Here is a 144179-nt window from a genome sequence, read left to right on the forward strand (position 1 = left end):
CAATGGGCCGCCGTAAATCCACATGTTTCGCCAGATATGACCTAACTTGCTCGAGTAACACATCTTGTCTCTTACAGGCGTCTCTAAGCCCGCAGTTTGGGCATTAAGCCACTCTTATGTCTACTGGGCGAGCAAAAGAGCCGAACTTCGGAGGTAATGATCGGAGAAAGCGGAAAAATGCTGCGCTCCGTACAGTGATGTCAGCAGACAGTGTTTTATCTGCTTATTACCAGATATGGTATTGGCAAAAGCCACTGAGAATTCAAGAAGGACGGGCAAAATTTACAAAAGGGAAAGATAGCATCGTTCGACACAACGAGCTGGAAGGAGATAACTCTGCTCTGCTGAGACCGGATGGCATTCACCTCTCGGAAATTGGTCTCTACATATTTATGTCAATTTTTGCAGGATGGAGTTGAACAGGCCCTAATGATGTTGGGTGGGGGTCGGAGTCCTGTGTAGGTCATACACATGATCCTCCGTGGCGGTAGTGTAGAGGGGGTAAAGGTTTGTAACCACTCATCGGCTTGCTCGCCTGGCGGTCACTGCCGGGGCCTTCAGCGATGAGTCCGTTATGACTTGTAATTGCCCTTCTCTGCTTATCAAATTAATAAACTGTGACCGACCTGTTCAACCCATCCAGGCTTGTCTGCGTTTCATTACGTGATCAGTGGGAAGGGGGGAAGGCACGGTTTACGACACGTGTCTCTGCAGTCTTGAGATGGGACACTATGTTGCGTTTGGAGAGGCCCCTGATGTGCCTAAACATTGACCCCCCCACAAGTGACACCATATTGTAAAGTAGACCCCTTAAGGAACTTATCTAGATGTGTGGTGAGCACTTTGACCCAACAAGTGCTTCACAGAAGTTTATAATGCAGAGCCGTAAAAATAAATGATTTTTTCACAAAAATGATCTTTTCGCCCCCAATTTTTTATTTTCCCAAGGGTAAGAGAAGAAATTGGACCCCAAAAGTTGTTGTGCAATTTGTCCTGAGTACGCTGATACCCCATATGTGGGTGTAAACTACTGTTTGGGCGCATGGCAGAGCTCGGAAGGGAAGGAGCGCCATTTGACTTTTCAATGCAAAATTGACTGGAATTGAGATGGGACGCCATGTTGCGTTTGGAGAGCCCCTGATGTGCCTAAACATTGAAACCCCCCACAAGTGACACCATTTTGGAAAATAGACCCCCTAAGGAACTTATCTAGATGTGTTTTGAGAGCTTTGAACCCCCAAGTGTTTCACTACAGTTTATAACGCAGAGCCGTGAAAATAAAAAAATTTTTTTTTTCACAAAATAGATTTTTTAGCCCCCAGTTTTGTATTTTCACAAGGGTAACAGGATAAATTGGACCCCAAAAGTTGTTGTCCAATTTGTCCGGAGTACGCTGATACCCCATATGTGGGGAGAACCACTGTTTGGGCGCATGGCAGAGCTTGGAATGGAAGGAGCGCCATTTGGAATGCAGACTTAGATGGATTGGTCTGCAGGCGTCACGTTGCATTTGCAGAGCTCCTGATGTACCCAAACAGTAGAAACCCCCATAAGTGACCCCATATTGGAAACTAGACCTCCCAAGGAACTTATCTAGATGTGTTGTGAGAACTTTGAACCCCCAAGTGTTTCACTACAGTTTACAACGCAGAGCCATGAAAATAAAAAAATCTTTTTTTCCCACAAAAATGATTTTTAGCCCCCAAATTTTTATTTTCCCAAGGGTAACAAGAGAACTTGGACCCCAAAAGTTGTTGTCCAATTTGTCCCGAGTACGCTGATACCCCATATGTTGGGGTAAACCCCTGTTTGGGCGCTCGGAAGGGAAGGAGAACTGTTTTACTTTTTCAATGCAGAATTGGCTGGAATTGAGATCGGACGCCATGTCGCGTTTGGAGAGCCCCTGATGTGCCTAAACAGTGGAAATTCCCCAATTCTAACTGAAACCCTAATCCAAACACACTCCTAACCCTAACGACACCCCTAACTCTAATCCCAACCCTAATCTCAACCGTAAATGTAATCCAAACCCTAAATTAAGCCCCAACCCTAACCCTAACTTTAGCCCCAACCCTAACTTTAGCCCCAACCCTAACCCTAGCCCTAATCCTAATGGGAAAATGGAAATAAATACATTTTTTAAATTTTATTATTTTTCCATAACTAAGGGGGTGATGAAGGGGGGTTTAATTTACTTTTATAGCAGATTTTTATGATTGGTAGCTGTCACACACTAAAAGACGCTTTTTATAGCAAAAAAGTTTTTGCATCTCCACATTTTGAGAGCTATAATTTTTCCATATTTTGGTCCACAGAGTCATGTGAGGTCTTGTTTTTTGCGAGACGAGTTGACGTTTTTATTGGTAACATTTTCGGGCATGTGACATTTTTTGATTGCTTTTTATTCTGATTTTTGTGAGGCAGAATGACCAAAAACCAGCTATTCATGAATTTCTTTGGGGGGGGGGGGCGTTTATACCGTTCCACGTTTGGTAAAATTGATAAAGCAGTTTTATTCTTCGGGTCAGTACGATTACAGCGATACCTCATTTAAATCATTTTTTATGTTTTGGCGCTTTTATACGATAAGAACTATTTTATAGAAAAAATAATTATTTTAGCATCGCTTTATTCTGAAAACTATAACTTTTTTATTTTTTTGCTTATGATGCTGTATGGCGGCTCATTTTTTGCGGGACAAGATGACATTTTCAGCGGTACCATGGTTATTTATATCTGTCTTTTTCATCTCGTGTTATTCCACTCTTTGTTCGGCGGTATGATAATAAAGCGTTGTTTTCTGCCTTTCTTTTTTACGGTGTTCACTGAAGGGGTTAACCAGTGGGACAGTTTTATAGGTTGAGTCGTTACGGACGCGGCGATACTAAATATGTGTACTTTTATTGTTTGTTTTTTTTATTTAGATAAAGAAATGTATTTATGGGAATATATATATATTTTTTTCTTTATTTAGGAATTTATTTATTTTTTTTACACATGTGGAAATTTTTTTTTTTACTTTGTCCCATGGGGGACATCACAGATCACTGATCTGACAGTTTGCACAGCACTCTGTCAGATCAGCGATCTGACTTCCAGCGCTGCAGGCTTACCAGCGCCTGCACTGAGTAGGCGCTTGGTAAGCCACTTCCCTGCAGGACCCGGATGCAGCTCCGCGGCCATTTTGGATCCGGGGACTGCAGGGAGAGGAGGTAAGAGACGCTCGGTGCAACGCGATCACATCGTGTTGCTCCAAGGGTCTCAGGGAAGCACACAGGGAGCCCCCTCCCTGCGTGATGCTTCCCTATACCGCCGGAACACTGCGATCATGTTTGATCGCGGTGTGCCGGGGGTGGTCCGTGACTGCTGCTGGCACATAGTGCCGGATGTCAGCTGCGATAGTCAGCTGACACCCGGCCGCGATCGTCCGCGCTCCCCCTCGTGAGCGCGGCCGATCGCATATGACGTACTATCCCGTCGGTGGGAATTAAGGCCCACCCCACCTTGACGGGATAGTACGTCATATGGGATTAAGGGGTTAAGGTGCTAACAGAGTGACTTCAGCCTGCTTGAAAAACTAGGAATTAGTCCTACCGGTAATGGTATTTCCAGGAGTCCATCATGACAGCACCACCAGGAGGTTGCCCTTCATATCCTTGATAGGGACAGGAACACAGAAGAGGTTAAATAGCCCCTCCCCACCTTCACCCTTCAGTGATTTTACAAAGTACCACACCAGGATGGATACAACGCAATTTTATTGAACTTCCTCTCTATACATGTTTATATCACACATCAGACAGGAGTTCAAGGGAGGATAAATAATGGGTGCTGTCATGATGGACTCCTGGAAATACCATTACCGGTAGGACTAATTCCTAGTTTCCAGGTCGTCCCTCCTGACAGCACCACCAGGAGAAATACCAAATAACTCCTATTCAGGGCGGGATTACAGCTTGGAGGACTTTCCTCCCAAAGACAGTCTGTTGATTTGACAGAATGTCCAGCTTGTAGTGTTTGCAAAAGGTATTTGAGCTAGACCAAGTTGCCGCCCGGCAAATTTGGTCCATGGATGCACCCGCACTCTCTGCCCATGAAGCAGAGATTGCTCTCAGTGAGTGGGTTTTTAGGTGTTCTGGAGGAGATTCACCGGCTGAAATATACGCAGCGCAAATGGTAGATTTAATCCATCTGGCTAGAGTAGCCTTTGAGGCATTTTTGCCTCTATTCTTCCCAGACATCTGGATAAAGAGGTTTGAGTCAATTCTCCAGCCGTCTGTAAGTTTTAGATTTTGCAATACTGTTCTTTTAACATCCAGGGAATGAAGAGAACGTTCTTTGTCATTGTAGTTCTGGCAGAACGTAGGCAAAATAATTTCCTGGTTTCTGTGAAAGTCAGTCACAACTTTTGGAAGAAACGAAGGATCCAATTTTAGAATGATGCAATCTTCTTGAATTTTTAAGTATGGATCTGTTATGGACAGGGCTTGGATCTCGCCTATTCGCCTTGCCGACGTTATTGCGACTAGGAAGACAGTCTTGAATGTTACAGACTTTAGGTCTGCCTGATCTAGCGGCTCGTATGGAGCTTTCCGTAATTCGTTCAGTACCAAGCTGAGGTTCCAGGGGGGTACTGAACTGCGTATTGTTGGTCTGATATGTTGCGTAGCTTTGATGAACCTCACTACCCAAGGGTGATCAGCTAGTGGATAATCATAAAAGGCGCTTAAAGCTGAAATTTGTACTTTTAGCGTACTAGGTCTCACACCCATATCAAAGCCTGCTTGGAGGAAATTTAAGATCTGAGGAATATCTGGTTCTTGGGAAACGGATATTGGAGTATTGCTCTGTGCGCAAAATTTCTTCCAAATTTTTAGGTATATAGCCAAGGTCACTGGCTTCCTGCTTCTTTGCATGGCTGAGATAACCGAACCCGATAGTCCTTTTGATCTTAGGATCTCTTTTTCAAGATCCATGCTGAAAGTTGTAGCATGTCTAGATTTTGATGGATCAGCGGTCCTTGCGTCAGAAGATCCCACCTTAGTGGTAGTAGAACTGGTTCTTCCAATGCCATCCATCTCAGCAGGGCAAACCAGCTCCTCTTGGGCCAATATGGCACTATTAGGATTACCACTGCCAGACTTTCCTGAATCTTGCTCAGAACTCTGGGAATTAAAGCGAGTGGAGGGAATGCATACGCAAGTTCCATGTCCCAGTGTTGAGCCAAGGCGTCTACGCCAGTTGGATTGTCTCTTGGATTTAATGAAAAGAATTCTTTTGTCTTTGTATTTTGCTTTGAGGCGAATAAATCTATTTGTGGAGTGCCCCATTGTTGAGTTAGCTGAACAAAGACTTCTCCGTTTAGAGACCACTCCAAAGGTTGTACCTTTTCTCTGCTGAGAAAGTCCGCTATCTGGTTCTCTGAACCTTTTAGATGTACCGCCGTGGCCGGCCCCGGAAATCCGGCCACGCCCCCCGGAAGTCGTCATCAGCGCCCTCTGACCCGGAGCGCCGGACTGGAAGTTCGGGGAACGGCGCCGGCTGCACGTGGAGCTTAGGGAACAGCGCCGGACACCGCAGTAACAGCCGCTGCCTCAGAGCCCCTTTGTGAAGGGATGCACACAGCTCTACCTTGTCGCGGAGGGACCTCCGTCGGTATCCTGCGACTTGGGGAGTCCCCCACGAGACTTCCGTGGCTCAGAGCCCCCTCCAGTAGGAAAAGACCGCCCTCGGGACCGCCTGCTCTACCGAAACCTGACTCCGGCATCAGGTAAATCTGATCTCTTCTGGAGAAATCTCTCCTGCGTCTGTCCCTGATAGGGACAGGAAAAACACTGAAGGGTGGAGGTGGAGAGGGGCTATTTAACCTCTTCTGTGTTCCAGTCCCTATCAGGGATATGAAGGGCAACCTCCTGGTGGTGCTGTCAGGAGGGACGACCTGAAAAGAGGGATTTTTGGTACTCACCGTAAAATCTTTCTTGGAGCCTTCATTGGGGGATACAGGTAACCATGGGTGTATGCTGCTGTCACTAGGAGGCTGACACTATGCAAAAAAGGAAAATAGCTCCTCCTCCGCAGTATAGACCCACCGACAGGCACAAAGTACCTCGGTTAGTGTTAGAGCAGTAGGAGAAGCAACCAAAAGGCACATAGACCAAATAATGGTACAAACAGTTAGGGAGGGTGCTGTGTCCCCCAATGAAGGCTCCAAGAAAGATTTTACGGCGAGTACCAAAAATCCCTCTTTCTTTATCGCTAAATTGGGGGGCACAGGTAACCATGGGACATCCAAAAGCAGTCCCTAGGGTGGGAAACAGGAAGATTCAAGGAATAAATGGAGGTCAGCCGATGCAAAATCGCTGCCTGCAGCACCTTCCTTCCCAGGCCTGCATCAGACGAGGCATGGGTATGAACCCCGTAAAAACTCGCAAAGGAGTGCAAAGATGACCAGGTTGCGGCCTTACAATCTGAAATGCCAAATCCTGGTAACAAACAGCCCAGGAGGCCCCCACCGCAGAGCGGAGTGAGCCTTTACTCCCGGAAGAGCCTTCACCTCTGGAAGAGGCTGTTTGTCCTGAACGCGGAATGCCTCCACGGCAATAGTGAACTTAGAAGCTAGGAGCCCATTAAAATTAAGAAAACTTTCAGATGACGAACAGGGCATCAGATTGACGAAAGGGAGCAGTCCTTGAAAGGTAGACTCCGATAGCTGTGATGGGATCCAGCTTGTAGAGGGACTTCTCCAGGAGACAGACCGGAGAGAAACAGAATGAAGGACAATGTCTTCATTAATGAGCAATGACAATACCACCTTGGGTAGAAGGGAAGGAACAGGCCTGAGAACTACCTTGTCCTGATATAGGATCAGGAGCGGGAAACAGCAGGACACTCTCCTGATGGACGCAATTTAAGACGACAACTGTCCACGTTTTTCTCTCCTGTCTTGATGTCTTGTCTTTGGCACGCTCCTCTTGAGCCCATTCAAGGTTAAAAACCCATGAATCTATAGGAAGACGATAAGGAGGTACCAGGTGGGCGACTCCTTGAAGAAAGGTCCTTTACCTGGGAACGAGAAGCCAGACTTCGTTGGAAAAAAAAATTGACAGAAACGATAGAGCCAAGTCAAGACCCGCTTGCAGAAAACCAAGAATGGAAGGAAGAGAAAAGAGGACATAGGGACCAAACCCTTGTCCATACTCCACCGGAAGAAGGCCCTTCAGTATTTGTAGTAGATATGCAAGGATGCTGGTTTCCTGGCCCTAATAATGGTCTGAATGACCAGATGAGAAAAAACCAGCCTCCCTCAGGACTATGGTCTCAACCGCCATGCTGTTAAACTCAGACTATAAACGAGAGAGAGAGAATCTGGATGGCCTGGAAGCTTCCAAGGGGCATCCATGAACCGGGCCCTTCTTGGCCAGTCCGGATCTATCAGGATTATAGGGATCCCTTCTTCCTTTATCCTTTTCACGACACTCGGACAAGGGGAGAGACGGAAAAAGATAAGGCAGTTGGAATTGTGACCACGATATTACTAGAGCATCTCAAGAGGTGCCTAGCGGATCCCGGGACCTGGCTACGAACCTCGTGGTTTAGCCGAGACGCCATGAGGATGACGTCCGAGGAGCCCCATTTCTCTGGATGAAGATGGCGGGGCTGAGCAATCACCTGCCCGAAGCGAGACCCTGATGGCTCAGAAAAATCGGCGGCCCGACTTTCTACCCTCGGAATGTGCATGGCTGACATGGCGGAAATATGACGTTCTGCCCATTGCAGAATTCTTGTTACCTCTATCATAACTTTTAACGTTGGCCGCCTGTATGCAGACCGGCTGGCTTGGAAAGAAAGAATGCCAGTGGCGAAGAACAAAGAAAAAATTGCCCTGATCTCCAGATTGATGGGGAGAGAGGCCTCTTAGGCGTTCCAGTGGACCTGCGCTGTGTGACGAAGAAAAAAAGCGGCTCCCCAAATGAGGAGACTGGTGTAGGTGGTGATGACTTGCCACCAGAGAGGAAGGAAGGACTTCCTTCATAGGACTAATGCCGACAGCGTCACCAGTTGAGGGACTGCCTCACCCTGAGAGGTAGAAGCACGGGATCATCCAGGGAGACGACCAGATGGCCAGCTGAAGAGGACGGGCATGGAACTGGGCAAAGGAATAGCTTCCATGGCGACAATCCCTTACCCCTAGAACTCTCATGCAGGACCGTAGGAGGAGAGAAACTGGACGCTTTTGAGTACGGATCCCCAGGCAGAGGGATGAAAAACCTTTCCTTTGGAAATAAAACACAGGCTTGGGTCGTGTCGAACCTTATACCTAGAAACACCAGATGCTGAGCAAAGGTGAGGGAGAACTTCTCTCTGTTATAATCTAGCTGAGATGGACCTGAGTATCCAGAGTAAACTGAAGACTCTGGTTGCAGTCTCGGTGGAACAGCTCCTTCATCAGAAGATCATCCAAGTAGGGAAATATGAAAAAAACCCTGGAGAGAAGGATGTCCATGACCGCTGGCATGACGTGACTAGTCTGGGAGCAGAGGCCAGGTCGAAAGGAAGGGCCATGAACTGATAAAGACCCTCCTGGATCGCACACCATAGGAACCTCTGATGCTAAACACAAACAGGAATGTGAAGAATTCTCGCGAGTCCATGGAAGTGATAACCGAACGTAGGGACTCGGTCCTGAAAGACAAAACCGAACGTGACAGGTAAACCGCTCGAGGTCCAAAAACTAAGGGAGCGGTCCGTCTTCCTTTGTGACTATGAAAAGAATAGAGTAGAACCCCGAAAACCATATGTTTCTGGGGACTGGTACGATCACTCCTGTGCGTGGTAGGGAAAGGACGGCCTGTAGAACTCCTGGGGCCTGCGAAGTATGTCTTGGCGGGCGAAACAGAAGGAAACTTCTTCATGAGGAAGAAGAAAAGTCGGTTTTGTAGCTGGAAGTCGCTATCTCTCTCGAGATTGGAAAAAAAAAAGCAGGGTGCTTTTCCCGCCGTTGGCATCCGAAATTATTTGATCCAGCTTGGATCCAAAAGGGCTAGAGCCTTGGAGTGTATAGCAACAATGTTGCTGGCAGCCGTGGCGGAACAACCAGCCGCATGAAAATGGAGAGGTCACGAGATATTTGCCGGCATGGGCAATCTGATATGCCAGATCTGGCATCCCATCTGCAGAAGCTGCCACTAGAATACCCTGAGTAATCATTCTTGCTCTGGCAGACATGGATTTTGACACCCAGGTGTAGGCAAATATGGGACAGAGAGGCGCCAGCTGAGTCAAAGGCTGACTTAGAAAAGGATTCAATCTGTCTATCTGTAGAATCCTTAAGCGATGCACTGATCGGTAGAGACAAGGCTGTCTTGGAAGACAGGCAAGTAGCCAGCGGATCCACATTAGAGATTCTGCCCATTTATCAAGAAGGTCTGGGCTAAAGGAGTAGAGGATGTGTAGCCTCTTCCTACCTGGGAAGCGCTTTTCAGGGTGTTCCCAGTGTTTAGAAATAATCATGACAACTTCCCTGAGATTAGGGAAAACTCCGGGAAGGACATTTTACCCCTTAGAAAGCAACAGAGTGCTCTTGAGCAGGTGCCTCGTCCTTCCTTAGGTTCAGAATTTTGGTAATTTGCCAAGATGAGGCTATTGAGCATATCTTGCATCTTTCAGGTCTGGTCCGTATCGGACTCAGACTGGGAATCCATATCAGACCCCAAAAACCACCTCCGAGGAGGGGGCATGGGAAGAAGAATGCATCACGGAGAAAGTAGAGGGACCCGCCGCTTCCTTTGCTTTGTACCCGATTTGTCCCTGTGATGGTCGCGGTCAGGTGCGTGCAAATCACCGTGAAAAGGTGTTCGGAGCACTGGTGGCAGAAAACAAACGTGGAGGTTGCTCCAGGACCTGGACCAGGGACTTTGAGACTTTAGTCAGATCTGAGACCGACTGTGATATGACAACAGCCCACTCCGGAGGGAGGGGAGTGCTCTCATCCTGGGAGTTAGAGGGTTTCTCTGAATGCCACTTTTCTTTTACAGATGGCACAGGCGTCACGGATTATAGGGACAGAAATGGGCTCACTGAGATTGGACATAAGTGATAGACTAGGGCTACAGCTGGGGAGAGCTAAGCCCTTGTGAAGAGAGAAATTAACCAGTCTGGGCTGGTCCTACCTGATAACAGAGACTGTGCTGTCACTGCTCAGGCTGCAGGGTCCCCCAGGTCCAGTGCAGGTTAGTGATGGACGCCAGTTGTGCCCTTTAGACGATGGTGACTGCATGATTCTTCATACACTTTCAAATCTTCACACACTTTGCAGGCAGAGATACACTATGTCCTCCCTGCGGGGGGCATCTCGGGAGAGAGAAAACACTTTCTTATTAGGCTAGGAGACGGGGCCTCAGCGTACAGCGTGCCATAATTAGCCGAAAGTCCAGCAAGGGGGCATGGCTAAGCAGATGGCGATCGCTTATTGGCCGGGTAAGCGGGCGTGGCTACAGAGTCCGGGAGAAGGCCCAAAGCCGGGGGCTAAATTAACAGAGGACATGCAATTATGCGAAGCCTCGGCACCTGCAATGACAGGAGGGTAAATGGCATTAACTAAAGTCCTAGTACGGTACGAAAGTTGGCCACGTCTGACGGCATCAGGGAGTAGGGGCCCTTCTATTGGCTGTGCCGCCGGAGTAGTGCACCGGGCAGGAAGAGGAGGCCCCTTGATAGGGAAAAAAGCGCGTGATAATTACGCGCGCTTAATGCGGGGGGCGTTAACGAAGCACTAGCATGAAAAAAAAAAAAGATGGCCACTGTCGTTCAGTGACGCCATATTCTGTGCGCAGTTCTGTCACGGGTAAACAGTGAGGCAGGCGGGTAGCTGCCGGGCACAGAGAAAGGGACATACCTGTAAAAGGTGAGTCCCGAATCCCTCTTCACTGAGGAGGATCACTACAGGAGCCCTCAGGGTGGGTGAGGGTCACTTGAAACTGGGATCCGGACGGTGAAAAAGACGGCATCAACCCCTTACAAGAAGGGGGGAGGTCACCACCGGTGACAACCGCCTTCCTCTCAGTCCTCTCCGAGGAGAGGGTGAGGAGAGGAAAAGGCAAGGACCGGCCACCAGTAATCACCCTGAAACATCAGTAAAGGTGACAGGGGATAAAGTCCTGCCTGCGGGTCAGAGAGTGGGCGATGTGGGTGACACCACACTGCTCTCTCGGTCGCATAAGTGTGGGAAAACAGGGTGAGACATTACACCCTGTTACCCTGAAGCTGAAGAACCTGAAAGACAACAGGAAAAAGATTAACAAAACACAACAGGTGACCTGAAAAGGAAAAGACGGATCTGGGATCAGATCCAGGTCTGCCTCCTACAGATACTAAGCTTAAAAACTGAGGTACTTTGTGCCTGTCGGTGGGTGTATACTGTAGAGGAGGAGCTATTTTCCTTTTTTTGCATAGTGTCAGCCTCCTAGCGACAGCAGCATACACCCATGGTTACCTGTGTCCCACAATGAAGCGATAAAGAAATATATGTTAGAGTTCCCACACAGACATGTCTTGTGACTGTCCGACAGCCGCAACACATGCAGGCATTGTCTGTTTGTTAGGCAATCCCTGCATGGGTTGTGACTGTCGAACAGCCGCGAGACATGCAGTTGCGGGGACATATTATTCGAGCACATCGAAGACACGCGGGTTGCACCCGAGCATTCTCTGATAATACCTTATCCGAGCACGTTTGCATCTGTAGGTTATAGTCTTGGGCAGAGCTCCACTCATGGGTTTTAGAGGCCGATCCTGGTTGTGTGTCTCCGCCATCTGCTGGGTATGGGGACACTCAGCCCATGAGACCACTCCATACTTCCACCTTACGCACAGTGGATGTCGATAACGGGTTGAAATGTAAGATTAACTAAAAGCAGAGATTTTCTTTCAACTTTTACCAAAAAGGAAGGTTTGGCCCCAGCAATCATACATTTAGCATCTATCCTATGGATATGGTTTAAAAATAAAGGCTAGTAAACTTCATTAAAATTTGTAATTATAAATAAATTAAAAAAAGTTCCTTGAACAAGTTTTCCACTTTGAAACCCATTAAATGAAAATCCAGTTTAATCATTTCCTTTGCATCAAATTCAACACCAAAAATAAGGCAAGAGAGACTAAATGTATTTAAATAATGCAGAGCAATTTATTAGTACAGTGAGTACAACTATTACCAATTAGTCTGATGTGAGAAGAGCCAAGAACTATATGAATGATTTCACAAGGACACATGGGAATGGTAAGTCGACCTCATGGTGAATGGACGACACAGACAATATTACATGTTTTTCATTTGGGCCATGAGGTCCTCCAGACTCTGATCTGTGTCTTCCACTGTAGCCCCCGATGAGGGTTTCTGGAATAGAAAGAGCAGGAATGTTTTCTGCTTAGAGGCAGGGCGATAAGCCAAATGTAAAACCTTTTTTTTTCTTTTCATCTGAACCCAACCAAAATTGTTCTGTACACGGTGGTGTGGAATTTGCAGTTTGTTAGATGATCTGGGATAATAAGGAACAGACCCAGGCTGCATGGCAGAAAGTCTTCTACTAAGCCATGCATTTGTAGATCTCACAAGAAATCCACACATGGTACTGAGACAAGTAAATCATGTGGAGTAATATATACAATACTATGGTTTATTTGCTGATCCATTAGACTGACTTAAAGTAGTTACATATTGTCAATTTCCATTTGTTTCAATGGGATCCACCAGCAGTTTGTGTACATGGGGACTGTCTCATATTTGAGTAGTCAGGGTTGATGGTTTTACTCATATAATCCTTAGGGTACCGTCACACCGTGCAAACAAACCGTACATACTCACCATCTGATGTCCGTCAGGTCCCTTGCAGTCTGCTTCCTGCTCTGACAGTGCCGGCCGTACACTGAGAGCAGAGCGCAGCGGTGACGTCACCGCTGTGATCTGCTCTCACTTTCCGGCCGGCGCTCACAGTCAGAGAGGGAAGCAGACTGCAAGGGACCTGACGGACATCAGATGGTGAGTATGTACGGTTTTTTTTTTTTTACTTTTACGCTGGTAACCACGGTAAACATCGGGTTACTAAGCGCGGCCCTGCGCTTAGTTACCCGATGTTTACCCTGGTTACCAGCGAACGCATCGCTGGATCGCTGTCACACACAACGATCCAGCGATGACAGCGGGAGATCCAGCGACGAAAGAAAGTTTCAAACGATCTGCTACGACGTATGATTCTCAGCAGGGTCCCTGATCGCTGCTGCGTGTCAGACACTGCGATATCGTATGGATATCGCTAGAACGTCACGAATCGTACCGTCCAAAATTGCACTGTGTGACAGTACCCTTAGTTTCTTATACAATAAGTGGAGCTAGATGTGACTAGCATCTGTTTACCTACCCCTCCACCATAACAAAGGGGATCCGTCACCAGGTACTTGCCACCTAATCTGAGAGCAGCATAATGTAGAGACTGAGTCCTCGATTCTAGAAATGTGTCACTTATGGAGCCGCTTCCTGTAATTTTAATAAAATCACTGTTTTATCATTAGGAGATTTTTTACTAAGGGACTATTCAACCTGCTGCCAGGTAGACAGGGATTTTATCAAAACAAGCAGCTCAGCGAGTGATGCATTCCTAGAATCAGGATCTCTGCCCCTACATCATGTTGCTCTCAGAATGGGTAGCAAAAACCCAGTGATGGATCCTCTTTAAAAGGTAATCTACAAGAGAATCTGATCAGGCTGTCATCTTGGTTGACTTTTTGACTCCTATATTGAAATATGAATATTAGTCTGTTGTCCATTTTAACACTAGTGCCCAAAACTGCAGAAACTAGAATAAAACACAAGTTCTGGAATAATTTCGTAAAATATTAGCAATCCCATTTACTGCATACATTTGAAGCCAGATTATTATTTTCATACCGTTATAGGAATTGTATATGCCACAGTAATTCCCTCTGGCAACTCGGGAACAGGTCCAGAAGCCTCTTTTAACTCTTCTTCAGAAACCTGAGACACCAGCTCAATACCTACAAAACATATGCAGAAATAAAGTGCAAAACCATTTCATCAGCATTTTTGAAAACCTGGACAAGCCAACACACAACCTGCATAACATCAGATTGATTTGTTTTGTGTGATTCAATTAGCCAATTGTTATAAAAAGTGAGAATACTAGGATTCTCTATTAATATAAAAGAATACAAATACTGAAGATACTAAGGGTGGTTACATAAGAAGCGGCAGCTCACACTACTGTTCACCTGGTCTTTCTGATTTAAGACGGACAATACCAGGCTGAGGCAGCTCACACTGCTGTCCACATTGTCTAGATCAGTGTTTCTCAACTCCAGTCCTCAAGACCCCACAACAGGTCATGTTTTCAGGATTTCCTTAGTATTGCATAGGCGATAGAATTAATGCTTGAGCAGGTGATGAAATTATCACCTGTGCAATACTAAGGAAATCCTGAAAACATGACCTGTTGTGGGGTCTTGAGGACTGGAGTTGAGAAACACTGCTCTATATGATCTAATACCAGAGAATCCAATGGTGGTGGGGTGAGAAGAGGCTGCTCACACTGCTGTCCACCCTATTTGATCCACTTCGAGAGACACTAGGTGTCCTGACGCAACAAGATACTGCTGTCCACTGTCTGATCTAATACTAGAGATCTCTATATAGGAAAGTTATATATCCTGGTACCGTGTTAGCCAGTAGATAGAAAATTATTTAGAATTGAGAGTCCTCAGTGGTTGATACCTTTTAATGGCTAACTGAAAAGATGGTAACAAATTGCAAGCTTTCAAGACTCAGGTCTCTTCATCAGGCAAAGACTAATACAACATCTGAAGAATCACATTTATAACAGTTCTGTGCGGTGTTGTGTAAAAATATGTGATTCTTCAGATGTTGTATTAGTCTATGCCTGATGAAGAGGCCTGAGTAGTCTCGAAAGCTTGAAATTTCTTACCATCTTTTCAGTTACCTTTTAATGGCTATCAACCACTGAGGACTCTCACGCCTAAATAATTTTTTAAAGTGATCTCTAGGGTGCTGACGCAAGCAGAGGCTGCTCACAGTGTCTATATGATCCATTACTGGAGATACCAGGGGTGCCGAGGTAAAAAGAGGCTGCTCACACTGCTGTCCACAATGTCTATGTGATCTATTACTGGAGATACCAGGGGTGCTGAGATGAGAAGATGCAGCTCACACTGCTGTCCACCAGAGTAAAACAAGGCACACACAAGTACAGGAGGAGAGAGGACCCTGCCCGCTAGGGCTCACAGTCTACATATGATCTAATGCTAGAGATAATAAGGGTCCTGAGGTAAGAAAAGGCTGCTTACACTGCTGTCCACCCTTGTCTTATATCAAACATTGGAGATACCAGGGGTGCCAAGGTGAGAAGAGGCCACTCTCTGCTGTCTTTCTTATCTAATACTAGAGATGACAGTGGTTTATAGATGTTGAGTAGCTGCCATCATCTGGAGATACTTTTTTTTTTTTTTTTACTCAAATAGATTTTTATTAAGTACTAGATGGTGGCCCGATTCTAACGCATCGGGTATTCTAGAATATGTATGTCCACGTAGTATATTGCCCAGCCACGTAGTATACTGCCCAGCCACGTAGTATATTGCCCAGCCACGTAGTATATTGCCCAGTGACGTAGTATACAGCACAGAGCCACGTAGTATATTGCCCAGTGAAGTAGTATATTGCCCAGTCACGTAGTATATTGCCCAGTCACGTAGTATATTGCCCAGTCACGTATACAGCACAGGGCCACGTAGTATATTGGGCAGTCACGTAGTATATTGCCCAGCCACGTATGTCACAGGTTAAAAAAATAATAAATAAACATATACTCACCTTCCGCAGGCGCATTGTAGTTCTGTCGCCTGTGTGGGGTGCAGGTGGCAGCTTCCGGTCCCAGGGTGTAATGACGTCGCGGTCACGTGACGTCATGGCAGGTGCTTCTCGCGCAGGACCTGTGATGACGTCGCGGTCAAATGACCGTGTCGCTGTCACATGACCGTGACGACACGGCAGGTCCTTCTCGCACAGGCACGCAGGAATTGTGATGACGTCGCGGTCACATGACCGTGACGTCATGGCAGGTCCTTCTCCCAGACCTTCCCTGCCACCGGAACGTGCCGCTTGCATGGACCGGCCGAAGCATCGCGAGGAGCGGGAAAGGTGGCGAAAGGTGAGTATATAATGATTTTTTTAAATTATTTTTAACATTAGATGTTTTTACTATTGACACTGCTTAGGCTGCGTCAATAGTAAAAACTTGGTCACACAGTGTTAATAGCGGCGGTAACGGAGTGCGTTACCCGCGGCATAACGCGGTCCGTTACCGCCGGCATTAACCCTGTGTGAGCGGTGACCGGAGGGGTGTATGTGGGCACTGAGTGCGGGGAGTAAGGAGCGGCCATTTTCTTCCGGACTGTGTGCGTCGCTGATTGGTCGTGGCAATGGTCGTGGGTTTCACATTTGCGGTTAGGTCCGCAACCTCATGCAAAAACGCATGCAAACGTCTGATAACGCATCAGCTTACACATGATGGTAAAAAAACCGCAGCGTTTGCATGCGTTTATACATGTGTTTGCGCTTTTTATGCGCATACGTTTGATATTTACAGGAGGGTGTGTCTTTAATGGGCATGTCTAATCAGTTCCTGTACATGCGCAGTCAGAAGTACGCAAGCGCATCAAACGCATGCATATGCAAAGACATGTGTACGCATGCGTTCCCATAGACAGTAATGCGTTTTTTTGCTGCATTCCTTGCACTAACAACCGCATACGTTTCTAGGCAGCAAATTGACGCCTCTAAAATTACTACATGTTGCGTTTACCGTGCCAAACCGCAGACGACGAAACGTCGCATGTGTCGTCAAACGCCGCAAAACGCAACCGATCGCAGACACATGCATCCCTAATGTTAAATATAGGAAAACAAAATGCATGCGGATAATTGCAGATGCCGATCGCTGCAGCGTCGCTGCAGAGCTGTCACACAGACAGCTCTCCAGCGACCAACGATGCCGAAGTCCCCGGGTAACCAGGGTAAACATCGGGTTACTAAGCGCAGGGCCGTGATTTGGATACCACGTGGGAAATTTAAGCTGATTAAAGGGAACCTGTCACCCTTTTTGTTCACTATGAGATAAAAATACTGTTAAATAGGACCTGAGCTGTGCTTTACAATAGTATATTTTTTGTCCCCTGATTCCCCACCTATGCTGCCGAAATACCTTACCAAAGTCGCCATTTTAGCCTGTCAATCACGCTGGTTCGCATCTCTGCTTCAGGAAAATGGCCGCCACGATCTCCATCTGCGCACGCGCGGCCTCAGGAAGATGTCCGCCGCCACGGAAAAGCCGGTCAATAGCGCAGATCGCGCTCTTTGTCTGCCGCTGCGCAGTGCATTCGGCAGTTGCGCATGCGCAAAACACTACGCCAACGCCGGGAAGATAAGCAAGAGGTGGGGGAGAAAAAGCCATTTCACCACGCCCTTTTGACCAGACCAGCGTGATTGACAGGCAAACGGCGACTTTGGTAAGGTATTTCGGCAGCATAGGTGGGGAATCAGGGGACAAAAAATATACTATTGTAAAGCACAGCTCAGGTCCTATTTAACGGTATTTTTATCTCATACTGAAAAAACGGGGTGACAGGTTCCCTTTAATCAGCTTAAATTTCCCACGTGGTATCCAAATAGGTGAGTTATGGAGAACATACATTATCTTAGGCATGAGAATCATTTTAATAAGCTTGACTCAGCCCACCACTGACAAGTGCAATTTAGACCATGCCCCTACTTTTGCGTTAAGAACCCCCAACACAGAAGTCAAATTCTTATGCAAGTAATCTGTAATCGGCAGAGAGATCCATATCCCCAAATATTTGAATTGATCAGCCACTTTAAGTCTGCCTCCCTCCACATCTCCCATCTCATCCCCTACGTCATCTACCTTAAAGGTAAGGTACCGCGTTTGTAGATTATTAATAAATCACTGTAATGTAGCATAACATGCTGCTATAACCAAGTTTTAAATGCATGTGAAACAGATTTCGTGTGTTATATGTGTTTAAAGAAGGAACTGGGGGCTGACATCTTGGTTTTGCAGCAGTAGCAGGGCACTAACAGTGTCATTTTACAGCACCCCATGGACATAGGAGATAATAGACCGGCGCTGACCCTATCTTTAACATTGGAGAGGTGTTAGCCGTGAGCTGGGCACGCCTCTGTGGGCTGCACAACTCACTGCTGTAGGTGTGACTAGCAGCCATTTTATTATAGCCCAGTGCTCTCTGCCAAGCTCCACTTACTCTCTATTACAGGAGCTCCATTCACTCCATTAAGCTGCATTCACAGCCTGCAGAGAGAGGTGACACCTGACACCTCTCTCAGCCATACAATGTATCTCTCCCCTCCCTCCACAATGCCTGGCCATTCACTGCAGACCTGGAGCTTCTTCTTATCTTACTGAGGGATGAGTCACAGACAGCTCTGCACAGACAATGCTGCTCCATACACACCACATAAACTAACTGTGCTTCTGATGCACTAACTGCTGGTGATAGCAGATCACAGGGCAGTCACACACAAAATGGCTCTGCCCTGTGATGCTGCTCTTCATTCTGCCCCAGGGATATTAGACCACCCAAAAGGGGAGGGAAATACTCAAGCTACTTACCAGGTAGCGGTGTTTTTCAGGAGTCCATGACAGCACTAACGAGAGAGGGGATCCACCCTTCAGGGACAGGAAACCTACAGAGATAAAAGGGCAGCACCTCTCTCCCGCATCAGTTGGATTACAGAGCATGAGAGGACCTCCATTGATTAGTAACACATAAATATCTTAACACATTTCACCTTGTGACTAAAATTTGTAGAAAATTAACCTATATGAGAATATACTTATCGTGATGAAACCCATACCAGTAGAAAGGGAGGGAATATAGGAGTGCTGTCATGGACTCCTGAAAAACACCGCTACCTGGTAAGTAGCTTGAGTATTTATTCAGTTGTCATGACAGCACTAACGAGAGAATTACAGAGAAAAGAGTATTAGGGCGGGACTACTGCTTCCAGCACCCTTCTACCAAATGTGAGATCGTTGGAGCTACCAAGATCTAATCTATAATGATTCAAGAAAGTAGACGGAGATGACCATGTGGCCGCCTTACATATATCCTCAATCGACACCTCCGATCTCTCTGCCCAGGAAGTTGCCATGGCACGAGTGGAATGAGCCTTTACGCCTTCCGGGACTTCTAGGCCACCTGCTGAATAAGCCAGAGAAATTGCCTCCCTAATCCATCTACCTAAGGTGTTTTTGGATACTCTAAACCCTTTCTTGACTCCCTGATAGGATATAAACAAGGAATTATCTTTTTTCCAGGGATCTGTTAAAGAAATATATTAATAAGAAGGCATCTTTTGACATCCAATGTATGGAGTTTGAGTTCCTTTTGGTTTTTAGGATTAGGACAAAAGGTGGGGAGAATTATCTCCTGAAGTCTGTGGAACTTAGACGCTACCTTCGGAAGATAGAGGGGATCAGTTCTTAATACTACTCTATCTTCCCTAATCTGCATATATGGAGTCAGTCTAGAGAGGGCCTGTAAATCACTAACTCTCCTAGCCGACGTAAGAGCAATCAAAAGAGCTGTTTTTAAGGACAGGATTTTTATAGACGCAGATTCTAAAGGTTCAAAGGGGGGTTCCGTTAACGCTGAGAGGACTAGGTTTAAGTCCCACGGGGCTAGTCTTTTCTTAATGATGGGTCTTGATCTAGCCGCCGCTTTAATAAAACGAGCAATCCAATAATTTTTAGCTAACCCACAATTATACAGCGCACCTAAGGCTGAAACCTGGACTCTAAGGGTGCTTGTAGCTAGCCCCATCTCTAGGCCTCTCTGCAGGAACTCCAAGATCTTTGGAATATTAGCTTTCTGACTCATAACCGATCCTGAGACCGAAAGGAATTTTCTCCAGATTCTAACATAAATATTTGTCGTGGAATCTTTTCTGCTTTTTAATAGGGTATTAATAAGCCCCTCTGAAAATCCCTTTTTTCTTAGTAATGACCCTTCAAATCCCACGCCGTCAGATGTAAACTGGCCACTCGTGGATGGAAGACCGGACCCTGTGAGAGGAGGTCTGGGAGTTCTGGGAGAATCCACGGTTGAGAAACGGACATTTTCCTCAGCCAAGGAAACCACGGCCTCTTGGGCCAGAACGGCGCTATCAGAATTACATGAGCTTTGTCCTCCCGAATTTTCCTGAGGACTATCGAGATCAAGTTCAACGGGGGAAAGGCGTAGGCTATATCGAAGTGCCAAGGAATCAGGAGGGCATCCACCGCCACCGGATTGTCTCTGGGGTTTAGGGAACAAAATCGACGACATTTTTTGTTTTCTTTGTTGGCGAAGAGGTCTATCTGTGGGCACCCCCAACGATGGGTGATCTGATCGAAGATGACCTGATTGAGCACCCAATCTCCTTGCCCGAGTTTTCTGCGACTTAGAAAGTCGGCTACAACGTTGTGTTTCCCTTTTATGTGCAGTGATGTGAGTGACCGTAGATGATTTTCGGCTATCTGATTGTCTGAGAATAGTCTGACGTGATGGTCCTGTAAGGATATAAGGAAATGTCTCAGGGCTCGTTCTACGGCTAACAACTCTTTAAGGTTAGATGACAAATTCTGTTCGTAGAGTGACCAACCCCCCTGGACCCACAGCTCGCCCATATGCGCCCCCCATCCCGTGGGGCTGGCATCTGTGGTTATTACTCGCGATATGTGGTTTATCCAGGGAACCCATTACGTAAGTTTGGAGCGTGTAACCACCAACGTAAGGACTGAATAGTGGAATCAGACAAGGAAAAGGAACTATCCAAGTGACCCCCTAACAGACGAGTGTTGTACAGAACCTCCCACTGTAGAACTCTGGTGTGGTATTGGGCCTAACGTACTGCCGGGATACACGACGTGAGTGAGCCTAACAGTGACATTGCTCCCCTCAATGTTATTACCGGATTAACCATCACTCTAAGAATCTGTCGTTGGATTTTTTCCAACTTAACGTCAGGTAGACGGCATTCTTGTAACCTCGAGTCCACTATGAGACCCAGGAATTCTTGAACCTCTAGAGGCTGCAATCGCGATTTTTTAAAATTAATTATCCACCCCAACCTTTGCAGGGCTGCAATTACTTTGTGTAGTTGGGACGTGCAGTGTGATTCCGAGTTTCCTATTATTAATAGGTCATCGAGATATGGAACTATGAGAATATCCTGCTCATGGAGATGTGCCATAACCTCCACCATTATCTTCGTAAACACCCGAGGGGCCACTGCGACCCCAAAGGGGAGTGCCTTGTATTGGAAGTGTCTTATCGATTCCCCTAACAGGACTGCAACTCTTAAATAACACTGGTGGTCTATGTGTATGGGGACGTGATAATATGCGTCTTTAAGATCTAAGACGACCATAAAACACCCGTCAAACAATAACTTTATTGCAGACTTGACCGACTCCATTTTAAATGACGGGATCCACAAAAACCTATTTAGGCCCTTAAGGTTTATAATTGTGCGAAAGGTATTATCTGGCTTTTTAATCAAAAAGAGGGGAGAATAGAATCCTTTACCCCTTTGTACTTCAGGAACCTCCACCAAAACGCCTTTCTGTTGGAGTTCCTGGACCTCAGTCTCTAATGCCAGTTCTGCGGAGGAAGAACGCACCGGTGTTACTAGAAACCTGTCATTAGGAGTGATCTGAAAGTCAAACTTTAGTCCAGCCTCAATAATGTCCAGGACCCACGGGCTATTGGAAATATTACGCCACTCCGGATATAAGGCTAGAAGCCTGCCTCCTACCCGGTCCGCCAGTCATTGTGGCTTTCTGTTGTCTCTAAAGGAATTAAACATATAGCCTCTACCTTTCTTTTTATTGGCGTCATATCTGGGTTTTTCTCTATTTGGTCTTGTTCGGTCAAACCACCTCCTATTAGTGCCTCTTCTGTAAGTGGGTCTACCGAGGTAGGGAAAACGTTTCTTACTGTCCCCCGCTTTTTCTAATAATTCGTCTAGGACCGGACCGAATAAGTGCTCCCCTTCGCACGGAATGTTGCATAATTTGGATCTGGCCTGCATGTCCCCTTGCCAACATTTCAGCCAGATTGCTCTACGGGCTGAATTAGAGAGTGCGGCCGACCTGGCTGCCAATTTAACTGAGTCCGCTGAAGCATCGGCAAGGTAAGCCGCAGCCCCCTGAATCATAGAGAGGGAGGATAATATTTCATCTCTCGGGGTTTTGTTCTTCAGCTGATCCTCCAGGCTATCCAACCACACCATCATAGAGCGTGCTGTGCAGGTGGCAGCAATTGATGGTCTGAGAGCTCCTGCTGAAGTTTCCCAGGCTCCCTTGAGAAACACATCTGCCCTCCTGTCCAGTGGGTCTTTTAAAGTCCCCAGATCCTCAAACGGTAGAGAGGATTTCTTGGAAGCCTTGGCTACAGCTGCATCGAGCTTCGGGGCTTTATCCCACGTCGCCGATGCGGACTCTTCGAATGGGTACTTCCGTTTAAAGGATGGAGGAAGAGAACCCTTTCTTTCCGTTTTTTCCATTCTCTGGAAATTAGGGCGCTAACTTTCTCCACCACCGGAAAGCATCGGCGGGATTTACGGTCCAGACCTCTGAACATGACATCCTGTATGGATTTTTCTGGCGGCGTCTGCTCAATTCCAATTGTGTTATTTACCGCTTTAACGAGGCAGTCTATCCGGTCAAAAGAAAAACAAGAATGTCCGTACTCAGTGCCCGAGGAGGATACTGATGAGAGAGAAGCTTCCGACTTTAGATCTCCTAAGTCACTATCCTCACGTGAACTTGGGGATCCAGGGTCTATTATTTTAGACCCCCTATTATGAGATTGAGATCTTGAAGAGCTTCTAATCTCTTGTCTAACAATCTGTCTTAGACTAGTAGCGAAATCTGGTGTCTCCTCCGCTATTAGACGCTGGATACACGGACCACATAGTCTTTTAACGTATTCGTCAGGGAGAGGAATACCGCATTCTGCACATTCCTTGTGCTTGGATTTAGAGGACCGCTTTTTTCCCTGATGTAAGAAAGGGAATAAGGAGGGACACCAATCACTAAGTGAACTTTCACGACGATCACTTACCCCTACAGTGTCTAAGTGGTACCGAAGATTGCGGGGGGACCCTCTCCACCGAAGCAATATCCATCCGGCTTGAGGACTTTCCGGCTTTAGAAGATTGATCAGCTCTACCTCCAGGACGACTACTGCCACTAGAACGTCGCTGGGTGTTTGCTGCATGGGGCTTCTCCAGGGGTTGACACTGTTGCTCAGAAGGCAACGGATCCTGCTCCTGAGACTCCATTGTAACAATGGATATGAAGCATGAAGCAGCCATCATTGAATCCTTAAATAGCCGGCCCCCTAAAGGTACCTCCCCCCGATGGGGGACAGCCGGCCAATCCTGGTGAACTGCCTGGTACAAGCCGGCGTGTGGGAGGCCCCTCCCTTCCCCGAGACCCCCGCCAATGGTACTCACGATATCAGCCAGGAAGTACCGCCGCAAGTTGCAACCGAAAGAACCCCCACGCAGACTATTCAGGGGAGACCGATGGGCGCCGCCATGTTTTCCCTCAGTGTGACGCACTGCGCATGCGCCGGGCGTCATTGCCCGCTGCCGTACTAAGCACCGCCCCCCCATGCGCGTCATCTCCGGTGCGACGCTTCCGGGACGCTGAGCGCAGCGCTCGTGCTGCTTAGGACGCCGGTGCAGAGGGGAAGCTCTAGCGCCCAGTGCCGGCAGCCAGGGTACCGCCGCTGCGATGTGCGCCACCAGCGGGAATATGCGCTCGTGCCGCTTAGAACGCCGATGCAGAGGGGAAGCGCTAGCGCCTAGTGCCGGCAGCAAGGGTACCGCCGCTGCGATGTGCGCCACCAGCCGGGAATACGCAGACACATTCTCAGTTTCGGAGGGCCTCCCACACAATACTTACCCGTACCTGGCGATGGGACACCACTCGAGACAGCACTCCCCCTGAAGGCTGCTCCTGCCGTGCTGCTGCCTATCCCCACAGCCCTCTGTGGTGCGGCACTTCCAGCGTCGCGATCAACACCGGGGAAGGGGCCATCCCGCCTCCAGGATCGGTGAGTCGGACCTGGGTCAAAAAACTTCTTCGCCTTTCTTCAAAAGGCCTCTGCAGGGTCCCCTGTCAGGGACAGGAAACCAACTGATGCGGGAGAGAGGTGCCGCCCTTTTATCTCTGTAGGTTTCCTGTCCCTGAAGGGCGGATCCCCTCTCTCGTTAGTGCTGTCATGACGACTGAATAAATGCTGATGTCAGCAGTTACTGCCCAGATTTTCCAGCTAACAGTAAAGCTGGTAAGTCTTACTATAGCTGCTTGAGGTCTAAAACGGAAAATGCTCCCCCTAGTGGTCAATATATATATTTGTAAGAAAATATATAATATTTTTCATATAGAAATGTTTGCAAACAGTGCAAACATTGCATTAATACATTTTATTTACTATTTTAAGCTTAATTTCACAAAAAAACAAACTACAAGAAAACTGGTGGCACCTTCCCTTTAAACAGAGTTGATTTATTCCAATTTATTCTCAACCCCGACAATGCTCCAAATCTTTCGATAAGCTGAATTTCCCAATGAAATATGTGGATCACTCAAGAACAGCAGTATGTCATCCACGTATAACGCTATCTTTTCTTCGATTGACCCATACTTAAACCCAGATACTTCAGCAAACTGCCTAATCTTGGCGGCCAACGGCTCAACAGCCAAAGCAAACAGATGGGAGAGTGGACACCCCTGTCTCATCCCTCTATGTAACTTAATCGTGGTTCCCTTGGGACCACGCATCTATAAGCCCCCTCTATTTGACTGATAATCACCAACCAGAAAGCAGCCAACCTCGGACACGTCCAGAGCATGTGAAGCAGTCCAGCATTGTCATTCCTACACCTAGGGCACTCCGACAATGGGCACTCCGACAATGCTCCAAATCTTTCGATAAGCCGAATAGCATTTACCAATGAAATATGTGGATCGCTCAAGAACAGCAGTATGTCGTCCACATATAACGCTATCTTTTCTTCGAATGACCCATACTTAAACCCAGATACTTCAGCAGACTGCCTAATCTTGGCAGCCAACGGCTCAACAGCCAAAGCAAACACTAGATGGGAGAGTGGACACCCCTGTCTCATCCCTCTATGTAACTTAATCGTACGAGAAAACTCTCCATTCACCCTAACTCTAGCCACTGGTTGCGCATAACCTGGAGATACTTGACAGTATTTTGGTATAGATTGCCTGAAGGTTGCAGTGGTGGAGTGTCTTGATGCACATGTCCTAGTATCCTAGTAACAGTTCAAGGTCAGGTTTCGCTCAGTGTAACAAAACAGTGGCCCTTTTCATGTACTTTAGCGATTAGCTCCATAGATAAAATAAGTGTGATGTGCTCATTAAAGAGCTTCTCATTACCCTAACTATTCTCCTTTTTTGCCACAAATATTGCAGTCAAGTGCCAATGAATATATCCATATTGTAATTTTTGCAATATTCACCAGTTTTTATGGGTTTTGTGGCCGTACTGGTCTGCAAGCACCAGCTCGTATGTTTAGATCACCGATTTCTGCTTCTCCGTCTTCCTGTGCTCTCTGACTACAAGTTCCATAATGCTTTACCCCTGTGCTATAAGCCAGTAACTTGGCACACCACCTCCAAACTTTGCCTACACTACTTTTTTTTTTTTTTTTTAAAGGGAACGTGTCACCTCAAAAAATGCTATTTACCTGCAGATATTGTGTTAATCTGTTAGTCTTCAGTTCAGGTAAACAGTGTTCTAATGCCCACCGGCTGCCTTACTGAAAAGTGAGGCTACTGGGAGAAAACACATTTATTTCCTCCCAGGAGCCGCTGGCTTAGAGTCACGGTGGCGTGCACCACTCACTATACTGTGAGCGTAGGCTGTAAACACACCCTGGCACTTTGCTCAGATGCACTGCACAGTGAGCTATCAATTATACTGTCAGGGTGTGCTTAAAGCCTTATTATAGCTGCTCCGTACAAGCCATAGTGACAAAGCCGGTGGCTCGTGGGAGTAATTAAGTTAATTTTTCTCTTGGTTGTCGCACTTTCAGTCAGGTAGCCGGAGATCACTATAATGCTACTTAGGCTACTTTCACACTAGCGTCGTGTGACGTACGTCGCAATGCGTCGTTTTGGAGAAAAAACGCATCCTGCAAAGTTGCCCACAGGATGCGTTTTTTCTCCATAGACTTGCATTAGCGACGCATTGCGACGGATTGCCACACGTCGCATCCGTCGTGCGACAGATGTGTCATGTTTTGGCGGACCGTCGGCACAAAAATACTTCCATGTAACTTTTTTTGTGCATCGCGTCCGCCATTTTCGACCGCGCATGCGTGGCCGAAACTCCGCCCCCTCCTCCCTGGACATTACAATGGGGCAGCGGATGCGTTGAAAAAAAAAAAAAAAGGAATCCGCTGCCCCCGTTGTGCAGTTATTTCACAACGTGTGTCGGTACGTCGGGCTGACGCATGGCAACGGCCCCGTACCGACGCTAGTGTGAAAGTAGCCCTACCTGCAAGTACAGGGGTAAACAGGAAACAGGTTCACATTATTGCTCTAGTATAAAGGCAAGGACAGGCACCTTTCATTATGAGATGTATGTCCTCCATGATGTTATAATAGTCCAGTACAGACACCTCCTTCCATTAAAATTAGACATTTTTGCCCCTTCTCATTGGGGTCTCTGACAACTTTGCTCATCACGTCTATAACCTGGTCTTCCTTCTCATTGTGGACAGCAGGAATTGCTAGAAAAGGAACTGGCCCAGGCTCAGGAGAGTCTGCATTGGATCTGGATCAGTAAGGGAAGCCCTTGTGCTGAGCATGCAGGGGTCGGCTAGGTGTCTACAGAGCGAATGCTACTACAAAACATGAAAGGACTGAAGGAGTGCTCACGGAGGCCGGCAGAAATGGAGGGATTACACATAACTGAACAGGAAGGAGGGGCGTATATAAAAGTTAGATCACGTAGCCATATGTGAGTTCTGCCCAGATAGCAGAAGTATACTGAAAAGTGCTTTGTTTTCAACAGAGACGACACATGAAGTGTGGTTAGAAAATCAGTGGAAAACCCCTTTTAAAAGGTATTTAGCATTTGCTTAGAATTACATTTACTTTTACTTCATTTTGTTAGATTTCTGGAGAAACCCTTTAAGTGAAATCACCAAAAGTAAGCAAACCTTAAGGCTATTGCTGTAGTATTCTAACGCAGCATATAAGAGGAACAGACGCCGACCTCTGCTCTACAGGTTTATCTTATCTAATGCTTTATTATTTTAGAGTGAATCCAGCGTCAGATCAGATGTCGGATCGGAAAGTCCGATGAGACAACCACCAGTGACCTGACTGCTGCCGCCACTAATAGGCTATAGCTTCACATGACTGAATGTCAGGACGTTGCTACCAACTGAACCTATGGCATCACCTGTAGTAAGCTATATATGTTTTCTGTCTCTTTCACCATTGTAGCTTCCTATTATTCACTTTTAGCAGTAGAACAAAAAATCCCTCTAAATCTAATCAGAGTTCACTGTATACAAGGAAAATACCAACATTTTAGCGCAAGCCATTTCTCCCAATGAGAGATAGTGATTATAACATTTATCTCAATCACATGGCATAGAAATGGAAACACAGAGTCAGTCCTCACCCCATTCATTGTCCTCGTGTACAACCGGTGATTCTTCTACCACAACCACCTCCGGCTTTGGTTCTGAAGCCTCTCTGAGCTGAAAAATAATAAAGATATTGTTGGTTATAGAGAATAGTATTAAATACAGTTTTCTTTGTACTCACATCTTGTCCTAATGAGATACCCTACTAACATGATGAACTTCAGATTGAAGAGGCTCACTGATTCATACATCTGCAAATTACTTCATTTTGGACCTTTTCATATTAAAAGTTTTACTATCTCTACAATTTCTGTTGTATAGCGACTTCCATTTAGTTTATTATATTTTAAAGGAGTCCTGTCACCAGATTAATAGTGACAATTTTATGCGCCTATTTAACTCCTGCTGCTCCCCTGAGTAAACCAGTTTTTGTATTTTTTTAAGTCTATACTCTGGTTCCAGATACTTGGGCCTTTTAATCTGGTGCTGATTTTTATAGTCCGTCTCACGGGATTCTCTGGGGGCGTGTCCTTAGGTTGCACTGCATTATTACCCGGTGAGCCACGCCCACTTGGTAAAAATAATAAAAATTAGCACTAAATAAAAAAGGCCCATTTGTCTGGGACCATATGGTAGATTTACAAACAAACAAATTAGATTATATATTATATTTACATATAGATTCAGTAGAGCAAAAGCAATAAAATAAGAGCAAAATCTGGCCACTTATCATCTGAAGACATACAGTATACTCTAAGTGGATAAAAAAAGGACTTCACTATTTAATCAGTTATTATATTTCACAAATTCTTGTGACATTTTCAGGACAATAGCGCTCTTTAACCCCTTCATGACCCAGCCTATTTTGGCCTTAATGACCTTGCCATTTTTTGCAATTCTGACCAGTGTCCCTTTATGAGGTAATAACTCAGGAACGCTTCAACGGATCCTTGCGGTTCTGAGATTGTTTTTTCGTGACATATTGGGCTTCATGTTAGTGGTAAATTTAGGTCGATAATTTCTGAGTTTATTTGTGAAAAAAACGGAAATTTGGTGAAAAATTTGAAAATTTTGCAATTTTCACATTTTGAATTTTTATTCTGTTAAACCAGAGAGTTATGTGACACAAAATAGTTAATAAATAACATTTCCCACATGTCTACTTTACATCAGCACAATTTTGGAAACAAATTTTTATTTTGCTAGGAAGTTATAAGGGTTAAAATTTGACCAGTGATTTCTCATTTTTACAACAAAATTTACAAAACCATTTTTTTTAGGGACCACCTCACATTTGAAGTCAGTTTGAGGGTTCTATATGGCTGAAAATACCCAAAAGTGACACCATTCTAAAAACTGCACCCCTCAAGGTGCTCAAAACCACATTCAAGAAGTTTATTAACCCTTCAGGTGTTTCACAGCAGCAGAAGCAACATGGAGGGGAAAAATTAACATTTAACTTTTTAGTCACAAAAATGATCTTTTCGCAACAATTTTTTTATTTTCCCAAGGGTAAAAGGAGAAACTGGACCACGAATGTTGTTGTCCAATTTGTCCTGAGTACGCTGATACCTCATATGTGGGGGTAAACCACTGTTTGGGCGCACGGCAGGGCTCGGAAGGGAAGGAGCGCCATTTGACTTTTTGAATGAAAAATTGGCTCCAATCTTTAGCGGACACCATGTCGCGTTTGGAGAGCCCCCGTGTGCCTAAACATTGGAGCTCCCCCACAAGTGACCCCATTTTGGAAACTAGACCCCCCAAGGAACTTATCTAGAAGCATAGTGAGCACTTTAAACCCCCAGGTGCTTCACAAATTAATCCGTAAAAATGAAAAAGTACTTTTTTTTCACACACAATTTCTTTTAGCCTCAATTTTTTCATTTTCACATGGGCAACAGGATAAAATGGATCCTAAAATTGGTTGGGCAATTTCTCCTGAGTACGCCAATACCTCATATGTGGGGGTAAACCACTGTTTGGGCACATGGTAAGGCTCGGAAGGGAAGGAGCGCCATTTGACTTTTTGAATGAAAAATTCTCTCAATCGTTAGCGGACACCATGTCAGGTTTGGAGAGCCCCTGTGTGCCTAAACATTGGAGCTCCCCCACAAGTGACCCCATTTTGGAAACTAGACCCCCCAAGGAACTTATCTAGATGCATAGTGAGCACTTTAAACCCTCAGGTGCTTCACAAATTAATCCGTAAAAATGAAAAAGTACTTTTTTTTCACACACAATTTCTTTTAGCCTCAATGTTTTCATTTTCACATGGGCAACAGGATAAAATGGATCCTAAAATTTGTTGGGCAATTTCTCCTGAGTACGCCGATACCTCATATGTGGGGGTAAACCATTGTTTGGGTGCACGGCAAGGCTCGGAAGGGAAGGCGCGCCATTTGACTTTTTGAATGGAAAATTAGCTCCAATCGTTAGTGGACACCATGTCGCGTTTAGAGTACCCTGTGTGCCTCCCCTACAAGTGACCCCATTTTGGAAACTAGACCCCCCAAGAAACTAATCTAGATGCATAGTGAGCACTTAAAACCCCCAGGTGCTTCACAGAAGTTTATAACGCAGAGCCATGAAAATAAAAAAATTATTTTTCTTTCCTCAAAAATTATTTTTAGCCCGGAGTTTTTTATTTTCCCAAGGATAATAGGAGAAATTGGACCCCAAATGCTGTTGTCCAGTTTGTCCTGAGTACGATGATACCCCATATGTGGGGGTAAACCACTGTTTGGGCGCACGGCAGGGCTCGGAAGGGAAGGCACGCCATTTGGCTTTTTGAATGGAAAATTAGCTTCAATCATTAGCGGACACCATGTCGCGTTTGGAGAGCCCCTGTGTGCCTAAACATTGGAGCTCCTGCACAAGTGACCCCATTTTGGAAACTAGACCTCCCAAGGAACTAATCTAGATGTGTGGTGAGCACTTTGAACCCCCAAGTGCTTCACAGAAGTTTATAGCGCAGAGCCATGAAAATAAAAAATTATTTTTCTTTCCTCAAAAATGATTTTTTAACCCACAATTTTTTATTTTCCCAAGGGTAACAGGAGAAATTGGACCCCAAAAGTTGTTGTCCAGTTTCTCCTGAGTACGCTGATACCCCATATGTGGGGGTAAACCACTGTTTGGGCACATGCCGGGGCTCGGAAGGGAAGTAGTGACGATTTGGAATGCAGACTTTGATGGAATGGTCTGCGGGAATCATGTTACGTTTGCAGAGCCCCTGATGTGCCTAAACAGTAGAAACCCCCCACAAGTGACCCCATTTTGGAAACTAGACCCCCCAAGGAACTTATCTAGATGTGTGGTGAGCACGTTCAACCCCCAAGTGCTTCACAGAAGTTTACAACGCAGAGCCGTGAAAATAAAAAAATCATTTTTCTTTCCTCAAAAAAGATGTTTTAGCAAGCAATTGTTTATTTTCACAAGGGTAACAGGAGAAATTGGACCCCAATATTTGTTGCCCAGTTTGCTGTGAGTACGCTGATACCTCATATGTGGGGGTAAACCACTGTTTGGGCGCACGTCAGGGCTCGGAAGGGAAGTAGTGACATTTGAAATGCAGACTTTGATGGAATGGTCTGCGGGCGTCACGTTGCATAGCCCCTGATGTGCCTAAACAGTAGAAACACCCCACAAGTGACCCCATTTTGGAAACTAGACCCCAAAAGGATCTTATCTAGATGTGTGGTGAGCACTTTCAACCCCCAAGTGCTTCACATAAGTTTATAACGTAGAGCCATGAAAATAAAAAATAATTGTTCTTTCCTCAAAAATTATGTTTTAGCAAGTAATTTTTTATTTTTGCAAGGGTAACAGGAGAAATTGGACCCCAATAGTTGTTGCCCAGTTTGTCCTGAGTACGCTGGTATCCCATATGTGGGGGTAAACCACTGTTTGGGCGCACGTCGGGGCTTGGAAGGGAGGGCGCACCATTTGACTTTTTGAACGCAAGATTGGCTGGAATCAATGGTGGCGCCATGTTGCGTTTGGAGACCCCTGATGTGCCTAAACAGTGGAAACCCCTCAACTCTAACTTCAACACTAACCCCAACACACCCCTAACCCTAATCCCAACTGTAGCCATAACCCTAATCACAACCCTAACCCCAACACACCCCTAACCACAACCCTAACCCCAACACACCCGGAACCCTAAATCCAACCCTAACCCTAATCCTAACCCTAATCCCAACCCTACCCACAACTGTAACCCCAACACAACCCTAACCCTATCCTTAACCCTAACCACAAGCCTAATCTTAACCCTATTTCCAACCCTAGCCCTAATTCCAACCCTAAGGGTACCGTCTCACATAACGATTTACCAATGTTCACGACCAGCAATACGACCTGGCCGTGATCGTTGGAAAGTCGTTGTGTGGTCGCTGGGGAGCTGTCACACAGACCGCTCTCCAGCGATGCCAAGGTCCCGGGTAACCAGGGTAAACATCGGGTTACTAAGCGCAGGGCCGCGCTTAGTAACCCGATGTTTACCGTGGTTACCAGCGTAAAAGTAAAAAAAGGAGATTTTTGTGTACTCACCGTAAAATCTTTTTCTCAGAGTCATCATTGGGGGACACAGGACGAATGGGTGTTATGCTGCTGCCACCAGGAGGACACTAAGTTAAACACACACAAAAGATTAACTCCTCCCCTGCAGTATACACCCACAGGCTGGACAATCCAGAGCCAGTTCGGTAACAAAGCAGTAGGAGTAAGCCAGATAACAAACAGAAAACATGTCATAGTCAACAAACTCAGACTGAAAAGAACAATTGAGCCAACTAGGCTAACAGGGAGGGTGCTGTGTCCCCCAATGATGACTCGGAGAAAAAGATTTTACGGTGAGTACACAAAAATCTCCTTTTCTCCTACGTATCATTGGGGGACACAGGACGAATGGGACGTCCCAAAGCAGTCCCTGGGTGGGTAACATGAAGTTAGGAATGCTGTGCGCACCTATGAACTACAGATGAGACACTGCCGCTTGTAGGATTCGCCTACCAACGGACGCATCTGCCGAGGCCTGAGAGTGCACATAGTAGTGCTTCGTGAATGTATGTAGGCTGGACCATGTAGCAGCCTTGCAGACCTGCGCTGCCGATGCCTGGTGCCGGATGGCCCAGGACGCGCCGACTGACCGGGTAGAGTGAGCCTTGATCCCCGGAGGTGCAGCGTGACCCTTGACGCGGTAGGACTCTTGGATGGCAGAACGAATCCACTTGGCAATGGAAGCCTTGGAAGCGGGGAGTCCCTTCCGTGGCCCTTCCGGAAGAACGAACAAGGCGTCTGACCTACGGAAAGACGCAGTTCTGGAGACATAACGTCTGAGACCCCTCACTAGGTCCAGAGTGTGGAGAGCCTTTTCCGTGCGGTGAGAAGGAGCAGGACACAGTGAAGGAAGGACAATCTCCTCATTAAGATGGAATGAGGAAACGACCTTTGGAAGAAAAGTCGGACATGTCCTTAGAACTACCTTGTCCTGGTGGAACACGAGGAAAGGAGGTTGACAGGACAGGGCTGCTAGCTCAGAGACACGTCTAATAGACGTGACGGCCACGAGAAAAGCAATCTTCCACGATAAGAAACGCAAGGACACTTCTTGCAAGGGCTCAAAGGGGGGCTCTTGAAGAGCACAGAGGACCAGAATCAGATCCCATGGTTCCAAGGGCATCCTGTAAGGTGGAACCATATGAGAAACCCCCTGGATGAAAGTCCTGACCTGCAATTTGTTTGCAAACCTTCTCTGGAAAAGAACCGAGAGAGCAGAAATTTGGCCCTTAAGAGAGCTGAGAGCAAGGCCCAAATCTACGCCTGATTGGAGGAATTCCAAAATGTGAGGAATAGAAAATTGGAGGGGAGACCGTCCCCGATCCCTGCACCAGGCGAAGTAAGCCTACCAGGCGCGGTGGTAGATGCGCATGGAAGAAGATTTGCGTGCGCGAAGCATGGTAGATATGACCGACTGCGGCAGACCCCTCTGCCTCAGTACCCAGGACTCAACGGCCACGCCGTTAAACACAGGACCTCTGAGTTCGGGTGGTAAATGGGCCCTTGAGACAGGAGGTCTGCGCGGCTCGGCAGCCTCCAGGGTACGTCTGAAACCAGTTGCACCATCTCGGCGTACCACGTCCTGCGCGGCCAGTCCGGAGCGATGAGAATTACTGGAATCCGTTCTGCCCTGATTTTCCTGATAACCTTTGCCAGAAGGGGAATTGGGGGAAAGATGTATGGGAGTCTGAAACTCTGCCATGAGAGGACGAGAGCGTCGGCTCCGAAAGCTGAAGGGTCGTGAGACCTGGCCATGAAGACGGGAACCTGGCGGTTGAGGCGAGATGCCATCAGATCCACGTCCGGGGTCCCCCAACGAGAGCATATCTGGTGAAAGACTGCGGGATGGAGAGACCACTCTCCGGGATCGAGACTGTGGCGACTTAGAAAGTCCGCTTCCCAGTTTTCCACGCCCGGGATGTAAACTGCTGAGAGTATGGAGTGGTTGGTCTCGGCCCAGCGGAGAATGAGTGATACCTCGACCATGGCCGCTTTGCTGCGAGTGCCCCCTTGGCGGTTGATGTAGGCTACCGCAGTGGCATTGTCGGACTGGACTCTGACCGCGCGGCCGGAAAGAAACGGCTGAAACTGGCGGAGTGCCAGTCTGATCGCCCGAATCTCTAGGATGTTGATGGGTAGCTGAGATTCCTGCGGGGACCAGCGACCCTGAGTCGAGTGGCAACGGAACACAGCACCCCAGCCGAAGAGACTGGCGTCCGTTGTGACAACCAACCAGTGGACCGGAAGAAAAGACTTCCCCCGAGTCAGGGAGGACCTGTTGGTCCACCACCTGAGGGACTGCCTGATGGAACGAGAGAGAAGGAGACGGCGGTCTAGCGAGGCGGGATTCCTGTCCCATACTGCCAGAAGGGCGTGCTGTAGAGGACGGAGGTGAAAAACCGCAAAAGGCACTGCCTCCATTGCCGCCACCATCCTGCCGAGTACCCTCATGGAGAAGCGTAGGGAGTGAGGGCGAGGTTGGGTAAGCTTTCGGACTTCTCTCTGTAGAGTGGATACCTTTTCCGGGGGTAGAAGTACCAGACCCTGAGAGGAATCTAGGATCATCCCCAGGTAGGATATGGTTTGAGCCGGGACTGGGGAAGATTTCCTGAAATTGATTTTCCAACCCAGGCGCAAAAAGGTATCTATTGTGACGTCTACTGCTTCTGAGCAGGACCGAAAGGAGGGACCCTTTATGAGAATGTCGTCCAAGTAAGGCAACACCACTACACCTCGAGCATGGAGAATGGCCACGGCAGCTGCCATGACCTTGGTGAATACCCGAGGAGCGGTGGCCAGCCCGAAGGGTAGGGCGACAAACTGAAAATGGTGTCCCTGGACGGCAAAGCGGAGGAACCGCTGATGAGACGGTAGGATGGGAATGTGCAGATAGGCGTCTTGTACGTCTAGAGATGCCAGAAACTCGCCTTCTTCCAGAGAGGCAATTACCGAGCGGAGGGACTCCATACGGAAATGATGTACGCGTACGTACTTGTTGAGGAGTTTGAGGTCTAAAATCGGACGTACTGAGCCGTCCTTTTTTTGGTACGATGAAAAGGTTGGAATAAAAACCTTGGTACCTCTCGTTCTGAGGTACCGGGATGATGACCCCGTCTTCCCATAGCGCCCTTATAGCCTGGAAATACTGATCGACCCTTGCTCTGGGAGGGGGGGACTGGAAGAAACGAGATGGGGGAAGAGAGACAAACTCTATCTTGTAACCGTAAGACACTAGGTCGCGGACCCATCGGTCGGGAACTACCGAGAGCCACGCGTCCCGAAAGAAAAGTAGGCGGCCGCCTACTCTGTCGGAGTCCTTTGGTGTTTGCCAAAAGTCATTGAGGTGGAGACCTGCCGGGTCTGGGCCCTCGGGATCCCTGTTGTCTGGGTCTGCCTCTCCAAGAGGGAGAAGGCTTGTAAGACGGCTGGGAGGCTCTGTCCTTGCGCTGCCCTCTCCCAGCGCCAGATGGCGCGGAGGAGGGATTGGACCAATTGGAGCCGAAACGGAAATATCGGCCCCGGCCCTGTTGATTGCGAAAGGGGCGAAAAGTTCGTTGCTGGGGAAGAAATTTGCTCTTTCCTCCTGTGGAATCTGCAATTAATTTGTCCAGTTTATCCCCAAATAGACGTTCGCCCTGGTATGGGAGAGACGTGAGGGATTTTTTGGACCCCGAGTCCGCTTTCCAGTCCCTGAGCCAAAGGGATCTGCGGATCGTGACAGCATTGGCCGCTGCCTGTGAGGCACAGTTGGCCGCGTCTAGGGATGCGGAAACTACGAAGTCCCCCGCTCTGGCGATCTGAGTGGCCAAATGTGGAATCTCTGGGGGTAAGTCGGCCCGTAGTGCCATAGAGGATAAAGACTCGGCCCACTGGGACATGGCTTTTGCGACCCACGTGATGGCAAAAGAGGGAAATAGAGAAGCCGAGGATGCCTCGAAGGCTGAGCGAGCCATCTGATCAATTTGTCTATCAGTGGGATGCTTGATAGACGCGCCCTCGGAGGAGGATAGAACCGCTCTGGTGGCTAGCCGCGACACTGGCGGGTCCACAGAGGGTGACTGAGACCACTCCTTAGTTAGGTCCTGAGCGAACGGATACTTAGATTGCATAGCCTTCTGACCTGAGAAGCGTTTATCCGGACGAACTCTATGGAGATCGACAATGTCCTTGAATTGAGGGTGCGTAGGAAAAAATTTATGGGCCTTTGTGGCTCGCCCAAATGACACGGGATGAGCCGTCTTGGACGGAGTTTCCTCCTCTAACTGAAGCGTCTGAGTAACAGAATCTATGAGAGAATCTAGAGTCTCCTGATCCTGATGATACTCAGGGGAACCGGACACGTTGGATGCGTCGTCCAGGAAGGATTCCCTGCTATGAGACGGGGATGAGGGACGAGAGACTTCGCTCTCTGAGCCGGATGACCGATCACGGACCGGAGATGTCACCCTGGGCCTCTTATGGGATGATTGAGGGCTTCTGGAGACGGTACGACCTCTAGGCCGAGAGAGGATCTTAGACCACGTTATATCATCCGTGGAAGTGCCCTGGTTAAGGGACGGCTCACAGAGGGACTGTATCGTCCTTTCCAAGGATGCCACAGAGCGAGCGAGGGAGGACGCCCATGCGGGGGTACTAGGCTCGCTACATTCCGGGTCAGGAGCCGGAGCAACTTGTGCCACCGGCATTTCGCAGGCGGAGCACAGCGGGGTAGTGTGACCTCGGGGTAGAGATACCTTGCAGGAGGTGCACACAGCAAAAATAACCGAGTGTGACTTTCCAGTCCGATTTTGCTTAGACTGTGACATATTTGCTGTGGAGTGAGCGTACTGGCAGGGGGGAAGACAATCCTATTGGGTGCGTCTCACCTAAGTTCTGCGGTGGCTTGGCAGGGAGATCCTGGAGTCCTGAGCGCTGCGGTGCTGCAGAGCCGCCAGCGCACTTCCTGATCCAATATGGCCGCCGAGAAGTGAGGAGGGCGCTTCTCGGGCAACGAGAAGCGCCCAGGGAGGGGGCGTGTCATGGGCGGGCGGCGGCGTGCTTGTAGGCGGGCGCTGTAGCCCGGCCCGGGCCTGGGAGCCGCCGAGCCCTCTCAGAGGTATAACGCTGCCCAGCGGCTGCCGAGCCGCACGCTGCTCCGCGGCTGCAGAGCCGCCCGCTGTCCCGCGGCTGCAGGGCCGCCCGCTGCCCCAGAGCCGCACTCTGCCCCGCGGCTGCAGAGCCGCCATAGAAGAGAGGAAGGAGACCCCCTGCTGCCAGCTCGTCGGTCCCCGCACTTACCTTGTGCGATGGGACCGCTGCTCTATCCGCCTTCACCTAGATAGGGAGAGGGTGGAGAGCTACTGCCGCCATGTGTCAACCGCTATGTTCAGTGGTGATGCAGTGGACGGCTGCGCGGACGCCCTGTCAATCTGTCCGGCTGTGCCCTGGCTCCAGGAGACTTAGGTGGATGATTAGTCCCCATGGTCGCCTGAGAGGGAGGGAGGGAGATCGGAACGCTAGGGAACCGTCGCCACACTGAAAAGGTGAGCCAGGGCTGGCATCCATCGTCGCGGGAAAGGATACAGGAGGAACGCTCCATGTACTTGCCCGTTGTTGGTGCGGGAGAGATCAGTGCTGACAAAAATTGCCTGTCGCTCCCTTCTCTCCGTTAAATCAAAAAGGAAAATTGGTGGGGTCCTGAGGACCCAAGTGCCTCCTGAGACACTAAGTAAGAACTGGCTCTGGATTGTCCAGCCTGTGGGTGTATACTGCAGGGGAGGAGTTAATCTTTTGTGTGTGTTTAACTTAGTGTCCTCCTGGTGGCAGCAGCATAACACCCATTCGTCCTGTGTCCCCCAATGATACGTAGGAGAAAAAAAAACCGTACATACTCACATTTTGGTGTCCTTCAGGTCCCTTGCCGTCTGCTTCCCGCTCTGACTGAGTGCCGCCGTACAGTGAGAGCAGAGCGGCCCTGCGCTTAGTAACCCGATGTTTACCCTGGTTACAAGCGAACGCATCGCTGGATCGCTGTCACAACGATCCAGCGATGACAGCGGGAGATCCAGCGACGAAAGAAAGTTCCAAACGATCTGCTACGACGTACGATTCTCAGCAGGGTCCCTGATCGCTGCTGCGTGTCAGACACAGCGATATCGTATGGATATCGCTGGAACGTCACGGATCGTACCGTCGTAGCGATCAAAGAGCCACTGTGAGTACCCTAACTCTAATTCCAACCCTAACCCTAAGGCTATGTGCCCACGTTGCGGATTCGTGTGAGATTTTTCCGCACGATTTTTCAAAAAATCCGCAGGTAAAAGGCACTGCGTTTTACCTGCAGATTTACAGCAGATTTCCAGTGTTTTTTTGTGCGGATTTCACCTGCGGATTCCTATTGAGGAACAGGTGTAAAACGCTGCGGAATCCGCACAAAGAATTGACATGCTGCAGAAAATACAACGCAGCGTTTCTGCATGGAATTTTCCACACCCTGGGCACAGCGGATTTGGTTTTCCATAGGTGTACATGGTACTGTAAACCTGATGGAAAACTGCAACGAATTCGCAGCAGCCAATCCGCTGCGGATCCGCAGCCAAATCCGCTGCGGATCCGCTGCGGATCCGCGGCCAATCCGCTGCGGATCCGCAGCCAAATCCGCACATGCCATAACCCTAACCCTAACCCTACCCGTAACCCTAACCCTACCCCTAACCCTACCCCTAGTTCTAACCCTAACCCTAGTGGAAAACGAAAAAAAAAAAAAAAAAAATTTCTTTATTTTAATTATTGTCCCTACCTATGGGGGTGATAAAGGGGGGGGGGGGGGTATTTATTATTTTTTTTATTTTGATCGCTGTGATAGAACCTACCACAGCGATCAAAATGTACTTGTAAGGAATCTGCCGGCTGGCAGATTCGGCGGGCGCACTCAGCATGCGCCCGCCATATTGGAAGATGGCGGCGCCCAGCGAGGAGACGTACGGACACCGGGAGGATCGGTAAGTATGAAGGGGTGGTGGATTGGAGCACAGGGGGGGGTGATCGGACGACAGGGGGGGTGAATTGAAACAAGGAGGGAGCGGACAGGAGGACGGGGGAGCCGGCAGGCGGACGGAGGGGACCGGACCCCATAACGGAGGACTGGGGGGGCGATCGGTGGGTGTGGGGGGGGGTCACTTAAGTATTTCCAGCCATGGCCGATGATATTGCAGCATCGGCCATGGCTGGATTGTAATATTTCACCATTTTTTTAGGTGAAATATTACAAATCGCTCTGATTGGCTGTTGAAAGTGAAACAGCCAATCAGAGCGATCGTAGCCACGGGGGGGGTGAAGCCACCCCCCCTGGGCTGAAGCACCACTCCCCCTGTCTCTGCAGATCGGGTAAAATGGGAGTTAACCCCTTCACCCGATCTGCAGGGACGCGATCATTCCATGACGCATACGCTGCGTCATAGGTCGGATTGGCACAGACTTTCATGACGCAGCGTATGCGTCAAAGGTCGGGAAGGGGTTAACAAGCATAAACTCCTATGACAATGCTCGCAGATTTCACACTGAACTTCCCACATATATCTATGACACATCACAAGATTAATTTTTACTGAGGACTTCCACAGAAAATTAATTAGACCCCTTTTCCCCACTGTCATCTGTTTTAAAGCAATCTTGTAATATATGAAGCTGGACTTCTCACCTTGTAAGCCTCCTGCTGATGCCTGCAGTACCTATCATCACACGAGGAGTTGGGCTTCATGGTCATAGTTGGGAAAAAATCTTGCATTGCATTGTATCCTAGGTAGTAACTGACTGTGCCAAAATTCAACAAATATCTAAAAAGCAAGAAAAGGTTTCTTTTAAATACTTTATTTATATGCTTCCCAATAATATGGACCATCCATAACTATAGTCAAATACATACATGATTTTTATCAAGTCAAATGCAAAGTTAAAGGGAACCTGTCACCCCCAAAATCGAAGATGAGCTAAGCCCACCAGCATCAGGGGCTTGTCTACAGCATTATATAATGCTGTAGATAAGGCCCCGATGTATCCTGAAAGAGGAGAAAAAGAGGTTAGATTATACTCACCCAGGGGCGGTCCCGCTGCGGTCCGGTCCGATGGGCGTCGCAGTCCGGGGCCTCCCATCTTCAACAGATGACGTCCTCTTCTTGTCTTCACGCTGCGGCTCCAGCGCAGGCGTACTTTGTCTGCCCTGTTGAGGGCAGAGTAAAGTACTGCAGTGCGCAGGGCCTCTCTGACCTTTCCCGGCGCCTGCGCACTGCAGTACTTTACTCTGCCCTCAACAGGGTAAATAATTAGGCCTGCACAGGAGCCGCGTCAGAAGCAAGGAAGAGGATGTCATCGTATGAAGATGGGAGGCCACGGACCTGAGACGCCCATCGGACCCGGACCGCCCCTGGGTGAGTATAATCTAACTCGTTTTTCTTATCTTTCAGGTTACATCGGGGGCTTATCTGCAGCATTACAGAATGCTGAAGATAAGCCACTAATGGCGGTGGCTGCAGTTTATAGCGGCAAAATGAGGTGACAGATTCCCTTTAAGGTAACTTTTTTAATCGGTTTTGGAAAATAGCAGCATCGATTTGCTATGTTGTCATGTGCAATTACTTCATTATTTCTATTGAATCCATTTAGCTACTTATTCCCCAATGACTTGGTAAAAGTATAATCCCCAACACCACCTTATGTGCCATATATTGTATGTGGTTTCTATTTTTTTTTTTCCCTTCCATACTTCTCTATCAGAGATGAACAAAACTATTAAGACTACCTTGGTCTGGTGTCCACTAGTGATGAGCGAATATACTCGTTGCTCGGGTGGTCTCCAGAGTATTTGTGACTGCTCGGAGATTTATTTTTCTTAGCCTCAGCGGCATGAATTACAGCTGCTAGCCAGCCTGAGTACATGTGGGGGTTGCCAGGGAATCCCCACATGTAATCAAGCTGTCTTATAGCCGCAAATCATGCAGCTGCGGCAAGGAAAACTAAATCTCCGAGCACTTACAAACACTCGGAGACCACCCGAGCGTGCTCAGGAAAACCTGAGCAACGAGTATATTCGCTCATCACTAGAGTCCTCTTCTGTACATTGTGGCCAGACCAGGACATTGTGAACTTCCGCAGCCGGAACCCTAAGCACCTTTTCCAATTACCAAGCCCCCAGGACATCATTAAAGTCCTGAAGCTTGTACTGCTGGGAATTGTTTTTACTTATCCCTGCTCCCTATATTGAGCACATGTCCTGCTGCCTTAACGACGAGCTATCAGCTCACTTATTTCGGACTGTATTAGGGGCAGAATGTTCACCATTACGATAAGCGAGGAAATCTATTTCCGAGTTGATCATGTCATACGTTTTGTGTCTTATCCCATCACTTACTTGAGTACATTCTGTACAAGTATTCCTGCTACAACTCCCATCGTGGTGGGGAGACTGGCAGCACAAACACCTTCTCGTTTCAAAGTCTTTTCGTCAATGTTGGCAGCAACCACTAGAGGTGGAGCACACTGCAGAAGAGGAGCCAGATCTGAAATTCAATACAATATGCTTCCACCTTGTATAAAGATGCAGCTTTCAATCAATCAATCAATATTATTCACTTCTCATTATAAATTAGGCAAGTAGCAAAATGTATACATTTTCACCAGGGTATGTAAGCACTTGAGGAATGTTAGCCCATGCCTCATGGCAATAGCCGCTAATCCATAAATATTTTTAAGTTTGGATGCTGCAACCTCCTTCTCTGAAGATTCTCCATGGCATTAAAGTCAGGCAATGATAAAGGCCACTCAAAACCTTTCAGGATTTCTTCTGAAATAAAGTCCTGATTGTCTTTGAGGTTTGGGATCACTGTCCTGTTGCAAGGTCCAATGCCACCCAAGCTTCAGCTTCCTCTCAGAAGGTCTGATATTTTCGCTTAGGATTTCCTGATACCTAATTGAAGCTATCTTGCCCTACGCATGCTACAAGTTTCCAATGCCAGTGGAAGCAGAGTAGCCCCAGAGAATCATTAAGCCATAGCCATGTTTCATTGAAGGTAGGGTGTTCTTTTCAGGGTATGTTTCTTCCTCTGCCAGGCATTCCACTGATCTAACTGCCTGTTTTGAGTCATTGATTTACAGAACAGAATCCCTAAATAGGAGCAGACTTTTTTTGTAATTTTGGGTCAGTAGAGGTGCATGCCTTTTAGACCATCATTTAGTACAAGCCTTACTGTGCGAACTGAAAACTCTTTGCCTGCTGTTACTAAATCTCATTAATCAGAATGCAGCCAGTGAGAAGTTTGTCTTTTTGCCATGTCTAGGTAGTGTAGCCAGTGTTCCCTTAGCTTTAGAACTTGAAAACCATGCTTTGAACGGTTTCCCTAAGAGCATACAATTCCTTTCTAACGTATAGTATGCTTTTCCTTGTTTGTGCAATGCAATGATCTCTTCTATTAACGCTTTGGACCATTATCTTGTTAACCCAAAAATACAGATTCCTCAAACGCTGCCAGAGGCTGGTGTCTGGCTATGCATTATGTCCGTAGTAGGTAATAACAGCCAGAGGAGTTCCACCAAGTACTAAAGACGCTGATCATGAAGTGCATGAATAATTCTACGAATGAAATAGCCATTAAAAAAGTGGTATTTTGGGTTGAATTTGGAGAAACCACTTGTTAGAACACACAGCTGGGAAGCTACAGAATCTATCAGGTTCCCTTTCTGCCCACAATACCCGAATGCTCTACCAAAAGAGAAACCATAAGGGGAGAAGCCCAGCAAGTTATTTATTTAATTTTTTTTTAACAAATGCTTTTCTCTGAAATGTCACAGAATTTCATTATAAAGCGTGATTGGGACAATGTTGTAGTGCGCAGACAGGGCAGCATTAATTTTTGGACAGTTTATTTTAAGCCATAGAAATAAAGTAAGCAGCTTGTTAAATAAATAATAGGCATAAGTGCATAAACAGATTACAAGACTTAAATATTGGGCTTATATACCGCAAAGCAGGCAGTTTCTCCTGGTTTAATAAGCTGAATATGTCCTGATACCGCATTTTCACTGACTCCAGACTCCATCCAGATCTGTCCAAGTTCATTACAGGCCTATGAAATATAGAGTTTATTTAGGAAAAAAAATTATGACAAATCTAAAATAAACAAAAACAGTGAATGTAGGCACATCTTTATAGTGGTACTAGGAATGAATGTTATAATAGGTATGGTACATATGCTGTATGATCATAGAACTACAATCAGATTGCACAGGGCTTGGTTGTAGTCTAACCAAGGTCTGCATAGAAGCTTTAGGTTATGTTCACAAAGAGTTCTGTGAAGCGTATCTGGTCCAAAATCATGATCTTCTCCAAAATCAGCTTAAAACTACTTGGAAAATTTGTCTAATTCATTTCTACAGGAAATAATTTTTGATGATTATAATAGGAGCTTAAGAGTTTTACCAGAAGAGGTTTTGAAAGCCACTTGTCTACAGCGGTTCTGTCACGTAGCGACAAGGAACTGAGGGCATCTAAATGGACCCTCAAACTAGAGGCGCCATTGGCTATCACTGTCCAGCGCATTGTAGAGAAGCCAGAGTCTCGTTTCATCCTATGCTCCTATCTTAAGGTACCGTTACACTAAACGTCTTACCAACGATCACGACCAGCGATACGACCTGATCGTTGGTAAGTCGTTGTGTGGTCGCTGGGGAGCTGTCACACAGACAGCTCTCTCCAGCGACCAACGATCAGGGGAACGACTTCGGCATCGTTGAAACTGTCTTCAACGATACCGAAGTCCCTGGGTAACCAGGGTAAACAACGGGTTACTAAGTGCAGGGCCACGCTTAGTAACCCGATATTTACCCTGGTTACCATTGTAAAAGTTTGTTTGTTTTAAACATCTTTTTATTAAGGTTAATACAATTAACAATTCAAAAGCGTTAATGAAGAGATAACAAAAATAGAATTGGGAGTCATCTGTTGCTTAATACAATAACATAAAATTGTGGGGCCACTTTATAATGGAAACAGAAAACAGTATTCGTTTGTAGTGCAGTCGGTGGCCTGGTAAAAGTTAAACAAAAAAAAAAAAAAAACACTACATACTCACATTCCGATGTCTGTCACGTCCCCCGCCGTCAGCTTCCCGCACTGACAGCGCCAGCCGTAAAGCAGAGCACAGCGGTGACGTCACAACTTTTACAATGGTAACCAGGGTAAATATCGGGTTACTAAGCGCGGCCCTGCACTTAGTAACCCGATGTTTACCCTGGTTACAAGTGAACACATCGCTGGATCGGCGTTCACACACGCCGATCCAGCGATGACAGCGGGTGATCAGCGACCAAAAAAAGGTCCTGATCATTCCCTACGACCAACGATCTCCCAGCAGGGGCCTGATCGTTGGTCGCTGTCACACATAACGAGATCGTTAGCGGGATCGTTGCTACGTCACAAAAAGCGTGACGTTGCAACGATATCATTAACGAAATCATTATGTGTGAAGGTACCTTTACCCTTATCTGTTCCTTCCCCCACCCAGGGAGGTGTGAGGCCAAAGAGTGTAGAAATAACACTAACCAGACAAACGGGGGTAAACAGACAGGAATCAAAGAAAGCTACAATCATACAAACACACTCACAAAACAGAGTGGAAAACAGGGGAGAAATAGGAGGCACAAACCAAAAAGGAGAGGATAAGTATAATCATGCAAACCAATTCAGAGGAGAGTGGCCCACACTCCAGGAGATCAACTGAACTGATTAACCCTTGCAATGACAGAACAAGGAAACATGCACGTTTAATAGGATGGTGAAGCAGTTCTAGTCAGTGTAGGAATTTGTATAACCCAACGCCGTGATGTTCTGGCCCCTCTGTCGCGGTATCCACTTGATAGGTTCCTGTTGGAATTCACTCTAAACTAGGAACTGTTAAATCAAAATGCTGCGGGGGGAAAAAAAAAAAAAACCTTCTTGAAAGGGCTATTACACTGATTGTATTCCTTCCACAAAGGTGTTAATTTAATCAGTGGTTCTTTTTTAATCACAGTTTTACGTTTTCTTCTGATGACATCTTCTGTGTGTCGGGGCAGGCCTGAGGGGTTGGGTCTTCTTAGTCTCTGGCCCCTCTGCCTGCCTCCTGTGTTTTACAGCTCACTGATTATTCAGTGACCCGCATATATTTAGAAATTTTGCGCCGCTGCGATAACTGGATGGGCGGTGTGTGTGCAGTGTGAGATTCCAGGTCTAATCTTTGGATCTTAAATAAAATGGCGCCAGAGTTGGCACATAGTCAGATTGAAATCTGAGCAGAGATCTTGGTCTGTGCATGCGTCGACTCCAGTGCCATTTAAGACCAGAGGAGGAATCTCAAACTGTAAACGCACTGCCCACCCAATAATCCTCCAGGCCCGCCCCAATACACAGAAGATGGCATTAACCCCTTAACGGCCGCCGATACGCCTTTTAACGGCGGCAGCTAAGGGTACTTAAACCACAGCGCCGTTAATTAATGGCGCTGTGGAAAAAGTGAATAGCGCCCCCCAGAGTCGGATTTTCTCTGGGGTCTCGGTTGCCGGGGGTAGCCGAGACCCCAGAGAACATGATTCGGGGGTTTTTTACCGACCCCCGAGTTGCGATCGCCGGTAATTAACCGTTTACCGGCGATCGCAAAAAAAAAAAAAACGCGATCTCCCTTTTAATTTCTCTGTCCTCCGATATGATCGCACATCAGAGGACAGAGAAATGGGGTCCCCGATACTCACCTGTCTCCCCCGGTGCTCCTCGTGGCTCCCGATGGGCGCCGCCATCTTCTTTCGGCAAAAAAATGGCGGGCGCATGCGCAGTGCGCCCGTCGGCCGGCACCCGGAGGATCTTTGGGGTCTCGGCTGCCGGGGGTAGCCGAGACCCCAAAGAACATGATCGGGGTCGGTTCTTACCGACCCCTGTTTTGCGATCGCGGGTAATTAACTGTTTACCGGGGGTCGCAAAAAAAAAAAAAAAAAAAAAGAAAAAGCGATCACACATCAGAGGACAGAGAAATACGGGGATTCGGGGACCCTGCTATACTTACCAGTGTCCCTGGGTCCTCCTGCGTCCCCTCCTCCTATGGAAAGAAAATGGCGGGCGCATGCGCAGTGTGCCCACTCTCTGCTGCCATCTGCCGGCCGGCAGGAGAGAGGAGTTGGGGCTAAAATTAGGGTTAGGGTTGGGGCTAATTTAGGGTTAGGGTTGGGGCTAAATTTAGGGTAAGGGTTAGGGCTAGGGTTAGGCTTCTTTCACACTTGCGTCGGTACGGGGCCGTCGCAATCCGTCGGCCCGACGTACCGACGCACGTTGTGAAAATTGTGCACAACGTGGGCAGCGGATGCAGTTTTTCAATGCATCCGCTGCACAGTCTATGTCCTGGGGAGGAGGGGGCAGAGTTACGGCCACGCATGAGCGGAAATGGCGGACGCGAAGTACAAAAAAAAAGGTTACATTGAACGTTTTTTATGTGAAGACGGTCCGCCAAAACACAACGGATCCAGTGCACGACGGACCCGACGTGTGGCCATCTGTCGGCAATACAAGTCTATGGGCAAAAAAGGCATCCTGCGGGCACATTTGCAGGATCCGTTTTTTGTCCAAAACGACAGATTGCAACGGATGCCACACGACGCAAGTGTGAAAGTAGCCTTAGGGCTAGAGTTAGGGTTGGGGCTAAAGTTAGGGCTAGGGTTAGGGTTAAATTTAGGGTTAGGGTTGGGGCTTAAGTTAGGGCTAGGGTTGGGATTAGGGTTTGGATTAGGGTTGGTATTAGGGTTAGGGTTGGCATTAGGGTTACGTTTGGGATTAGGGTTAGGGGTGTATTGGGATTAGGGTTGAGATTAGGATTAGGGGTGTGTTGGATTTAGGGTTTTGATTAGGGCTATGGTTAGGGTTGTTTTGGGGTTAGGGTTGTGATTATCGTTAGGGTTGTGATTAGGATTATGGATCGGGTTGGGATTAGGGTTAGGGGTGTGTTGGGGTTAGGGTTGAAGTTAGAATTGGGGGGTTTCCACTGTTTAGGTACATCAGGGGGTCTCCAAACACGACAGCCAATTTTGCGCTCAAAAAAGTCAAATGGTGCTCCCTCCCTTCTGAGCTCTGCCGTGCGCCCAAACAGTGGTTTACCCCCACATATGGGGCATCAGCGTACTCGGGATAAATTGGACAACAACTTTTGGGGTCCAATTTCTCCTGTTACCCTTGTGAAAATAAAAACTTGGGGGCTAAAAAATCTTTTGTGGAAAAAAAATATTTTTTATTTTCACGACTCTGCATTATAAACTTCTGTGAAGCACTTGGGCATTCAAAGTTCTCACCACATATCTAGATAAGTTCCTTGGGGGGTCTAGTTTGCAGAATGGGGTCACTTGTGGGGGGTTTCTACTGATTAGGTACATCAGGGGCTCTGCAAATGCAAGATAACGCCCGCAGACAATTCTATCAAAGTCTGCATTTCAAAACGGCGCTCCTTCCCTTCCGAGCTCTGCCGTGTGCCCAAACAGTGGTTTACCCCCACATATGGGGTACTAGCATACTCAGGACAAATTGGACAACAACTTTTGGGGTCCAATTTCTCTTGTTACCCTTGTGAAAATAAAAACTTGGGGGCTAAAAAATCTTTTTTGTGGAAAAAAAAAATATTTTTTATTTTCACGACTCTGCATTATAAACTTCTGTGAAGCACTTGGGCATTCAAAGTTCTCACCACACATCTAGATAAGTTCCTTAAGGGGTCTAGTTTCCAAAATGGGGTCACTTGTGGGGGGTTTCTACTGTTTAGGCACATCAGGGGCTCTCCAAACGCGACATGGCGTCCAATCTCAATTCCAGCCAATTCTACATTGAAAAAGTAAAACGGCACTCCTTCTCTTCCAAGCTCTGCGGTGCACCTAAACAGTGGTTTACCCCCACATATGGGGTATCGGCGTATTCAGGAGAAATTGCACAACAAAATTTATGGTTATATTTCTGTTTTTACACTTGTGAAAATAAAAAAAATGGTTCTGAAGTAAAATGTTTGCAAAAAAAAGTTAAATGTTCATTTTTTCCTTCCACATTGTTTCAGTTCCTGTGAAGCACGTAAAGAGTTAATAAACTTCTTGAATGTGGTTTTGAGCACCTTGAGGGGTGCAGTTTTTAGAATGGTGTCACACTTGGTTATTTTCTATCATAGACCCCTTAAAATGACTTCAAATGTGATGTGGTCCCTAAAAAAAAATGGTGTTGTAAAAATGAGAAATTGCTGGTCAACTTTTAACCCTTATAACTCCCTAACAAAAAAAATTTTGTTTCCAAAATTGTGCTGATGTAAAGCAAACATGTGGGAAATTTTATTTATTAACTATTTTTCGTGACATATCTCTGTGATTTAAGGGCATAAAAATACAAATTTTGAAAATTGCAAAATTTTAAAAATTTTGGCCATATTTCCGTTTTTCATAAATAATCGCAAGTAATATCAAAGAAATGTTACCACTAACATGAAGTACAATATGTCACAAAAAAACAATCGGTCATTAAGTACCAAATTGGCTCTGTCACTAAGGTGTTAAAAGAACACATATAACCACAATTAAAAAGAGAACCACTGATTAAATTGATTCATTTTGTTGAAGGAATCCAATCAGTGTAATAGTGCCATGATGGCCATACTTTCACTTTATAGTGATAAATCCTGCTGACAGGTTCCCTTTAAGACCACTTCAGAAAAATAGAAAACTCCCCAACAAGTGAAGGTTTCCAGAAACACCTCAAACAAAAAATAAATGTAGCTGTGTGAACATAGTCTTGGCGATAAAATATTTGGATATTTTAAACGAGACTAAGTTTTCTTCATTTTTTTTTTATTGGTATATGCACTGGAGCAACACTAATAATGTGCACATAGGGGGTATGTGACTGGGATCCGGACGGGACCTCTACTTCACCCCACATGGGTAACTGATCTCTTTACTTGTATTGTGTGCATTTTGGCTCTTGGCTACCATTGTAACACTGATGCATATTTTTACATTTCTTTAGCCGGGCTGCCAGTGTTTGGCAGATAGCATTAAGTGCATTCTGTTGACAGCATATTTATTGCATGTTTACAAATCAAGGATTGTATTGTCCCGTACTGGTGCTCTCAGCTCACTATTGTAACCACGGATTTAGTCACTTTATTACTTTGGTGTAATTTGGTAATATTTTACCTATGGTAGTGATGTACCTTCAATACATTTTTGTATTTTTTGTTATAACTGTTTTTGGCTATTCTTTGACTCATGGTTCTCCGATTTGTGCACTAATAATGTGGTTGCTAAAGTATAGGTCGGCTATGTGAAAGCTGCTGTCTTAGATCAGAGGTAATCTACACCTCTAACAGCAGCGATTGGAGCTAATGTAAAAATTATAAAAATTCTACTTACAGTGTTAATTGCCATACGTGCTTCAAAGTTGTCAACACAGCTAACTACAAGGTCTACTGGTTCCCCTTCTTTTAATCCACCTTTGCTAATATTAGAAAAAAAAAAAAATTATGGAAGTAAAATGATTGTGAACAAGTTGAATTGAAACATATTCGTAACAGTTTTTATTGCGAGCCTTTACCATGAAACTCTGAATCTCCACCACTGAAAGACTGTACAGTACCTCTGCACGTTCTAACATCTACAATGAGTTAAATACTAATCTTTTACTAAGTTGAAAAACTTTTTAATGTCAATTTAAGAAGGTAAAACTTTGTTAATAAATTTGTGCTTTCATTGAGGCAAACAATGTATGATCACTGGTGGTCCCACCGACTACTAGAATGGAATCCCCAAGTGCCCTGTTCCTTCTTCACTGCACAATGGGGGAAATATTAGTTTGAGTGAAGCGATAGTGGAGCTCCAATGCTGCCGCTCCATTGAAAGGGAACCTGTCACCCCCCCCCCCCCCCCCCCTGCATTCTGTCAAGGTGGCTCTTTTATTTGGGGTCCCTTCCAACCCTGCAATATTTGTTTTTTTAATTTGCCCGCCATACCTGTAGTCTGTCCGGGGGGCATGTCTTTTCCCCCGGACACAAACGCCTCCCAGCCATCAGTCAGCCCCTCCGTACGCCGCCTCCTCTGCCTTCATTAACGTCCCCGGCGCCTGCGCTGTAAGTTCCCATCATGTGATGTGAGTCGAAGGGCAGTGCAAACTGCACATGGCCGAAAAAGGAACTTACAGAGCAGGTGCTGGGGAGGTTAATGAAGGCACAGGAGGCAGAATGCAGCATTAGTGCTGCACAAGATGGCTCTTTTAGTTAAAAACGCCTGGGAGGGGGTGACAGGTTCCCTTTAAAGTCTGTAGGGCTGAAGGAAACAGCTCAGCGCTGTACTTGGCCGTCTCTTTATATGCATTTCATCAGAACAATTTACCTTATTCTGTCCATGAAGTGTTGAAAATTGTCTATTGTGGTGATGTTATAGTTATGGACTTCAAATTGGACGTCAGGATTTATACTCCTGCAAAAAAAGAAAAGAAGCATATATCAGGAAATTACTGTGCACAGAGCCCTTCTTCCCTTCTACAGTTTGCCAACTTTCTAATGGCTCAGAATGAAAATCAGAGGTAACTAGAAGTGAAGGCCTCATAACTAGTAATGGGCGAACCCATCAGCTATAAACTCCAGTAACCTCTCTCACATCACCGCTACACACTGCGGGAACATTCTCACTGATGTGGCCACTATCCAAATTATCCGGATCGCCGTGGGACAGGGCCATTAATGGATCATTGTTGGACAGGTGAGGAATATGACGTTTTATTATTCCTGCCTTTTACAGGGAATATGGCCATCGATGGATTAGGCTTAAAAAAGGGGAGTATATGTTTGTTTTTTTTACTTTTATTTTAATTGAACCCCTTTCTGCCATTGGACGTACTATTCCGTCCATGTGACCTGGGACTTAATACCCATGGACGGAATAGCACGTCCAATGCAATCAGCTGCGCTCCCGGCACTTTAACCCCCGAAACACTGCGATCAAACATGATTGCAGTGTTCCAGAGCCAGCAAAGGTGCTGTCAGCACCTCTGCCTTTGCATCGGAGACCCTGCAGCATGACGCGGGGTCCCGATCGCTCCCATAATAACCCGATGTTGTCATAACGGCATCCGGGTTACCAAAGCTGTGAGACTTCCTGTCATGTACAGTGACTGTCAGAATGTCTCTAAGGTCAGTGTGTAGAGATTGCAGCACTGACAGCTTCTATAGCATGCAGGTCTGCATGCTATAGAAGAGATCAGCCTGCACAAAATGAATGTCCCATAGTGGGGCACAGTGTGAAAGCAAGAATGAATTAAAAAAATAAAAACATTTTTTAAAATAATTGTAAAAATATTAACCCCTTCATGACCCAGCCTATTTTGACCTTAATGACCTGGCTGTTTTTTGCAATTCTGACCAGTGTCCCTTTATGAGGTAATAACTCAGGAACGCTTCAACGGATCCTAGCGGTTCTGAGATTGTTTTTTCGTGACATATTGGGCTTCATGTTAGTGGTAAATTTAGGTCAATAATTTTTGCATTTGTGAAAAAAATGGAAATTTGACTAAAATTTTGAAAATTTTGCAATTTTCACATTTTGAATTTTTATTCTGTTAAACGAGAGAGTTATGTGACAAAATAGTTAATAAATAACATTACCCACATGTCTACTTTACATCAGCACAATTTTGGAAACAAATTTTTTTTGGCTAGGAAGTTATAAAGGGTTAAAATTTGACCAGCGATTTCTCATTTTTACAACGAAATTTACAAAACCATTTTTCTTAGGGACCACCTCACATTTGAAGTCAGTTTGAGGCTTCTATATGGCTGAAAATACCCAAAAGTGACACCATTCTAAAAACTGCACCCCTCAAGGTGCTCAAAACCACATTCAAGAAGTTTATTAACCCTTCAGGTGCTTCACAGCAGCAGAAGCAACATGGAAGGAAAAAATGAACATTTAACTTTTTAGTCACAAAAAGGAGATTTTTGTGTACTCACCGTAAAATCTTTTTCTCCGAGCCAATCATTGGGGGACACAGGACCATGGGTGTTATGCTGCTGCCACTAGGAGGACACTAAGTAAACAGAAAGATTAACTCCTCCTCTGCAGTATACACCCCTTCACTGGCTACAATTCAACTAGTTCGGTAGTAAAGCAGTAGGAGCATGAACAAATGACAAACTATGTCAAAACCAAGGAAGTAACAACAAGCCAAACAGGCTAACAGGGTGGGTGCTGTGTCCCCCAATGACTGGCTCGGAGAAAAAGATTTTACGGTGAGTACACAAAAATCTCCTTTTCTCCTACGCCTCATTGGGGGACACAGGACCATGGGACGTCCAAAAGCAGTCCCTGGGTGGGGAGCAACATATGCTAATACCCCATGTACCACTAGCTTACGACTAAGGTACTGCCGATTGCAGAATGAGCCTGCCAAGGGCGGCGTCTGCAGAAGAGAGAATGAATGTGGTAATGTTTGGTAAAAGTGTGCAAACTGGACCATGTCGCAGCCTTGCAGACCTGCTGTGCTGACGCCTGGTGCCGAATGGCCCACGAGGCGCCCACCGACCGAGTAGAATGGGCCTTGACCCTGCTGGGATAGGAACACCTTTGACACGATAGGATTCTTGAATAGCTGACTGAATCCATTTGGCTAGAGTAGCTTTGGAAGCGGGAGAACCCCTCCTTGGTCCCTCTGGAAGTACAAACAGGACATCAGAGGTGCGGAAGGGAGCCGTCAGTGAGACGTACCGTCGAAGAGCCCTTACAACATCAAGAGTGTGCAGAGCCTTTTCAATGCGATGGACTGGTGCCGGACAGAACGAAGGCAGAACAATCTCCTCGTTGAGGTGGTAAGAAGAAACGACCTTGGGCAGAAAAGCGGGAGAGGTCCTCAATATTGCCTTGTCTGGATGAAAAATTAGAAACGGAGGGCGGCAGGAGAGTGCAGCCAGCTCCGAAACCCATCTGATGGACGTAATAGCCACTAGGAAAACTACCTTCCAGGAGAGGAAGGTCAGGGAAACGTCCTGTAGCGGTTTGAAGGGAGTCTCCTGAAGAGCTCCGAGGACTAAATTAAGATCAGATGGATCCAAAGGCATTTTGTAGGGAGGCGCCACACGGGAAACTCCCTGTAAAAAAGTCTTCACCGGCAATCTATTGGCAATCTTTCGTTGGAAAAGGACTGACAATGCAGAAACCTGACCCTTTAGAGAGCTAAGTGCAAGTCCCGACTCTAGTCCAGATTGGAGAAAATCCAATATGGCAGGGATAGAAAATACCAGAGGAGATCGCCCTTGTGCGTCGCACCATGAGAAGAAAATTCGCCAGGCGGTGGTAACTGCGCATGGATATAGGTTTCCTAGCCCTGATCATGGTGGAAGACACCTTGGGAGTGAAACCCCCTTGGCCTAGAATCCAGGATTCAATGGCCAGGCTGTCAAAGACAGGACCCCTGAGTTCTGGTGGTAAATCAGGCCCTGTGAGAAGATCCACGCGATCTGGAAGACGCCAGGGGACGTCGGCGACCAGCTGAACCATTTCCGCGTACCATGCTTGGCGCGGCCAATCCGGTGCGACAAGTATCACTGGTACCCCCTCTGCCCTGATCTTCTTGATGACCCTCGGTAGCAGGGGAAGAGGGGAAAAAATGTACGGGAGGCGGTATTGACGCCACGGCAGGACCAGGGCGTCTACTCCGATGGCCCGTGGATCGAGTGACCGTGCCAAGAACTGTGGAACCTTGTTGTTCAACCTGGATGCCATGAGATCCACATTCGGGGTCCCCCAGCGATGACAAATCTGCTGGAAAACCTCCAGGAGAAGGGACCACTCGCCCAAGGCGAGACCCTGGCTGCTGAGGAAGTCCGCCGCCCAATTCTCCACACCTGATATGTGGATCGCCGAGATGGGCGAATGGTTGGACTCGGCCCAAAGCAGGATGTGGGACACCTCGAGCATAGCCGTCTTGCTGCGGGTTCCCCCTTGACGGTTGATGTACGCCACGGCCGTGGTGTTGTCGGACTGGATTCTGACGGGGTGACCTGCCAGAAGATGGTGAAGCTGGAACAACGCTAGCCTGATAGCTCGTATTTCCAGGAGATTGATGGAAAGGCGAGACTCTCGAGTGGACCACCGCCCTTGTGCTGTGTGATGGTTGAAAACCGCCCCCCAGCCCATGAGGCTGGCATCGGTGGTCACCACCAGCCACTGCACTGGGAGAAAAGACCTTCCCTGGATTAGGGAGGACTTCAGCGTCCACCACCTGAGGGTCTTCCTGACCCGTGGGGACAGAGTGAAGCGGCCGTCGAGGGAGGACGGGTTGCCGTCCCACGCCGACAGTAGCGCATGCTGTAGGGGACGGAGGTGAAATTGCGCAAATGGAACCGCTTCCATGGCTGCTACCATCTGCCCGAGAATGCGCATGCTGAAACAGATGGAGTGGGAGACTGGACGGGAAAGACTCCGAGCTCCCTGCTGCAAGGCCAAGGCCTTGTCTTGAGGGAGAATGACCAGACCGCGAGAAGTGTCCAGTGTCATCCCAAGAAAGGAGATCCGTTGGGCCGGAATCAGAGAGGATTTTTCGAAGTTTATCTTCCAACCCAGGCGAGAAAGAGTATCCACCGTGAGAACGACGGACTCTTCGCAGGCTGGGTAAGATGGACCTTTTATCAGTAGGTCGTCCAGGTACAGAAGTACCACCACTCCCCCTGGAATGAAGAATGGCCATGGCAGCCGCCATGACCTTCGTGAAGACTCTGGGAGTGGTGGCGAGACCGAAAGGCAAGGCCACAAACTGGAAGTGTTCTCCGCGAAATGCGAAGCGGAGGAACTGCTGATGCGGAGGAAAGATTGGGATGTGGAGGTAAGCATCCTTGATGTCTATGGACGCCAGGAATTCTCCTTTTTCCATGGACGCGACCACAGAACGGAGGGATTCCATTCTGAAATGTCGAATTTTGACAAATTTGTTTAGAAGTTTCAGGTCCAGAATCGATCCATCCTTCTTTGGGACCACGAATAGGTTTGAGTAGAACCCTTTGAACCTAGGGTCTAGGGGAACCGGAATGATGACTTTGTCCCTTTGTAGTGCCCGTATGGCCTGGAAAAAGGCTGTTGTCTTTGATTTGGGAGGGCAAGACTGGAAGAAGCGTGTAGGGGGGGGGGGGAGGAAAATTCTATTTTGTATCCGGTGGACACCAGTTCCCTGACCCACTCGTCGGAAACGACCGAGAGCCAGGCTTGATGGAACAAAAGTAGACGCCCTCCTACTTTGTTGGTGCCCCCCGGATGTTGCAAGGAGTCATTGAGTGGAGGATCTAAGGGATCTGGATCCCTTAGACCCGGGTGGTCTCGGTCTGGGTTTCCAGTTATGGTTAGGTCTGTAAGAGGCCTGGGGGCCTCGGTCACCGTGCGAGCCTCGTCCTGATGCGGAGGCAGAGGATGTAGACGACCAGTTGGTATTGTTACGAAAGGGCCGAAATCGGGATTGATGTTGAAAACGAAACGGCCGGGTAGGCTTTTGTTGGGGGAGAAATTTACTTTTTCCCCCGGTGGCATCCGAGATTATTTGGTCTAATTTTTCTCCAAATAAACGACCAGCCTGGTAGGGCAGAGATGTCAAAGAGCGCTTGGAAGCCGAATCTGCTCACCAATCCCTGAGCCACAGGGCTCTTCTAATGGAGATTGCATTCGCGGCTGCCTGTGCAGCGCAATTGGCTGCATCTATTGAGGCGTTGACTACAAAATCCCCAGCCTGGGCAATCTGGTTAGCTAGGTTGATCGCTTCTGGAGGTAGGTCGCTAACTTGGATGGTCGTGGAAAGCGTCTCGGCCCAAGCGACCATAGCCTTAGCCACCCAAGAGGCAGCGAAAGATGAAGAGAGAGAGGCTCCTGTGGCCTCGAAGACAAAGCGAGCCAGATAATCAATCTGACGGTCAGAGGGGTTCTTAACCGAGGAGCTGTCTGACAGGGACAGGATGGTTTTGGAAGCGAGATGTGACACAGCAGGGTCCACTGAGGGGGACTGCAGCCAGTCCTTGACTAGTTCCTGAGGAAAAGGATATTTGGCCTCGATGGGCTTTCGACCCATGAAGCGTTTATCGGGACGGTCCCTGTGTTTTTGTACAATCTCCTTGAACTCAGGATGAGTGACAAAAACCTTTTGGACATGTTTAGTCTTTTTGAACGACACCACGTGTTCAGGCGTAGATACGGATTCCTCGGCCACCTTCAGGGTCCGGTTGACCACTTCGATGAGAGAATCAAGTGTCTCTTGGGAGGTGGAGGAATCCTGAACGTAGGAATCGTCGGGACTCATATTCAGAGTCGTTTGGGTTGTCTGGAGAAGGGGACCGGGAAGCGGAGCTCGCCGACGCTGAAAAACCACCTTGCCCGTGGTCAGGGGATGGAACATCGGTACGTTTTCTGGAACCCCGAGTAGAAAGTGACAGAGTACGCCCCCTGCTGGTGGACGGATCCGTACCGTCGCCCGAATCCTCCGCGGTCTGACTTGAAGGGGGGCCCCGGAGGGAGTCAATTGCCCCGACTAGGGAAGCCATAGATCGTGACAGAGAAGCTGCCCACTCAGGGGGGCTAGGTTCTACAGGGTCGGCGGCATCGGCAGGCGGCTGCACAGAGGCCGGGACACAATCCGCACACAACGGATTACTGTGAGCTCGGGGCAGGGCCGTATTGCAAGTGGCACATACAGTGAAAAACACTGTGTGCTTCTTGTTACCCTTTTTAGTCTTCTTGGATTGAGACATAGTGTCTTTAGAGACAGAGCGGGGCAGTATACGCAGGGAAAGGGTTAAGCTTTCTTGAAGCAGCTTACCCACGGTCCTGTGCCTGTGTCCCCGGGGAGGAATGTAGCCGTGGCGGTTCCTGGTCAGCGTGGGCCACCTTGCAGAGAGATGGCAATATGGCCCCCGAGATCTGCAGGGCGCCTCTCGTCCCAGACGAAAAGCGCCGATATAGGGGGCGGGGTTACGGCCGTGGGAGGGATCTGCCCACTGCGGCCTACTCCGGCTGAAAAGCCGGGGACTAAATTTCCGGCCTACCCGGCGATGCGCGGCGGCCGCAACGGAGCGTCGCTGACCACCGCAGACCCCCGACCGCCGGCGCCTCTCCCCAGGGACTCTGCCGCAAGTACCGCCGGTGCCTGTCCCCATAGAGCTTCGGAGCGCAGGAGGGATGTGTACTCACAGTGCCCTCCGGTAATGCAGGTCCCCCTGTCACCTGCGCGCTCCATCCATCCTGTGCCTGTTGCAGTTCCCATCCATTCAGCTTCTATCCTCTTCTGTCAGCCCATAGAATCCTTTTGTGCAACGCCATGCAGTGTGGGCCTTGTCTGTCGGGCCCCCGGAGAGGTACATTAGAGCAGGCTCTATGAACTCGCCGTCTTGCAGGGGGGGGGAAGGGAGATCGGGACCAAAGATGGAAACCGTCGCCCCAGTAAAAACTGGCATGCTCCAGCATCGCAGGAGAGGGACGGGGAGGTATACTCGCCGTGCTCGCCTGTTGCTGGTTCGGGGGAGAGCGGGCCCTATAAAAGGGATCCGTCGCCCCCTTCACTCCATTGAATAAAAAATAAAAATTTACAGAAAAATAAAAATTAAAATAAAAGTTAAAATAAGAAAGTTGGGGTCTGAAAACAGACCCAAGTGCCTCCTACAGACTAAGCAAGAACTGGTTGAATTGTAGCCAGTGAAGGGGTGTATACTGCAGAGGAGGAGTTAATCTTTCTGTTTACTTAGTGTCCTCCTAGTGGCAGCAGCATAACACCCATGGTCCTGTGTCCCCCAATGAGGCGTAGGAGAAAATGATCTTTTAGCAACAATTTTTTTATTTTCCCAAGGGTTAAAACAGAAACTGGACTCCAAAAGTTATTGTACAATTTGTAGGCCGATACCCCATATGTGGGGGGGAACCACTGTTTGGACGCACGACAGGGCTCGGAAGGGAAGGAGCGGCATTTGACTTTTTGAATGAAAAATTAGCTCCAATCGTTAACGGACACCATGTTGCGTTTGGAGAGCCCCTGTGTGCCTAAACACTGGAGCTCCCCCACGTGACCCCATTTTGGAAACTAGACGTCCCATGGAACTAATCTAGATGTGCAGTGACCACTTTGAACCCCCAAGTGCTTCACAGAAGTTTAATGAAAAACTTGTAATACTTAAAAGGAAAACAATTTATTAATAAATATTCTTAAAAAACCACCAACCTGTGGTTACACCGAAAAAAACAACAAACACACCGTGAAAGACTAGTGTGGGGAACTGAAAATACCCTGTTTAGCGTCTATGCTGAGAACTGCCTAGCTGCGGGGGTGGGCGCCCTATGGGATGCGTATTGGCGCCCCCGCTCCGCGTTGGCTGACCCTGGGGTCCCCAAGATACCCTGATCAATCCATTGGGCCCCTCTACCCACACGTTAATAAACTGAAGGTCCCCTGAGGGCTAAACATAGATCAATCCTATAACTAGGGAGTCCTATACCCCACACCGTGAATTAAAAACAAAATAGAGAACATGAAAAAGGCTATTGACGGCAACTGCGAGATGGCTTAGCCTAGTTACTCCACATCAGGGTGATATTAAAGTGGCCAACTAATAAATGCTTCCCCAAACCGGCAACAAAACTTACCGTAATACCATTCAATAGCCGTGGGAAACATACTATTGCCAATATCTCATTCTCAAATTCCATCAGGAATAGTATACATCGATAAAGATAAAATTAATACTTATCGCAATATAAAATGCCGTCCGCCTTATGTCTATAGCCTATATGATATCATAAAGCATCAAGATACATGGCATTGAATCGAGCCTCCCGATGAGCCAGAGAGGCGAAACGCGTTAAGGCTATACAGACATAAGGCAGACGGCATTTTATATTGCGATAAGTATTAATTTTATCTTTATCAATGTATACTATTCCTGATGGAATTTGAGAATGAGATATTGGCAATAGTATGTTTCCCACGGCTATTGAATGGTATTACGGTAAGTTTTGTTGCCGGTTTGGGGAAGCATTTATTAGCTGGCCGCTTTAATATCACCCTGATGTGGAGTAACTAGGCTAAGCCATCTCGCAGTTGCCGTCAATAGCCTTTTTCATGTTCTCTATTTTGTTTTTAATCCACGGTGTGGGGTATAGGACTCCCTAGTTATAGGATTGATCTATGTTTAGCCCTCAGGGGACCTTCAGTTTATTAATGTGTGGGTAGAGGGGCCCAATGGATTGATCAGGGTATCTTAGGGACCCCAGGGACAGCCAACGCGGAGCGGGGGCGCCAATACGCATCCCATAGGGCGCCAACCCCCGCAGCTAGGCAGTTCTCAGCATAGACGCAAAACAGGGTATTTTCAGTTCCCCACACTAGTCTTTCACGGCGTGTTTGTTGTTTTTTTCGGTGTAACCACAGGTTGGTGGTTTTTTAAGAATATTTATTAATAAATTGTTTTCCTTTAAGTATTACATGATTTTCATTAAAATTCTACTTAAATACCATTGATTCGAATTGTTAAAAGTAAAACTTCACAGAAGTTTACAACGCAGAGCCGTGAAAATAAAAAATAATTTTTCTTTCCTCAAAAATCATGTTTTAGCATATGTGGGGGGGAACCACTGTTCGGGCACACGTCGGGGCTCAGAAGGGAAGTAGTAACGTTTTGAAATGCAGACTTTGATGGAATGGTCTGCGGGTGTCACGTTGCGTTAGCAGAGCCCCTGATATGCCTAAACAGTAGAAACCCCACACAAGTGACCCCATTTTGGAAACTAGACCCCCACAAGGAACTTATCTGGATATGTGGTAAGCACTTTGAAACCCCAAGTGCTTCACAGAAGTTTACAACACAGAGCCGTGAAAATAAAAAATCATTTTTCTTTCCTCAAAAATCATGTTTTAGCAAGCAATTTTTTATTTTCCCAAGCTTAACAGGAGAAATTGGACCCCAATAGTTGTTGCCCAGTTTGTCCTGAGTATGCTGGTACCCCATATGTGGGGGTAAACCACTGTTTGGGCGCACGTCGGGGCTCGGAAGGGAGGGAGCACCATTTGACTTTTTGAACGCAAGATTGGCTGGAATCAATGGTGGCCCCATGTCGCGTTTGGAGACCCCTGATGTGCCTACACAGTGGAAACCCCTCAATTCTAACTCCAACACACCCCTAACCCTAATCACAACCCTAACCCCAATACACCCCTAACCACAACCCTAACCTCAACACACCCCTAACCTCAACACACCCCTAACCCTAATCCCAACCCTAACCCTAATTCTAACCCTAATACCAACCCTAACCCCAACCCTAGCCACAACCCTAACCCCAAAACACACCCCTAACCCTAAGCCTAATCTTAACCCTATTTCCAACCCTAACTCTATGTGCCCACGTTGCGGATTCGTGTGAGATTTTTCCGCACCATTTTTGAAAAATCTGCAGGTAAAAGGCACTGCGTTTTTCCTGCGGATTTACTGCAGATTTCCTGTATTTTTTGTGCGGATTACACCTGCGGATTCCTATTGAGGAACAGGTGTAAAAAAACTGCGGAATCCGCACAAAGAATTGACATGCTGCGAAAATACAACTCAGCGTTTCCGCATGGTATTTTCCGCACCATGGGCACAGCGGATTTGGTTTTCCAAAGGTTTACATGGTATTGTAAACCTGATGGAAAACTGCTACGAATCTGCAGCGGATCCGCAGCCAAATCCGCACCGTGTGCACATAGCCCGATTCTAATTCTAACCCTAACCCTAATCCTAGCCCTAGTTCTAACCCTAGTGGAAAAATAAAAGTAAATATAATTTCTTTATTTTATTATTGTCCCCATCTATGGGGGTGATAAAGGGGGGGGGGGGGGGGGGAGTTCATTTACTATTTTTTTTATTTTGATCACTGTGATAAGTTTTATCACAGTGATCAAAATGTACCTGGAACGAATCTACCGGCCGGCAGATTCGGCGGGCGCACTGCGCATGCGCCCGCCATTTTGGAAGATGGCGGCGCCCATGGAGAAGACTGACGGACACCGGGAGGCTCGGTAAGTATGAGGGGGGGGGGGGAAATCGGAGCACGGGGGGGTGTGATCGAAGCACAGGGGGAGCGGACAGGAGGACGGAGGACTGGGGAGATCGGTGGCGGTGGAGGGGGCAGATCAGGGTTTCCAGCCATGGCCGATGATATTGCAGCATCGGCCATGGCTGGATTGTAATATTTCACCACTTTTCATAGGTGAAATATTACAAATCGCTCTGAATGGCTGTTTCACTTTCAGCAGCCAATCAGAGAGATCGTAGCCACGGGGGGGGGTGGAGCCACCCCCCCCCCGGGCTGAAGTACCACTCTCCCTGTCCCTGCAGATCGGGTGAAATTGGAGTTAGCCCTTTCACCCGATCTGCAGGGACGCGATCCCTCCATGACACCACATAGGCGTCACAGGTCGGATTGGCACCGACTTTCATGACGCCTACGTGGCGTCACATGTCGGGAAGGGGTAAAAAAAAAAAAAAAAAATGATTCCATAATAAATATTTGAATAATAAAAAAAAAAAAATATCTAAACAATATAAGTACACATATTTAGTATCACCGCGTCCGTAACGACCTGACCTATAACTGTCCCACTAGTTAACCCCTTTAATGAACACCATTAAAAAAAAAAAAACCCAAGGCAAAAAAACAATGCTTTATCATCATACCGCCGAACAAAAAGCGGAATAACACGCAATCAAAAAGTCGGATATTAATAAACATGGTACCGCTGAAAACGTCATCTTGTCCTGCAAAAAAACGAGCCGCCATACAGATCCATCACCAGAAAAAAAAAAGTTATAGCTCTCAGAATAAAGCAATGCAAAAATAATTTATATAAAAGTTTTTATTGTATAAAAGAGCCAAAACAACAACAACAAAAAAGGGACATAAATGAGGTATCGCTGTCATCGTACTGACCCAAAGAATAAAACTGCTTTATCAATTTTACCACATGCGGAACGGTAACCACCCCCCCTCCAAAAAAAAAAAAAAGAAATTCATGAATGGCTGGTTGGAATAAAAAGTGATCAAAATAGGGATTTTTGTGTACTCACCATAAAATCCTTTTCTCCGAGCCACTCATTGGGGGACACAGGACCGTGGGTGTATGCTGCTGCCACTAGGAGGCTGACACTAAGTAAATACAAAAAGGGTTAACTCTTCCTCTGCAGTATACACCGCCCACTGGCTCCTGATAGAATCAGTTTAGTGACCAAGCAGTAGGAGATTAACAAAAATTTTAACCGTAGGTACAACATGTCAAAACTATAATGCTCAACATAGGCAGCAAGCCAAATAAGGGTGGGTGCTGTGTCCCCAATGAGTGGCTCGGAGAAAAGGATTTTACGGTGAGTACACAAAAATCCCTATTTCTCCATCTCCACATTGGGGGACACAGGACAGTGGGACGTCCCAAAGCAGTCCCTGGGTGGGAAATAACATAACAGTGTAAACTCATGTCACCTGCTGTCTAAAGGTGCGCTACCCCTGCCTGCAGAATACGCCTACCCAAGCTTGCATCTGCAGAAGCCGGAGTATTGACGTTATAATGCTTTGAGAAAGTGTGCAGGCTAGACCAGGTCACAGCTTTGCAAACTTGCTCTGCAGACGCTTGATTCCAAATGGCCCAGGAAGCACCCACCAAACGAGTGGAGTGTGCCCTGATACCCGCTGGGATAGGCTTGCCTCTGACGCGATAAGCCTCTTGAATAGTCGACCGAATCCATCTGCGATTGTCGACTTAGAAGTGGCTAGCCCCTTCCGGTGTCCTGCCGGGAGCACGAACAGAGCTTCCGACTGTCGAAAAGGTGCCGTCCTAGACACGTACTTCCTGAGAGCTCTTACAAGATCCAGGGAGTGAAGAGCCTACTCCACACGGTGCATCGGAGCAGGACAAAACTACAGAAGTACGATATCCTCGTTGAGGTGGAAGGAAGACACCACCTTTGGAAGAAAGGTAAGGGTCGGTCTGAGGACCACCTTGTCTCGGTGGAATGTAAGGAACGGCATCCAACAGGAAAGGGCAGCCAATTCAGAGACTCATCTGATCGACGTAATAGCGACAAGAAAACCCACCCATAAAAGGAGAGTTAGAGAGATGTCCTGCAACGGCTCAAAGGGAGATTCCTGCAGGACACCTAGGACCAGATTAAGGTCCCAAGCCTCTAGAGGTGCTCTATAGGGAGGCACCACGTGGGAGACTCCCTGAAAGAACTTTCTCATCTGAGGTTTTGAAGCAATTTTTTGCTGGAAGAGGACTGACAAGGCCGAGACCTGCCCTTTAAGGGAACTCGGCGATAGCCCCAAGTCCAGACCGGATTTCAGGAAGTCCAGGATGGTAGGGATGTTGAGAACCAACAGAGGGCGACCTCTACTTCTGCATCACTCAAAGAAAGTCTTCCAGGTCCGATGATAGATGCGCAATGACACAGGCTTTCGGGCATTGATCAAGGTGGAAACTACTTCGCGGGAAAACCTGCTTGAGTCAGAACCCAGAATTCAACAGCCAAGCAGTCAAACACAGGGCCCCTGAGTTCTGGTGGTAGATCAGACCCTGAGAAAGCAGATCCGGACGATCTGGTAGTCGCCAAGGAACATCTACGATGAGCTGGACCAGCTCTGCGTACCACGCCCAGCAAGGCCAATCCGGAGTGATGAGAATCACCGGCACGCCCTCCGCCCTGATCTTCCTGATGACTCTCGGAAGCAAGGGCAGGGGAGGAAACATAAGGAAGGCGAAACTGACTCCAAGGAAGGACCAGTGCATCCACTCCGATTGCTCTCGGGTCCCGAGACCGGGCTGCAAACTGAGGTACCTTGGCATTGAACCAGGAAGCCATGAAGTCTACTTCCGGAGTACCCCAACGAAAGCAGATCTGTTGGAAAACGTCCTGATGGAGAGACCACTCTCCTGAGGCAAGACCTTTACGGCTGAGGAAGTCCGCAGCCCAATTTTCCACTCCTGGAATGTGAACAGCCGATATGACGAGTAGTTGCTTTCGGCCCAGCGAAGGATGTGCTCGACCTCGCGCATTGCAGTTCGGCTGCGGGTGCCCCCCTGATGATTAATATAAGCCACAGCCTTGGCATTGTCCCACTGGATACGGATGGGGCGGCCTGCTAGGAGATGATGGAACCGCCTCAGGGACAGCTAAAATCGCACGGATCTCCGGGATATTGATTGGACGGCGAGACTCGTGATGAGTCCAGGTCCCCTGTGCAGTGTGATGACGAAAAATCGCTCCCCAGCCGAGTAGGCTGGCGTCGGTAGTGACTACCAGCCAATGGACTGGGAGGAAGGACCTCCCTTGGAGAAGAGAGGTTCGGAGCATCCACCATTGGAGTGCCTGCTTGACCCGAGGGGTCAGAGGACACGGTCGGTCGAGGGAAAGAGGACTCCCGTCCCATGCGTCCAGCAGTGCGTGCTGAAGGCGACGAAGGTGTAGTTGCGCAAATGGAATTGCTTCCATTGCGGCAACCATCTTCCCGAGAATCCTCATGCCGAAACGGATGGAACAGGGGGATGGCTGACGGAGCCTCCGGACCCCCTGTTGAAGAGCTAGGACCTTGTTCCGAGGGAGAAGCACCAACCCTCGGGAAGTGTCCAAAGTCATGCCCAGGAAAGAGATCCGCTGAGCTTGAACAGGAGATGACTTTTTAAGGTTGATCAACCAGCCCAGCCGAGAAAGAGTATCCAAGGAAATGCAGACGCACTCCTCGCAGGCTTGGAAGGTTGGACCTTTGACTAACAAGTCATCTAGACAGGGGAGCACGACTAAACCCCGAGTGTGTAGAATGGCCATGACCGCCGCCATGACCTTTGTGAAAACTCTGGGGGCGGTGGTGAGGCCGAAAGGTAAGGTCGTGAACTGAAAATGTTCCCCGCGGACAGCGAAGCAAAGGAAACTTTGGTGAGGCGGGAAGATTGGTATGTGAAGATACGCATCCCGAATGTCGATGGAGGCTAAGAACTCGCCTTGCTCCATCGAGGCGATGGCGCAATGGAGGGACTCCATCCTGAAATGTCGGACCTTGACAAATCTGTTTAAGAGCTTTAGGTCCAGGATGGGCCTGACTGTTCCATCCTTTTTGGGGACCATGAACAGATTTTAATAAAAACCGCGGAACCTTTCGTCTTCTGGGACAGGGGCAATGACCCCGTCTTGACAGAGTGACTCGATGTCCTGAGAAAAAGCCAGAGCGCATTCCCACTTCGGGAGGCCGGGAATCAAAAAAAAGGGTTGGGGGGGGGGGGGGGGGAGAGGAAAATTCGATCTTGTATCCGGAGGACACCAGATCCCTGACCCACTCGTCGTGAACGACTGCAAGCCAGGTATGACGAAACAAGGGAAGGCGTCCGCCTACTCTGCTGGTGACGTCCGGACGAGATTGCGAGTCATTTAGTAGAAGATCTTTGGAGTCTGGATCCTCTAGACCTAGACTGCATAGAGCGGCCCCTCCAGGAGTGGTTGGGCCTGTACGAGGCCTATGGACCATAAGTAATTGCCACGAAAGGACCGAAAACGAGCCTGTGGCTGTCGGCGGAACGGTTGTCTGAATCTCTGCTGGGGAAGGGAAGTACTTTTCCCTCCTGTAGCGTCTGAAATCAGTTGGTCCAGCTTTTCACCAAATAAGCAGCCACTGAGATATGGAAAGGACGTTAGGGACTTTTTAGATGCAGAGTCCGCTCGCCAGTTTCTCATGCACAGTGCCCTTCTAATCGCCACAGCATTTGAAGCTGTAAGTGCAGAGCAATTAGCTGCGTCCAGGGATGCGTTTACTAAATAATCGCCAGCCAAGGAAATTTGGTTATCTAATTCCGCTACGTCAGAGGGGAGATCACTGTTCTGTAAGGCCTTATGCAGAGAGATTGCCCAAAAAGTCACAGCTTTGGCTACCCAGGTAGAGGCAAAAGAGGGAAAGAGTGCCGAGCCTGATGCCTCAAAAACTGAACGGGTGAGGCTGTCAACTAGGCGATCCGTGGGATCTTTGATGGAAGATCCATCCGGCAAGGATAGAAAAGTTTTGGGGGACAAACATGAAACAGGGGGATCCACAAGAGGGGATTCTGTCCATTGTTTGTGGAGGTCAGGAGAAAAAGGATATTTGGACTGCAGAGATCTCTGACCTGCAAAGAGTTTGTCCGGAGGCTGCCTATGTCGCTGAACTATGTCCTGGAACTCTGGGTGATTGGCAAACACGCTGTGAGGACGCTGGGTTCTTTTGAAGGACACCGAATTATCCGTATGGGAGGTCACAGGCTCCTCATCATCCTGAAGTGATTGGCTGACGGCCTCAATGAGACTATCTATAGTAGTCTGATAACCTGGCGACTCTAGATCAAGGGGTCCTTCAGACTCAGGTTCAGAGTCCTGGTCGCTATAGGTGCCTGGAGAGCGAGAGCGGGAAGCAGAGCTAACGGACGCCGAGGCGCCAGAAGACCTGGGGGACGAGCTACGAACCCGCTTCCTAGATGCCCGCTTGTGTTTAGAATGAAAGCGGCCCCTGCAGGCCTAAGATTCCCCTGCTGTAGGGGAATTTTCTTGAGAAGGCGGATCAGTGGCCCTGCTCCTGGATGGATCCTGGAGGGACTCGATCACTTTAGTCAAGGAAGCCATAGATTGCGAGAGTGACAAAGCCCACTCAGGGGGACTGGTCATCGTGGGATCGGTCGCGGTGGGGGGCCCCTGAGCGCATTTAGGATCATAAGCATGACAGAGCGGAGCAGTATGCCCGCTTGGTAGCACAGCCTGACAGAAGGAGCAAGACGTTAAAAACACTATGTTTTAGAGGACTTTTTGGCGGTTTTAGGTAGAGACATGTTGAACCTCATTAACCTCCAAAAGGAGCTGCACTTTATGTGTGGCTGAAAATTAACAGAGCACTTAGTGTGCAGCTGTCAGAGTAAGCTATATGAAGGAGGGACCTGTGGTAGTGTGGCAGAGCACTTACCCAGGTCCTGTGCCTGTGTGCTCCAGCGGAGTTGCTTTACCGGCGTTAGGAGGACCAAAGATGGCCGCCGAGAGTTCAAAGGCGCATCGCGCAGTGTCCGAGAAGTGCCAGACCGGTGGGCGTGGTTTACGGGCGTGACGCTGCTGTGGGCGGCGTTTTTCTGGCCTGCGGCCTAGTCTAAGGTTGAGGCCTAAATTAGAAGAGTCAGGCCGCCGGGCCGGCAATGTGCTCGAGAGCCCCCACCCCCCGCCGAAAACTCACCGCTAGAGCTGGTCCGCTGTTATGACCCCAGTGGACAGGGTCTCAGAGGAACGTGTAAGTCTGCGAGATTCAAAAATCCAGCTCATAGGGCTGTGGTAACTGGGTTGACCAAATAGCTACTCCTAACGCCAACACTAGAAGTAGCCGGGGATCATGCCTATGGTGATCGCTAGATGACTCGCGCCAGCCGGAGAATCTAACTATCCCTAGGAGAAGAAAACAAAGACCTCTCTTGCCTCCAGAGAAAGGGACCCCAAAGCAAGATACAAGCCCCCCACAAATAATAACGGTGAGGTAAGAGGAAATGACAAACACAGAAATGAACCAGGTTCAGCAAAGAGAGGCCAGCTTACTAATAGCAGAATATAGCAAGATAACTTATCTGGTCAACAAAAACCCTATAAAAATCCACGCTGGAGATTCAAGAACCCCCGAACCGTCTAACGGTCCGGGGGGAGAACACCAGCCCCCTAGAGCTTCCAGCAAAGGTCAGGATACAGATTGGAACAAGCTGGACAAAAATACCAAACAAAACAAAAGCAAAAAGCAAGGAAGCAGACTTAGCTTGAAATACAGGAACCAGGATCATAGGACAAGAGCACAACAGATTAGCTCTGATTTCAACGATGCCAGGCATTGAACTGAAGGTCCAGGGAGCTTATATAGCAACGCCCCTGAACTAACGGCCCAGGTGAGGATATAGGAAAAGACAGAAGCTCCAGAGTCAAATCACTAATGACCACTAGAGGGAGCAAAAAGCAAAATCACAACAGTACCCCCCCCTTAGTGAGGGGTCACCGAACCCTCACCACGACCACCAGGGCGATCAGGACGAGCGGCGTGAAAGGCACGAACTAAATCGGCCGCATGAACATCAGAGGCGACCACCCAGGAATTATCTTCCTGACCATAGCCCTTCCACTTGACCAGGTACTGAAGCCTCCGCCTGGAGAGACGAGAATCCAAGATCTTCTCCACCACGTACTCCAACTCGCCCTCAACCAACACCGGAGCAGGAGGCTCAGCAGAAGGAACCACAGGCACAACGTACCGCCGCAACAAGGACCTATGAAACACGTTGTGGATAGCAAACGACACAGGAAGATCCAGGCGAAAGGATACAGGATTAAGGATTTCCAATATCTTGTAAGGACCAATAAAACGAGGTTTAAATTTGGGAGAGGAAACCTTCATAGGAACAAAGCGTGAAGAAAGCCACACCAAATCCCCAACACGTAGTCGGAGACCCACACCGCGGCGGCGGTTTGCAAAGCGCTGAGCCCTCTCCTGTGACAACTTCAAGTTGTCCACCACAAGATTCCAGATCCGCTGCAACCTATCCACCACAGAATCCACCCCAGGGCAGTCAGAGGGTTCCACATGACCCGAAGAAAAACGAGGGTGGAAACCAGAGTTGCAGAAAAACGGCGAAACCAAGGTGGCGGAACTAGCCCGATTATTAAGGGCAAACTCAGCCAACGGCAAGAAGGTCACCCAATCGTCCTGATCAGCAGAGACAAAACACCTCAAATAAGCCTCCAAAGTCTGATTAGTTCGCTCCGTCTGTCCATTAGTCTGAGGATGGAAAGCAGACGAAAACGACAAGTCAATGCCCATCCTACTACAAAAGGATCGCCAGAATCTGGAAACGAACTGGGATCCTCTGTCTGACACAATATTCTCAGGGATGCCGTGCAAACGAACCACGTTCTGGAAAAACACAGGAACCAGATCGGAAGAGGAAGGCAGCTTAGGCAAAGGAACCAAATGGACCATCTTGGAGAAGCGATCACATATCACCCAGATAACAGACATGCCTTGAGACACCGGAAGATCAGAAATGAAATCCATGGAGATATGTGTCCAAGGTCTCTTAGGGACAGGCAAGGGCAAGAGCAACCCGCTGGCACGAGAACAGCAAGGCTTAGCTCGAGCACAAGTCCCACAGGACTGTACAAATGACCGCACATCCCTAGACAAGGAAGGCCACCAAAAGGATCTGGCCACCAGATCTCTGGTGCCAAAAATTCCTGGGTGACCTGCCAACACCGAGGAATGAACCTCGGAAATGACTCTGCTGGTCCACTTATCAGGCACAAACAGTCTGTCAGGTGGACAAGAATCAGGCCTATCAGCCTGAAATCTCTGCAACACACGTCGCAGATCTGGAGAAATAGCTGACAAGATAATACCATCCTTAAGAATACCAACAGGTTCAGCGACTCCAGGAGCATCAGGCACAAAGCTCCTGGAAAGAGCATCGGCCTTCACATTTTTTGAACCTGGTAAATACGAGACAACAAAGTCAAAATGGGAGAAAAACAATGACCAGCGGGCCTGTCTAGGATTCAGGCGTTTAGCAGACTCGAGATAGATCAGATTTTTGTGATCAGTCAAGACCACCACACGATGCTTAGCACCCTCGAGCCAATGACGCCACTCCTCAAATGCCCATTTCATGGCCAACAACTCCCGATTGCCCACATCATAATTTCGCTCCGCAGGCGAAAACTTCCTAGAGAAAAAGGCGCAAGGTCTCATAACAGAGCAACCAGGGCCTCTCTGCGACAAAACAGCCCCTGCTCCAATCTCTGAAGCATCCACCTCAACCTGAAAGGGAAGCGAGACATCAGGCTGGCACAAAACAGGCGCCGAAGTAAACCGACGTTTCAACTCCTGGAAAGCCTCCACGGCAGCAGGAGCCCAATTAACCACATCGGAGCCCTTCTTGGTCATATCCGTCAAAGGTTTCACAATGCTAGAAAAGTTAGCGATAAAACGACGGTAGAAGTTAGCGAAACCCAAGAACTTCTGAAGACTCTTAACTGACGAGGGCTGAGTCCAATCAAGAATAGCTCGGACCTTGACTGGGTCCATCTCCACAGCAGAAGGGGAAAAAATGAACCCCAAAAAGGGAACCTTCTGTACACCAAAAAGACACTTTGAGCCCTTGACAAACAAAGAATTTTCACGCAAAATTTTAAAGACCATCCTGACCTGCTCCACATGCGAGTCCCAATTATCAGAAAAAAACAGAATATCATCCAGATAAACGATCAAAAATTTATCCAGATAGTTCTGGAAAATGTCATGCATAAAGGACTGAAAAACTGAAGGGGCATTAGAGAGCCCAAAAGGCATCACCAAGTACTCAAAATGACCGTCGGGCGTATTGAATGCGGTTTTCCATTCATCCCCTTGCTTAATGCGCACAAGGTTGTACGCACCACGAAGGTCTATCTTGGTAAACCACTTGGCACCTTTAATCCGGGCAAACAAGTCAGACAACAGCGGCAAAGGATACTGAAATTTGACAGTGATCTTATTTAAAAGCCGATAGTCAATACAAGGCCTCAAAGATCCGTCCTTTTTAGCCACAAAAAAGAATCCCGCACCAAGAGGGGAAGAAGACGGACGGATGTGTCCTTTCTCCAGAGACTCCTTGATATATGAACGCATAGCGGTATGTTCAGGTATCGACAGATTAAACAGTCTTCCCTTAGGAAATTTACTGCCTGGAATCAAATCTATTGCACAGTCACATTCCCTATGAGGAGGCAATGCACTGGACCTGGACTCGCTAAAGACATCCTGATAATCAGACAAATACTCCGGAACTTCCGAAGGCGTAGAAGAAGCAATAGACACAGGCAGGGAATCCTCATGAATACCACGACAGCCCCAACTAGACACTGACATAGCCTTCCAGTCAAGGACTGGATTATGGGTCTGTAACCATGGCAGCCCCAAAACAACCAAATCATGCATTTTATGTAGAACGAGAAAACGTATCACCTCGCGGTGTTCAGGAGTCATGCACATGGTAACCTGTGTCCAATACTGCGGTTTATTTTCTGCTAATGGCGTAGCATCAATACCCCTAAGAGGGATAGGATTTTCTAATGGTTCAAGAATAAAACCACAGCGCTTAGCAAATGAGAGATCCATAAGACTCAGGGCAGCACCTGAATCTACAAACGCCATGACAGGATAAGATGACAGTGAGCAAATCAAAGTAACAGACAGAATAAACTTAGGATGCAAATTACCAACGGTGACAGGACTAACAACCTTAGATATACGTTTAGAGCATGCTGAGATAACATGTGTAGAATCACCACAGTAGTAGCACAAGCCATTCCGGCGTCTATGAATTTTCCTCTCATTTCTAGTCAGGATTCTATCACATTGCATCAAATCAGGTGTCCGTTCAGACAACACCATGAGGGAATTTGCGGTTTTTCTATCACATTGCATCACATCAGGTGTCTGTTCAGACAACATGAGGGAATTTGCGGTTTTTCTATCACATTGCATCACATCAGGTGTCTGTTCAGACAACAACATGAGGGAATTTGCGGTTTTGCGCTCCCGCAACCGCCGGTCAATTTGAATAGCCAGGGACATGGTATCATTCAGACCTGTGGGAATGGGAAAACCCACCATAACATTCTTAATGGCCTCAGAAAGGCCATTTCTAAAATTAGCGGCCAGTGCACACTCGTTCCAATGTGTCAGCACGGACCATTTCCGAAATTTTTGGCAATACACCTCAGCCTCGTCCTGGCCCTGAGACATAGCCAGCAAGGCTTTCTCTGCCTGAATCTCAAGATTGGGTTCCTCATAAAGTAAACCGAGCGCCAGAAAAAACGCATCAATATCAGCCAATGCCGGATCTCCTGGCGCCAACGAAAAAGCCCAATCCTGAGGGTCACCCCGTAAGAATGAAATAACAATTTTTACTTGTTGAGCAGAGTCTCCAGACGAACAAGGTTTCAGGGACAAAAACAATTTACAATTATTCCTGAAATTCCTAAACTTAAATCGGTCTCCTGAAAACAGTTCAGGAATCGGAATCTTGGGTTCAGACCTAGGATTTCTGGTAACATAATCTTGTATACCCTGCACATGAGCGGCAAGCTGGTCCACACTTGTAATCAAGGTCTGGACATTCATGTCTGCAGCAAGCTTAAGCCACTCTGAGGTAAAGGGGAAAAGAAAAAAAAAAAAAAAAATGAGAGGGAAAAAAAAACTCAAAATTTTCTTTCTTATAATCCCACTTCTGCAATGCATTAAACATTTAATACTGGCCTGGCATACTGTTATGACCCCAGTGGACAGGGTCTCAGAGGAACGTGTATGTCTGCGAGATTCAAAAATCCAGCTCATAGGGCTGTGGTAACTGGGTTGACCAAATAGCTACTCCTAACGCCAACACTAGAAGTAGCCGGGGATCATGCCTACGGTGATCGCTAGATGACTCGCGCCAGCCGGAGAATCTAACTACCCCTAGGAGAAGAAAACAAAGACCTCTCTTGCCTCCAGAGAAAGGGACCCCAAAGCAAGATACAAGCCCCCCACAAATAATAACGGTGAGGTAAGAGGAAATGACAAACACAGAAATGAACCAGGTTCAGCAAAGAGAGGCCAGCTTACTAATAGCAGAATATAGCAAGATAACTTATCTGGTCAACAAAAACCCTATAAAAATCCACGCTGGAGATTCAAGAACCCCCGAACCGTCTAACGGTCCGGGGGGAGAACACCAGCCCCCTAGAGCTTCCAGCAAAGGTCAGGATACAGATTGGAACAAGCTGGACAAAAATACCAAACAAAACAAAAGCAAAAAGCAAGGAAGCAGACTTAGCTTGAAATACAGGAACCAGGATCATAGGACAAGAGCACAACAGATTAGCTCTGATTTCAACGATGCCAGGCATTGAACTGAAGGTCCAGGGAGCTTATATAGCAACGCCCCTGAACTAACGGCCCAGGTGAGGATATAGGAAAAGACAGAAGCTCCAGAGTCAAATCACTAATGACCACTAGAGGGAGCAAAAAGCAAAATCACAACAGTCCGCTGGAAGTAGTAAGAAGGGGGATGGTGCAGTAGTCTTCAATCCATCATCCCCTTTGCTGGGGAGGTGGAGAGGGACCATCCAGAGCCATGCAGCACCGCTGTTAAAACAGCGGTGGTGCAGAGGGGAGCAGCCAGACGCCATGGCAAGGGGGGCCTCTGTGTATCCTAAAGGTTCGATCCCCTAGGATTTCACAGGGCTGTGTCATCCCACGACGCAGGAGAGGGTACGGGGAGGCGACACTCGCCGTGCTCGCCTGTTGATGTTTGGGGGAGATCGGCCCCTTGAAAGGGTCCGTCGCCCCAGTCTACCTCTTGCGCAAAAAGTTGTTAAAAAAATCAAAAATGAAGAAAATGTGGTCTGAATAGCAGACCCCAGTGTGCCTCCTACGGACACTAAGCTTAAACTGATTCTATCAGGAGCCAGTGGGCGGTGTATACTGCAGAGGAGGAGTTAACCCTTTTTGTATTTACTTAGTGTCAGCCTCCTAGTGGCAGCAGCATACACCCACGGTCCCGTGTCCCCCAATGTGGCGATGAAGAAAAAGGTCATGTGCCCGAAAATGGTACCAATAAAAACATCAACTCGTCCCACAAAAAACAAGACCTCACATGACTCTGTGGGCCAAAATATGGAAAAAAATTATAGATCTCAAAATGTGGTGATGCAAAAACTATTTTTTGCAATAAAAAGCGTCTTTTAGTGTGTGACAGCTGCCAAACAAAAACTCGCTATAAATAGTAAATCAAACCCCCCCTTTATCACCCCCTTAGTTATGGAAAAAATAATTTAAAAAATGTTTTTATTTCCATTTTTCCATTAGGGTTAGGTTAGGGCTAAAGTTAGGGTTAGGGTTTGGATTACGTTTACGGTTGGGATTAGGGTTAGGAGTGTGGTTAGGGTTACGGATAGGGTTGGGATTAGGGTTAGGGGTGTGTTTGGATTAGGGTTTCAGTTATAATTGGGGGGTTTCCACTGTTTAGGCACATCAGGGGCTCTCCAAACACGACATGGCGTCTGATCTCAATTCCAGCCAATTCTGTGTTGAAAAAGTCAAACTGTGCTCCTTCCCTTCCGAACTCTGCCACGCGCCCAAACAGTGGTTTACCCCCACATATGGAGTATCAGCGTACTCAGGACAAATTGCACAACAACTTTTGGGGTCCAATTTCTCCTGTTACCCTTGGTAAAATAAAACAATTTGGATCTGAAGTAAAAAATTGTGTGAAAAAAAAAAAAGCAAATTTTTTTATTTTAAACATTCCAAAAATTCCTGTGAAGCACCTGAAGTGTTCATAAACTTCTTGAATGTGGTTTGGAGCACCTTGAGGGGTGCAGTTTTTAGAATAGTGTCACTTTTGGGTATTTTCTATCATACAGACCCCTCAAAGTGAATTCAAATGTGATGTGGTCCCTTAAAAAAAAAAAAAAAAAAGTGTGTCGTAAAAATGAGAAATTGTTGGTCAACTTTTAACCCTTACAACTTCATAACAAAAAATAAATTGGTTTTGTAAAGTAGACATGTGGGAAAGGTTACTTGTTAGGTATTTTGTGTGACATATCTCTGTGATTTAAGAGCATGAAAATTCAAAGTTGGAAAATTGTGAGATTTTCAAAATTTTCACCAAATTTCCATTTTTCACCACAAATAAACGCAAGTCATATCAAATAAATTTTACCATTATCATGAAGTACAATATGTCACGAGAAAATGTCAGAATCATTGGGATCCGTTGAAGCATTCCAGAGTTATAACCTCATAAAAGGACAGTGGCAGAATTGTAAAAATTGGCCAGTCATTAACGTGCAAACCACCCTTGGGGGTTAAGGACTTTAATCTTGGTGAGTTTTTTTTTTTTTTGTTTTTTTTTTTACACAATCTAACTATGGGGTTAGTAGTGTGGTGTCTTATAGATGCCTCTCCATTACTAACCCTTGAGCTTTATGTCAGTGGCCATAAAACAGCCGACATCAACCCCTAATACAGCTACACTGATGGGAAAAAAAAAACAAAACATAAATGGTATGGCTTCTGGAGTGTGTGGATGAAAACATGAAGAAAAAAAATGCTAGGCAAAAATAGGTGGGTCATTAAGTGGGTTACCTTAAAACCATATAGTCAAAGAATAGAAAACTTATTAAAAGGATTTATCCAAGAATATTTTTTCTATGGGCCTAAAAACTAACAGGCTGCTATTTTCTAACTACCTTACTTTCCAACCGGTACCCACACAGAGTGATCAACGACTGCTCCTGCCAGCGATTCAGCTGTGTCTACAGAGCAGCTCTTCCTTCCTCTTCATCTGGGCTGCTCTGTCAATGAGGCGTGACTGCCAGCATCATGCTGATCGGCAACATGGTGACGGCTGTCAAACAGCATGATGTCAGCAGTCACACCCTGTCAACTGAGCAGAGCAGAAGAGATGGCACTGCTCTGTTGAAGTGACCGCAGCAGAAACCTCTGAATTGCCGTCAGGAGCGGTCTGTGACCGTTCTGTGCCAGCAGAGATCAACGTTGGGCACAACAGGAAGGGAGCAACCACCTGACTGTTAGTTCTTAGTGATATTGTATAAAAAATTAAAAGTCAGACAACTCCTTTAATCTCGGAAAAAGCTCACCTACCTTAGTGTGTGCTCAGCTGCCTCCACTTTGCTAAGCCCAGCTTGATGTGGTTGGAAGAAGAGTCTGTTCATATTCGCCAGCTCCACCTTGTCATAATCAAACAGCAGCAGCTAGAGAGAGAAACAAGAATGGTATGTGATCTCACAAATGTATAAACCCATAAGCCATTAATTATTCCCATCTAGCAATGATGCCACATCGACAGAATATCCAGCACTTCATGATGGGTGGGTCCTGACCTCTGGAGCCCCCACTAATCCTGACTTTGCTTATAAAGTGCCTTTCTTCTCCGGATCAGTGGGGGTCCAGAGGTCAGACCCCACCAATCAAAGAATCCTACTGATACATCACCACTTTATGAGATGGAATACCCATTTCCACAACAGTAAATAGAATTCGGCCAGCATAAGATACCTCTAGAAATGAGCTCTTGTGTAAAGGCCCCTTAAAAATGGAGTTGCCTTTCCTTACACTTTTCTAAGAACTATAGATGAGAATTAAACTGCTTGTGTCCGAGAGGTTTTAGTTGCCAATTTTTGCGCCAAAATCTTAAAGATGGCACATGCGTGTTGGTGAATTTTGCGCAAGTTTAAACATGATTCTATTTGTCTTTACCTTTTTTGCATCTTTTTAGAGCGCGATTCTTTATAACGTCACACGTTCGTCTTACAACTGCACAAAGATTTTGCATCATTTCTGTAGAAGCTGTGGATTGCCATTCTGCATTAGCCTCTAGCTTACAAGTTCACCAAGACAGTCCTGTATTTATTTTTTTTTATTACAATGATGGTGCCAAAATTATCTGACCCTCAGGGTTATAAAAAATAAACTCTATTGCTAGCGGTCCAAATAAATAAGTGTTATTACTGAAAAAAGTCATTTTAATCAGATACGAATCACAACAAGTTTAAAAAAAAATTGTTAGATCTGCATTACCAAAGAAAGAAAGCAATGCTATTATTTAAATTGGTGAAAATCTGCATTACCTTACCAATTCCACATCTCGTTAGCATTTCTGCAGTGACACTGCCGACACCACCGACACCTACTACTGCCACGGTGTATGTACGGATTTTCTAAGGCAAAAAAAAAATGTCATATTATGGCTTTATCCGAGCTATATACTTCAAAGGATTGTATGAACCAAATGGGTCTGACACCGGCACCCCTACCCATCAGGTGTTACCAGATAGATACCGGTAGTGATCAGCTGTAAACAGTGTACAAAGTGGAGCAGCACAGCTCCATCAACTGGGTAATGGCCGCTGCCGAGTGCTGCAGAACAACTGCTATTCCCTTAGTGAGGAGCAGCACCCAGCAGAGGCTGCTACACATTGCATAGAACTACGCTGTTCTACCGGGCTGAACCCCGACCAATCTAACACTGGCGACCTATTGTAAGGATCGGTCACTAACATGAAACGTAAAGATAACCTCTAATAGGAAAATGGAGAAAAATATATGAATTTATTGCCATGAAGAAGTAAAAGAAGAAATAAATATGCTGAAAACAAAAGACACACAGGAAATCAAAACTGCTGATGAGCATTACTGATCAATGGCTCTCAGGAGTCACTAGGTTTGCGCTACCTCATCTTCGAGCAGCATGACATAGGGGTTAAGACCCCGATTCCAGCAACTTGTGGTAGTTTTGATAAAATTACTTTCTGATGAAGATCTCTGAATGCTGAGCTCTGTTCAACCCCTCCACAAAACAGATTGGCAGCTTTCTGTGTACACTGTGCATAGGCAGAAAGGTGCCAATGATTGGTAGAGGCGAGGTTATTCATAGCTCATGACTAATAATGACTATGTGGTAGCAGGTTTACTAGCCCTCTAGTGACTGCCGATTAACCTGGGCCTGTATCAAAACCACAGCAAGCAGCTCCGCAAGTGACATATCACTGGAATTGGGGTCTCTGCCCCTAGTTGCAAAAAGCTAGTGACAGATTCCCTTTAATAATCCTGTAAATTTGCAGAAGGTAAATGTCTAGATCTAATGGCAGCAATGTCTTACACTGTAAAGAATCCGCCAGCAGGAATCATCTGATTTATCTCTTACCTCATAATCTTGAACAATTCCCATTCGCTTCAAGGCCATTAAGCGGCTAAAAAAAACAACAAAAAACAGTTACATATGACAACAATGAAGTAGATGGCACTTTATAGACTAATCAGCAGCGATGTACAGGGCAATACCCACTGCAAATCTGCATCACAGTCCACTACAAAGCCTCATGTAACACAAGGATTTTCATGTAGATCCGTGGAAAAAAAGTGCCCTGTAAGTCCTGCGATGGAGCAGGATATATTCACACAAGAGGAGTAGAATATGTTTGTAATAGGAGTCCTGACAAACACTGACTGATCCGATGCTCTGATGATACATTGTCCTCTGCTGGACACCCTGTTATAAATGGCTCCAGGGTGCAGCATGAAAGTAAATGTCGTAGAATTTTTACTTTATAAAACAATAATACAGGTGAAAATAAGAAACTTTGTAATATATCTTATCAGACAATTTTACTTCTTTCACCTTTATTTCATGGGTAAAATTTGTGCACTACAGCTCCACCAGCAATTGTTAACCTGTTAAATGCTTCTGTCAATCTCTGAAAGCAATATTTAATACACACCGACATGGGAACACGTCATTCCATACGCCCATCGGCGTGCCTGTGATATGATCGTAGGTCGCTAAGACATTCGGAGGGTTGCTGAAGACCCCTGTGCTTGTCATTACAGAGCTTCTTTTAAACCCTGCCCGTGGCCGATCTTCGAAGTAGACCGTGATTTCTACTATATGCAGAGATGCGACCCCCAGTGGATTGAGGGCTAGGGGTAATGACAGAATTCATGGTATCAGGGGTGACAACCTGAAACAGATTTGGTCTCAACAAGAATGTAGGTAGATTGTCACCCTCGATACCATGTCCCCTGAAGGACTTAACGAAAAACGTAGCCTCGTTCCTTTTCTGTGACCTGCCCCTCTGGTGTCTGCTCCATCTTATATGCCTTCCACCACTATCGCTCTTCATGCTCCTTTATTATTGGGGGGCTAAAAAATAATTGATTTTTAACGGACGTATTTTTTTTTAGTTTATCTGTTGGTTTCTGCCATGTGTTCCGATATTTGGATATCCCCCTGGATCCTTTATACTCATCTTGGAAACATCCTTCTCCTTCCCCACCGGCTCGAGTGAAGAGAGACAAGAATCCTGTGGAATCACGTTGCTGGCCTCATGGGATTCGCCATGTATACAAGCAGGACTGCGGAGTCGGAGCCCATTTTGGTGGAGACGGCGTCATGAAAATTGAGGAGTCTGAGTTGGAGTCGGAGGTTTGGCTTACCGACTCCACAACCCTGAATACAAGGACTATTACTAGGACTCTTTGCTGCCTCTTCTGTGTATAGAACTATTATCTGTCTAACCACTGTATGGGCGTCTCGTTGTTGTCGCCCATCACATACCAATGTCGCTATTTGCTAGTATCCCATTATGCAGGGCTGTGGACTCGGTAAGCCAAACCACCGACTCCTCCTCAATTTCCATGACACCGACTCCAATGCCACGGCCCTGCCATTATGTACACTAGTTTGTCTAGTTTGTTGTTACACCGCTGTCACTTTATTACCGGGTTTTTTTGTCCTCTGTTGGCCCAGTATTTTTCTCTTGCCTTTTTTTGCACTATGTCCTATAGGTTTAGGTTTCACATAGACTGCTCCGTATATGAAGGGAGAATATGCATATGTTGACATTCTACTGCTATATAACATTCATATAGTTTGTATTATGTGATGCGGTCCAGACTCACTATGAGTAAGCAGGTGTAATTTTTTATGGCAGCCTACAATATCGGTGCATAGGTAATACCCTCTAATTACATTGCTTACCACTAGGTGCTGCCTGTACGCACTTTATTGTGATCCTTCGATCCTGCTTCCCCAGGTCTCACGCTAACCTCCACACTCTCCTTTGCTTACAGTCATGTCTCCTCCATAGTTCTTTAATTGTACTCATGTATTTTGTGCCCAGTATGATTGTAATGTGATGTTATATTAAAATTTATTTGATTCATTATTCAATTTTGGATTTCGGTTTACTCCGTTCAGTGTTCTGTTTTTATATACAGAGATACTGTGGCTTTGCTGTATCACAAGCAATCAGAAAATTGCAGCTTCAAGTCCCCTAAGGGAATAAACAAGAACAGTAAAAAAAATAAATAAATACAATAAAAATTCAAAATTACCCCCCTTTTCACCCATTAAAAATGTAAAAAAAAATAATAAGTACACGAGGTATCGCCGAGTTCCAAAAAGTCAGATATATCAAAATATGAAAATAATTAACCCTATTGGTAAACACTGTAAACGAAAAAAAAGAAATAAGTCAACACCACCTAAAGTGGTAGTTTATTTTTTTAGTTGCTGCAATTTCATAAAGAAAAAAAAAAAAAATATATGATCAAGTGATCAAAAAGTCACATCCATCCCAAAATGGCATAAATAAAAATATTGTCTCCCCCCCTCAAAAAAATTAAGCCATCACACTGCTCCATTGAGCAAAAAACTAAAACGTTACGGGTCTCGGAAAGCGGCAATAACCCCAAAAATGTATTTTATTTTTAGGGTTTTTTTTGCAATCCACCGATTTATCTCCAAAACTAAAATAAAACAACTGGACATGTTTGGTATCACCGCAATTGTACTAATGAGGAGAAAAATGTTATGAGGTGATTTTTATCACAAAATGTACACTGTAAAGACAATTCCCCAAAAAAAACAATGTCAGACAAGAAAAAAACCTCCATATTGCCTCCCAGGCCAATGACATTCAAAAATACTGTTCTTCTGCGCGGGCAAAGCTGTGAATGCTGCAGCCGATCATTGGCAGCAGCAGTGCGCACATTGTTTGTCAGGTGATTGGTAAGATCAGGGGGGGGGACCGTGCCAGTCCGGGAGGCAAGGACATACATTTTTTATTTTAGCTCCACTCTAGGGCCATTAATAAGGGATTGTGCAGTAGGTGACGACCCTAAGGCTCGGGCTGCACGGGGACTTTGGTTGTGTGACATCAATTGCACAAAGCACATTTTTGTGATGATTTCCAAGCTGCAATATTGCTGGAAAAAGACAAATTGCAGCAGGACACAAGCAAGTCACTGGCAACGTACATTATTTGGGGTCTACGGTGGCAAAGCCCGGAGCGACCAGGAACAGCCGGGGACGGCGGCATTATCCCACAGTGATCTTCCCACCACACAAGCCGGTGTATAGCCTGAGCCCTGGGCTACAGTGATGTCACATGACAGGACGGTGAGGTCACAGTGTGACATCACACATCTCATGGTGGTCACTGGTAACCTGCAGAGCAGCAGGAAGTGCCCCCAGTACGTGCAGCAGAGTCACCCTGCAGTCTGGCAGTAGCACAGGTACCTGTATGGGTTGGAGTCCACCACCTCCGCACTCATCTGCACAATCCTAGCTCTGTGGGCTCCATGTCTGCTCCTGACCCTGCTCAGCTCCTCTTCTAGCTCCCGCACCCTGGCCTGCAGCTCCTGCACCAGCCTGTCAGTAGCCATGGCCGCAGCGCCCCACAGTCGCACTATATAGCAGCACTATACAGCCGCACCGGGCAGCAGCGATGCTCTGAATTAGTCACTGCCGCCTGTAGAGACACGTCTGCAGTCAGGAAGAGGCGGGCCTGTCCGACTGCAGGATAAACTACATCTCCCAGCATGCCTGCAATGTATTACTCAGTCACGGCATGCTGGGAGATGTAGTTCTGCAGGTGCAGTAGCACCAGGAGTTTGCTAGAGGCTAGAGAGTGCGTTGCTATGGGTGGACTGGTTTCTTCATAACTCATGAGTCTGACTCCTGGGCCTTATAGTTCTTCAGCTGGAGCCTGAAGTTGCTATATAAAACTTTATTGAGATAACACTTTGGGGATCTGCGGAGAACTTGCCAGTTTCAAATATGGCCGCGGCGACACTTTACTTCCTTACCGTCACTAGTGTTTTTTTCCTCATTAACTTTATTGGCAATAAAACGCGAAACAAAACGATGCTGAAACTGATTTCTTATTTGCAATTTTTTTCAGGTTTTTTTCTGTAGGTTTCACAACAAAAATAAAAATGACAATAGTAAAATACAATGCAGTGAGGTGTCCTGCACCACTACACAGTGATGCCCTGCATCAAATTCAGGTCACTCCAGCCAGGCCCAAATAGGTTCTGGGCATGAGAACTGGCACCACAGCGTGCTAATAGCCAATTTTGACAGGTTTGAATAAGCAAATGGTGTTTTTCTTCAGTTAATACTATTTGGGTATGTGTCCACGTTCAGTTTTGCTTCAGGCTTTGGTCAGGATTTTATGCAGGTAAAATCCTGACCAAAAATGCACCTGAGGTCACTGGCAGGTCACCTGCGGTGTTCCTGCGTGTTTTGCTCATTGTAGCAACATGCTGCGTTCTGAAAAAACGCACCGCATGTGCGTTTTTGCGGGAATTCCGCATGCGTTTTTTAATGCACAGTGGAGACGGGATTTCATGAAATCCCCTCCACTATACTGTAACATCTGGACGCTGCGTTTTCGACTCTGCGGCTCAACGCTGCGTCAAAAACGCAGCGTTTCCTGAACGTGGACACATATCCTAAGGGCCAGGCTGGAGTCGCCAGAATTTAATGTGGGCCATCATTATATCTAATATATAAAGCTGAATGTGTGTATGTATGTGTGTATGTGTATGTCCGGGATTGGCATCTGAACCGTCGCAGCTACAGCCACAAAATTTTGCACAGTCACACGTCTGGACCCCGAGAGCGTCATAGGCTATGTTGTGAGGTGAAATTTTAACCCCGCGCTTTCCAATTCACCAAACAATTTTGCCCCTATCTACATAATGGGGAAAAAATGAAAGGAAAAGTGTTGGAGGCAAATTAACAGCTGCCAGATGTGAACAAGGGGGACTTAAAGAATGACAGCGATGGCGCCAAAGAGTATATACTGTACAGTTGCTAAGGTGGGGCCCCAACATGGGATAATCACCACACCACCACGGGGATATGAACACACACACAAAATGCGCCACACACTACCACGTGCTCGAACACATATACCACCCTCAGCGCACATTTCACCACACATACACCAACCTCGCCACATAAAAGTAGAAACACAAAAGTCGCCGCTCAAAACTCGCCACGCGCAAAACTCTCCACATGCAAAACTCGCCACACGTGCAAAACTCACCTCATGGAAAACTCGCCACACGCAAAACTTGCACACGCAGAAAAATTGCCACACGCAGAAAAATTGCCACATGCACAAAAGTTGCAACACATGCAAAAGTTGCCTCACACAAAACTTGCACATACTCACAAGGCACCACACATAAAACTCGCCACGCGCAAAACTCGCCATGCGCAAAACTTGCTGCACACAACTTGCTACACTAACCTGTCACATGCAACTCGACACACAAAAAGTTGCTACACGCATGTCGCCACACAAAACTCATCTCACAAAAGTCCCTACATGCATGTCGCCACACGCAACTCAACACACACAACTTGACACACGAAACTCGCCCTAAAACACACACAAGTCTGGTATTATCCTTCAAAAATAAAAATCTGATTAATAAGCAGACAAACTACAAGAGCAACAAATGTACCATATAGGAATCCGGCAGCTGTCAGTCACATGACCAGTCTATTATGTGTATGTGTGAGCTAATATATACTGCCAGGGGATGGGCTTACTGTTGGCTGGGGATTTATCAGGCTGCCATTTTAGCTTACAAATACTGAGGTAAAAATACTGACCAAATAACGTGTGAACGAGGGCTAATACAGGAGGAGATGACATACAGCTATATACTATATACAGGAGGAGATGACACACAGGTATATACTATTTACAGGGGAGATGACACACAGGTATATACTATATACAGGAGGAGATGACACACAGATATATACTATATACAGGAGAGATGACACACAGGTATATACTATATAGAGGAGGAGATGACATACAGGTACATACTACATACAGGAGGAGATGACATACAGGTATATACTATATACAGGAGGAGATGACACACAGGTATATACTATATACAGGAGCAGATTACCTACAGGTATATAGTATATACAGGAGGAGATGACATACAGGTATATGCTATGTATAGGAGGAGATGACATACAGGTATATACTATATACAGGAGGAGATGACACACAGATATATACTATATATAGGTGAGATGACATACCGGTATATACTATATACAGGAGATTACATACAGGTATATCTAATATATAAAGCTGAATGTGTGTATGTATGTATGTGTGTATGTATGTATGTGTGTATGTCCGGGATTGGCATCTGCACCATCGCAGCTACAGCCACAAAATTTTGCACAGTCACACGTCTGGACCCCGAGAGCGTCATAGGCTATGTTGTGAGGTGAAATTTTAACCCCGCGCGTTCCAATTCACCAAACAATTTTGCCCCTATCTACATAATGGGGAAAAAGTGAAGGGAAAAGTGTTGGAGGAAAATTGACAGCTGCCAGATGTGAACAATGAGGACTTAAAGAATGAGAGCGATGGCGACAAAGAGTATATACCGTACAGTTGCTAAGGTGGGGCCCCGACATGGGATACTCACCACACACGGGGATATGAACACAAACACAAAATGCGCCACACACTACCACGTGCTTGAACACATATACCACCCTCAGCACACATTTCACCACACACACACCAACCTCGCCACATAAAAGTCGAAACACAAAAGTCACCACTCAAAACTCGCAACGTGCAAAACTCGCTACATGCAAAACTCGCCATATGCAAAACTAGGCTCACGCAAAACTCGCCACACGTGCAAAACTCACCTCATGGAAAACTCACCTCATGCAAAACTTGCACACACAGAAAAATTGACACATGTACAAAAGTTGCACCACATGCAAAAGTTGCCTCACACAAAACTTGTACATACTCAAAACGCACCACACATAAAACTCGCCACGCGCAAAACTCGCCATGCACAAATCTTGCTGCACACAACTTGCTACACTAACCTGTCACATGCAACTCGACACACAAAATGTTGCTACACGCATGTCGCCACACAAAACTCATCTCACAAAAGTCGCTACATGCATGTCGCCACACGCAACTCAACACACACAACTTGACACATGAAACTCGCCCTAAAACACACACAAGTCTGGTATTGTCCTTCAAAAATAAAAATCTGATTAATAAGCAGACAAACTACAAGAGCAACAAATGTATCATATAGGAAATACGGCAGCTGTCAGTCACATGACCTGTCTATTATGTGTATGCGTGAGCTAATATATACTGCCAGGGGGGAGGGCTTCCTGTTGGCTGGGGATTTATCAGGCTACCAATAGCAACCAATCACAGCTCAGCTTCTATTTTGCTACAGTTAATTAACCTGAGCTCTGATTGGTTAATATAGGCAACAAAGACATTCTCAGTATAACAAAGCTAATATATGTTGTGAAATGCTTCTATTAGCTTAGTTTTTGCCTTTTAATAATTACATTTCTATCTATTTGTTTTGTGGTTTTTGTGTGCAGAATAAATTTTTGTTAACACTTTCTATTTTGCTAACAGCAGTCATTAACCCGGGCGAAGCCGGGTAGTACAGCTAGTATGTAATAATGATGGGAGATCAGTGGCACAAAGTCATTTAACCCCTTAATGTAATAGTGGTATGAGATCAGTGGCCCACAGTGATTTAACCCTATCAATAATGCCCTTCCGTGCCCACTTTGATGTCCACTTTTGTGCCAGTTTTATCATCTTTTTTAGTTCACTTTTATTAAACATTTTTCAACAAAAGTAAATCACAGCAAATCAATATTTGGATTACAGCATGTTATGTAAACAACATGTCATTTGTTATCTGAGAAGACATATGAAAATAAAAGCAATAAAAAAAATCCAGAATACAGGCGTCTTTTGTTTCATGAGTGCCGTTTTTTCCCAGAAATTTAAGTAGCGATTACATAAAATACAAAGTATAGCAAAACTTAACTTAGGTTTAACTAAAACTTTAAACCTATATTATTCACTTTATTTTAAACATTTCCAACTTTTCCTGCCAAGATTATTTCCATACTAATATCAGATCTTGTCATAGCATATATCCATGTATGCGCCCTTGTTCAGATTCACCCCATCTATATAAAAGGTTGCACTCCATCACGTCCATGTTTCAAATTCAGGTAATTTCACCACACATAACTTATGAAGAATTGCAAAAGTCCCAGATTCTAGGAAATTTTAATGGACATCCCCTATTTTGGTATACTGTCTTTACATATGGAATTATTGAGTTCACTAATGCAATCAATGCAGTGTAGGCTGTGAGTTACCCATCCAAAACCATGCTATCAATTTCCTGGCCAGAAACAAGGTTTCCCATAGAAAAATCTTAATAGTGATCCCATGTTTATTCCTCCAATACCCCAAAGGGACTGGAATAGATATTAAAGGGAACCTGTCACCTGAATTTGGCGGGACCAGTTTTGGGTCATATGGGCGGGGTTTTTGGGTGTTTGATTCATCCTTTCCTTACCCGCTGGCTGCATGCTGGCCGCAATATTAGATTGAAGTTCATTCTCTGTCCTCCAGAGTACATGTCTGCGCAAGGCAATATTGCCTTGCGCTGGGGTGTACTCCGGAGGACAGAGAATGAACTTCAATCCAATATTGCAGCCGGCATGCAGCCAGCGGGTAAGGAAAGGGTGAATCAAACACCCGAAAACCCCGCCCATATGACCCAAAACGGGTCCCGCCAAATTCAGGTGACAGGTTCCCTTTAAAGAGAAGACAGTCACCTCACGCCAAAAAGATAAAACAATTGGGCAAGCACAAATTATATGTATAAAATTTGTATCCTGGCTATAACATCATAAACATTGTGAGGTAGGAAAACATCCCATTCTGAATATATGACTGGTAAATAATATATAGTTGAATAATTTTGTTATTTGCCAAGGGGGAGAGGAGAATAGGGGATTCCAAAACTCCCTCCCAAACCTCCTCGTGACTATTAGGTATTATGAGTTTCCATTTTTCTTTTACCCTTAGTGGGTTCAGATTTAAGCCTGTTGATAGCAGGTACAGTGGGGGAAAAAGTATTTAAGTCAGCCACCAATTGTTCAAAATCTCCCACTTAAAAAGATAAGAGAGGCCTCTAATTGACATCATAGGTAGACCACAACTATGAGAGTCAAAATGAGAAAGCAAATCCAGAAAATCATCTTGTCTGATTTGGCAAGATTTATTTTGCAAATTATGGTGGAAAACAAGTATTTGGTCACTAAAAACATGCAAGATTTCTGGCTCTCACAGACCTGTAACTTCTTCTTTAAGAGCCTCCTCTGTCCTCCACTCATTACCTGTAGTAATGGCACCTGTTTGCTGTTTGAACTTGTTATCAGTATAAAAGACACCTGTCCACAACCTCAAACAGTCACACTCCAAACTCCACTGTGGTGAAGACCAAAGAGTTGTCAAAGGACACCAGAAACAAAATTGTAGCCTTGCACCAAGCTAGGAAGACTGAATCTGCAATAGGCAAGCAGCTTGGTGTGATGAAATCAACTGTGGGAGCAATAATAAGAAAATGGAAGACATGCAAGACCACTGATAATCTCCGTCGATCTGGGGCTCCATGCAAGGTCTCACTCGTGGGGTGACTCAAAATGATCACAAGAATGGTGATCAAAAATCCCAGAACCACACGGGGGGACCTGTTGTGGATTCTGTTTTTGGGCTCCCTCTGGTGGTTACAACTGGTACTGGGTGACTTTGGTGGGTTGCGGTCTCTGGTTTCCACCTGTCCATCAGAGGCTGGGTGTTTCCTATTTAACCTGGCTTTTCTATCATTCCCTTGCCGGCTATCAATGTATCAGTGTGTCTCTGTTACCTTTGCTACCTGCTCCTAGGCCTTCAAGACAAGCTAAGTCTGCATTTCCCTGTTTCATGTTTGCTTTCATGTTTTTAGTCCAGCTTGCAGATATGTAATTCTCTGCTGCTGGTTGCTCTAGTGGGCTGAAATTACCACTCATGTACCATGAGTTGGCACATGAGTTCAAGTAATTTCAGGATGGTATTTTGAAGGGTTTTAAGCTGACCGCGCAGTTCACCTTTTGTATCCTCTGCTATCTAGCTTAAGCGGGCCTCATTTTGCTGAATCTGTTTTCATAACTCCGTTTGTGCCTTCCTCTCATTTCACCGTCATTATATGTGGGGGGCTGCTATTTCTGTGGGAATATTTCTCTGGAGGCAAGATAGGTCTGTGATTCTTCTGATAGGGGTAGCTAGATCTCCGGCTGGCGCGAGACGTCTAGAGTCCCCCCAGGAACGTTCCCCGGCTGCTGTTAGTTGAGTGTTGAGGTTCAGGATCGCGGTCAGCTCAGGTTCCATCACCCTAGAGCTCGTCCTGTTTTTGCCCGTGTTATGTGTTTAATTCCCTGCCATTGGGAACATGACAGTATAGCCGGCCCACAAAGTGTTAATTGTTTGGGCTGAAGCAGGAGAAAAAGAAGTGTTGAAGGGAAATTTTTTTTTTTCCCCTCAGAGTTTTGCTGCCTAGCCCTTAATTGCTGTCTAGCTGCTTCTTACCTCCTCTTAACCCTTGAATGGCTCTGACCTTAGCTGTTTAACATGGATGTCCAGAGTTTGGCTTCCAGCCTGAATAATCTTGCTGTAAAAGTTCAAAACATACAGGATTTTGTTGTTCACACTCCTATGTCTGAACCTAGAATTCCTATTCCAGAGTTTTTTTCTGGAGATAGATCTACCTTCCTGAATTTCAGGAACAATTGCAAATTGTTTCTTTCTTTGAAATCTCGCTCCTCTGGAGACCCTGTTCAGCAGGTCAAGATTGTAATATCTTTCCTGCGGGGCGACCCTCAGAATTGGGCATTTGCATTGGCACCAGGGGATCCTGCATTGCTCAGTGTGGATGCGTTTTTTCTGGCACTGGGATTGCTCTATGAGGAACCTAACCTGGAGATTCAGGCTGAAAAGGCTTTATTAGCCCTCTCTCAGGGGCATGATGAAGCGGAAGTATATTGTCAAAAATTTCAGAAATGGTCGGTGCTTACTCAGTGGAATGAGTGCGCCCTGGCTGCAAACTTCAGAGATGGTCTTTCTGAGGCCATTAAGGATATTATGGTGGGGTTCCCTGCGCCTACAGGTCTGAATGAGTCTATGGCTATGGCCATTCAGATTGATCGGCGTTTACGGGAGCGCAAACCTGTGCACCAGTTGGCGGTGTCTTCTGAACAGGCACCTGAGACTATGCAATGTGATAGAATTCAGTCCAGAAGTGAACGGCAAAATTATAGGCGGAAAAATGGATTGTGTTTTTATTGTGGTGATTCAGCTCATGTTATATCAGCATGCTCTAAACGCACAAAAAAGGTTGATAAATCTTTTGCCATTAGTACTCTGCAGTCTAAGTTCATTTTGTCTGTAACTCTGATTTGTTCACTGTCATCCATTTCCGTCGATGCCTATGTGGATTCGGGCGCTGCCCTGAGTCTTATGGATTGGTCATTTGCCAAACGCTGCGGTTTTAGTCTGGAGCCTCTGGAAGTTCCTATTCCTTTGAAGGGAATTGACTCTACACCATTGGCTATGAATAAACCGCAGTACTGGACACAAGTGACCATGCGCATGACTCCCGTTCATCAGGAGGTGATTCGCTTCCTTGTACTGTATAATTTACATGATGTACTAGTGCTTGGTCTGCCATGGTTACAAACTCATAATCCAGTCCTGGATTGGAAAACAATGTCTGTGTTAAGCTGGGGATGTCGGGGGGTTCATGATGATGCACCTCTGATTTCAATCGCTTCATCTACTCCTTCTGAGGTCCCTGCGTTTTTGTCTGACTATCGGGATGTTTTTGAGGAGCCTAAGCTCAATTCGCTCCCTCCTCATAGGGATTGTGACTGTGCTATAGAATTAATTCCTGGCAGTAAGTTCCCTAAGGGTCGTTTATTTAATCTGTCAGTGCCAGAGCATACTGCTATGCGGAATTATATCAAGGAGTCCTTGGAAAAGGGACATATTCGTCCATCTTCGTCCCCTCTGGGAGCAGGTTTTTTTTTCGTGGCAAAAAAAGATGGTTCCCTGAGGCCTTGTATAGATTATCGCCTTCTGAATAAGATTACAGTCAAATATCAGTATCCATTGCCATTATTGACTGATTTGTTTGCTCGCATTAAGGGGGCTAGGTGGTTCACTAAGATAGATCTTCGCGGTGCGTATAATCTTGTGCGGATAAAGCAGGGTGATGAGTGGAAAACCGCATTTAATACGCCTGAGGGCCATTTTGAGTATTTGGTAATGCCTTTTGGACTTTCTAATGCTCCTTCAGTCTTTCAGTCCTTTATGCACAATATTTTCCGTGAATATCTGGATAAGTTTATGATTGTGTATTTGGATGATATTTTGGTGTTTTCTGATGACTGGGAGTCTCATGTTCTACAGGTCAGGAAGGTGTTTCAAGTCCTGCGGGCCAATTCTCTGTTTGTGAAGGGCTCAAAATGTCTCTTCGGAGTCCAGAAGATTTCTTTTTTGGGGTACATTTTTTCTCCTTCTACTATTGAGATGGATCCCGTCAAGGTTCAGGCGATTTGTGACTGGACACAACCTACATCTGTTAAGAGTCTTCAGAAGTTCTTCTGTTTTGCTAATTTTTATCATCGGTTCATTACTAATTTTTCCAGTGTTGTTAAACCTTTGACTGATTTGACTAAAAAGGGTGCTGATGTTGCTAATTGGTCTCCTACGGCTGTGGAGGCCTTTCAGGAACTTAAGCGCCGGTTTTCTTCTGCTCCTGTGTTATGTCAACCAGATGTTTCACTTCCTTTTCAGGTTGAGGTTGATGCTTCCGAGATTGGAGCGGGGGCGGTTTTGTCACAGAGAAGTTCCGATGGCTCGGTGATGAAGCCATGTGCGTTCTTTTCTAGAAAATTCTCGCCCGCCGAGCGCAATTATGATGTGGGTAATCGGGAGCTTTTGGCCATGAAGTGGGCATTTGAGGAGTGGCCTCATTGGCTTGAGGGTGCTAGACATCGTGTGGTGGTCTTGACTGATCACAAAAATCTGATTTACCTTGAGTCTGCCAGGCGTCTGAATCCTAGACAGGCTCGTTGGTCGTTGTTTTTTTCTCGTTTCAATTTTGTGGTTTCATACCTGCCAGGTTCAAAGAATGTGAAGGCAGATGCTCCTTCCAGGAGTTTTGTGCCTGACTCTCCTGGAGACTCTGGGCCTACTGGTATCCTTAGGGATGGGGTAATATTGTCCGCCGTCTCCCCAGATTTGCGACGTGCATTGCAGGAGTTTCAGGCGGATAAACCTGATCGTTGTCCACCAGAAAGACTGTTTGTTCCGGATGATTGGACCAGTAGAGTCATCTCCGAGGTCCATTCTTCTGTGTTGGCTGGTCATCCTGGAATATTTGGTACTAGAGACTTGGTGGCCAGGTCTTTTTGGTGGCCTTCCTTGTCAAGGGATGTGCGCACCTTTGTGCAGTCTTGTGAAGTGTGTGCTCGGGCTAAGCCTTGCTGTTCTTGGGCCAGTGGGTTGTTGTTATCCTTGCCTATCCCGAAGAGGCCTTGGACGCACATTTCCATGGATTTTATTTCAGATCTCCCTGTCTCACAGAAAATGTCCGTTATCTGGGTTGTGTGTGACCGCTTCTCTAAGATGGTTCATTTGGTACCCTTGCCTAAGTTGCCTTCCTCCTCTGAGTTGGTCCCTTTATTTTTTCAGAATGTGGTTCGTTTGCATGGGATTCCGGAGAATATCGTTTCTGACAGGGGATCCCAGTTTGTGTCTAGATTTTGGCGGACGTTTTGTGCTAAGATGGGCATTGATTTGTCTTTCTCGTCTGCATTCCATCCTCAGACGAATGGCCAGACGGAGCGAACTAATCAGACCTTGGAAACTTATTTAAGGTGTTTTGTTTCTGCTGATCAAGATGACTGGGTTGCCTTTTTGCCACTGGCCGAATTTGCCCTTAATAATCGGGCTAGTTCTGCTACTTTGGTTTCTCCTTTCTTTTGTAATTCGGGGTTTCATCCTCGTTTTTCCTCTGGTCAGGTGGAGCCTTCGGATTGTCCTGGAGTGGACGTGGTGGTGGACAGGCTACATCAGATTTGGAATCAGGTGGTGGACAATTTGAAGTTGTCTCAGGAGAAGACTCAGCAGTTTGCTAATCGCCGTCGCCGCGTGGGTCCCCGACTTCTTGTTGGGGACTTGGTGTGGTTGTCTTCTCGTTTTGTCCCTATGAAGGTCTCTTCTCCTAAGTTCAAGCCTCGGTTCATCGGTCCTTATAAGATCTTGGAGATTCTTAACCCTGTATCTTTTCGTTTGGATCTCCCAGCATCGTTTGCTATTCATAATGTGTTCCATCGGTCGTTATTGCGGAGGTATGAGGTGCCCATTGTTCCTTCGGTTGAGCCTCCTGCTCCGGTGCTGGTGGAGGGAGAATTGGAGTATGTTGTTGAGAAGATCTTGGATTCTCGTGTTTCCAGACGTAAACTCCAGTATTTGGTTAAGTGGAAGGGTTATGGTCAGGAGGATAATTCCTGGGTGGTCGCCTCTGATGTTCATGCGACTGATTTGGTCCGCGCCTTCCATAGAGCTCATCCTGATCGCCCTGGGGGTTCTCGTGAGGGTTCGGTGACCCCTCCTCAAGGGGGGGGTACTGTTGTGGATTCTGTTTTTGGGCTCCCTCTGGTGGTTACAACTGGTACTGGGTGACTTTGGTGGGTTGCGGTCTCTGGTTTCCACATGTCCATCAGAGTCTGTGTGTTTCCTATTTAACCTGGCTTTCCTGTCATTCCCTTGCCGGCTATCAATGTATCAGTGTGTCTCTGTTACCTTTGCTACCTGCTCCTAGGCCTTCAAGACAAGCTAAGTCTGCATTTCCCTGTTTCATGTTTGCTTTCATGTTTTTAGTCCAGCTTGCAGATATGTAATTCTCTGCTGCTGGTTGCTCTAGTGGGCTGAAATTACCACTCATGTACCATGAGTTGGCACATGAGTTCAAGTAATTTCAGGATGGTATTTTGAAGGGTTTTAAGCTGACCGCGCAGTTCACCTTTTGTATCCTCTGCTATCTAGCTTAAGCGGGCCTCATTTTGCTGAATCTGTTTTCATAACTCCGTTTGTGCCTTCCTCTCATTTCACCGTCATTATATGTGGGGGGCTGCTATTTCTGTGGGAATATTTCTCTGGAGGCAAGATAGGTCTGTGATTCTTCTGATAGGGGTAGCTAGATCTCCGGCTGGCGCGAGACGTCTAGAGTCCCCCCAGGAACGTTCCCCGGCTGCTGTTAGTTGAGTGTTGAGGTTCAGGATCGCGGTCAGCTCAGGTTCCATCACCCTAGAGCTCGTCCTGTTTTTGCCCGTGTTATGTGTTTAATTCCCTGCCATTGGGAACATGACAGGGACCTAGTGAATGACTTGCATAGAGCTGGCACCACCGTAACAAAGGCTACCATCAGTAACACACTACGCCACCAGGGACTCAATCCTGCAGTGCCAGACGTGTCCCCCTGCTTAAGCCAGTACATGTCCAGGCCCGTCTGCAGTTTGCTACAGAGCATTTGGATTATCCAGAAGAGTACTGGGAGAATGTCATATGGTCTGATGAAACCAAAGCAGAACTGTTTGGTAGAAACAAAACTTGTCGTGTTTGGAGGAGACAGAATGCTGAGTGGCATCCAAAGAACACCATACCTACTGTGAAGCATGGGGGTGACAACATCATGCTTTAGGGCTATTCCTCTGCAAAGGGACTAGGACAACTGATCTGTGTACATGAAAGAATGAATGGGGCCATGTATCGTGAGATTTGGAGTGAAAACCTTCCATCAGCAAGGGCATTGAAGATGAAACGTGGTTGGGTCTTTCAGCATGATAATGATCCCAAGCACATCGCCAGGGCAAAGAAGGAGTGGCTTCGTAAGAAGCATATGAAGGTCCTGGAGTGGCCTAGCCAGTCTCCAGATCTCAACGCCATAGAAAACCATTGGAGGGAGTTGAAAGTCCGTTGTGCCCAGCGACAGGCCGAAAACATCACTGCTCTAGAGGACATCTACATGGAGGAATGGGCCAACATACCACCAACAGTGTGTGCCAACCTTGTGAAGACTTACAGAAAACGTCTGACCTCTGTAATTGCCAACAAAGGATATATAACAAAATATTGAGATGAACTTTTGTTAATGACCAAATACTTATTTTCCACCATAATTTGCAAAATAAATCTTGCCAAATCAGAGAAGGTGATTTTCTGGATTTGTTTTCTCATTTTGACCCTCATAGTTGTGGTCTACCTATGATGTCAATTACAGGCCTCTCTCATCTTTTTAAGTGGGAGAACTTGCACAGTTGGTGGCTGACTAAATATTTTTTTCCCCACTGTATATAAACTAGATATAAGACCTTGTGAACCTTGGGATTTAAGAATGCCAATTAAGGGAAACGATTATATACATTTATTAGCGTGCATTTTAGGCAAATGGTACGCAAGCAGAGAGGAATGGCTATTCTAATGAATCAAAGGCCTTGGCTGCATCCAGCGAAGACAAGACCCAACTATTCTCCATTTTAAATGAACTATATTGGGCTATAGATTGTGCTCTTCTAATATTGATAGAGGTATTTTTCTCCAGGCATAAAACCAGTTTGATCTCGGTGCACAATGGAGAGAATTACTTTATTGAGCCTCATAGCTAGCATTTTTCGTAAGTATTTTGTAATCTACATTTAATAACAAAATAGGATGATAAGATCTACATTCTAGAGGGTCATTTCCATTGTTTCTCAAAACAATAATATTAGCGTCGTAAAAGTATGTGGGCAAAGAACCATTTTGTAAGGCTTCAGAAAAGACCTCCAGGAGATGTGGAACCAGGGAAACATGGTATTTATGAAAGAGTTCTAGTGGTAGACCATCCAGTCCAGGGGCCTTACCTGAGGCCATGTTAGTCAAAGTCACAGGTGTTTCCTCTAAGGTGATATCTGCATCTAAGAAAGATTGTTGGGAGGAGCTCAACTTGGGGATATCAAGATCTGATAGGTATGAAAGACATTCTGCCCCATCATCAATGCTCATGGAACTATATAATTAATTATAGTACCCATGAAAGCCATCTAAGATGTCTTCTGCAAAAGTAACCACCTGGCCACTATGTGCCCAAATCCTAAGTATAGTATTAGCATTGTTATGTCTACAAACCATAAAAGCCAAGAGCTTACTGGACTGATTTCCCAATTCAAAATATGATTGTAGGGTGAAAAACAATTTAATTTTAGATCTGGAATCCAAATGTTGAGTATATAATTTATGGCAATGTAACCATGGACTAGAAATATAGGATTGTTTATCTTCCCTAAGCCTTTGTTCAATGCCAGCATCATCTTGTGAAATAGTTTTTTTTTTTATATATATCAAATAGTAGAGGAGAGGCAACCTTTGAGTAATGCCTTCAACATGTCCCAAAATGGGTTAACACTAACATTGGTGTTGGATGAGCTTCCACAAAACACCTTAATTGGTCAGGAATCCTATAATTCAGAACTATCGATTTAATCCAAAAATGGTTAAGCTTCCATGAATGTCTACCCAATGTCTGCTCCAATTTAAGAGTTAAAATCCCAGATCATGATCCGAGATTTCTCTAACCCCTTGTTCCACATTGTCCACTAAGACAGCCACATTACTAGAACAGAATATGTAATCTAGTCTAGATAATGTATTCTTAGTTGATGAGTGACATCTGTATGATTTGACTCCTGGGTGGTGTATTCTCCACAGATCTATTCAACCATTACCTTCCATATAAGTTGACAGAGTATTAGAAAATGGGGATGTTATCACCTGAGACTTATCAACTAGTCATGTTTTATCCAGATTACCTTCCAGAGGCGTAGCTAGGGTTTCAGCTTAGGGGTGGGCAAAAAATCTGAGTGGGTCCTAACCAGGAACTCCTGACTACAGCTATGTGGTGCACCCTAATTGTGCGTATAGGGGAACATCAGCAGATGACCACGCTGTGATTGAAAATACAGTGGGTACGGAAGGTATTCAGACCTCTTTAAACTTTTCACTTTTGTTTCATTGCAGAATTTCTGCAGTACTCAAGGTTCCTAAGAGCAGAGTAGCCTCCATAATCCTTACATGGAAGAAGTATGGGACCACCAGAAGTCTTCCTAGACCTGGCCGTCCAGCCAAACTGAACAATCATAGGAGAAGAGCCTTGGAGGGAGATGTAAAGAAGAACCCGAAGATCTTTGTGGCTGAGCTGCAGAGATGCAGTAGGGAGATGGGAGAAAGTTCCACAAAGTCAACAATCACTGCAGCCCTCCACCAGTCAGGCCTTTATGGCAGAGTGGCTCAATGGAAGCCTCTCCTCAGTGCAAGACATATGAAAGCCCACTCATCACCTGCCCAATACAATCGCAACAGTGAAATACAGTGGTGGCAGCATCATGCTATGGGGGTGTTTTTCAGCTGCAGGGACAGGACGACTGATTGTTATTGAAGGAAACATGAATGCGGCCAAGTACAGAGATATCCTGGATGAAAACCGTTTCCAGAGTGCTCTGGACCTCAGACTTGGCTGAAGGGTCACCTTCCAACAAGACAATGACCCTAAGCACGCAGCTAAAATAACAAAGGAGTGGCTTCAGAACAACTCTGTGACCATTCTTGACTGGCCCAGCCAGAGGCCTGACCTAAACCCAATTGAACATCTCTGCAGAGACCTGAAAATGGCTGTCCACCAACGTTCACCATCCAACCTGACGGAACTGGAGAGGATCTGCAAGGAGGAATGGCAGAGGATCCCCAAATCCAGGTGTGAAAAACTTGTTGCATTGAAGGAGGTGGCGCGGACCCCCAATTGCCTCCTCTCTCCTACACACTGAGCCCATGCACCACCCCAATGGTTCCCCCATGTTTCACATTGTTGTCCTGTGTATTAATGTGTAATGTGCAATGTTTTACCAATGTAATGTGCTGTGTTTGCCTGTTCTTGCACTGTGTACACTGTAATGTGATGTGTTTGTTATGCACAAGCTTAGGGATAGAAAGGCAACATAGGGTTAAACTGTTGGGAGGAGTTCAGCTGAGAGGCTGTGCAACAGGTTTACAGGAAAAGGATTTCCTGGTCTTGCAGCAGAGCCTGGGCAGGCTTGGCTTGCCTGAGGCAGGATGTGCTTCCCAGCCAGGAGCAGGGGACACTGTCAAGGACTGCTGGGCAGTGTATACAGGCCCTAGTGTTGGGGGACCATCCCCAGAAGGACTTTTGCGGCTCCCAAACCCGGACGGGAGCCATTGATGCAGAATATCTCGTTGTAGATGCAGGGATAGCGCAGGAAGCATTACTTTATTTTCCTCATGTTACTTCATGTTCATTAAAGTTTCTAACGTTGGACAGAATCGTGACCTGTGGTGTATCTGAGGACGTGTGTCATGATCCAGACCGGGTTTTGAGTCCTGTCTTCCCTTTTCCCGGTCTGATCATGTCAGGGGTTAACTTTTCTCAGCCTCAGTCTGGTCTCAGGTTTGCTATTTAGCCCCTCTGTGTCCTGAAGATCATGTCAGTTATAGTTTCTGCATAGTGCTGCTGTAGCTGACTCTGATTGCTCCAATTTGTCCTGCTGTGTTTGTTGTCAGAACCTGTGTCTCTGTTTTCCCCTGTTCCCGTCTTGACTCAGTGTTTCCCTTTAGTGTGCAGACTCCCTGGTTTGACTTCACGTTTATCCTGACCTGTTTCTGTCCTTTGTCTTTTGGCTCATCTAATCCTGACCGTTACTAACCCCCTGGCTTGTCTCTGACCGCGAGTTTGCTTATTCCTTTGGTACTGCGCTACAGTCTAGGATTTGACCCTGCTTGTTTTGACTATTCTGCTGCCATTTGTAGAAGCCTCACTGTTGCACTGCAGGTTAGGTGCAGAACTGCTTCCCCTCTACTGCCATCTAGTGAAGCCTGCACCTACCTGCAATGCAGCAGCATGATATTATAACTGAACCAGAAATAGTTTTTTTTCTCTGCTCTGCTTACCATGAATCCACTCCGTACCTTGGCGAATCAAATGGCTAGTTGGACGCAAATTATGCAGGATCTGTCAGTGGAACATAGAGCCTTGGCCACTTCTCATAACCACCTGCAAAGAGAGCTTTCTGACACAGTAAAATCTTTTCAGGGATCTTCTTCCCAGTCTGGCTGTATGCACTCTGACACTGTTGATGTCTCATTGCACTCTCCTGAACCTACAGTCAGGCTCCCAGATACCTTCTCAGGGGAAAAGGAGAAGTTCCGTACATTCAAGGAGAATTGCGAGTTGTTTTCTCTTAGATCCCGATCTTCTAGAGATGAGAGTCAGCAAGTGGGGATAATAATTTCTTTACTTCGGGAGGGACCTCAGTCGTGAGCTTTCTCTGTACCTGCTACTGCCCCTGATCATATGTCTATTGATAAGTTCTTTGACGTCTTAGTACTTATTTTTGATGAGCCTGACTGACCGGGTCAGAGTGGCAGAGGACACAATCATGAGTCTCTTTCAGGGTAAGCTATCAGCTGTATGGTATAGTTCCGAGTTCCGTTGAGGGTCCACTGAGGTGTCCTGGGATGATTATGCACTGAGATGTCAGTTCAGGAGAGGATTGTCGGATCACTTGAAGGATGCTCTGGCTCTCCATCCACCACCCAGCTCATTGGATGAGGCTGTGACTCAGACTATCCGTATGGATCGGAGGCTGCAGTAAATAGGTGTTACACAGCGAGAGGTTCCGTTGCTCTCTGCTAATCCTGTTGTTTTGCCACCATATGAACCTATGGAGGTGGGGGCCACCAACTCCAAGAAGAAGGAGAGGAAGCGACGACGTGATGGGAAATTATGTTTTTATTGTGGAGATTCGGGACATTGGAAGGACTGCCCCTCTTGTCCATCGATTAACAAGCTTCCGAGTCTTGGTGATTGTTGAGGAGGTCACCCAGACTCTCAGGGTACCATTTTCATCATTTCAAAAATTTTTGTTAGAGGTGGAACTGTGTTATGGAGATGGTTATGTATTCACTTCTGCTTTTGTGGACTGGGGATCTTCCATTGACTCTAGTCTGGTGTCCAAGTTAAAGTTAGGGACAGTTAGGCTAGAGACTCCCATCTATATCATTGCCATTGATAAGACACCACTGGCTCAAAATGTTATTAAGTTTGTCTCGGAGGAGTTCTTCCTCAAGGTGGGTTCCTTGCACCAGGAACAAATCTTATGTTATGAATAATCTTCCTGGGGGACTGGTGTTGGGGTTCCCCTGGCTACAGAGGCATAATCCTGTTATACACTGGGGATCCTGTGATATTGTTAAATGGGGTCCTAATTGTTCCAGTGGTTGCCTTTCTGCTGTTTTTTGTATCTGCCATTAATCTGGAGGGTATTCCAGTATACCTGAAGGATTTTGGGGACGTGTTCTCCGAAAAAGAAGCTAAGGTCTTGCTATCATATCGTCCGTATGATTGTAAAATTAATCTTATTCCGGGTTCTAAATTGCCCAAAGCCCATTTGCACAATCTTTCTGGCCCAGAACGTACTGCTATGAAAAACGATATCTCTGATAGTCTACGTAAAGGTCACATCCATCCTTCTGTTTCATCTGTGGCCGCTGGATTCTTTTTTGTCATGAAAAAAGATGGTGGTTTACGCCCATGCCTCGATTTCCGGGCACTAAATAAAATTACGGTGAGAAATACCTACCTTCTCTCACTCATTCCAGATCTTTATAACCAATTGTCTTGGGCTAAGAAGTTTTCCAAACTCGATCTCAGGGGAGCATATAACCTTATCCGCATTTGGGAAGGGGATCAGTGGAAAATGGCATTTCTCACCTCCGAGGGTCTGTTTGAAAATTTGGTCATGCCCTTCGGTCTCACGAACGCGCCCACAGTGTTTCAGAACTTGCTGTTCTTCATAGGTTACGGGGAAATTCTCTGTTCGCTAAACCCGAGAAATGTTTGTTTTGTGTCCAAGAGCTTTCCTTTTTGGGGATCATCCCTTCTGCCAATGGGTTTCGGATGGATCCCGGGAAGGTACAGGCCATTGTTGATTGCCAGCTAGTGAAGCCTGCACCGACCTGCATTGCAGCAGCATGATAACGTGTTTCCAGAGTGGAGAGCAATCCTGTGATAGAGGTAACTGACTGTGCTGCAGGACCGGGACTTTATCTGTTTTTCTATGTGCAAGGGGCCGGGGTGCTCACTGACTGTGCCTTAGTGGACTCACCCATGACTACCACCCCGTGCCACCTTGTTACATTATCATTCCCAAGAAAACTCATGGCTGTACTAGATCAAAAGGGTGCTTCTACTCAATACTGAGCAAGGGGTCTGAATACTTACGATCATGTGATATTTTAGTTTTTCTTTTTTAATAAATTTGCAAAAAAATTACTATATTTCTGTTTTTTCAGTTAAGATGGGGTGCAGAGTGGAAAAAAAATGAACTTTTTTGAACTTACCAAATGGCTGCAATGAAACAAAGAGTGAAAAATTTAAAGGGGTCTGAATACATTCCGTACCCACTGTATGATCCTTGTTATTTTTGCCCATTCGATTCTCAAGGTCGTCAGCTTTTTGTCGCTATGCATATATGGACCCCGCAACCTTAGTTAGTTTTGTAGCCATATGTGGTATTTTATCTTCTAGGTCAGACACTCTTGACTCAGCCTCAGAGACATGGTTTCTCATGGCCTGATTGTCCTGGCGAAGCAGACCCACATCTGAATGAACCTCCTCTATTTTCCCTTTGCACCCCTTCCCGACATGCGCCGTACATGTACTGCTCTGTGGGAGCCGCGTTCCCACAAAGAGCAGTACAGGTACGGCACACTGATCGCATGGCCTGAGGCTGAGCGCCATGGCGATCAGGTGCGGGTGTCAGCTCTGTGTGAGAGCTGACACTGTGCAGCAATGCTCACGATCGGTGCTAGCACCGATCGCAGGCATTTAACCTCTTTGATGCTGCTGTCACTAGTGACAATGTCATCGAGGAGCATTGTGCAGGGAGTGGGCTCCCTGTCACTTTCATTAGGACAACGTGATACGATTGCGTTGTCCTGATGGTCTCCATGGAGACCCCCAGTCGCAAGATGGCCGCAGGGTCCTTCAGGGAAGGTGACTTCTCAGTGCCTGCTCAGAGCCTCCTTCCCTTCCTGTCAGTCGCTCCTCCGATGTTCTGCACCCTGGGACAATGTAAAAAAGTTTTTAAAAAAATATTAGAAAGTGTAAAAATATTTTTGTTTTAAATCCCCAAATAAAGAAAAAAAAGAAACTAATATTTTTCCAATAAATACATTTATGTAAATAAAAAAATAAACAATAAAAGTACACATATTTAGTATCGCTGCGTCCGTAACGACCCGCTCTTTAAAACTGTCCCACATGATAAACCCTTCAGTGAACACCGTAAAAAATAAATAAATAAAAATCGAGGCAAACAACATTGCTTTTTCATCATACTGCCAAACAAGAAGTGGAATAAAAAGACGAATGTAAATAAAAATGATACCTCTGAAAACGTCAGCTTATCCTGCAAAAAGCAAGACACCATACAGCTCCATCAGCAGAAAAATAAAAAAGTTATAGCTCTCAGAATAAAGCGATGAAAAAATTATTTTTTCTATAAAATAGTATTTATTGTGTAAAAGCGCTAAAACGTAAAAAAAGATATAAATTGGGTATCACTGTAATCATAATGAACCAAAGAATAAAACTGCCTTACGAATTTTACTACACTTAGATCGGTTAAAAAAAAAAAAAAAAAAAAAGCAATTTCTGAATTGCTGGTTTTTGTTGATTCTGTCTCCAAAAATTGGAATAGAAAGCGATCAAAAAATGTCATGTGCCCGAAAATGGTATGTATAAAAACGTCAGCTCGTCCCGCAAAAAACAAGCCATAACATGACTCTGTCGGCCAAAATACGGAAAAATTATCTCTTTATTATTAGCTCTCAAAATATGGTGACGCAAAAACTAATTTTCGCAATAAAAAGCGTCTTTTAGTGTGTGTCTGCAGCCAAACATAAATACCCGATATAAATCTGATATCGCTGTAATCGCACCGACCTGAAGAATAAAGTCACCTAATCACTTATACCGGACAAGGAATGCTGTAAAAAATAAATAAAACCAATTCTTTGCCTGTTCTTTATTTTTTCATTCTGCCTCCCAAAGATCGCAGTAAGGCTCGGCGCACATTTATCCTGCAATCTGCACTGAGCACTTGCATCGGGGTTTCTGTGTAATTCTCTGAAATACGTGATTCAGACGGAACCTTTGGCGGAAGATTCCCTATAATAAGGCAGATGGAGGCACTGTGGACGCTGTCTAATTTGTGATCCATGGGTGTCAGTCTTTTTAGGATTGCATAAAAGTGATGTCAGCCAGAGTTTTGTGCATTTTTGAAAAGGACACCGCTGAACAAAGGCCAGACGGAGTCCAGATTAACTCTGCTGCCTCATTATAGTGAATGGATCCCTCAGGAATTGTATTTGAATCATGTAACTCAGAGATTTAGATGGAAACCCCAAAGTAAGCGGTCAGCATAGAGCGCCGGATAACTGTGATCCCAAACGTTATGTAAAATGTTCCCAATAAAAGCTTCAACTCAATCCACAAAAGAGCAAGTCCACACTCAGGTCCATCATCTGTTGATGGACACATAGGGGGCTTCCACGTTACAGGTAGTACGAAGGCTCTGGAAAAGCTAAATGGCTCCTCAACCCCCAAAAGAAATTCAGCAAATTCTCCGCTCCCAAATCCAAATGCCCCCTGTTGTGAATTAGACTTTTTTGGCTCCCTCTTGTGGTCACTAGTGATATGACTCTGGGATTGTCTTTCCTCAGTTTGGCACCCACCTGGGTCGTTAGTCCAGGGGTGTTGCCATATAAACTTCCTGGTTTCTCAGTCCAGTGCCTGGCATCGTTGTAATCAGTTCCTTTCTGTTTGCTCCTGTCTGCTGGTCTTGGATCTTGCAAAATTAAGCTAAGTCCTGCTTCCTTGTTTTTTGGTTTTTTGCTTTGCTCTTATTTTTTGTCCAGCTTGTACTAAATGTGATTCCTGATTTTGCTGGAAGCTCTAGGGGGCTGGTGTTCTCCCCCCGGGCCGTTAGACGGTTCGGGGGTTCTTGAATATCCAGCGTGGAAATTTTGATAGGGTTTTTTGCTGACCATATAAGTCATCTTACTATATTCTGCTATTAGTCAGTGGGCCTCTCTTTGCTAAATATCTAGTTCATTCTTACGTTTGTCTTTTCTCCTTACCTCACCGTTATTATTTGTTGGGGGCTTGTATCCAACTTTTGGGGTCTTTTCTCTGGAGGCAAGAAAGGTCTATCTTTTCCCTTCTAGGGTTAGTTAGTTCTCCGGCTGGCGCGAGACGTCTAGAACCAACGTAGGCACGTTCCCCGGCTGCTGCTATTTGTGGTGCTAGGATTAGATATATGGTCAGCCCAGTTACCACTGCCCTATGAGCTGGTTTTTTGTGTTTGCAGACTTGGTATGTACTTTTGAGACCCTCTGCCATTGGGGTCATAACAGTATGCCAGGCCAAGGTTGAATGTTTAATGCATTGCAGAAGTGGGATTACAAGAAAGGAAAGTCTGAGTTTTTTTTTTTTTTTTCTTTCCTCTCTTTTTTCCTCCCCTTTACCTCTGAGTGGCTTGTGCTTGCTGCAGACATGAATGTCCAGACTTTGATTACAAGTGTGGATCAGCTTGCTGCTCGTGTGCAGGGCATACAAGATTTTGTTACCAGTAGTCCAATGTCTGAACCTAAAATACCTATTCCTGAACTGTTCTCTGGAGACCGATTTAAGTTTAGGAATTTCAGGAATAATTGTAAATTGTTTCTGTCTCTGAGACCCCGTTCATCTGGAGACTCAGCTCAGCAAGTAAAAATTGTTATCTCTTTCTTACGGGGCGACCCTCAGGATTGGGCCTTCTCGCTAGCGCCAGGAGATCCGGCATTGGCAAATATTGATACGTTTTTTCTGGCGCTCGGATTGCTTTACGAGGAACCCAATCTTGAAATTCAGGCAGAAAAAGCCTTGCTGGCTATTTCTCAGGGTCAGGATGAAGCTGAAGTGTATTGCCAAAAATTTCGGAAATGGTCCGTGCTTACTCAGTGGAATGAGTGTGCTCTGGCCGCAAATTTCAGAAATGGCCTTTCTGAAGCCATTAAGAATGTGATGGTGGGTTTCTCCATTCCTACAGGTCTGAATGATTCCATGGCGCTGGCTATTCAAATTGACCGGCGTTTGCGGGAGCGCAAAGCCGCGAATCCTCTGGTGGTGTTGTCTGAACAAACACCTGATTTAATGCAATGTGGTAGAATTCAGACTAGAAATGAACGGAAAAATCATAGACGTCAGAATGGGTTGTGTTTTTACTGTGGTGATTCTACACATGTTATATCAGCATGCTCTAAACGCCTAACTAGGGTTGTTAGTCCTGTCGCCATTGGTAATTTGCAACCTAAATTTATTTTGTCTGTGACTTTAATTTGCTCATTGTCCTCCTACCCTGTTATGGCGTTTGTGGATTCAGGTGCTGCCCTGAGTCTTATGGATCTGTCGTTTGCCAAGCGCTGTGGTTTTGTTCTTGAGCCGTTGGTAAATCCTATCCCTCTTAGAGGTATTGATGCTACGCCATTGGCGGAAAATAAACCGCAGTTTTGGACACAGGTAACCAAGTGCATGACTCCTGAACATCGGGAGGTGATTCGTTTTCTTGTTCTGCATAAAATGCATGATTTGGTCGTTTTGGGTCTGCCATGGTTACAGACCCATAATCCAGTCTTGGATTGGAAGGCAATGTCTGTGTCAAGTTGGGGCTGTCAGGGAATTCATGGTGATTCCCCACCGGTGTCTATTGCTTCCTCTACTCCTTCGGAAGTTCCTGAGTATTTGTCTGATTACCAGGATGTATTCAGCGAGTCCAGGTCCAGTGCTCTTCCTCCTCATAGGGACTGTGACTGCGCTATAGATTTGATTCCAGGTAGTAAATTTCCTAAGGGAAGATTATTTAATCTGTCGGTACCTGAGCATACCGCAATGCGTTCGTATATCAAGGAATCTCTGGAGAAGGGGCATATCCGTCCATCCTCTTCCCCTCTTGGTGCGGGATTCTTTTTTGTGGCCAAGAAGGACGGATCTTTGAGACCTTGTATTGACTATCGGCTTCTGAATAAAATCACTGTTAAATTTCAGTATCCTTTGCCTCTGTTGTCGGACTTGTTTGCCCGGATTAAAGGTGCCAAGTGGTTCACCAAGATAGATCTTCGTGGTGCGTACAACCTTGTGCGCATTAAGCAAGGAGATGAATGGAAAACTGCATTTAATACGCCCGAAGGTCATTTTGAGTACTTGGTGATGCCTTTCGGGCTCTCTAATGCTCCTTCAGTGTTTCAGTCCTTTATGCATGATATTTTCCGGAAGTATCTGGATAAATTTATGATTGTTTATCTGGATGATATTCTGGTTTTTTCTGATGATTGGGACTCGCATGTAGAGCAGGTCAGGATGGTGTTTCAGGTTTTGCGTGAGAATGCTTTGTTTGTTAAGGGCTCAAAGTGTCTCTTTGGAGTACAGAAGGTTCCCTTTTTGGGTTTTATTTTTTCCCCTTCTGCGGTGGAGATGGACCCAGTCAAGGTCCGAGCTATTCATGATTGGACTCAACCCACATCAGTTAAGAGTCTTCAGAAGTTCTTGGGTTTTGCTAACTTCTACCGTCGTTTTATCGCTAATTTTTCTAGCGTTGTTAAACCTTTGACGGATATGACCAAGAAAGGTTCTGATGTTGCTAACTGGGCTCCTGCAGCCGTGGAAGCTTTTCAAGAGTTGAAGCGCCGGTTTACTTCGGCGCCTGTTTTGTGCCAGCCTGATGTCTCACTTCCCTTTCAGGTTGAAGTGGATGCTTCTGAGATTGGGGCAGGGGCCGTTTTGTCGCAGAGAGGCCCTGGTTGCTCTGTAATGAGACCATGTGCTTTTTTCTCTAGGAAGTTTTCGCCTGCTGAGCGGAATTATGATGTTGGCAATCGGGAGTTGTTAGCCATGAAGTGGGCATTTGAGGAGTGGCGTCATTGGCTCGAGGGTGCTAAGCATCGTGTGGTGGTCTTGACTGCTCACAAAAATCTGATGTATCTCGAGTCTGCTAAACGCCTGAATCCTAGACAGGCCCGCTGGTCATTGTTTTTCTCCCGTTTTGACTTTGTGGTCTCGTATTTACCAGGTTCAAAGAATGTGAAGGCTGATGCTCTTTCAAGGAGCTTTGTGCCTGACTCTCCTGGAGTCGCAGAACCAGTTGGTATTCTCAAAGAGGGAGTTATCCTGTCAGCCATTTCTCCGGATTTGCGACGTGTGTTGCAGAGATTTCAGGCTGGTAGACCTGACTCTTGTCCACCTGACAGACTGTTTGTTCCTGATAAGTGGACCGGCAGAGTCATTTCCGAGGTTCATTCCTCGGTGTTGGCAGGGCATCCGGGAATTTTTGGCACCAGAGATCTGGTGGCTAGGTCCTTTTGGTGGCCTTCCTTGTCACAGGATGTGCGGTCATTTGTGCAGTCCTGTGGGACTTGTGCTCGAGCTAAGCCTTGCTTTTCTCGTGCCAGCGGGTTGCTCTTGCCCTTGCCTGTCCCGAAGAGGCCTTGGACACACATTTCCATGGATTTCATTTCAGATCTTCCGGTGTCTCAGGGCATGTCTGTCATCTGGGTGGTATGTGATCGCTTTTCCAAGATGGTCCATTTGGTATCTTTGCCTAAGCTGCCTTCCTCTTCCGATCTAGTTCCTTTGTTCTTTCAGAATGTGGTTCGTTTACACGGCATTCCTGAGAATATTGTGTCTGACAGAGGATCCCAGTTTGTTTCCAGGTTCTGGCGATCCTTTTGTGCTAAGATGGGCATTGATTTGTCGTTTTCGTCTGCCTTTCATCCTCAGACTAATGGACAAACGGAGCGAACTAATCAGACTCTGGAGGCTTATTTGAGGTGTTTTGTTTCTGCAGATCAGGATGATTGGGTGACCTTCTTGCCGTTGGCCGAGTTTGCCCTTAATAATCGGGCTAGTTCCGCTACTTTGGTTTCGCCTTTTTTTTGCAACTCTGATTTCCATCCTCGTTTTTCCTCGGGACATGTGGAGCCTTCTGACTGTCCTGGGGTAGATTCCGTGGTGGATAGGTTGCAGCGGATCTGGAATCATGTGGTGGACAACTTAAAGTTGTCACAGGAGAAGGCTCAGCGTTTTGCCAACCGCCGCCGCGGTGTGGGTCCCCGACTTCATGTTGGGGATTTGGTATGGCTGTCTTCTTGATTTGTTCCTATGAAGGTCTCCTCTCCTAAATTTAAGCCTCGCTTCATCGGTCCTTACAAGATATTGGAAATCCTTAATCCTGTGTCCTTTCGCTTGGATCTTCCGATGTCGTTTGCCATTCACAACGTATTCCATAGGTCTTTGTTGCGGCGGTACGTTGTACCTGTGGTTCCTTCTGTTGAGCCTCCTGCTCCGGTGTTGGTTGAGGGCGAGTTGGAGTACGTGGTGGAGAAGATCTTGGATTCTCGTCTCTCCAGGCGGAGGCTTCAGTATCTGGTCAAGTGGAAGGGCTATGGTCAGGAGGATAATTCCTGGGTGGTTGCCTCTGATGTGCATGCGGCCGATTTAGTTCGTGCCTTTCACGCTGCTCATCCTGATCGCCCTGGTGGTCTTGGTGAGGGTTCGGTGACCCTTCCTTAAAGGGGGGGTACTGTTGTGAATTAGACTTTTTTGGCTCCCTCTTGTGGTCACTAGTGATATGACTCTGGGATTGTCTTTCCTCAGTTTGGCACCCACCTGGGTCGTTAGTCCAGGAGTGTTGCTATATAAACTTCCTGGTTTCTCAGTCCAGTGCCTGGTATCGTTGTAATCAGTTCCTTTCTGTTTGCTCCTGTCTGCTGGTCTTGGATCTTGCAAAATTAAGCTAAGTCCTGCTTCCTTGTTTTTTGGTTTTTTGCTTTGCTCTTATTTTTTGTCCAGCTTGTACTAAATGTGATTCCTGATTTTGCTGGAAGCTCTAGGGGGCTGGTGTTCTCCCCCCGGGCCGTTAGACGGTTCGGGGGTTCTTGAATATCCAGCGTGGAAATTTTGATAGGGTTTTTTGCTGACCATATAAGTTATCTTACTATATTCTGCTATTAGTCAGTGGGCCTCTCTTTGCTAAATATCTAGTTCATTCTTACGTTTGTCTTTTCTCCTTACCTCACCGTTATTATTTGTTGGGGGCTTGTATCCAACTTTTGGGGTCTTTTCTCTGGAGGCAAGAAAGGTCTATCTTTTCCCTTCTAGGGTTAGTTAGTTCTCCGGCTGGCGCGAGACGTCTAGAACCAACGTAGGCACGTTCCCCGGCTGCTGCTATTTGTGGTGCTAGGATTAGATATATGGTCAGCCCAGTTACCACTGCCCTATGAGCTGGTTTTTTGTGTTTGCAGACTTGGTATGTACTTTTGAGACCCTCTGCCATTGGGGTCATAACAGCCCCCTCCCTTCTGAGCCCCATTGTGTGTAAACCATATTTAGCGCCCACATGTTTGGGATTTCTGTAGTGATGAGAGCCGCCTAACTTATGAGTTCATGTCTCCAGAAGCATGAGCTGGGCATAATGTACAGTATTGGTCACTACAGCATACTGGTCAATACAACTGGAGTTTGCAATTTTCACTCATCAACATCCACTGCTGCTTTTTTCTGGAAAACACCCATGGAGTCAAAATCGTCACTACATCTGTAGATAAATTCCCAAAAGGTTATAATTTCTAAAATGGGGTCACTTGAAGGGGGATGCTGCTCTTCTAGCACACAGGGACTCTGTATGTCTATTCTAGGAAAATCTGCGATCCAGGAGGCAAATAGCATTCCGTCCCTCCAGAGTCTCTCTGTATGGCTAAGCAGAAGTGTACAACCACATATAGGGTATTGCCACGTTCAGTAGAAATTGTGGGACAAATTTCGGTGCCATTTTTACCCATTTCCCAGTATGAAAATGTAAAACACACAATCTTGGTGGTAAAAATGTAAATTATTTTATCTTCACTGCCCAATGGTATAAAAGTCTGTGACACACCTGAGGTGTCAATATGATGACTGCACCCCTAGATAACTTCATTGAGAGGTTTAGTTTGCAAAATGGGGTAACTTATGCTGGGGGTTTCTGCTGTGTTGGCACCTCAGGGGCTCTGCCAATGTAACATGGCACCCTCAAAAAAGTGCAGCAAAATCTGCGCTATAATATGTTGTTTGGAGGTAAAAAAGATTTTTGCGGGAAAAATGTGATTTTTTTTTATTTTCACTTCTTAACATTATAAACTTCTGTGAAGAACCTGAGGGTTCAAGGTGCTTAATTTACATCTAGATAAGTTCCCTAAGGGGTCTAGTTTCCAAAATGGTGTCACTTGTGTTTTTTTCACTGTTTAGGCACATCAGGGGCTCTCCAAACATGACATGGCGTCCGCTAATTATGCCAGCAAATTTTACGTTCAAAAAGTGAAATGGAACACCTTTCCTTCCGAGCCCTGCCGTGTGCCCAAACAGTAGATTTCCCTCACATATAGGATATCGATATGCTTAGAATAAATTGCACAACAAATTGTATGGTCCATTTTCTCCTGTTACCCTTGCAAAAGTAAACAAAAATAGGTCTAAATGAAAATTTTTGTGAAAGAAAAGTAAATGTTTATTTTTTCCTTCCACATTCCTTAAATTTCTGTGAAGCACTTGAAGGGTTAATAAACTTCTTGAATGTGGTTTTGAGTACATTCAGGGGTGCAGTTTTTAGAATGATGTCACTTTTGGGTATTTTCTGTCATATAGGTCCCTCAAAGTCACTTCAAACGTGAGGTGGTCCCTAAAAAAAATGGTTTTGCAAATCTTGTTTTAAAAATGAGAACTCGCTGGTCAACTTTTAACCCTTATAACTTCATAACACAAAAAATGTTTTCCAAACTTGTGCTGATGTAAAGTAGACATGTGGAAAATGTTATTTATTAACTATTATGTGCAATATGACTCTCTGATTTAGGCCGGAGTCACACTAGAGAGAAATACGGACGAGTGCTATGCGATAAAAATCGCGTAGCACTTGAACCAATGTTAATCCCATCATCAGTTTTTTTCTTTGAAATCGCAGCATGCTGTGATTTTTACCGTATATCGGCCAAGATTAGCCAATTAAAGTCTATGGGTGCGAGAAAATATCGCACACCACACGGACCATCAGTGTGACTTGCGAGAAATGCGCATCGGTGTCTTTTCAAAAAGACAGCAATTTAGTGCCGTGTACAGTAAAATTACACTGACAGGTTAGAATTAGGGTTGAGCGACTTTTCATTTTTTGAGATCGAGTCGGGTTTCACGAAACCCGACTTTCTCAAAAGTCGGGTCGAGTGAAATCGGCCGATCTTATTGAAAAGTCGGGATCGGCCAAAACACGAAACCCAATGCAATTCAATGGGGAAGCATACGTTTTTAATATTTGCTTCAGCGCGATAATGTTGAAAAGCCGGTAATTCAGTTGCCGGCTTTTCATTTCTCCTGCCGAAACCCGACATGATATGAGACATGGTTTACATACAGTAAACCATCTCATATCCCCCTTTTTTTTGCATATTCCACACTACTAATGTTAGTAGTGTGTATGTGCAAAATTTCGGCGCTGTAGCTATTAAATTTAACCCTTTCATACAATTGGATTAATAATGGATAGGTGTCATAATTGACGCCTCTCCATTATTAATCTGGCTTAATGTCACCTTACAATAGCAAGGTGGCATTAACCCTTCATTACCCCATATCCCACAGCTACACGGGAGTGGGAAGAGAGTGGCCAAGTGCCAGAATTGGGCATCTTCCAGATGTGCCTTTTCTGGGGTGGCTGGGGGCAGATGTTTGTAGCCGGGGGGGCCAATAACCATGGACCCTCTCTAGGCTATTAATATCTGCCCTCAGTCACTGGCTTTACCACTCTGGCGGAGAAAATTGCGCGGGAGCCCACGCCAATTTTTTCCGCGATTTAACCCTTAAATTTAATAGCTACAGCGCCGAAATTTTGCACATACACACTACTAACATTAGTAGTGTGGAATATGCAAAAAAAGGGGGATATGACATGGTTTACTGTATGTAAACCATGTCTCATATCATGTCGGGTTTAGGCAGGAGAAATGAAAAGCCAGCAATTGAATTACCGGCTTTTCAACATTATCGCGCTGAAGCAAATATTAATATATCTAATATATAATTGCCTAGAATACTACTTCCTGCAATTTGTGCCAACTTCCGTGGCTTTGTCCGGAGCTAATGTCCGGAGATAATGTCCGGAGCTAATGTCCGGAGCTAATGTCCGGAGCTAATGTCCGGAGATAAGTGACGTCACCAGTGTCCTACACCCAGGCAGAGCACAGGGGCCCCAGGCAGCATATGGGGCCCCAGGCAGAGCACAGTGGCCCCAGGCAGAGCACAGGGGCCCCAGGCAGCATATGAGGCCCCAGGCAGAGCACAGTGGTCCCAGGCAGAGCACAGGGGCCCCAGGCAGAGCACAGTGGCCCCAGGCAGAGCACAGGGGCCCCAGGCAGTATATGGGGCCCCAGGCAGAGCACAGGGGCCCCAGGCAGCATTGGGGCCCCAGGCAGAGCACAGTGGCCCCAGGCAGAGCACAGGGGCCCCAGGCAGAACATGGGGCCCCAGGCAGAGCACAGGGGCCCCAGGCAGAGCACAGGGGCCCCAGGCAGCATATGGGGCCCCAGGCAGAGCACAGGGGCCCCAGGCAGCATATGGTGCCCCAGGCAGAGCACAGGGGCCCCAGGCAGCATATGGGGCCCCAGGCAGAGCACAGGGGCCCCAGGCAGCATATGGGGCCCCAGGCAGAGCACAGTGGCCCCAGGCAGAGCACAGGGGCCCCAGGCAGAACATGGGGCCCCAGGCAGAGCACAGGGGCCCCAGGCGGCATATGGGGCCCCAGGCAGAGCACAGGGGCCCCAGGCAGCATATGGGGCCCCAGGCAGAGCACAGTGGCCCCAGGCAGCATATGGGGCCCCAGGCAGAGCACAGTGGCCCCAGGCAGAGCACAGGGGCCCCAGGCAGCATATGGGGCCCCAGGCAGAGCACAGTGGTCCCAGGCAGAGCACAGGGGCCCCAGGCAGCTTATGGGGCCCCAGGCAGAGCACAGTGGCCCCAGGCAGAACATGGGGCCCCAGGCAGAGCACAGTGGCCCCAGACAGAGCACAGGGGCCCCAGGCAGAACATGGGGCCCCAGGCAGAGCACAGGGGCCCCAGGCAGCATATGGGGCCCCAGGCAGAGCACAGGGGCCCCAGGCAGCATATGGGGCCCCAGGCAGCATATGGGGCCCCAGGCAGAGCACAGTGGCCCCAGGCAGAGCACAGGGGCCCCAGGCAGCATATGGGGCCCCAGGCAGAGCACAGTGGTCCCAGGCAGAGTACAGGGGCCCCAGGCAGCCTATGGGGCCCCAGGCAGAGCACAGTGGCCCCAGGCAGAACATGGGGCCCCAGGCAGAGCACAGGGGCCCCAGGCAGAGCACAGGGGCCCCAGGCAGCATATGGGGCCCCAGGCAGAGCACAGTGGTCCCAGGTAGAGCACAGGGGCCCCAGGCAGCCTATGGGGCCCCAGGCAGAGCACAGGGGCCCCAGGCAGCATATGGGGCCCCAGGCAGAGCACAGGGGCCCCAGGCAGCATATGAGGCCCCAGGCAGAGCACAGTGGCCCCAGGCAGAGCACAGGGGCCCCAGGCAGAACATGGGGCCCCAGGCAGAGCACAGGGGCCCCAGGCAGCATATGGGGCCCCAGGCAGAGCACAGGGGCCCCAGGCAGCATATGGGGCCCCAGGCAGAGCACAGCGATATTTTGGACCACTGTGCGGTGTTTCAGACCCCCTGTGTGATGTCTGGGGCCCTGTTCTTAAGTATATTAAAGATTAAAGTAACATATATTAAAGTATATTATAGATCAAATTTGACACGTTTATGAGCACCATTGAGTGATATACTCAAGAATGACATAATTTTTCAACATTTTATGGTTTCAAACTGTAAACACTCAGAGTTTTTTTTACTTCAACCAGAAAACCTTAACGGTTCATAAAAAACTTGACTGTTCAGGATATGATAAAAGTCATAGTATTCTGAATCTTTAACTTATAAAGATACCTTTACATGGGGTGATTATTGGTTCCAGAGAGGCTTTCGGCCGATAATCGTACACATGGCTGGTGACAGGACAATACAATATAAACGTTCAAAGGTAAACACTGATAACATTAAAATCTAATATATAATTGCCTAGAATACTACTTCCGGCAATTTGTGCCAACTTCCGTGGCTTTGTCCGGAGATAATGTCCGGAGATAAGTGACGTCACCAGCGTCCTACACCCGCTCAGGGTGGACAAAGATATATGCCTTCGTGGTGCGCGGCACTTTTCTGATTGGTTGCCGCCTGCCGCGAGCGACCAATCAGAAATGTGCCGTACTGTCAAGAATTGTCAAGAGCTGGTGAGTGCAGCCATTTTTTGTTCTTTCTTACTATTATTTATTAATTGTATTATTCTTACATTTGAATAAATAAAGTATATATGGATTCTAGACTCCCGATTCTTTAGAATCGGGCTGCCATCTAGTATATATATATGTGTCTCAATGACATATATATAAAAAACGAAACCCGACTTTGGAGCGAAGATCGCCGACGGCCGACCCGATCCCACAGTGAGATCGGGTCGGGTTTCACGAAACCCGACTTTCCCAAAAGTCGGTGACTTTTGAAATTGGCCGATCTGTTTCGCTCAACCCTAGTTAGAATACAATAGATAAAATAAATAGTATAGGTATATACACTGCTCAAAAAAAATTAAGGGAACACTAAAATCCCACATCCGAGATATCACTGAATGAAATATTCCAGTTGTAAATCTTTATTCATTACATAGTGGAATATGTTGAGAACAATGAAACCTAAAAATTATCAACGTAAATCACAACTAACATCCCACGGAGGTCTGGAGTTGAAAATCAAAGGGGAAAATTAAGTTACAGGCTGATCCAACTTCAGTGGAAATGCCTCAAGACAAGGAAATGATACTCAGTAGTGTGTTTGGCCTCCACGTGCCTGTATGACCTCCCTACAACGCCTGGTCATGCTCCTGATGAGGTGGTGGATGGTCTCCTGAAGGATCTCCTCCCAGACCTGGACTAAAGCATTTGCCAACTCCTGGACAGTCTGTGGTGCAAAGTGACGTTGGTGGATGGTGCAAAACATGATGTCCCAGATGTGTTCAATCGGATTCAGGTCTGGGGAATGGGCGGGCCAGTCCATAGCTTCAATGCCTACATCTTGCAGGAACTGATGACAAACTTCAGCCACATGAGTTCTGGCATTGTCCTGCATTAGGAGGAACCCAGGGCCAACTGCACCAGCATATGGTCTCACAAGGGGTGAGGATCTCATCTCGGTACCTAATGGCAGTCAAGCTAATAATAATAATCATTTTAATAATAATAATTTTTATTTATATAGCGCCAACATATTTCGCAGCACTTTACAATTAAGCGGGGACATGTACAGACAAATTCAATACAAGTTAAGACAATTTAAACAGTGACATTAGGAGTGAGGTCCCTGCTCGCAAGCTTACAATCTACAAGGAAATGGGGGGGACACAATAGGTGAAAAGTGCTTGTTATTTCAGGTCTGGCAATTATAATAAATAGGGATTTTCATATAAAGCTGCATGATCCGGTCATCAGCCCACGTGTTTAAGTGCAATAGTCAAGTATCAAGTGCCGTTATCATGTGCATGGAGGGTGTGGAGACAGATGAATAGTAGGGTGCAGATTTAGAATAATATTTGGGAGGAGGGAACAGGGCAAAGTTAGTTTACTGAGTAGTTGATGTTGTAGGCTTGTTTGAAGAGATGGGTTTTTAGAGCGCGCTTGAATAGGTCGGGGCTAGGTATTAGTCTGATCGTCTGGGGAAGTGCATTCCAGAGAGCTGGCGCAGCACGAGAGAAGTCTTGGAGACGGAGGTGCGAGGTTCGGATTACGGGGGATGTTAGCTTTAGGTCATTTGTAGAACGGAGGGCACGTGTAGGGCGATAGACAGAGATGAGAGAGGAGATATAAGGCGGTGCAGAACTGTGGAGGGCTTTGTGGGTGAGAGAGATGAATTTATACTGGACCCTGTAGCGAATGGGTAGCCAGTGTAATGACTGGCACAAGATGGAGGCATCGGTGAAGCAGTTGGACAGAAATATGACACTGGCTGCCGCATTCAAGATGGATTGGAGAGGAGAAAGTTTGGTAAGAGGGAGACCGATCAGAAGAGAGTTGCAGTAGTCCAGACGAGAATGAATAAGAGCGACAGTAAGAGTCTTAGCAGTTTCAAAGGTGAGAAAAGGTCGGATTCTGGAGATGTTTTTAAGATGCAGGTGACAAGAGCGAGTGAGTGATCGGATATAGGGAGTAAAGGAAAGATCGGTGTCGAATATGACCCCAAGACAGCGGGCATGCTGCTTGGGAGTTATGGTTGAACCCTCCAGGGTAATTTCGATGTTGGGAAGAGTGAGATTAGTAGAAGGGAGAAACACAAGAAGTTCCGTTTTGGAGAGATTTAGTTTCAGATAGAGGCTACCTCTGGCGAGCACATGGAGGGCTGTGCGACCCTCCAAAGAAATGCCACCCCACACCATTACTGACCCACTGCCAAATCGGTCATGCTGAAGGATGTTGCAGGCAGCAGATCGCTCTCCACAGCATCTCCAGACTCTGTCACTTCTGTCACATGTGCTCAGTGTGAACCTGCTTTCATGTGTGAAGAGCACATGGCTCCAGTGGCGAATTTGCCAATTCTGGTGTTCTATGGCAAATGCCAAGTGTCCTGCATGGTGTTGGGCTGTGACCACAACCCCCATCTGTGGACGTCTGGCACTCAGACCATCCTCATGGAGTCGGTTTCTAACCGTTTGTGCAGACTCATGCACATTTGTGGCCTGCTGGAAGTCATTTTGCAGGGCTCTGGCATTGCTCCTCCTGTTCCTCCTTGCACAAAGGCTAAGGCAGTGGTCCTGCTGCTGGGTTGTTGCCCTCCTACGGCCTCCTCCATGTCTCCTGATGTAATGGCCTGTCTCCTGGTAGCACCTTCAGCCTCTGGACACTACGCTGACAGACACAGCAAACCTTCTTGCCACAGCTCGCATTGATGTACCATCCTGGATGAGCTGCACTACCTGAGCCACTTGTGTGAGTTGTAGAGTCTGCCTCAGGCTACCATGAGTGTGAAAGCACAACCAGCATTCAAAAGTGACCAAAATATCAGCCAGAAAGCATTGGTACTGAGATGTGGTATGTGGTCCCCACCTGCAGAACCTTTCCTTTATTGAGTTCGTCTGGATAATTGCCAATAATTTCCATCTGTTGTCTATTCCATTTGCACAACAGCATGTGAAATTGATTGTCAAACAGTGTTGTGTTACACCCAGTCCGGTTCCTGTACCTTCACGGGGTCCCCGTCGGGACTCCCGCTATGTGCCAGGTCAACGCTTTCCAGACAGGGCCTCTGCTTCCCCTCCCTCCTCTGCTTCCTGGCATGCAGCCAGCAGGTCCTCGGGTTGTGTGCCTAAGTCGCGCGCGCTCGCTCCCGGTCTCTTAAAGAGACAGCGCGCATTTTACAAAAGGTGCTTCTGACCAATTGCGTGTTAATGATTAGTATTTCTAGCCCCTCCACCATAGGAAGGGTGCCGGAGCAACAAGTATCCTCAGTTGCTAACTTCCGGTTCCTGCTAGCATGTGCTTCTGTTTCTGAAGTCTCTGTCAGTGCTCCGCTGACACTGTTTGTCTCCACAGACTATCTGCTACCCGTTACCTGGCTTCACTGGACGATCTCCAATCTGCCTACTCCAGTTCCGTCTTGTCCTGCCATTCAGTCACCTGAGCCTCAGGACAACGTCAGTACCACTGGAACCAGCTTCTACCTGTACCCCCGGTACCCACCGGTTAGCTCTACGTCACCCGCTAACCCTGCTTGTCTGTCTGTCCCGCTGGGTCAGCTACCACGAGTCCGGGGTCTAACTGGAGGTAGCCCCCGTGTCCCCCAGGTATCCCATTCTGACCCTGTTCGAGGGGTATTACCATGGGTGTCTGGGGCTCATGTAGTCATGCCCCCTTCGGAGGGCATGGCCCAGAGGTTCCACGTTTAATTACAGTAAAAACTAATGTGAATTTCACCATCTGTGCCTCCATTTCCATTCATTACAGGTTTCTCCGGCCATGGAACCCCCTGGATCCCAGACACCTCCGGCTGTGGAGCTATGTCAAGAGGTTACCCATCTGAGGGGTCAACAGGACAAGAGTACAACTTTTCTGCACAACTTGTCTACTCGTATGGATACCCTGCTCTCTTCGACTGCACATGTCTCTGCCACTGGCATCCAGGTATCTAACTGCACAGCAAGTAAACGTCCTCGCCTAGCGGCTCCCACCCGCTTCCGTGGTGATCCCGTTCAGTGTCGGGGGTTCATTAATCAGTGCATGCTGTACTTTGAACTCCTGGTATAGTCAGCAAGGTAGGACTGTAGTTACTAAAAATAACTTTTAATATGACTCATTAAAAAAGGCCATCAGGCCTAAAAACACCCAAACATATAACCAAAAACCAAAAAAGAAAACAACACAATATACACATAAAATAAAACGCCCCTATAGAGCGCTATAGATCTTATAGCCAGGTGAAGTAATCAAGATTAGAGCTAAAAAGCTCACCACCACACCAAAAAATACAAACGGGCCTCCTTTGCTACTTATGCTACAATCTGCATATATCAATTTCAAATTTCTGCAGAGAGCAAAGAAAGGCACAATAAATTAAGGAACAATCTCACCCAAGGTGTGGACACCTTCCTTCTCAGCGTGAGATGCAGCAGTACGTGATGCCAGTGTTCATGGGGCCCGTCTTTATCATGACCAATGGAAGTCCCATTCCTTTCATCTGCATCCGGACTGCATTTGTATGCTCCCTCCTTAATAAATCTCTCTTTGCTTCTCTAAATGCTTTAGAGAAAAAGCCACAGGAGACTAATCAACCCGAGTTAGACCTCTGTAAAAGTACAGCTCCGGCTCCGATAGAGGATGCATCCACTTCAAGAATAAATGGTCTATTGGTATCCGGTCGATGAAGCACCGATGCAGAAGAAAATTCTCGCTTCAAAGTTTGGAAGGCTGTTTCAGCCTCCGGAGGCCAAAGATTAGGATCGACCCCCTTGCGGACTAGAGCAGAAATTGGTTTAGACAAAGAGGAGAAGTGAGGGCTAAATTGTCTGTAGCAATTGGCAAAGCCAAGAAATCGCTGAATAGCCTTTATTCCCGATGGACGGGGTCAATTCAGAATGGCAGACACCTTCTCAGGATCCATCTTCAGGCCAACCTCGGAAAGATATAACCCAGGAAAGGTACAGGAGACTGTTCAAAGACACATTTTTCAATCTTCGCGAAGAGATAATTCTCCCTTAGACGAAGTAAGACCCGCCGAACGTCTCGTCGATGGGTGTATAGATCAGGAGAGAAGACAAGGATGTCGTCCAAGTAGACTACAACACTGGTATAGAGGCAATCTCGAAAGATGTCATTGACGAACTCTTGAAACACCGCAGGAGCATTACAAAGCCCAAAAGGCATTACCAAATACTCGTAGTGACCGTCCCAAGTGTTGAATGCGGTCTTCCACTCGTCTCCCGCACGGATACGAACCAAGTTGTAGGCTCCCCGAAGATCAAGCTTGGAAAAAATTTGTGCTCCTCTCAGACGGTCAAAAAGTTCAGAGATAGGAGGTAAAGGGTATTTGTTCTTCACAGTGATGTTATTTAATCCTCTGTAATCAATACACGGGCGAAGGGTACCATCCTTCTTTTTCACGAAAAAGAAACCTGCCCCAGCTGGAGAAGAAGATTTCCGAATAAAGCCTCTAGCGAGGTTCTCCTGAACATAGTCCGACATAGCTTGTGTTTCTGCAGGCGAGAGAAGATAGATTCTTCCCCTAGGAGGCGTGGTACCAGGAACGAGGTCTATAGGACAGTCGTAGGGTCAATGTGGCGGAACAGACTCCGCCTCCTTTTTGTCAAAAACATCCGAAAAAGAAGAAAAAGCAGAGGACAACCCGGAAGGAATGGGGGAGGGACAAGGAACACCAACAGGACGCACCGGCAGCAGACAACGAGACCGACAGGAATCTCCCCAACAAAGAATGTTGCCCTTATGCCAATCTAAGAAAGGTTCGTGGACTCGCAACCACGGGAGGCTGAGGAGAATAGGATGAGAGATGTTGGCTAAAACAAAAAATGAAATTCTCTCCCTATGAAGAACCCCTACCTGAAGCTCTACCAACTGCGAAACTTGAGTTATGGTTTCTTGCAGGGGTCTCCCATCTACGGAAGCAAGAAGAAGAGGATTCTCTAAAGACCTAACAGGGACTGAGAATATAATTACCTTCTCTAACCTAATAAAATTTCGCGCTGCACCCAGGTCCAGATAAGCCTCAAGAGAGAAACGTTTATCATGAATATGCAACAAAACGGGCAGAGTGAGGGGTTGAGAGATTTCACAAGCACCTAGGGAGGCCTCTCTTACCTGACCCAGGCAGAGGAGTTTTCCGGACGATCTGGGCAGGCTCGGAGGAGATGTGAGGAACTTCCACAGTAAAGTCAGAGCCCTGGGTGCGCCTCTCCTTGCGACATTGTTCCAAGAGTTTAACACGATCAACTTGCATTGGCTCAGGAGCAGAAACAGAAGCAGAGACCCTGGGACGTGGACTGGGAGGCCTACAGGAGGACATAGAAGAACGAGGAAATTTTTTCTCCCAAGCTCGTTCCTGTAAGTGAACATCTATTTGCGTTGCCAAGGCAATCAAATCCTCCAAAATAGTTGGAGTATCCCGGCCAGCTAATTCATCCTTGATACGACTGGATAGTCCCCGCCAGAAAGCCCCGACCAACGCTTCATTGTTCCAACCCAAGTCGGAAGATAAAGTCTGAAACTGAATAGCATATTGCCCAACAGTTAAAGACCCCTGCTGTAAATCAAACAGGGCCTCAGTGGTTGAAGCAAAGCGACCTGGTTCATTGAACACTCAACGAAACGTCTCCAAAAATGGAGTCAACTGATTGACCACAGGATCATCCCGCTCCCAGAGAGGGTTAACCCATGCTAGAGCATCACCCTCCAAATGTGAAATAATAAAGGCTATCTTGGCCCGATCTGTAGGGTATTGCAGGGGAAGGAGCTCGAAATGAAGACGGCACTGATTCAACAATCCCCGGCATAGTTTGGGATCTCCCTTAAAACGGGGAGGTTTAGCCAAAAGGGGAGAGGGATGAGGAGCAGGTGCAGGAACAGACGCCACAGTCTGTAGAGAAAGAAGTCAGGTATCAACAGATGTCATATAACCCAGAATATGGGACTGGGTGTCCCGCTGCTGTACCAGTTCTTGTTGCAAACTGGCCAACTGGGAGGCATTCCCCAGGTCAGAGGTCTGGAGAGCAGAAAGTCGGGAGTCCATGAATTTCATGAAGGACATCATTCGATTCTGATTCTCCCGCAGGAAAACTAGTTCCTTCTGAGCAGCCACAGCTCCTTTGGGATCCATGGCCTTTGTGCACTATAAGAACCCAAGAAGTGGACCCTCTGGGTCGCGGCTTCAGAGCCCTCGAAGGCGAGCGGACCAGATGGAGCCACTCCCTGTACAGGGAGTGTTTGGGACAGGCCCAAGGAGGGTGAAGCCGCAACTGCCGGAGCCAAAGGGACGACTGAGGATAGGACCAAAGATGGGACAGAGGACAGGAGAGAGATGGAGTCACTGAGGCAACCTGAATGGAGGAGACACCAGATGGGCAGAGACTATGTACTGACCGGTATGGTGGAGACACACGATAAACAGGGAACGACAGGAACACAGGACTGGCAGGAACGGCAGGAACAAAGGACTAGCAGGGACGACTGGCAGGGACGGCAGGAACACAGAACTGGCTGAGATGGCAAGAACACAGGACTAGCAGGGATGACTGGCACACAGGACTGGCAGGGACGGCAGGAACACAGGACTGGCTGAGACGGCAGGAACACAGGACTGGCTGAGATGGCAGGAACACAGGACTAGCTGAGACGGCAGGAACACAGGACTAGCAGGGATGACTGGCACACAGGACTGGCAGGGAAGGCAGAAGATGAGAATGAGACACGAGCCTAGACAGGGTAAACGCAAGTGGAGCCAAAGAAGCTAAAGAGATGCCAGCTAGAAGCCGGCGAATGCAATTGACGCAAAGGCGTCTTACCTGGACGGATGCAGGGGAGAAGCACCAGACGGGCGCCGCCATATTGGGGGTGGAGCCAGCGGGCCCAGATCTCCCAGAAGCCCCAGCGGTGAGAGGAGCACGTCTGCACATGTGCGGACCGCCAAAGGGACGAGCACCAGGGAATCCAGATGGAGAGGAGCGAGGAGGAGCGTCGGGAGCACGCCGGCCAGAAAGGTAAGTATTAGGTGGCGTAACACTGGGGCATATGTTTGCTTCTGATCGGGCTAAGGTGGGCTTCATTATGTCTCACCTTGTCGGAGAGGCTCTCGCTTGGCTGAATCCGCTGTGGGAGAGAATGGATCCTCTGGTTGCTAATCTTCAGTCTTTTCTAGAGGCATTCCACAGGACCGTTGATGAACCTGGTCGTGCCACATCGACAGCTTCGGCTCTTCTTCGACTACGTCAGGAGGCTCGTACTGTGGCCCAGTATGCAGTGCAGTTCCGTTCCCTTTCATCTGAATTATCCTGGAACAATGAAGCTTTGGTGGCCATCTTCTGGGAAGGTCTTTCAGGAAGAATTAAGGATGAACTGGTGGGACGGGAAGTGCTTACAACTCTGGATGACTTGATTTCCCTGGCAGTCTGGATAGACCTACGGTTTCAAGAACGATCCAAGGAGATCAAACATGAAAAGTGGTCCTACCACCCGGTTGCTAGTACTCCTAAACCAGCGACCTCCTCAACTTCGTTCCCCTCACCTATGGCTCATTCAGCAGGCCGTCATGGATCATTATCAGATACCAGTCCAACCCCTTTCAGAACCGTTGCAGGTGACATTCATGGATGGCAAACCCCTGTCCAAGTCAATTTGGTTCCAGACTGAGCCAGTGGAACTTCGGGGAGGTTTAACGCATTCAGGAAGAATTTGCTTTTATGTGTTGCCTGGTTCCTCTCACCCCTTGCTTTTAGGTCTACCCTGGCACCGGATGCATGAACCAGTCTTAAATTGGAAGACCGGAGAGGTTCTGCGCTGGGGAGACTCCTGCTTGGATAGATGTATCATTCCGGTATGACCTGTTCTTCCTCCAGCTCAGCCCACTGCCCTGCCGGGCCTACCCTCCTCTTATTGGGCCTTTACTAACGTTTTTGGGAAAAAGGAGGCAGAGAAATTACCTCCACACAGGTTCTTTGATTGCCCGATTGATCTGCTCCCCGAAACATCTCGCCCTCAGGGGCGAATCTATCCTCTTTCTCAAACAGAGACCCAGTCCATGTTGGACTACATTCAGGAGAAGCTGGCCAGAGGATTTATCCGGAAGTCATCCTCTCCAGCTGGAGCAGGATTCTTCTTCGTTAAGAAAAAAGATGGATCTCTTCTGCCCTGTATCAATTACAGGGGACTGAACCAGATTACGGTAAAGAACAGTTGTCCATTGCCACTTATCTCAGAGTTGTTTGATCATCTTAGGGGTTCTAAAATCTTCACCAAACTGGACCTCAGAGGGGCTTACAAACTAATGCGTATTCGTAAAGGAGACGAGTGGAAAACCGCTTATAATACCCGAGACGGACATTACGAATACCTGGTTATGCCGTTCGGTCTAAGTAATGCACCTGCAGTTTTTCAGGAATTCGTAAATGATATTTTCAGAGATCTGCTCTATTCTGTGTTGTTGTTTACCTGGACGACATTCTGATCTTCTCTGCAGATTTAGCCTCCCACCGGAGACAAGTACGTCTGGTCTTGCAAAGACTCAGAGAGAACAGACTTTATGCGAAAGTTGAAAAATGTCTCTTTGAACAATCCTCTTTGCCTTTCCTTGATTATATTGTCTCGTCCACAGGATTAAAGATGGATCTGGAGAAGGTATCTGCCATTCTTAAGTGACCTCGCCTATCCGGACTGAAAGCCATACAATGGTTCCTGGGGTTCGCCAACTATTACCGTTTATTTATTCCACACTTTTCCATCAGAGCGGCACCCATCTCGGCCTTGACCCGGAAAGGCGCAAATGCCGAGGATTGGCCTCCTGAGGCAGAGGAGGCTTTTGTTTCTCTAAAACGGGCCTTCTCCTCCGCACCCGTTCTTCATCGACCGGATTCAGATAAACAATTCTTGCTAGAGGTAGACGTTTCTTCCATAGGTGCTGGTGCGGTTCTCACCCAGAAGTGGTCCTCCGGTTGGATTGTCACCTGTGGTTTCTTCTCGAAGGTCTTTTCTACCTCAGAAAGGAACTATTCCGTGGGAGTTCGAGAATTATTGGCAATCAAGTTAGCCCTGCAAGAGTGGTGACATCTCCTCGAGTGAGCGTTCCATCAGGTTGTCATCTTCACTGATCATAACAACCTCACTTATCTCCAACCTGCACAAAGACTGAATCTCGTCAGGCCTGCTGGGCCTTGTTTTTTGCCCGATTTAATTTTGTTCTACATTTCCGTCCGGCTGATAGGAACATTAAAGCCGATGCACTCTCTAGAGCGTTCCTGCTTCCCGATTTTGAGGAAGAACCGTATCACATCATTGAATCGTCCAGGTTTGTGCCCGTAGCCGCAGTTAATCTTGCTCGACTTCCCCCAGGTAAAACTCTTGTATCTATCTATTAGAGCCGTGTCCTCTGGTGGGGTCATTCTTCCAAGTAGGCTGGCCTATGTTTATCAGAAAAAGACTCTGCAACTCATCTCCCGTTACTACTGGTGGCCCACCATGGGCAAAGATGTGTTATGATCCGGTGACCTTGGAGCCGCATGAGTCTTTCTCAGGAATAGTTGGAACCTATACTGACCGCAATCCCTAAACTGACACCGCAACTAGAAGTAGCCGTGGGATGTACCTAACAATCCTAGACACCTCGACACAGCCGGAGGACTAAATACCCCTATAGATAGAAATGGGAATCCTATCTTGCCTCAGAGCAGAACCCCAAACGATAGACAGCCCCCCACAAATATTGACTGTGAGTATTAGAGGAAAGACACACGCAGACAGAAAACAGGGTTTAGCAAAAGAGGCCACTCTAGCTAAAGAGGAAAGGATAGGACAGAATGCTAAGCGGTCAGTAATAAAACCCTGAAAATATCCACAGCAGATAATACAAAAATTCCACCATCTAACTAAAGACATGGAACGTATATCTGCATCTCCTGAGAATCCAACTTGACTGGAAAAATCCTGGCACAGTCTAAGCTGGACAAGAAAAAACAATGAATAGCACTGATCTGTAAAGCACACAGCATCTGTGCTGCAGAAAAGAAAACCAGACACTTATCTTTGCTGAACTGGCAGCAGGGCAGGAGGAACCAGACTGAGATCCAAACCTTCCAAGAACAATGGACAACTGGCAAGGACTAATGAATCCTGCAACCTTAAATACCCCAGTCAGCACTGCAATCAGCAGGGACACCTGCCCAAGATTGCAACTCAGGGACAACTGTATTACCACCAACAACCACCGGAGGGAACCCAAGAGCAGAATTCACAACAGTATCCCCCCCTTGAGGAGGGGTCACCGAACCCTCACCAGAGCCCCCAGGCCGATCAGGACGAGCCAGATGAAAGGCACGAACCAAATCAGCAGCATGGACATCAGAGGCAAAAACCCAAGAATTATCCTTCTGGCCATAACCCTTCCATTTGACAAGGTACTGAAGCCTCCGCCTCGAAAAGCGAGAATCCAAAATCTTCTCAACCACATACTCCAACTCCCCATCAACCAACACCGGGGCCGGAGGATCAACAGAGGGAACAACGGGCACCACATATTTCCGCAATAAAGATCTATGGAAGACATTATGGATAGCAAAAGAGGCCGGAAGCGCCAATCGAAAAGACACCGGATTAATAATCTCAGAAATCCTATAAGGACCAATAAACCGAGGCTTAAACTTAGGGGAAGAAACCTTCATAGGAACATGACGGGAAGACAACCAAACCAGATCCCCAACCCGAAGCCGGGAACCAACACACCGACGACGGTTAGCAAAACGTTGAGCCTCCTCCTGAGACAACACCAAATTGTCCACCACATGAGCCCAAATCTGCTGCAACCTGTCAACCACAGAATCCACACCGGGACAGTCAGAAGGCTCAACCTGCCCTGAAGAAAAACGAGGATGAAAACCAAAATCACAAAAGAAGGGCAAAACCAAAGTAGCCGAACTAGCCCGATTATTAAGGGCAAACTCGGTCAATGGCAAGAAAGCCACCCAATCATCCTGATCAGCAGACACAAAGCATCTCAAATAAGTCTCCAGGGTCTAATTAGTTCGCTCCGTTTGGCCATTTGTCTGAGGATGAAATGCGGAAGAAAAAGACAAATCAATGCCCAGCCTAGCACAAAAGGCCCGCCAAAACCTAGAAACAAACTGGGAACCTCTGTCGGACACAATATTCCCCGGAATACCATGCAAACGAACTACATGCTGAAAAAACAACGGAACCAAATCTGAAGAGGAAGGCAATTTAGGCAAAGGCACCAAATGAACCATCTTAGAGAACCGGTCACAAACCACACAAATAACCGACATCCTCTGGGAAACCGGAAGATCAGAAATAAAATCCATAGAAATATGTGTCCAGGGCCTCTCAGGAACTGGCAATGGCAAAAGCAACCCACTAGCACGGGAACAACAAGGCTTGGCCCGCGCACACGTCCCACAGGACTGCACAAAAGAACGCACATCACGTGACAAAGAAGGCCACCAAAATGACCTACTAACCAAATCTCTGGTACCAAAAATACCAGGATGGCCAGCCAACACAGAACAATGAACCTCAGAAATCACTCTACTAGTCCATCTGTCAGGAACAAACAGTTTCCCCACCGGACAGCGGTCAGGTTTGTCAGCCTGAAATTCCTGAAGAACCCGTCGTAAATCAGGGGAAATGGCAGAGAGGACCACCCCTTCTTTCAGAATGCCGACCGGTTCAAGGACCTCAGGAGAATCAGGCAAAAAACTCCTAGAGAGGGCATCAGCCTTAATATTCTTAGAACCCGGAAGATACGAGACCACGAAATCAAAACGGGAAAAAAACAAGGACCATCGAGCCTGTCTAGGATTCAGCCGTCTGGCAGACTCGAGGTAAATCAGATTCTTATGATCGGTTAAGACCACAATACGGTGCTTAGCTTCCTCAAGCCAATGTCGCCACTCCTCAAACGCCCACTTCATAGCCAACAATTCCCGATTGCCGACATCATAATTGCGTTCGGCAGGCGAAAACTTACGGGAAAAGAAGGCACATGGTTTCATCAAGGAACCAACAGGATCCCTCTGGGACAAAACGGCCCCTGTGCCAATCTCAGAAGCGTCAACCTCAACCTGAAACGGAAGAGAAACATCTGGTTGACGCAACACCGGGGCAGAAGTAAATCGGCGTTTAAGCTCCTGAAAGGCAGAGACAGCTGCAGAGGACCAATTCGCCACATCAGCGCCTTTCTTCGTCAAATCGGTCAAGGGTTTAACCACGCTGGAGAAGTTAGCAATGAACCGGCGATAAAAATTAGCAAAGCCCAAAAATTTCTGAAGGCTCTTCACGGATGTGGGTTGAATCCAATCATGAATGGCCTGAACCTTAACCGGATCCATCTCGATAGATGAGGGAGAAAAAATGAAGCCCAAAAAAGAAACCTTCTGCACTCCAAAGAGACACTTAGACCCCTTCACAAACAAAGCATTATCACGAAGGATCTGAAATACCATCCTGACCTGCTTCACATGAGACTCCCAATCATCGGAAAAGATCAAAATGTCATCCAAATATATAATCAAGAATTTATCAAGATAAGTCCGGAAGATATCATGCATGAAGGACTGAAAAACAGATGGAGCATTAGAGAGCCCGAATGGCATCACAAGGTATTCAAAATGGCCTTCGGGCGTATTAAACGCAGTTTTCTATTCATCACCCTGCTTAATACGAACAAGATTATATGCCCCCCGAAGGTCAATTTTAGTAAACCAACTAGCCCCCCTAATCCTAGCAAACAAATCGGAAAGCAGAGGTAATGGGTATTGAAATTTGACCGTGATCTTATTCAAGAGGCGATAATCAATACAGGGTCTCAAGGAGCCATCCTTCTTAGCAACAACAAAAAATCCCGCTCCCAACGGTGAAGAAGATGGACGAATATGCCCTTTCTCCAAAGACTCCTTAACATAACTCCGCATAGCGGTATGTTCAGGCACAGACAGGTTGAAAAGTCGGCCCTTAGGTAACTTACAGCCTGGAATCAAGTCAATAGCACAATCACAGTCCCTATGCGGTGGAAGGGAACTGGACTTGGGCTCATCGAATACATCCTGAAAATCAGACAAAAACTGTGGAATTTCAGAAGAGGAAGAAGAGGAGATTGACATCAAAGGAACGTCATTGTGAACCCCCTGACAACCCCAACTAGTCACAGACATAGACTTCCAATCCAACACAGGATTATGTATCTGCAACCACGGAAAGCCCAGCACGATAACATCATGCAAATTATGCAACACCAGGAATCGACAATCTTCCTGATGGGCTGGCACCATGTGCATGGTCACCTGTGTCCAAAACTGAGGCTTATTTTTAGCCACAGGTGTAGCATCAATCCCCCTCAAAGGAATAGGATTCTGCAAAGGCTGCAAGGGAAAACCACAACGCCTGGCAAACTCAAAGTCCATTAAGTTCAAGGTGGCGCCTGAATCCACAAACGCCATGACAGAAAACGAAGACAACGAGCAGATCAAGGACACAGATAACAGAAATTTAGGTTGTACAGTACTGATGGTAAATGAACTAGCGATTCTCTTTGTAAGCTTAGGGCAGACTGAAATTACATGAGAAGCATCGCCACAATAAAAACACAACCTATTCTGACGTCTGAATCCCCGTTGTTCCGTTCTAGACAAAATCCTATCACATTGCATTGGCTCCTGTTGTGAATTTGGATTCTGGGCTCCCCCGGTGGCTACTGGTGGAATTGAACTGGTGTCTTCATCTTCTCTGTTCACCTGTTCCCATCAAGATGTGGGAGTCGCTATATAACCTTGCTGCTCTGTTAGTTGCTTGCCGGTCAACAATGTTATCAGAAGCCTCTCTGTGCTTGTTCCTGCTCCTAGACAACTACTAGATAAGTTGGACTCTTGTCCATGTTTGTTTTTGCATTTTTGTTCCAGTTCACAGCTGTAGTTTCGTTACTGTGTCTGGAAAGCTCTTGTGAACAGGAATTGCCACTCTGGTGTTATGAGTTAATGCCAGAGTTTTAAAGTAATTTCTGGATGGTGTTTTTGATAGGGTTTTCAGCTGACCATGAAAGTGTCCTTTCTGTCTTCTGCTATGTAGTAAGTGGACCTCAAATTTGCTAAACCTATTTTCATACTACGTTTGTTATTTCATCTCAACTCACCGCCAATACATGTGGGGGGCCTCTGTCTCCTTTCGGGGTATTTCTCTAGAGGTGAGCTAGGACTAATATTTTCCTCTGCTAGCTTTATTTAGTCCTCCGGCTGGTGCTGGGCATCTAGAATCAACGTAGGCATGCTACCCGGCCACTGCTAGTTGTGCGTTAGGTTTAGTTCATGGTCAGCTCAGTTCCCATCTTCCAAGAGCTAGTTCCTATATATGCTTATGCTATGTTCTCTTGCCATTGAGATCATGACAGTCTCCGGCATCTGCTCTGAGGACAATGCCACAGCGCGCACAGTTCTGCGCTCTCGCAAAGGCCGATCAATCTGAATGGCCAGAGACATAGAATCACTCAGATCGGAAGGCGTGGGAAACCCCACCATAACATCTTTAACGGATTCAGAAAGACCCTTTCTGAAAATTGCCGCCAAAGCATCATCATTCCATTTAGTCAACACAGACCTTTTTCTAAATTTCTGACAATACAATTCTGCCGCTTCTTGACCCTGAGACAGGGACAACAAGGTCTTCTCTGCTTGATCCACAGAGTTTGGTTCATCATATAATAATCCTAAAGCCTGAAAGAAGGCGTCTACATTAAGCAAGGCCGGATTCCCAGATTCCAGGGAAAATGCCCAATCCTGAGGATCGCCACACAGCAGGGAGATGACAATTTTAACCTGCTGAATGGAATCACCAGAGGATCGAGGTCTCAGAGCAAAAAACAGTTTACAGTTATTTTTAAAACTCAGAAATTTGGACCTGTCACCAAAAAACAAATCAGGAATAGGAATCTTAGGCTCTAAAACCGGAGTCTGAACAATATAATCAGAAATACCCTGTACCCTAGCAGCAAGCTGGTCTACACGAGAAGCTAATTCCTGAATATCCATGCTAGCACCAGACTCCTCAGCCACCCAGAGAAAAAGAGGGAAGAAAAGACAAAGCAGGCTACAGAAAAAAAAATGGCTCAACACCTTTCTTCCCTTCTTCTGAGATGCATTTAACTCATTGTTGGCCAGTTGTACTGTTATGATCCGGTGACCTTGGAGCCGCATGAGACTTTCTCAGGAGTAGTTGGAACTTATACTGACACCGCAACTAGAAGTAGCCGTGGGATGTACCTAACAATCCTAGACACCTCGACACAGCCGGAGGACTAAATACCCCTATAGATGGAAATGGGAATCCTATCTTGCCTCAGAGCAGAACCCCAAAGGATAGACAGCCCCCCACAAATATTGACTGCGAGTATTAGAGGAAAGACACACGCAGGCAGAAAACAGGGTTTAGCAAAAGAGGCCACTCTAGCTAAAGAGGAAAGGATAGGACAGAATGCTAAGCGGTCAGTAATAAAACCCTGAAAATATCCACAGCAGATAATACAAAAATTCCACCATCTAACTAAAGACATGGAACGTATATCTGCATCTCCTGAAAATCCAACTTGACTGGAAAAATCCTGGCACAGTCTAAGCTGGACAAGAAAAAACAATGAATAGCACTGATCTGTAAAGCACACAGCATCCATGCTGCAGAAAAGAAAACCAGACACTTATCTTTGCTGAACTGGCAGCAGGGCAGGAGGAACCAGACTGAGATCCAAACCTTCCAAGAACAATGGACAACTGGCAAGGACTAATGAATCCTGCAACCTTTAATACCCCAGTCAGCACTGCAATCAGCAGGGACACCTGCCCAAGATTGCAACCCAGGGACAACTGTATTACCACCAACAACCACCGGAGGGAACCCAAGAGCAGAATTCACAACAAGATGTCAAGGAATATATTGCTGCCTGTCCTTCGTGTGCCCGCAACAAGACTGCTAAGCATCTGCCCTCCGAGCAGCTATTACCTCTTTCTGTTCCCTAAGTTCCCTGGCAGCACATCGCAATGGACTTCATTACTGATCTTCTTGTCTCTTCTGGCTGTTCCTTAATCTGGGTAATGGTGGATCGTTTCTCGAAGATGGCTCACTTTGTGCCGTTACCCGGTCTTCCGTCTGCTCCTGAGCTCGCTGACCATTTCATACAGCACATCTTCCGTCTTCATGGTTTTCCTCTCCACATTGTGTCCGACAGGGGTGTCCAGTTCACCTCCAAGTTCTGGAGAGCGGTTTGTAAATCTGTGGAAGTGGAACTGGACTTCTCTTCTGCATACCATCCTTAATCCAATGGGCAAGTAGAGAAGACCAATCAAATCCTGACTGGATTCCTGCGTCACTTCGTCAATTAGCATCATGATGACTGTATCATATTACTGCCTTGGGCAGAATTCTCGTACAACAATCAAGTAAGTGAGTCGTCTGGAAAATCTCCATTTCAGATTGTGTTTGGACTCCAACCCGGGATCCCTCTTCCCATCTCTGGGTCTTCAGGCATTCCTGCAGCTGTCATCTTTACTAGGGAATTCTCGAAAGTATAGAGCGACACCAAGGTCGCCTTGGAGAAAGCCTCACAATGTATGAAGAGGCATGCAAACAAAAGACGTCTGGATGCACCCATCTTTTGGTCCGGAGATAAGGTGTGGCTCTCCTCCAGGTTTATCCGTCTGAAGGTGCCCTCATACAAACTGGGTCCCAGCTTCATCGGTCCATTTGAAGTCTTGAAACAGATTAACGAAGTCTCCTACAAATTGTAATTGACTGCTTCTTTGCGTGTGCCTAACTCTTTCCATGTTTTCCTCCTCAAACCAGTAGTTTTGAGCTCCTTCTTTAAAGACCCAGGTTCCACTCCTGAGCCCATCAGTGAGGAGGATGTTTTTGACGTAAAGATCATCTTGGCCACAAAAAGAGTAAGGGGTTAGATTTTTTATTTGGTGGATTGGAAAGGCTTTGGTCCTGAGGAGAGGTCATGGGAGCCTAAAGATAATTTCCAGGCTCCTCTGCTTCTGAAAAGATTCTATGCAGGCTTGAAAAAGAGGGGGCATAAAGAGGGGGATACTGTTACATCCGGTCTGGTTCCTGTACCTTCACAGGGTCCCCGTCGGGACTCCCGCTCTGTGCTCCACGCTGTCCGGACACGGCCTCTGCTTCCCCTCCCTCCTCTACTTCCTGGCATGCAGCCAGCAGGTCCTCGGGTTGTGTGCCTAAGTCGCGCGCGCTCGCTCCCGGTCTCTTAAAGAGACAGCGCGCATTTTCCAAAAGGTGCTTCTGACCAGTGGTGTGTTAATGATTAGTATTTCTAGCCCCTCCACCATAGGGAGGGTGCAGGAGCAACAAGTATCCTCAGTTGCTAACTTCCGGTTCCTGCTAGCATGTGCTTCTGTTTCAGAAGTCTCTGTCAGTGCTCCGCTGACACTGTTTGTCTCCACAGACTATCTGCTACCCGTTACCTGGCTTTCCTGGACGATCTCCAATCTGCCTACTCCAGTTCCGTCTCGTCCTGCCATTCAGTCACCTGAACCTCAAGACAACATCAGTACCGCTGGAACCAGCTTCTACCCATACCCCCGGTACCCACCCACCGGTTAGCTCTACGTCACCCGCTAACCCTGCTTGTCTGTCTGTCCCTCTGGGTCAGCTACGAGTCCAGGGTATAACTGGAAGTAGCACCTGTGTCCCCCAGGTATCCTATTCTGACCCTGTTTGAGGGGTCTTACCACGGGTGTCTGGGGCTCACGTAGTCACGCCCCCTTCGGACCCCCCCGGACCGTGGTTCAGAGGTTCCACATTTAATTACAATAAAAACGAATGTGAACCTTGCCATCTGTGCCCTTTTTCCATTCGTTACATGTTGCTTCCTAAGTGGACAGTTTTATTTCACAGAAGTTTGATTTACTTGGAATTATATTCTGTTGTTTAAGTGTTCCCTTTATTTTTTTGAGCAGTGTGTGTGTATATAATATATATATATATATATATATATATATATATATATATATACACACACACAAAAATGAACACAGCAGCACATGTGCATGAATCTAGGCTATGTGAAAACACAGACAAACATTCAATACAGATTATACTTCCCAAAAATATTTTTTCACAAATTTTTTCAAAAATTTTTTTTTTCATAAACCTTACAGTAATAGATGAAAATTAAGGTTCTTAGTGCATAAATTGGCCAATTCATGTATGCCCATCAACCACGGCAAGGTGACCTCCGTCTGATGGGTCCTACTCTACTGTAAATGCCACTTTTGAGCGACTAGCCTACAACTATGGACAAAACATGTCACTCTCGGGCTAAGCCTACAATTTATGGGCAGGTAGAGCTGATTACGGCCACCTGCAAGGTCAATGGGAGGAGTGCAAGATCAGTCTGGAGGCAGCCAGCATCCAGTAACTAAATAGAGAAAAAAAACAACCAGCACTCCTAATGTGAACACGTGCACGCTGCAATATTTTTTCATAAAATGATGGTTGATGGGCATACATGAATTGGCCAATTTATGCGCTAAGAGCCTTCATTTTCATCTATTACTGTAAGTTTTATGAAACAAAAAATGTTTGGAAAAAATTTGTGAAAAAATATTTTTGAGAAGTATAATCTATATTGAATGTTTGTCTGTGTTTTCACATGGCCTAGATTCATGCACATGTGCTGCTGTGTTCTTTTTTGTATATATAATGCAGTTTTGCAGCGTGCACGTGTTCACATTAGGAGTGCTGGCTGTTTTTTTTTCCTCTCTCTATATATATATGTGACACCACAGGGCATTAAAGTCCTCTTTTTTTACATCTTTTTGTGCTGTTTTCTGTTATTAATATATTCTGTATATGTCATTGACATATATATATATATATATTTCTATTTCATAGCGAATTAGGTAGCAGAATTAATAATTCAATTGTCGGCTTCTGTAATATCATTGCAGAAGCCGACAGGATATGAGACATGGTTTAAATACAATAAACCATGGCAGAACAGTTAGATTTATATGTGCCCTGACTAATAGTGTTAGTAGTATATGTGAGTAAAACTGTGGAGCTGCAGGTGTTTAATTAAATAATTAAATCATGGGAAAACTGGCTTGGGCTCCCACCCAATTTTCTCCACTAGAGAGGGAAAGCCAGTGCCTGAGGACGGATATTAATAGCCTAGAGCGGGACTATGGTTATTGCCCCCCCCCCCCCCCCCCCATTTGTGTTAGGGTATGTTCACACTGGGCGTTTTTGCAGTGTTTTTTTTATGCTAATTTTCAGCTGCTTTTTACAGTACCAGCAAAGCCTATGAAATTTCATAAATTTCATGCACATACATTGTTTTTTTTGTCATCAGGATTTTGTGCTTTGCAGCGATTTTTTTGACATAGAGCATGTCACTTCTTTTAGCGTTTTTGCAGTGTTTTCCACCCATTGACTTGAATGGATGGTGAAAAAATGCAAATACATAGGTTGACTTTTTTGCAGCGTATTTGCTGCTGAAACGTCAAGGACAGCCGGATGTGACGTCACACTCAGCTCTGCTACTTCTAGATGGCAGACTGCATGATGCGTCCATACAGCCTATCATCCAACAGAGTGGACCCGAACCGCAATTCATTTGAATGAGGGGCCTGTTGTGAATTCTGTTCTCGAACTCCCTCCGGTGGTTAAGAATGGTACTTTGGCGAGTTCATGGACTCCCTCTGGTGGCTGTGAGTGGAGCTGCTGGTTCTGAGGTTCTTTCCTCAGCTGACCTCGTTTAGTCCTAGGCTGGCTGCTCTATTTAACTCCACTTAGATTGTTACTTGATGCCAGCTGTCAATGTCCTAGTACTGGTTCAGTTCTCTCTTGGATCTTTCAGATGACCTGTCTACTCCAGCAAAAGCTAAGTCCCTGCTAGGTTATTTGTTTATCATGGTTTTCTTGTCCAGCTTGCTATCATGATTCTGCCTTGCTAGCTGGAAGCTCTGGGATGCAGAGTGGCACCTCCACGCCGTGAGTCGGTGTGGGGTCTCTTTTGCACACTCTGCGTGGTTTTTTGATAGTTTTTTATGCTGACCGCAAAGATACCTTTTCTATCCTCAAGTCTGTTTAGTTAAGTCTGGCCTCCTTTGCTGAAACCTATTTCATTCCTGTGTTTGTGGCTTCCATCTTAACTCACAGTCAATATGTGTGGGGGCTGCCTTTCTCTTTGGGGGAATTACTCTGAGGCAAGTTAGGCCTTATTTTCTATCTTTAGGGGTAGTTAGCTCTTAGGCTGTGAAGAGGCGTCTAGGCAGAGTCAGGTACGCTCCACGGCTATTTCTAGTTGTTGTGATAGGATTAGGGGTTGCGGTCAGCAAAGCTCCCACTTCCCAGAGCTTGTCCTGTATTACTAGTTTGCTCATCAGGTCTTTCCTAGTGCTCCTAACGACCAGATCATCATAACAGGGGCCTGACAATATAGTGTTTGTCACGCTGTCATATGCACGACAGCGTGGCAAACACCGCTTCCATCCCCGCCGGTCAGAGAGCTGTGGTTCCCTCACTGTCAAAAAACAGCGGGAGCGCTCAGCTGTTATCGGAGGTATACAGTTTACCTCCGGTCACTGGTGTCAGCTGATAGGACTACAGCTCCCATAATCCGACACCTGCTGCCGCTAATAACAGTGAGTGCAGGAGAGACTCATGGGAGTATTCATCAGCTGCTCCTGTGCTGTAAATAAATAATTAAAAAAAACCTGCATGGGTTCCCCCCTATTTTTGATAACAAGCCAGGCAAAACTCACAGCTGGGGGCTGCAACCCTCAGCTGTCAGCTTCAGCAGGGCTGGTTATCAAGAATAGAGGGGTCTCCACTCCGTATTTTTTAATTATTTAAATAATTAATTTTAAAAAATGGTGTGGGGTCCCCCCATTTATGACACCCAGCCTTGCTAAAGCAAACAGATGGGGGCTGGTATTTTCAGGCTGTTATATGCGCCTCTTCAGCCTGAAAATAGCAGCCAGCAGCTGCCCATAAAAGGCACATCTATTAGATGCGCCAATTTTGGTGCTTTACCCAGCTCTTCCCACTTGCCCTGTAGCGGTGGCATGTGGCGTGCTAGTTGGGGGGTTGATGTCACCTTTGTATTGTCAGGTGACATCAAGCTCTGAGGTTAGTAATGGAGAAGCGTCAATAAGACATCCCCATTACTAACCTCATAGTCACATTGTAAGAAAACACAGACACTCAGAATAAAATCCTTGTGACGCCATGTAGGCATCATGAAACTCCTTGCCTTCCCGACCTGTGACGCCACATAGGCGTCATGGCGGGATCGCGTTTCTGTGGGTAGGGTTACCGGGGTCACTGAAATGTAACCCAACCAGCAGGTACATGAGGACCTGTAGTTGATCCCCGGGTGGGTGGCTTTGCACCCCGTGGCTACGATTGCTCTGGTGACCTCTGTGTCACCAGCCCCCAGATCTGATTGGTGCTAGCGTCCATGTGACACTATCCCTCCAATCAGATGTGGAGGGGCGGAGTGAACTATGGCTGCCCTCACTCTACAGCGTCATCCCATCCGTGGAAGCTGAAGAGCGAGGTCCCTGCCTGCTGCTCTGCCGCCGCCGCTACCACTGACTGACCACGATCTGCCGCCGCTGCCAACTGGTATTCGCTCCCCTCTGCTGCCCTCCGCTCCCCCCACCATCCGATTCCACCCCCCACCCCGGTGATCACCCCCCTGCACCAGGGATCACCCCCCTCCTGCTGCTGCCGCCTCCTGTATCTCCTCAGCCCACACCTGCCCCCCCACTCCTGACAGCCCCCTCCTGCCCCCGGTGATCACCTCCCACCCCAGTGATCACCCCCCAGCCCTGTGATTACCCACCGGCCAGTGCCTTGATTCTGCCAGCTGGCTGGTGTAAGTCCCCCTGCCCTGAGGGTGATTACCGAAGCAGGGGGGTGATTACTGGGGCAGGGGGGTGATGACCGGGGCAGGGGGGTGATCAGGTTGGTGTGTGATGTAGTGTACATGTGGTGTAGTACATGTCAGGTTGGTGTAAGTGTGGTGTAGTATACACCACACACACCAACCTGACATGTACTACACCACACGCACACTACACCACACACACCAACCTGACATACAGTACGTCAGGTTGGTGTGTGGTATAGTGTATGTCAGGTTGGTGTGTGTGTTCTAGTGTACGTCAGGTTGTGTGTGTGTGTGTGGTGTATACTACACCACACATATCAATCTGACATACACTACACTATACCACACCGCACACCAACCTAACGTACACTACACTACACTACACACCAACCTGACGTACTGTATGTCAGTATGGTGTGTGTGTGGTGCATACTACTTTTCCATTCAAAAAGTGAAATGGCGCTCCTTCCCTTCCGAGCCCTTCCATGCGCCCAAACAGTGGTCTATGACCATATATGAGGTATCGGTGTACTCAGAAGAAATTGCCCAACAAATTTTAGGATCCATTTTATCCTGTTGCCCTTGTGAAATTAAAAAAATGAGGCTAAAAGAAAATTTTGTGGAAAAAAAAGTACTTTTTCATTTTTATGGATCAATTTGTGAAGCACTTGGCGGTTCAAAGTGCTCACTATGCATCTAGATAAGTTCCTTGGGGGGGTCTAGTTTCCAAAATAAGGTCACTTGTGGGGGCGCTCCAATGTTTAGGCACACAGGGGCTCTCCAAACGCGACAAGTAACCTCAATCCAGCTTAACCGGAGTTCTGCCAACCATCTGCACTCTCATGTACCAATTTGTAAATTGAAAACAGTCATGAATCGCCTGACGTATAGATTGTATCTGAGTATTGATAAAAGAAGAGCATGTAAGAAAAAAACGTTTAGTGTGTTTTTCTTTGTTCAATATGGATTCTATCCAATCCATCCTGAAGAGATAGGCCACCTTTGAAGAAATTAAGTTTAAAGAGGGGGAACTATCCTTTTCCAATAGATGCATTATACTTTTAGGAGTAGCTGCCTCCCACACGAATAGAACACGACGTTGCTGACCAGATAGCCTTACCAATTGATCTCCTGGGAGAATGTTGAATAAGGTCCACTCCGGAAGGAGAGAAAAATTTATACCAAAAGTGTTAGTGAGATATTGCAAAAGTATATACCAAACTTCCCTTATTTTTGGACAGTCCCAAAGAAAATGAAAAATATCAGCTGGAGAATGTGAGCATTTAGGGCAATTAAAATCACCTGTGGGGGACATTTTAGATATAATTTCAGGAGAGGTATATGCTCTATGAAATATCATGAGGGTCATGGTTATATAACTATCATACGGTAACAGAGTTAATGCGTAATGTGACTTTCAAAAGGTCTTTTACCTGAAATCCGGTTAGTTCAGATACCCATCTCCCCGGGCCCGGCGAAGAGTCTGACCACTGTATGGAAGGTTTTATTGATTTATAAATAAGACTTAAAGAATAATTTCCCGTGTGGGCTCTAATGGAGATCAAGTTTAGAGGGTGTGCTCTAACGTCTTCTGGTATATACCGCAAAATCGAGCCTATATAATGTGGGCGATAGTAAAATTATCTCCTACCAGGAATAGGTATTTTAGAACAATGTCTTCCAAAGTGAAGGGACATTGATTGTCTGTTAGCATGTCACGAACCAGTCGGCAACCATTATTTTCAAGCACACGATAGATGGGAGGTGGCCTGCCTTGTAGAAAAGAGGGATTGCCTCGAAAGGGAAGAAACATCGAAATATGTGGGTCGAGCCCACTAATTCGTCTAGCATGACGCCATCCCAAAATTACTGACCACAATAGGGGATTATGCCTAAGCTCCACCGGAATCTCAGTCTGGCGTAAGTGAAGTAAAGCTGAAGGGCTAAAGGTCTTACACATCGCCACAACTATTGGAGTATTGGTAAAGCGGGTTAAAGCATAAATCCAGTCCAGGGAGTGACAAAAGATAGGCGCTATATTGTTTAGACATATATTAGGGAGATAGAGACCACCTAAAGATTTAGTTTGTTGTAGTTTAAAAATACTGATTCTAGAGCCCCAATTTGAGCACCAAATAAATTGGTTAAAAACTTTGGTCAAAAGCTTGTCATCAGCCTTAGATAACAGAACCGGCAAAGTCTGTAAGGGATATAGTATTTTAGGAAAAGAAATAATTTTTATCAGATGGGCGTTACCTGCAAAGGACAATTTAAGAGATTTCCAAGATTGCATTTCCTGCACAACCACTGAAATGAGGGGTCTAACATTTAGTTTATAGATGTCATAGGTGTTTGAGGGTAGACATACCCCGAGATACCGCAAGAACTCCCTCATCCACTGAAAGGGGAAAGGGAACGGCCACCGTTTTTGACAGTTTTGAAGATAGCCAAAGCGTGAGATTTGTCATAATTTATACAAAATCCCGAAACTGCTCCAAACTCGTTAAAGGCATCCATTATAGAGGGAATGGATTCCTTAGGCTTGGCTATCATGAGTAAAATATCATTAACAAATGCTAATGTTTTAAGTGTGTGGTGACTGATTTCCATACCCCTAATGGAAGGGATCATCTCTAGATATCTCAGCAGAGGATCAAGAGCAATATTAAATAACAAAGGTGATAGGGGACTTCCCTGCCTCGTACCCCAAAAATGGAAAAAGGAGATGACTGAACACCACTAAGCCAAATCGGAGATTGGGGGTTAGTATAAATTGTCCTTATAAAATTAAAGAAAGTGAAGCCAAATAATCTATACTTGAGGGTTCGGATCAGGTGAGACCAAGAAACTCAGTCAAAAGCCTTATCAGCATCAAGGCTGACTAATATATGCTGTTTGGCTTTGGCCTGGTGACTATGTATAATGGCAGCCAGTGCCATCCTAATATTATTATAAGTGATAGACCGGCCATGGACAAAGCCCGTTTCAGATGAGGTGAGAATATCAGGGAGCATAGACTGAAGGCTATTAGCTATAATTTTCGTAACAATTTAAAATCGACATTAAGGAGGGAGATTGGACGGTACGAGGCAGGGAGAAGCGGGTTCGTGTCCGGCTTAAGCAAAAGAGATAGACAAGCCTCATTGAATCAGTCAGGCATAGAACCCGAATCAAGAATATGATTAAAAAGGGAAGTTAAATGAGAAGTAAGTAAAGGTTGTAATATTTTATAGAATTCCACCGAGAACCCGTCCAGGCCATGTGCTTTAAGCAGCTTTGAGGACTTAATGACTGATCCCACCTCCTCAGAAGGCTTATTTAAAGTTTCCCTTTAGGATGTAGAGAGTTTTGGCGGATTAACCTTGTGCAAAACTTTGTATCCGTCTTCCTGGGAGTCTAGGGATGGGCCATAAAGATCTGCATAAAAGTCTCTAAAAACCCGCGCAGATTTGAGTTAGGTCATGAGTAATGGAAACGTCGTGTAATGTAATATTAGGGATTCTATTGGCCGCCTTGAATGGTTTCATTAGGGATGCCAAAGATGGCCTGATTTATTTCCCCATCAAAAATAATGGTTACATTGATGAGCTAATTGATTGTGTGCCTGTCAATGTAGTAGAGTGTCCAAGTTTTGTTTAGCTGTAATATAAGCTTCTTTGAGGGAGGGAGTGTTGTGTAACTTAAAATCTCTATATGCTTGAGTAAGTCGGTCCAAGAGAGGCCGCAGGGAGGACAAAAGATTTTTTTTTTATGAGATACATAAGAGATAATATGTCCCCTGAGCACGGTCTTAGCAGTGGCCCAAAATAAATTGATATCTTCCACGAATCCAAGTTGTCCTCCATGAAAGCCTCCCACCAACCGACTAGAGAACGTTTAAAGTCATCTGAGGTGTAGAGATATGAGGGGAAGCGCCATCGAAAGGAAACAATTCTACTAGTGGGAAGTTCTAAAGTAAGTAAAACCGGAGAGTGGTCTGAAATAACCGATGGGAGAATATCAGCTGTTTTTAAGAAGGGAAGAAGAGTGGCAGAAAGCAACCAATAATCAATACGAGTATAAACATTGTGCACTCTAGAGTAGAAGGTACACTCTCTTTCCGTGAGGGTGGCAGCACCTCCAAACATCAACTAAATCAAACCTATCTAGTAAGGTAGAAATCGCTCCAGTTGGAGAATGAGATACAGGCATGGGTGTATGAGTCGCCCGCCAGAGCTGTGGGGTACTCGGTACCGGGTGCAGTACTTAAAGAGGGATGTCACGGTGGCTGCGACCAGTCCGTGACCCTGGGAACCCAAATAAAGGGGAAGGTCTTTTAAGGGGATTTGTAATAAAGTTTGTGTTTGTGACGCCACCTGTGGTATTCGGTCAGTAGGGACCGGCGCTGCTTAAATGGGTCCTCTGGGGTGATGTTATGGCAGCCAAGATGGTGTAACTTCCTACAGGTGAAGTAGGTCCCCAGGGCTCCTGGTGTATAGATGAGGGTTGCAGTCTCTTTACCTGGTTTACTGAATGTTTCAGACAACCGCAGTCCAGGGCACCAGGTCACAGGTAAAGGCAGGGTCCGGCCGGCTTGGAAGCTAATTCAGAGTCCCCTTTACCAGGTGGAGATAGAAGCCTTCCTATTAACACGGTGATGTTGTAGTCCCATACTGCCTATGGCTTCTGGCAAGGTCCTCACAGTTCTCTCTGTCCTCCATGAAGATTAGGACACAAACCCGTATGACAGGTGGCACAAGCCTTTTTATAGGGTCTCTATCATAACCCGGGCTCTATGTTCCACTGTGACTCCTGGGTATTAGGGCGGACAGGATACTTGTAGTCCAGCTGTCCTGCCGATTTCTGCTGTGCCTCCTTGAGTCCGACACAACCTCGGTCTTCCTGCCACTGGAATCTGCGCTCGGCCAGGGAGTTAGCCCAAACGCTACTATGCTCCCCTGGTGTCACTCTCCTGCGCTTCGTTCTCCTGCACGCTCACTAGACACTGTTCTTCCTTCGGCATCTCACTATCTAGGAGCTGCAGCACCTCCGGCTGCATGTCCCCTTCAGTCCTTCCGACACTCACTGTCTGACTGCTCTCTTCTCTGTCCTCCTGACAGACTGAACGCCTTTCCCTCCAAACCAGAATGTATATCTAGGGAAGTTCCCCCTAAGCCAGGTTTAGAGCTTCCCCTTCTGGCCCGGAGTGTGAACATGTTGTGTGCACTGTGATTACCTGATAAAAGAGATCTTACTTCGCTTCCAAGCGTGACATCACTCTCCCCGTGAGGAAAGCAATACCACTGTAACAACCAGGACCCTGGGGTGTTACATGTAGATCTATCAAGAAATGTGTCATGAAGGGTATTTAAATCTCCCCCTAATAATATATTAGTGGGATGCCAGCCATGGACAACTTCCACTAATTTAGCAAAAAAAGAAGGATTGGCAGTGTTGGGTGCATAAACATTAATAAGACAGTATTCCCGCTGTTCAATAAGAACTCTGACTAGTAAGTATCGTCCCACCTTATCCCTAACCACATCTTGTATAGAGTAATCAAGATTTTTATGAAATAAAATAGCCACCCCACGCTTCTTCCGTGAAATAGAAGCCTCCAAGCACTCCAAATAATGTCTATTATGAAGCGCTGGGTGACCCCTGCAAAGCCAGTGAGTTTCTTGTAGGAAGACAATATGCGGGCATAGGCGGGTAATATGATCTATCACTTTCCTGCGCTTTACCGGGGAATTTTGACCAGCTACATTCCAAGATAAAAGTTTAACAAAGAAGGAAGGAGAAGACCGGGTTTGGCCCTGAGGAAGTGGCAGATTGCCACAAAACGTGTCGGCACAATAAAGCTTTCAAGAACATTTCCATCGCGTGTGGTCAGCGGGGATACATTGAGAAACCCGGTCTTCTCCTTGCTTCTTTGTCACATTGGTATTCATGGGAGTCTGCAGCAACCACTGTTTCTTCTCATATTCTGCAGGGTGTTGTGACTTTTCACAATCTCTAAAGGTGAGTGCACCTACCCTGTATTGTCATCCAAATTATCACTTTTATCGCTCTATGCGCGCTCTCTCTCCTTAATTTAAGATAAAAGTTTGAGAGAGTCAACATTTAGGCTAAATGCACACGTTGCAGAATTGCCGCGGAAATTTCCGCGGCAATTCTGCAACTCCTGCCACTGGTATAACGCATGCAGAATTGGCATGCATTTTCCAGCCAAACACTAGCATTTTGCAAGCGTAATTAGCTTGCAGAATGCTAGCGTTTTCCAAGCGATCTGATTGACAGGTTGGTCACACTTGTCAAACATAGTGTTTGACAAGTGTGACCAACTTTTTACTATTGATACTGCCTATGCAGCATCAATAGTAAAAAGATCTAATGTAAAAAATGATTAAAAAAAAAAGTTATTCTCACCTCCCGACGGCCCCGATCTCCTCAGCGGTGCACGTGGCGGCTTTTGTTCCCAGGGATGCTTTTTGCGAAGGACCTGGGATGACATCACGGTCACGTGACCGCGACGTCATCCCAGATCCTTCGCACAAAGCATCCCTGGGAACGGAAGCCACCACATGTACCGCTGAGAGGCGGCAGGACTCCGGGGGCCATCGGAAGGTAAGTATATCAATATTTTTTATTTTAACTCTTTTTTAAGCAGAAATATGGTTTCCAAGGGCCTGGAGGAGAGTGTCCTCTCCTCCAGACCCAGGTACCACCGCACATGATCCGCTTACTTCCAGCATGGTGGTCATAGAACCATGTGGGAAGTAAGCAGATCAATGCATTCCTATGTGTGCGAAATCCCCGCGATTCCACAAATTAATGAACATGCTGCGTTTTTCTCCAGAATGCGTTTCTGCTCTGGAAAAAAACGCAGCATGTGCATACAAAATGCGGATTGCATTCTATTAATAGGATGCTTAATGTGAGCGTTTTTTTTTCATGGTTTTATCACGTTTTTATAGCGAAAAATCCAGAACGTGTGCGCACAGCCTTATACAAAAAGTTACATCATTATATGTGGTCATATTAGCCTATCCCACATGGAGGCCAATAAGTAGAAATAGTAAGAAAAAAACATATGGGCAGAGGTCCGTCCCAGCAAGCGAACCGTAATATCCAAATTGACCGAAAAAACTGAATACAGACTGTGCCCCAGGAAGTAAAACCCACCCCCCCATTCCCAAATCCCAAATAAACTGAGAAACATCATATATAAGGTCAGTTTAAATTATCCCTGCCAATAGTATCCCCTTAAAAGGAATTTTTCACAATAAAAGCAAACATTGTGCCACTAAACAAAGAAAAACCTAGGTAATTCTTGTTCAACAAAGTCACACCATCACCCAGATCACAATACTTAAAGAAAAAAAATAACACTTGACCTGGAATCAGAGTTAAGTAATTGGAGTGGATGCCCGGAGGAGCACTCCACCTCC

General features: G+C 46.5%; 1 protein-coding gene across 2 annotated transcripts; it reads right to left on the minus strand.

Annotated features, from left to right (window-relative positions):
* Nucleotides 1–12160: 12160 nt before the first annotated feature.
* UBA5 (ubiquitin like modifier activating enzyme 5) lies at nucleotides 12161–82049 on the minus strand. Of its 2 annotated transcripts, XM_077269053.1 has the most exons (12): nucleotides 81579–82049; nucleotides 78204–78249; nucleotides 77128–77217; nucleotides 76142–76251; nucleotides 50777–50863; nucleotides 49802–49886; nucleotides 43366–43470; nucleotides 41760–41887; nucleotides 40053–40188; nucleotides 27847–27925; nucleotides 13943–14049; nucleotides 12161–12394 (listed from the first exon to the last, which is right to left on the minus strand). In XM_077269053.1, exons 1-12 carry the CDS (start codon nucleotides 81722–81724, stop codon nucleotides 12317–12319), a joined length of 1197 nt encoding a protein of 398 aa, XP_077125168.1. In that variant the 5' UTR covers nucleotides 81725–82049; the 3' UTR covers nucleotides 12161–12316. The 2 variants fall into 2 exon arrangements, with proteins under 2 accessions (XP_077125168.1, XP_077125169.1); XM_077269054.1 differs by lacking the exon at nucleotides 81579–82049 and having other exon boundaries at nucleotides 77133–77217; nucleotides 78204–78251.
* Between the last annotated feature and the right edge of the window lie 62130 nt (nucleotides 82050–144179).

This window comes from Ranitomeya variabilis, chromosome 6 (genome assembly GCF_051348905.1).
Source record: "Ranitomeya variabilis isolate aRanVar5 chromosome 6, aRanVar5.hap1, whole genome shotgun sequence".
Classification (NCBI taxonomy): Eukaryota; Metazoa; Chordata; class Amphibia; order Anura; family Dendrobatidae; genus Ranitomeya; species Ranitomeya variabilis.

What these genes read in the sequence shown, in the direction of transcription:
- UBA5 (XM_077269053.1), bottom strand. Translation starts at nt 81,724, where the DNA reads ATGGCTACTGACAGGCTGGTGCAGGAGCTGCAGGCCAGGGTGCGGGAG. An exon ending in CACGTATGGCAATTAACACT is followed by an intron (nt 43,471 to 49,801) that starts GTAAGTAGAATT and finishes TATATTTCATAG; the next exon opens with GCCTGTAATGAACTTGGACA. An exon ending in CTTGTACAGAATGTACTCAA is followed by an intron (nt 40,189 to 41,759) that starts GTAAGTGATGGG and finishes CTTGCTTTTTAG; the next exon opens with ATATTTGTTGAATTTTGGCA.